Raw genomic sequence first — 144179 nt, 5'->3', positions numbered from 1 at the left:
GGTGGTCGGAGTCTACTACCAGCCACCCAATCAAGGAGAAGACGAGGATGAAACTTTTGAAAAGCAAATAGCCAATGTTTTAAGGAAGCATGATGTAGTAGTAATGGGGGACTTCAATTTCCCGGTATTTGTTGGGAGACAAATTCTGCAAAACATGGCCCCTCCAGCAAATTCCTGACTTGTGTGGCAGATAACTTCCTCCTATAGAAAGTAGAGGAAGGAACTAGAGGATCGGCTATCCTTGACTTGATCCTAACCAACAGAGATGTCTTAGTGGATAAAGTAGCAGTTACAGGAACTCTGGGGGAAAGCGACCATGTTGTACTTGAGTTCTTGGTCCTAAGGGAAGCAAAAGCTGAGTGTAGTCAAATGCGTACCCTAGGAAAGCTGATTTTAATAAACTCAGAACAATGATCAGTAAGGTCCCATGGCAAGTGACTGTAATGAGAAAAGGAGTCCAAGATGGGTGGGAGCTTTTAAAAAAGGAAATTCTCAAGGCACAATTACAAACAATTCCAACAAGAAGAAAAGGTGGAAGACAACAGAAGAAGCCAATGTGGCTTCACAAAAAGCTTAGGGATGACCTGAAAACAAAAAAGGACACATATAGGAAGTGGAAAGAAGGCCAAGTAACAAAGGAAGAGTACAGGCAGGTAGCACAGAATTGCAGGGATGGCGTCAGGAAGGCTAAAGCTGAGAACGAGCTGAGGTTAGCGAGGGAGGCTGAAAACAATAAAAAGGCTTTCTTCAGCTACATGCATAGTAAAAGGCAGAGGAAAGAAATGGTGGTTCAGCTATTAAATAAGGATGGCAAGACAATAACAGATGACAAAGAAAAGGCAGAGGTGCTCAATTCCTACTTTGGCTCTGTCTACTCCCCAAAGAGGGCAAAGGCGAAGTACAGGGTGAAGGGGCAGAATTGTAGCTTGAGATTGATAGGCATATGGTCAAGGAACACCTAATTACTTTGAATGAGTTCAAATCTCCAGGGCCAGATGAGCTGCACACTAGAGTAATAAAGGAACCGGCAGGAGAACTCTCAGAACCGCTGTCTATTCTCTTTGAGAAATCATGGAGGACGGGGGAAGTGCCAGATGACTGGAGGAGGGCTAATGTGGTCCCTATCTTCAAAAAGGGTAAAAAGGAGGAACCTGGGAACTACAGACCAGTCAGTCCCTGGGACAATTCTGGAGCAGATGATAAAGCAATCCATCTGTAAGCACCTTGAAAACAATGCAGTGATTACTCGAAGCCAACATGGATTTGTCAAGAACAAGTCCTGCCAGACGAATCTGATCTCATTTTTTGATCAAGTCACCTCCCTTGTGGACCCTGGGAATGCTGTGGACATCATATACCTTGACTTCAGCAAAGCTTTCGACAAAGTGCCCCATGATATCCTGATGAGCAAACTAGCTCAAAGTGGGCTAGATGAAACAACCATCAGGTGGATCCACAGATGGCTACAGAATCGGACTCAAAGAGTGCTTATCAATGGGACCTTCTCAAACTGGGGAGAGGTAATGAGTGGGGTACCGCAGGGCTCAGTCCTGGGCCCAGTGCTCTTCAACATTTGTATTAATGACTTGGAGGAGGAGGTGCAGGGAATGCTGATCAAATTTGCAGATGACACAAAATTGGGCAGGATAGCTAATACTTTGGAAGACAGAAACAAAATTCAAAGTGATCATGATAGACTGGAGTGCTGGGCAGAAAACAACAGAATGACATTTAATAGGGATAAATGCCAAGTTCTGCACCTAGGAAAAAGAAACCAAAGGCACAGTTACAAGATGGGGGATACGTGGCTCAACAACACTACAAGCGAGAAGGATCTTGGAACTGTTGTCAATCACAAGCTGAATATGAGCCAACAATGTGATGTGGCTGCAAAAAAGGCAAATGCTCTTTTGGGCTGCATTAATAGAAGCATAGCTTCCAAATCCCTGGAAGTCATAGTTCCCCTCTACTCAGCACTGGTTAGGCCTCATCTGGAGTACTGTGTCCAGTTCTGGGCACCACACTTCAAGAAGGATGCAGACAAACTGGAGATGGTTCAGAGGAGGGCAACAAAGATGATCAAGGGACTGGAAAAAAGCCCTATGAAGAGAGACTGAAAGAACTGGGCATGTTTAGCCTTGAGAAGAGAAGACTGAGGGGGACATATGATAGTGCTCTTCAAGTAATTGAAAGGATGTCACAGAGAGGAAGGCCAGGATCTCCTCTCGATCATCCCAGAGTGCAGGACACGGAATAATGGGCTCAAGTTACAGGAAGCCAGATTCTGGCTGACATCAGAAAAAATTTCCTGACTGTTAGACCAATACAACAATGGAACCAATTACCTAGGGAGGTGGTGGGCTCTCTCACACTGGAGGCATTCAAGACGAGGCTGGACAGCCATCTGTCAGGGATGCTCTCTGACTTGGATTCCTGCACTGAGCAGGGGCTTGGACTCGATGGCCTTGTAGGCCCCTTCCAGCCCTACTGTTCTATGATTCTATGATACCTTCAGACCATAGGATGCCACACGACATATTTCCTTGGGTACAAAAGACTAGCATTTGTCTTTCATGGGCAATACTTCAGTTTTTGTTTAATAGCCAACTCCATAATTTCAGGCCTTTGGACTGAAGTACCCTAAAAGGCCAAGTGCACAGTCTGGGACTGGGAGTCCTCCTGGACTCTGAGCTAACTGGGGAAGCTCAGGTGGCTGCAGTGTCCAGGAATGCATTTTACCAGTTTAGGCTGGTAATCCAACTGCAGCCCTATCAGGGGATGAACCTTGCCTCAGTTATCCATACACTAGTCACATCCAGGCTCGACTACTGTAATGTGCTGTACATGGGGCTGCCTTTGAAGATGGTTCTCAAACTTCACCTAGTGCAGAATGTGCCGACTATTGGTGGGGGTGAGGCAATTTGATCACAAAATGCCTATACTGCATCAGCTGCATTGGTTACCAGTGTGTTTCTGAGCCCAAGTTAAAGTGCTGGTTTTGACCTTTAAAGCCTTTAATGGTTTGGGACCAAGTTACTTGAAGGACCACCTTCACCCATATCAGCCTGTCTGCACTTTAAGATCAGAAAGGGAGGACCTTCTCATTTGCTCACCCATGAGAGCAATTAGGTGGGTGGCCACATGTAAGAGGGCCTTTTCTGCAGTGGCCCCACATCTTTGGAACAAGTTGCCATCAGAGGTCTGCCATGCTCTGTCATTGAAGGCTTTTAAGAATGCCTTGAAAATATATAATTTGACTGTGGCCTTCTCATGATATAACTGCTGTTGTTGTTGGTTTTATTGTCGGCTTATATTGTTGTTTTTATTGCTATTTTATTGTGTTTATGTTTTATCACTTTTAATATTTTAACTTCTTAATATTTTAATATTTTAACTTTTAATATTTTATGTCTTTTATTGCTGTGAGCCACCTTGGGAGGGCTTCTGCCCTGAAAGGTGACCAAGAATTTTTTTTAAATGAATGAATGAATGAATGAATAAATAAATAAATACCTGGAGAGCTACAGATCTTGCTCACACAATGCCTTGGCTAAACATCCTGTATGTGTGAAAAAAATATTTGTATTCTGCACCCTGTCATCAGTTGTTTGTGACATGTTAACCCACCTTGTCCTTCAAGCAACTCAGAACAGCATACATGGTTCTCCCGCCCCTCCGATATTCTCATATCCTCACAATGGCCCTGTAAGGTAGGTTAGGCAGAGAGATTGTTACTTCCTGGTAAACGTAGGGATGTGCGAACCCACCCCCGTCTGGGTTCTCCAGGCTCCTGTCCAGCCCCTGCCCCCACTCACTGGTCCCCAGATCACACTCGAGCCCCTCCCATACTTGGCGAGCAGCCCACACTCACCCCTGTGGCCTCATCGAGCTCCATGGTTGCCTTTTTGTTAAAAAAAAAGCAATTGCAAAAATGCGCATATTTGCACATTTTTGCACATATGGAAATATGCACATTTGCAAACGTGCATTTTCACATACGCAAATAGGCGCATCCGAAACATGAGAATTTTTGCGCATATGCAAATATTTTTGCGATTACCATTTTATTTTTCAAAAAATGGTGATCGTGGAGCTCAATGAAGCCAATGCGGTGAGTGCGGACCGCTCACCGAGGGTGGGCAGGGAGCAAGCAGGGGCAGGGGCTCTGCAAGCAAGGCTCGGGGTGGATGGAATTGGGCACCTGCACCATCCCTTAGTCAAAGGTCACTCAGTCAGCTTTGTGGTCTTTGTGGACCCAGATCTCACCAATCCTTGTTCAACATTCTTATAGCATGGGTGTATGCTGGAATTTTTCCGGGGTTCGGGGCAGCAAAGCTGCACAGCAGTTTGTGGTTGTAATTCATGTGCATACCGCATAGTGTTCACTGCTACAACACACCTGTGCACTTTCCTTGTGTTGCTCTTTGTTGCTTAGCATCTCATTCCATGACATTTTGAAGCCTACACAAAGTAGTAGAAGATTGTGGGAACTGAACAGCATGAATGCAGAAGAGATTTATATTCAAGGAGCATCATGAACTCCAACAAAACTTTGGAGTGAGGGATAAAAAAACAACAACACTTAGGAACAAGAGAAAAAATACTCCAAATGAACAAACATGGTATAGTTTTCTTAAGAATACCATATTGTATATTTTATGGCATCACTGCCCTTATCATAACATTGACAACCACACATGACTCATCCTAGAAAAATTTCCTTCATTTTGGAAATGTTGGTGAACGCTCTCTAGAACAGTGTCCCTCAACCTGGTGCCCTCTAGATGTTTTGGACTTCACCCCAGCATTCCATACCATTGCCCATGCTGGCTGGGGCTAATGGAAATTGAAGTCCAAAACATTTGAAGGGAAGGCAGTTCTGGACAGTAGCAGTGGAGTCTGTGTGGAGTGTCTTTAGCAGCGGAGGAAGAAATGAGTATGCTTGATCAGTTATCAGGGTTCTCCTGGAGGCTGGAATACTCACTTTACTTTTCATATTGATATCAGCCACTTTTTACATCAGTTAACAATCTGACTTTTAACTGGCTTGAATTTTGAACTACAGCAATGTTCTTTCTGGATTGCATATTTTTCCTTGAACTGTACATTTTGTGCATGATTGCACATTTTTAAAAAGCCCTGATAGCATCAAAGAACAGGGGAGTGTCTCCACGAGAGATTTACTCTGAGCTGGCTACATTTGGAGATCGTTAGGGATACATGATGTTGTGGCCATCCCACAGCCACCCCGGAATTTATAGCAGAAAAGCCAGATTTATTGAGACTGCTTATAGTCTGATTCTTTTCCTTAAGTCAGATTCTCTGCAGTATTAGGGATGTACGAAAGTGACTTACCTTTTTGCAGATTCTGTTCATGGTGTGGGGGGGAGGCGTTCTGTCCCTCCCCCCGGAATCCTCGATGGGGGGAGGCGATCCGGTCCTCCCCCCCTGAATCCTCGACGGCCAGCTGTGCTCTGCGGCAGCTCTGCAGAGCAGCCGGCCAAGCCAGGGCCGTCCGCAGCTGGATTTCCGGCCGTGGAGGGCCCTGGGTAACAACAACAACAACAAAACACGCACACAAATGGTGGCAGCTACGGCTGCCGCCATTTGCGTTCCTTATTTTTCGCCGACTTAGTCTACGTCAATATTTATGTAGATTAAGACAAAGAAAAGAAAGGGGAACGCAAATAGCGTACAAATGGCGGTGGCCGTAGCCACCACCATTTGCGTACGCATTTTGTTTTGTTTTTTAACCCAGACATGATAGGCTACATAAGTCTTTATGTAGCCTATCACGTCTAAGGGGGGGAGGGAAGACACAGACTGCAAATGGTGGTGGTGGCTGCCATCCGGAATGCCCCAGGTAAGTCTCGTCCCGGGGGGCGATCCACGGGGGGCGGGGGGTGGCAGGCCATTCCGCGATGGATTTCGGGGGGCCAAATGCACTGGCATTCAGCCTCACTGAGATCCGTCGTGGAATTCTCTGACATCCCTATGCAGTATAGTTGTTGTGGCCCCAACCCTCGCATTTCCCTCAGGTACACTAACCCCACCCAGGGGTGTGCCTTTCACCATGACCCAGGTCAAGGGTGTTTCCCTGTGTTTCCCAGCACAAACCAATTAGCGTCTACTCAGAAGTAACTCCCATTGTGGTCAATGAGGCCTGTCCCCTGATTACACACTTCAGGATTTACAGAGATCCTCCTCAGTTAAAGTAGCACATTTTAAAGCACTAATTCCCTAAAGGCTGTGAAGCGAGATCTCGATGCTGTTGTTCTCCATTCAATTGTTTGGTTTATTGCCATTTGGAAGTAACTCCTTTGCACCTTCAACCCTGCGCTGCATTGGGTCAGAAAGGGGTTTGGTTTCCCACCCCAAACGTGTGTGTCTACTCAGAAGTAACTCCCATTGTGGTCAATGAGGCTTGTTCCCAAAATGTGCACTCCCAAAGTTACTGAGATGCCCATGAATCAAAACAACACATTTAGGATCCTTAATGTCAAAGCTTTGATTGATCGCAACAGGGCAGGGAGAACACTGTGTTCCTGTAACAATTGTGGCTTTAAGGAAGTAAGTAATGGGCAGGGGGAGAGATTGTTTGCCACTTCAAGGCAGGGAGAGCACTATGTTGCTGTAATGATGGTTGCTTTAAGGAAGGACTTAATGTGGGGGTGGGGGGAGAGAGAAGGAGAGTGATTTTTTTCAAGACATAGGAGGAAACTTCCCAGGATTTTATTGAAGGGGAAAGTGGGGAGGAGAGCCTGGACAGGGGGAATGCTTCTCTTAGTGGTTGAGCAGCCCCTGCCAGTCAGATGGCTTTTACTCCAAGCCTACCACCTTCTGTGAAGTAACTTATACTGGTGCAGTGCACTCGCTCATGGAACCTTGAGTGGACTAAAGTGCACCAAAACCTATCCATTGAAAAAATCTTGGTAATCCTCCATTTGCTTCTCCTTCCATTGTCGTGGAGAACCCCCCCAGGTCTACTATTTATGGTAGATCTAGTGACAACGTAGCGGTAAGGCCTGGGCACCACGTCTACCAAGATAGGTAATTCTGGCCCTTAATAAATGTGTATATCAGGTCTACCTAGGGACGGACGGGCATCCCCCCATCTGGGTTCTCTGGGTGCCACCAAGCCCCTGCCCTCACTCACGCATCCCATTCCCCAGACCCGCGCTTGACCCTCCACACACACACTTGCTGAGCCACCCACACTCACCAGGGACCTGCCCGCAAGTGGGCCATTTACGCCTTGCATACATAGGCCATTCATGGCTCCACTTTGTGGAAGTCTAGACATGCGCATATTTCTCAATTGCTATTTTTTCTCAAAATGGCACTCACAGTGCTCGTGGACAGGTCCCTGGAGAGTCCGGGTGGCTTGGCGAGCATGGGGGGGTCAAGCAGGGGCTCAGTAGTTGTGGCTTGGAGGTGTAGCTAGGGGGGAGTCTGCCAGACTCCTGGACCCAATCGGCCACCTACACCATCCCTAGGTCTACCCGTCTGTCCAGACAATGCTTTTCCACCCACAGCTGAATCCCTCAGTTTTTTCTATGACTCCTTTCACCCCTGTAATAGCTGTTAGACCATTACAGGGCTGAAGGGCATGGTTAATATTGGGTGGGGGTGACCTGTCTTTGCTGCTCCCTTTGGTTTTTTGGTAGACACACTACTGCCTAAATCCAGCTACAGCAAACGCCTGGATTTAAGATTGTTTTTTTTATGAGGATGCAATTACTTCCAAACAGGAAGTTTGGACTCGATGGCCTTGTAGGCCCCTTCCAAACCTACTATTCTAGGGAAGACCCAAAAAAGGTTTAACCCACCCAGAAGGGCTAACACACCCAGATAGTGGGTGTGTTAACCATTGCTGTGACTGCATTCATTGGCTAAAACTAGGGATGTACGAAAGTTACTTACCGTTTTGCAAATCTGCTTCGCGGTGGTGGGGAGGCGCTCCGTCCCTCCCCCTGGAATCCTCGATGGGGGGGTGAGGCGCTCTGTCCCTCTCCCTGGAGTCCTGCCTGGCCGGCTCAGCTCTGAGGGGATTCCGTGGAGCTGCCAGCTGGCTCTGCCAGCAGCCGTACATCCGGCCACTGGGTAGCAGGGACGCAAATGGCGGCTGCCATAGCCGCCGCCGTTTGCGTCCCTGTATTCAACCGTGATAGGCTCCATAAATATTTACATAGCCTATCATGTCTGGGTTAAAAAAAAAAATGCGTACGCAAATGGCGGTGGCTATGGCGGCCGCCATTTGCGTTCCTTATTTTTCGCCGTCTTAGTCTACGTAAATATTTACATAGGCTATTACGGCGAAAATTAAGGGGAAAACAAATAGCGTAGTGGGTGCTATTTGAGTTCCTTTTTGATTCACCATTTTAGCCTACGTAAATATTTACGTAGGCTAAAACAGCGAATCAAAAAGGAACGCAAATAGCGCTCACTACGCTATTTGCGTTCCCCTTTATTTTCGCCATAATAGTCTACGTAAATATTTATGTAGACTAAATATCTATGTAAATATTTACGTAGCCATCGCCATTTGCGTATGTGTCTTTTTTTTTTAAACCCAGACATGATAGGCTATGTAGGTCTTTACGTAGCCTATCACCTATATGTAAAACAAAACAAAACAAAAGACCAGACTGCAAATGGCAGTAGCGGCAGCCGGTCGGAAGACCAGCCGCCGCCGCTGCCGCTGGAGCCGCCGCTGTCCGGAACATCCGCCCCAGGTAAGTCTCGTTCCGGGGGGGATCCGCGGGGGGTGGGGCGGGGGGTGGTAGGCCGTTCCACCATGGATTTCGGGGGGCTGAATGCCAGTGCATTCGGCCTCACTGACATCCGTGGCAGAATTCTCCGCCATCCCTAGCTAAAATATAAAACACTAAAAGGTGAGAGCAGGCGAGTTTCTCAACAAATGAATGGGCAGACTAGTGGCTGCACATTTTGCCTCATATCTTGGGTTCTGCAAGGGCTAGAGACTTGCTTTTTTAAAAATGAAAGCTGGGAATTTGGAGATCATGGCTCATCCCCAGGGAGTCAATTGCCCCTCCTTGCCCCTTCCTGTGGATGCCCATGAGCATGACTGAAATTTGGAATGGCTACTCTGATAATGTGACAGTTCCCTTTCCCTTATGTACTCTTTTAACACTTTTCCCAGCCTTTGTGAGTGAAAGCATAGGGTTTTAAGGTGCTTTCTCATACCAACATTAACAGCACAATCCTATGCATATTTACAGGGGGTGGGGGGGGGTACATTAAGCCACAAAAAGCCAGTGTGTGAGTGCATCATCCCTTGTGATTCTGGGGCTGCCAGGGATTATCCTTTCAAGCAACACCAACCCACCCACCCTTCCCAGATGGGTGATGTTGCTGTGTCTTCCCCCCACCTCACCTCACCTGTGTGGGGTGGAAAACAACTCATAGGTTCACTTTAAATTAAAGTGAACTCAGCCAGGGGACCATGCCAGGTAGAACAGGGCAGGAAGTCAATGATGATTTGCAGCCTGACAGTCAGTGATGGAGCCCACCATACTAGTACCCATTTGCTTCACAAAGCAGGTGCTCCCTCCCATAGGCTACCAAACCGAGGGCCTAAGAGGCCATGGTGCTGCCTGGCTGGGCCTGCCAGAAAGCTGGCTTCACTGTCCTTTTCAGGTCCACATTCTACCATTTTCACTGCGGCCACTCTCAGTGGAACTCAGTGGAATCCCACTGCCAGTTTAATTTACTGACCTCCCCTGGCTGGGCCTCACCCACCTGAATTATGGGGTATCACAGAGTACACATTGATGGGGCAGCTGTGGACAGCATGAGATGCTGTTCCCACTCTCAGAATGGAACTACTTTGGTGTGGAATAGCCTGGTCAAGCTGCTGCCTGCTCCCTTACAAGGAGGTGCTCCCACAGCACCAGTTAAACTCGAGGGCATCCCCCCATCCTGTGTTTAATTTTCTGGCCTCCTATCCTGAGCCTCGCCCATCATGCAGCTGGAAACTGGAAGCAGAGATAGACGGGGCAGGCACAGCACTGCAGCCCCTATTGCTGCTCTCAGAATGACATCATGATTGGAATCCGGAGGGGGGGGGAGTTGCACCCCCTTGCCACATTGAGTGGATGACCATGCTCTACAGTGCACTGAGTCAACTGAAAGGTACAGCTTCCCTTTTCTTGCTGGCAGAGATAACCCTTCCTCACCAGGGACTCAACTATCAGCTGCAGAGTGCACACAGCACTTATTCATCAGCTGACTCCATCTGCAAAGCCAGGGGTATGATGCAAAGCCAGGGGTATGATGTAACCTAGGCTCTATATATGTAATAATATCAGCATTTCAGTGGAGGCTGGTGGCTCCATTGTCAGTGGGGTGGTGAATCTGCTCCGGGTTTCAGTCAGAAGTGGTCAGAACACTAAAGGAGCAATCCGAGGCAGCCTCCACTGCACCATTTATATAGCTCTTTTTGCATTCCCAGGGTGCTATATACATTTGCTCAGTGTTGGACTTGGCCTGGGAAGACCTACTCAGCCACAAAGCATTCTGGGTGATCTTGGGCCATCCATAAACTCTCAGCCTCACTTACTTCATAACACAGTTGAAATGTTAAAGTGAGAAAAGATGGATGTGCTCTGAGCATTTCAGGAAAAGGTTAGGATTAATAAAAATAATTAGAGCATGCAGGTATGTGGGCATTAAAGATGAACAGCAATTTAAGCCAAGATGGTAATGGATGCAAAGGGGTTAATTTTTTCTTTAAAGAAAATATTGAGTTGTTAAAATAAACTCATTTTTTTTCCATAGTACTTTATATATGGTGTTTCACGATACCTGGAATTTCAATTTGCACTTTATAAAGTACTGAAACAATTTGGTACTTTTAGTCTACCTTAGTATAATAGTCTATAAATGGAGTGTCACAATAAATAGAGGAGTCTATAAATGGGGTGCTAATTACGTAGCCAGATTGAATCAACGGGGACAAGCTTCCTGTGGAATGTTAGCATTTTGTTTTAATTGATAACTTGAATGCCTAGCCCAAAGGGGGAGATTCATAGTTATAGAATGGATTTAATAACACTACAGTATGGTAGCTGCCACTCAAATGATTTTTAAAGCACATAATACAAGTTAACTGTTACATGGAATATGAAAAGCCAGTCACCTTTCACATTTTTTTTTTTAATGTAAGCACAGCTAATAATAACACACATACAAATTCCATTTGAGTGATGCTATTTTCATTTCAGCACCAGTCTAACATTATCTACAAATAGTGAAGAGACATCATGAAATTCGAAATCCAGATTAAAAGGCGGGGGGAATACATATAAATACATATAAATGCAATACGGCCAACACTTTCACTTAAAAAGGAAAAAAAACAAACAAACCCAACCAAGTGGCATACTACATCCGTCCATAAAATGGGTTCCATAAATCTGAATATTTTAGTGCTCAGAGAAGATAAATGTATATCAACATGAACCTGAAAATACTAAGAATTTACTGCAATCTAAACACTTTAAGGAAACAGTTAAATTTAGGTCTCTGGGAACATACTGGAAAACCTCACTTATCCATTGGAAGTTTGGGGGACATCCAACATATGATGCATTTACAAAATACTAATGGGTTAACTCCAGTTTGTAATTGGCTCGACATTTAATCTGCCCAGGAAATGTTAGTTATCGAGCAGCTTAAAAATGCAGTAAACAAACAAACAAACAAACAAGTTATGAGATTTCTCTTCTAAGGGGGAAAAAACTGCTCTCCTGTCTTCTGAGAGTTTTCCCCAGCCTCATGTACATGGACAATGCCACCTACATATATACCTTCTCATATTGCCTCCTGGGGCAGCTTTGTTTTAGTAAGACTAAGTGGTAAACATGAATTTAAGCTGGCTTTGTAGTTCATGCCATTTTACAGCAATCAGTGAGAGTTTCAGAGGGAGAAAAGTTTACCTGTAATGAACTATAATTTTCCATTCTGAGCCAGCCAGAGAAGAAATTGTGGGGGAAATGCTGCTCAATTCATAAGACAATCAAGTATCACAAGCCAGATAAATTTATATTCTGAGTTACTTAAGGACGTCAGTAACATCCCTGGTATGGATAGCACTCTCCAGGTTCTCATCTCAGGACTTGGGACCTGCTCCCTACAGGCAGTAGCTGAAGAGTACTTGCCATTTACTTAGGGCTAAACTATGAGATGCAGCTTAGCCGCTTTATTTTTAACTTACAAGTAAGCACACAGGGATCAGGTTTGGGATCTCAAAGCATGTGTAGGGAGAAGTTTAAGCCTCCACCTCCCAGCTGAACTGCTTATTTTCTTAAATTCAACCCTCTCCCCCATGTGCAGGAGCTAAAAAAACCCCTCCTGCTTTATTTACAAATATACAAGGAGAGCATAATCAAGGTCCAAGTGCACTCCTAGAAAGCAGCAGATCTTCTATCCCACGTCAGATCCCTAGAGAAAGCCAAGTGATGCCCTGCATTCATGAGATGCCTTCAACTCTTAGCTGTCTCTCTGCTTCTGTCTTTAATGGGCTATAAAGGGCCCTGTCCACATGCTGAATGAACATGCAGAGGGGGTCAAGTGTACCCCCCTTTTTGTCTCAAACTTCAAAACCTGCATCGTCTGTCTGTCTCCCTCTCAAACACACTGCATTGCTCCTGCAGTAGTCTTCGAACTCTTAATTTAGAGGTGCCAAGATAGTGATAAATCAGATCCAGGTTTACTTACAAGGGGATACTACAATCAGCACACAGGCATACCCAGTGGCTGGATCAGACAGCTTCTCTGAACAACAGAGCCATGGGGTAAAATGGGTTTTATACCATACATGTTAGCAGTGAGGCAGCACGAAACCAGCAAGCACCAGCTAGCATTCATTCCCAGCATAGACTAGCAGTGCTTGGTTCTCAGCACAGTCACCTGCAGCTTTATGATAAACAAACTTCACTTCCCAGGCCCATCTTGATGGGATGGAATGTGCCAAGGCTGCTATTGACCTTTGACTCTTCTCACATACTCAGAGGCCCACTAGCAAGGGAACTGCACTAATAATGAACCTAAGCAAAGCATTATGGATCTCTAGGCCCCTCTAACACTACAGGTAACTTGGTTACAGGCCTGGGGCCAATACACACATACATACACATGCCAGGGCTGATTTGCACAATCGCTGCACCCCACCATGGCCTATTTAAACCATGGTGGGTTGTGATGCGTGCTGTGCCCACCCATCTGAATATTCAAGGTGTGGTGGTCAGTCTGTCTGGTATGGATGTCGGAGAATTTCTCCACGAAACTCTGGGAGGCCGAATGCCAACGCATTCGGCCCCCCGAAATTGGTGGAGAAACGGTCTGCCCCCCCTGCCCCCCCGGGATGGGACTTACCTTTGTCTAATGTCCCTGGCGCTGGCGGCTCCCGGCGGCGGTGCGGCGGCAGCCGGTCTTCCAACTGGCTGCTGCCGCCGCCATTTCTAAGGTAAAAAAAAAAACAAACGTGATAGGCTACGTAAAGATTTACGTAGCCTATCACGGCTAGATTTTCAAAAAACACCGTGATAGGCTACGTAAATCCTTATGTAGCCTATCACGGCTGACTTTGGGGGAAAAAAAAGCGCGTATGCAAATGGCGGCGCCCATGGGTGCCGCCATTTGCATACGTGCTTTTTTCCCCCCCAAAGTCAGCCGTGATAGGCTACGTAAAGATTTACATAGCCTATCATGGCTGACTGCAGGGACACAAATGGTGGCGGCTATGGCCGCCGCCATTTGCATCCCGGCAGGAGACAAGGTTCGCGGCCGGAGGGACGGGGTGCCTTCCCCCCAGCCAGAATTTCGGCCAGAGGGATCGGGTGCCTCCCCCCCACCCAGAATTTCAGGGGGAGGAATGGAGTGCCTCCCCCCCACCGCGAAGCAAGCTGCGGGATCAGGTAAGGGACTTTCGTCCATCCCTACAGTCTGGCTCATCATGGCAGGCAAACCTGGCAATGGTGGCTTGTGCGAGGATTAAACAATAGGCTGTTTTAAGGTTATGTGAGGGTTGTTTAACCCTCACATAAGCCACCGTCGCTAGTTTTGCATGACATGATAATCTACGGCAACCACCCACTATAACTTCAACATTCAAAAGGACAGGCAGCACATGACCCTGGTCTCTGAGTCTTCTCCCCTTATGTTGGGGAGGGGGCAGAGTAGTCACCTTACCTCAAGATCCCATGACTCTCATTCAAAACACTCCAGAGAGATCTCGTAACTGTTTCCTAATCATTAGCTCCCATTATGAGACATGAATTGATCCTCCGCTTCCATTAACATGCGATCAACCTGACAAAGGAACCACGAGTCAGATATAAGAATACTCATATTTTATTCATCTGATGCTTGATTCTTGAGATCTTAGGTAAACAGATGTTCTTCGAGTATTTTTGCTTCACTTACATGAAGAATTACATTTAATTAGATACTTTGGACACCTGGCGATCACATTTTCTGTTCCGGAGCTGCTTCTATCAAAACATGTAAATGTAAAGGAGCTAATTAAACCAAGGAGAAATGAATAGTAATGACCTGTCAGTTTGGGGATTCCATTTGTGTCTTGCTTTACTAAGTAGGTGACTCATGATAATATACTGTTGCAATGCCAGCGGGAAAGTATAATGAGGCTAACAGTGTTGGATGATTAAGGTATCCATGCGAATTTGCTGGGTCTTCATAAAATCAGGTGTATTGCACAATGGATCCAAATCGGCAAATCCTCAAATCTTTCACAGCTGACTGAACTGATTACAAATTTCCTAAAACTGCTGAAGTAGAACAGGAGATTGAAAAGAATTAAATATGGAAATTGGTATTATATATTTTCTGATAGAACTGGTTTACACAGTAACCTCCCTCTGAAGGGTCAAAAACTAAAAGTATTACTTTGCAGAAATATGACTCCTGATTCTCCTTGATAAGACCTCAAAGGTTCCTTAAGATTTTTTTCCCCAACTGTTCTAATGAAACTCAATGCAAATACTCACAAGTATAATATAGATGAACCACATCTCTCAGTGTCCTTTTTATTTTAATTTTTCTTTCTTTTTTGCTTGCTCCTGATGCCAGCACCCTTAACGTTAAAAATAATCCATTTCTATTTGATATCACCTTTGAATTTAAGCCACTGTTTACATTAATTCAGCACAGATTAGCTATATTTCTCCCTAGAAACAAATGGCAAAATCAAAAGTGGCAACAGGGCAGTCCTATATATATCAACTCAGAAGTAAGTCCCATTGAGTTCACTTGAGCTTACTCCCAGGTAAGTGGTGTAGGGTTGCAGGCTTAGCTTTTCTTCCTGACATTGCTAACTAAAGATCCAGATAACCCAAGAACAGCCAGTCCCCTTGATCTAAAAGCATGTTCTATTTTACTTGGATTTCAGTCTTTGGAAGACACATCTCTTCTCACGTTGGAGGTAGAAGTACCCAAAACATCAAAGCCAGTTTTCTCAAACACCTTCCAAAGTATGTTAGTACAGTCATAGAACCTAATTTGTATCTCATAGTCACCGTTCCTTAATTGCAGTGGAGTACAAGCCCATGTGAAGATTGGCATCAAATATAAATTGTGAAATAGTTAAAAGAGAAAATTTGAATTCCAATTCGATACTGAAAAACATTTATTTCTTCTATGGCTGTGCACTGCTTTGGTCTGAATCCCAGTGATTGACTGCTTTGGTCCAAATCTGAAATGAGTCCTGAGTAGTCCAAAGCAGGCTGAAGCGGGTTGGAGGAATCCAAAGTGTGTTTGATCACTTCAGAAGATTCTGAAACCCAGACAGCCTGTCTGAGCAAATGTAACAACTTGCCAGAGAAGGGAGGGGAAGAGGAGGGGTTGGGAGGGGGGAACTGAACCTTGGAAAGTGACATCTCTAGGTGCTAATAGGGCTGAACTTTTAACTCAGTAGTTTGTTTCCTTGGTTTGTACTGCTTGTTCTTTAGCTCCTCCCACCCTATTCTTCATTACTATTCATTCCCTTCCCATTTTTCAACTCCTATTCTTATAAAAAACCAAAGAATACAAAAGATAAAACAAAACACCCCTTTTCTGTTGGTCTTTAGTGTTATTTCCCTTCCCTTCACCCCTTAGCTTGTAAGTAGATTTTTGTTTCTGTATCTGCTTTTCTTTTGGTCTTGTGTGTGTGAGTGCTGTGTAAATGCACCATACACATTGTGCAGAAGCAACCAGCGTGTGGCCAAAGCACTACACAATACACATAATATGAAGCATCATCATTTTTGCTGATTTTCCAAGACACTTTGCCTGTTGCTTGTTTTCCCTTGTGTACATCAAATGGCCATAAGAATATGATCAGGCTAGACTGTATGCATTTATTTTTTTTTTTTTTTAAGAAAATGTTTGCTTCATCTTACCCTTCCTGGGGAAAAGGGCTGCCAAAATGATCAGGGAACTCCTCTGTAAAAGGCTTCAGTGTTTGGGCTATTTAATTTAGAAGAAAGGCAAATAAGGGGGGAGGTTTATATAATGATATGGAGCAGAGAAAGTGCAGCAGTGCAAATAATAAATAAGCCCCACAGAATTCAGTTGGTGTGACCTTTCCAGGTAATGTGTATTGCAATTTTTCTTTCTTCCCTTAATGAGAGCCTCAGGTCAGTGGCAGATTTAGGGCAGACAAACGGAAAGTACCTCTGCACTTCAAAAACACCTACACCAGAGATTATGGATAATGACCTCCTAATTATCACCTTAAACACCTTTTGATTAGGATCTCCTGTGTGGCTGACAGTTTTTTTTACCTTTCATTTTAGTTTCTGAGAAAAGGAAACTTTATGCATGGCTAGCACAAAACTACTAGACCAAACTAAGGATGGACGAAAGTCCCTTACCTAGTCCCGCAGCTTGCTTCGTGGTGGGGGGGAGGCGCTTCGGTTCTCCCCCCGAAGTTCTTGGCAGGGGGGGAGGTGCCCCGCCCCACCCGGCCAAAATTCAGGCCGGGAAGGAGGCGCCCCATCCCTCACCGCCGAAATTCAGGCAGGGGGGGAGCGCCCCATCTCCCCGGCCTCAAAATAAAAATAGTAAATTAAAAAAAAAACCGCGATAGGCTACGTAAAGATTTACGTAGCCTATCACGGCTAAATTTTCAAAGTCAGCCGTGATAGGCTACGTAAATCTTTATGTAGCCTATCACGGGTGACTTTGAAAAAGAAAAAAAGCGCGTACACAAAATGTAGATTACGGCGAAAATAAGGGCAACGCAAATAGCGTTGCCCTTATTTTCACTGTAGTCTACGTAAATCTTTACGTAGACTACCCCTGCCCAAATAAGGAACGCAAATGGCGGCGCCCATGGGCGCTGCCATTTGCGTATGCACTTTTTGTTTTCCAAAGTCACCCGTGATAGGCTACGTAAAGATTTACGTAGCCTATCACAGCTGACTTTGAAAATCTAGCCATGATAGGCTAGATAAATCGTTACGTAGCCTATCACTTTTTTTTTTTTACTTTACTTTGTAATGGTGGTGGTGGCGGCAGCCGGTCGGAAGACCGGCCGCCACTCCTGCCCCCGCCGAAACGCTGCTGAAACGCCGCCGGGACACGTCGCTGAGAGGGACATTCGAAGGAGGTAAGTCCCATCCCAGGGGGGGTGGCGGGGGGGTGGCGGAGAATTTCACCACCAATTTTGGGGGGCCGAATGCGTTGGCATTCGGCCTCCCGGAGATTCGTGGAGAAATTATCCGCCATTCCTAGACCAAACTGCCTGAAATTTGGCAGGTTCAGTCACCTCCGTAGGGGCTGCCAGTTCTCCAGGTTTCATGCACTTATGTGGAAGCACTAAAAAGTTATAGCTCTTTGCTTTGTCAGATTTTCTTGAAAAAAGCAAATTTTACCTGTGGCCAGCACAAAAAAACTACTAGACCAAACTAGGGATGGCGGAGAATTTCTCCCTGAAACTTTGGGGGGCCGAGCGCCAACGTGTTCGGCCCCCCGAACAAGTTTCGGGGAGAAATCCTCCACCCCCCCGCCCCCCCCGGGACGGGACTTACCTTCCCTGAATGTCCCTCCCGGCGGCGGGTCCGGCTGGCGGTTCGTCCGTTGTTCGAGCGGGGCGGGAGCGGCAGCCAGTCTTTCGACCGGCTGCCGCCCCCGCCATTGCAATCAAAGAAAAAAAAAAACTGTCCCCTGATAGGCTACGTGACGGTTCACGTAGCCTATCACGGCTAGATCTGCAAAGTCAGCCGTGATAGGCTACGTGAATCGTCACGTAGCCTATCACGGGTGACTTAAAAAAAAAAAAAGCACGTACGCGAATGGCAGCCCCCATAGGGAGCCGCCATTCCCATTCCTTATTTGGTCGCAGTAGTCTACGTCAATCTTTACGTAGACTACGGCGAAAATAAGGGCAACGCTATTTGCTATTTGCCCTTATTTTCGCCGTAGTCTACGTAAACATTGACGTAGACTACAGCAACTAAATAAGGAACGCGAATGGCGGCTCCCTATGGGGGCCGCCATTCGCGTACGCGCTTTTTTTTTTAAAGTCACCCGTGATAGGCTACGTGACGATTCACGTAGCCTATCACGGCTGACCTTCCAGATCTAGCCGTGATAGGCTATGTGAATCGTCACGTAGCCTATCAGGGGACTTTTTTTTTTTTTTTTTTTACCTTCGTGTTCGCTGCCGGGCGAGTCGGGAAGCCTCCTCCCCGGCCTGAATTTCGGCCAGGCGAGGCGGGAAGCCTCCCCCCCCGGCCTGAATTTCGGCCGGGCGAGGCGGGAAGCCTCCCCCCCTGGCCTGAACTTCGCAGGGGGAGCAGCGAAGCGCTCCCCCCCACCGCGAAAAAGCTGCGAGAAAAGGTAAGTGACTTTCGTTCACCCCTAGACCAAACTGTCTGAACTTTTGCAAGTTCAGTTACCTCCATAGGGGCTGCCAGGTTCCCAAATTTCATGCACATATGTGGAAACAGTGAACAATTATCTCTCTTTGCTTTCACAGATTTCCTTGAAAAAAGCAAATTTTAGCTGCGGCTAGCACAAAAACTAGTATTCCAAACTGTCTGAAATTTGGCAAGGTCAGTCACCTCTATAGGGGTGGCCAGGTCTCCAAATGTCATGTATTTATCTTAAATATTTAAAAAGTTATGGCTGTTTCTGTTTTCCAATGCAAATCAATGGGAAAATGTAACATCTGAATAATTTGGATGTCTGAATCTTGCTTCAGATCTGGAGTCCAAAGCGGGTTAGGTTGGGTCCAAATTGGTCTGAAGCACATTGGAGCCAATTCAGAAGCTCCAAATCACCCTCTAAAGCAAGTTGGGGATGGGGGTCCATGCACAGCCCTAATTTCTTCCTGTTTACTTATTTCTTTATTCACACAGCTGGTAGAGTCAGTGAATTTTAGTAGGATACATTATCCACAGACATTTCTTTAACTGCTTGAAGAAGGCCTTAAAATAAAAATAGGCCTTAACACATTGGGCTTTTTTTACAAATAAAAATTTTGCTCCAGCTTCTTGAGATGTTTCTCTTCCATTTGTGGCTCTATTTCTGATGCTCTCCTGCTTTTGTTTTTTCGCCTGCTGATAATGTACAAATATGTAGTAAGGTTCTGTCTCCACACTCTTTGACCTTGTCTTCATAAAGGCAAATTTAAAACTGAAAAAGAACAATTGCATAATGCCTTATAATAGGCGGAACCTTAGTATCTAGTGGATTTTTGCTTTGGGCAGAAATCACATTGGTTGTGCATTTGTTCACTTATTTACTAAATTCTTATTTTCAACTTTAAGTAAGAAAAATGTGTACCACAAGGTGAATTTGGTTGCAGTTGTCTGTGTTTTTTTTCACCCATCCTGAGGTTACAACTCTTTATGAACTCTGCATCCTACTTATTTAGGTGCCTGGAACAAAGAAGTTGTTCTATGAAATATTATTATGGAGGATTTATTCTTAGTGCAATATAAGTTACAATTGATTCCTGATGCCAAGTGTTTAAGAAGACTGTAGGCTCTATGATAGCCAGGGTATCGGTTTTTGATTTCTACATTAATTTTTCATATTATTTAGACCCTGCATTTTCCAAAGATTTTATTCAGTGACATATTTTGAGCCATCTTACCCCTCATTAAAGGGTGCCAATGGTTTTGGAGGTAATCTCGTAATAATCTTGTGACATATGTATGAATTGAATAGCCAAGTGGGCAAGTAAATAGGAAAGTTGCTAAAAGTATACTTTTAACATCATTTAGCATTAAAAACAACAACCCCTAACTTTCCATGGACTACCTCCATTTGTTCCATGGAACATGGATGGCTCATATATCATTATTTGAAAACCATTAGAATACAGGGTATAGCTTTGCCGTTTGTTCCCATGTATGTTATTCAATACCTCCCAGCAGTACTTTTTACCCATAAATTCTAGCTTTTAAGGGTGTTGGCCTGCCTTCCTCAACCTGACACCCTTCAGAAATGTTTGACTACAGTTCCTATCATCCTCCAGACAGAACAGCCATTGGTCATGCTGGCAGGGGATTATAGGAGTTGTAGTCTGTCACATCAGGAGGGCACCAGTTTGGCAAATGCTGGTGTAATGAAATGAGGGTCATTGGGTAAGAAAATATGGTCTCCACTACTGTTTTCATCATGTAATGTTGGTGGCATGTTTGTGTGTGTATGTGTATGCTGGGATTAATGTGAGGTGACTGCTTAACAATAGCAGGGAGGGGCCATACCTCAGTGTGATAGAGAACATACTTTGTATATAGAAGGTCCTAGGTTCAATCCCTGGCTTCTCCAGGTTGGGCGAGGAAAGAATCCTGCCAGAAACCCTAGAGAGCTGCTGCTAGTTGTTGTTGTTCAGTCGTTCAGTCATGTCCGACTCTTCGTGACCCCAAGGAACACAGCATGCCAGGCCTTCCTGTCCTGCGCTCTCTCCTGGAATGTGCACAAGTCCATATTCATTGCATCAGTGATGCTATCTAGCCATTGCATCCTCTGCCGTCCCCTTCTCCTTTTGCCTTCAATCTTTCCCAGCATCAGGATCTTTTCCAGTGACTTTTCTCTTCACATTAGGTGGCCAAAATATTTCAGCTTCAGCTTCAGCATCTGTCCTTCCAATGAGCAGTCAGGGTTGATTTCCTTTAGAATGGACTGATTTGACCTCCTTGCAGTCCAGGGGACTCGTAAGAGTCTTCTCCAGCACCACAGTTTGAAAACATCCATTCTTCGGCGCTCAGCCTTCCTTATAGTCCAGCTCTCACAGCCATACATTGCTACTGGGAAAACCATAGCTTTGATTATATGAACCTTTATTGGCAAGGTGATGTCTCTGCTTCTTACTATGCTGTCTAGGTGTGCCATAGCTTTCCTCCCAAGGAGCAAGCGTCTTTTAATTTCATGGCTACAGTCACCGTCTGTGGTGATCTTGGAGCCCAAGAAAATAAAATCTGTCACTGCTTCCATTTCTTCCCCTTCTATATGCCAGGAAGTGATGGGGCCAGATGCCATGATCTTCGTTTTTTTAATGTTGAGTTTCAAATCAGCTTTTGCACTCTCCACTTTCACCCTCAACAAGAGGCTCTTTAGATCCTCTTCGCTTTCTGCCATTAGGGTGGTATCGTCTGCGTATCTGAGGTTGTTGATAATTCTCCCAGCAATCATAATTCTGACCTGTGATTCATCCAACCTGGCATTTCTCATGATGTACTCTGCATATAAGTTAAATAAGCAGGGCGACAATATGCAGCCTTGTCGTACTCCTTTCCCAATTTGGAACCAATTGGTTGTTCCATGTCCGGTTCTTACTGTTGCTTCTTGACCCTTGTACAGGTTTCTCAGGAGACAAGTAAGGTGGTCTGGTACTCCCATCACTTTAAGAATTTGCCACAGTTTGTTGTGATCCACACAATCAAAGGCTTTAGCATAGTCAATGAAGCAGAAATAGACGTTTTTCTGGAATTCTCTTGCTTTCTCCATGATCCAGCGAATGTTGGTGATTTGATCTCTAGTTCCTCTGCCTCTTCGAAACCCAGCTTGTACTTCCGGTAGTTCTCAGTTCACATACTGCTGAAGCCTAGCTTATAGGATTTTGAGCAGAACCTTGCTGGCATGTGAAATGAGCACAAATGTACGGTAGTTTGAACACTCTTTGGCATTACCCTTCTTTGGAATTGGAATGTAAACTGACCTTTTCCAGTCTTGTGGCCATTGTTGGGTGTTCCAAATTGGTTGGCATATTGAGTGCAGCACTTTCACAGCATCATCTTTTAGGATCTTAAATAGCTCAGCTGGAATACTGTCATCTCTGCTAGCTTTGTTGTTACTAATGCTTCCTAAGACCCACTTGACTTCACTCTCTAGGATGTCCGGCTCAAGTTCAGTGACCACACTATCATGGCTATCAGGGACATTCAGATCTTTCCTGTATAGTTCTTATGTGTATTCTTTCCACCTCTTCTTCATCTCATCTGCTTCTGTTAGGTCCCTGCCTTCTTTGTCCTTTATCATGCCCATCTTTGCACAAAACATTCCCTTGATATCTCCAATTTTCTTGAAGAGATCTCTAGTCTTTCCCATTCTGTTGTTTTCTTCAATTTCTTTGCATTGTTCATTTAAGAAGGCCTTCTTGTCTCTCCTTGCTATTCTCTGGAACTCTGCACTCAGTTGGATATATCTTCCCGTTTCTCCCTTGCTTTTCGCTTCCCTTCTTTCCTCAGCTACTTGTAAAGCCTCATCAGACTTTCTTGCATTTCCTTGTCTTTGGGATGGATTTAGTTGCTGCCTCCTGAACAATGTTATGGACCCCCGCCCATAGTTCCTCAGGCACTCTGTCTATCAGGTCTAATCCCTGAAATCTATTCCTCACCTCCACTGTATATTCATCAGGGATATGATTTAGGTCATACCTGAATGGTTTAGTGGTTTTCTCTGTGTTCTTCAATTTAAGCTGAAATTTTGCAATAAGAAGCTCATGATCTGAGCCACAGTCAGCTCCAGGTCTTGTTTTTACTGACTGTACAGAGCTTCTCCATCTTTGGCTGCAAAGTACATAATCAATCTGATTTCGATATTGACCATCTGGTGATGTCCATGTGTAGAGTTGCGTCTTGTGCTGTTGGAAAAGAGTGTTTGCTATGATCAGCGTGTTCTCTTGGCAAAACTCTATTAGCCTTTGTCCTGCTTCATTTTGTACACCAAGGCCATGCTTGCCTGTTATCCTGGTGATTTCTTGACTTCCTACTTTAGCGGAGAATTTCTCCCCGAAACTTCGGGGGGCCGAGCACCAACGTGTTTGGCCCCCCGAACAAATTTTGGGGAGAAATTCTCTGCACCCCCCTGCCCCCCGCACCCCCCCCAGGACGGGACTTACCTTTGGCGAATGTCCCTCCCAGCGGTGGGTCCGGCCGGCGGTTCGTCGGGTCTTCGTCCGGGGTGGGAGCGGCAGCCAGTCTTTCGACCGGCTGCCACCGCTGCCATTCCAATAAAAGAAAAACAAAACAATAAAACAAAAAAACCCACAAAGCTATTTGTGTTGACCTTATTTTCGCCGTAGTCTATGTAAAGATTTACGTAGACTACAGTGACCAAATAAGGAACGCGAATGGCGGCTCCCTATGGGGGCCGCCATTTGCGTACACGCTTTTTTTTTTTTAAGTCACCCGTGATAGGCTACGTGACAATTAACATAGCCTATCATGGCTGACTTTGCAGATCTAGCCGTGATAGGCTACGTTAATTGTCATGTAGCTTATCACGGGGGCGTTTTTTTTTTTTAAAAAAAACTTTTTAGTTCGCGGCCGGGCGAGGCGAGGCGCCTCCTCCCCAGCCTGAATTTCGGCCGGGCGAAGCGGGAAGCCTCCCCCCCAGCCTGAACTTCGTGGGGGGAGCAGCGAAGCGCCTCCCCCCCACCGCGAAAAGCTTCGAGGACAGGTAAGTGACTTTCATCCATCCCTAGCTGGAGGAAGTGAAGTGAGTGAAGGCTCTGGAGATAGAGCAGATGCTTCAAAGAGGTGGCAGGGTAGGACATAACAGGAGGGGAAGACAAACTTTTGCCTGACTGTGCAAGCTAGATTTCAGGAAGCTGTGACAACAAAACCCACAGAATCCAGCAGGTCACACCAAGGATATCAGTGCTCTCCCTAGATTTAACATCAGGAGAGTTGGGGAACAAAAAACATAGGGTTGGAGTACAGCTGTGTCCTCTGAGGTGATAAAAGAGAAGAAGCTATGTGCTGGGCCTCCTCACCTAGGCTCTCCTTGCATGACAAGGCTGATAGCCAAAATCCTCTCATATTTTGGCGCATGTGAATGACTTCTTTTAAAATTTGTTGCTCCTGTGTGCATCTCTTTGTTTTTTCTGACATTCCTGAAATGTATATGGGGTAGCTCTTATACAGTAACAGTATGATTTTCTTTGGTTACACAAGTTCTTTATTTGGGTTAGATATAGAGATAGCACAAGGGGCATGATTCTCTGTGTAAACAGAGGCCACCATTCAATATACACACATACCTATATATACAATGTCTGGTTTTATCAAGTGAATCTGTTCACAGATGAAACTCTTGCTTGATTCCACATCTGGCAATCACTTTAATTTTTGTGTAATGACAAATACCAGGCCTCACCCATGTTGATTATCTGGATAACCTACCAGCAGCTAAGAAAAAAAAAGGTGTTTAATTCATGAAATATGTAAACAGGACCTTGACTGTTATTTAAACCATATGGACACCCATCATATTAGGCCTTTCAGTGGTGGAGAAAACTAATTGTACCTGATTTGTGTTAACAACACGAAATATAAACTGTGTCTGTAAAGCAGGTGGAGACCCCTTTTGAACATATGTTCATCTTAAAGACCAGTAAGGCACATGGAACAGAATCAGAGGTCTCTGTTAAGAAAGGAAAGAAACAAAGGGTCACAAGCCCCAAGAGTCAGATCAGAAATGAAAGTAAAAGGTCTGATTTGATTATTGTTTTATGTGTGTATCTTTATTTCAGTCACCCCTTTGAAGTTGGCAGTAACTTTTCACAATGGACAGGTGACAAAAGTTGGTATGTTTTTCTCCTGTTTCTCCTGGAAGATTTTCTTTCCTAACAAAGCCATATGGCAAAATACACACATGACTGTTTCTAGGAACTAAATTCATGGATACATTTATAATAATCTTTCTTCATCAGGTGGTAAGATCTGCAATTGTTATTTCCAGCAGCCAAACACTGAATATCCCCAATTGTTAATACACATCATCGGTGTTAAGTTTTGTATAAGGAAAGCAATTATAATTGAGGTTTTTAGGGACGTAACATGGATCAGCCCCTTCATGGATCACTGCCTTGTTGTGGTGAAGGGGCTTGCATAACACAGTGAAGCCATAAGCTATGCCATGCAGGGCCACCCAAGATGGACAGGTCATGGCGGAGAGTTCTGACAAAATGTGGACCACTGGAGAAGGAAATGGCAACCCACTCCAGTATTCTTGCCAAGAAAACCTAGGGGTGGACGAAAGTCACTTACCTGTCCTTGAAGGACGTTCGCGGTGGGGGGGAGGCGCTTCGCTGGTCCCCCCGTGAAGTTCAGGCCGGGGGGGGAGACTTCCCGCCTCGGCCCGGCCGAAATTCAGGCTGGGGGGGAGGCTTCCCGCCTCGGCCCGGCCGAAATTCAGGCTGGGGGGGAGGCTTCCCGCCTCGCCCCGGCCGAAATTCAGGCCGGGGAGGAGGCTTCCCGCCTCGCCCGGCCGCGAACGCGAAAGTTAAAAAAAAAAAAAGCCCCCTGATAGGCTACGTGACGATTCACGTAGCCTATCACGGCTAGATCTGCAAAGTCAGCCGTGATAGGCTACGTCAATCGTCACGTAGCCTATCACGGGTGACTTAAAAAAAAAAAAGCGCGTACGCTAATGGCGGCCCCCATAGGGAGCTGCCATTCGCGTTCCTTATTTAGTCGCTGTAGTCTACGTAAATGTTTACGTAGTCTACGGCGAAAATAAGGGCAACGCAAATAGCGTTGCCCTTATTTTCGCCGTAGTCTACATAAATCTTTACGTAGACTATAGCGACCAAATGAGGAACGGGAATGGCGGCTCCCTATGGGGGCCGCCATTATCCGTACACTCTTTTTTTTTTTTTTAAGTCACCCGTGATAGGCTACGTGACGATTGACGTAGCCTATCACGGCTGACTTTGCAAATCTAGCCGTGATAGGCTACGTGAATCGTCACGTAGCCTATCAGGGGGCGTTTTTTTCTTTTCTTTCATTGGAATGGCAGCGGTGGCAGCCGGTCGAAAGACCGGCTGCCGCTCCCGCCCCGCTCGAACACCCGCCGAACCGCCGGCCGGACCCACCGCCGGGAGGGACATTCGGCGAAGGTAAGTCCCGTCCCGGGGGGGGATGTGGGGGGCGGGGGGGTGCAGAGGATTTCTCCCCGAAACTTGTTCGGGGGGCCGAACACGTTGGCGCTCGGCCCCCCGAAGTTTCGGGGAGAAATTCTCCGCCAACCCTAAGAAAACCCCATGGAATGTATCACAAGTAGGGATGGCAGGAATTCCACCATAGATCTTGGTGAGGCTGAATGCCAGTGCATTCGGCCCACCGAACTCTGTGTTGGAATGGCCTGCCCCCCCCCGCAGATCCCCCCCGGAATGAGACTTACCTGGGGCGGATCTTCTGGGTGGTGGCGGCTCCGGCAGTGGCTCCGGCAGCGGCTTCAGCGGCCGGTCTTCCGACCGGCTGCTGCCGCCGCAATTTCCAGTGCTAAAAAAAAAAAGACATGATAGGCTACATAAAGAATTATGTAGCCTATCATGGCTAGGTAAAAAAAAAACAAAAAACAATGTGATAGCCTACTTAAATCTTTACGTAGCCTATCACGTCTGACTTAAAAAAAAAAACCACGCGTGTACGCAAATGGCGGCGGCTACGGCCACCGCCATTTGCGTTCCTTATTTTGGCCCATCTTAGTCTACATAAATATTTACGTAGACTAAGACGGAGAAAATAAGGGGGAACGCAAATAGCGTCCGCTACGCTATTTGCGTTCCCCTTATTTTCGCCGTCTTAGTCTATGTGAATATTTATGTAGACTAAGATGGGCCAAAATAAGGAACGCAAATGGCAGCAGCCGTGGCCGCCACCATTTGCGTACGGGTGTTTTTGTTTTTCTTTTAAAGTAAGACGTGATAGGCTACATAAAGATTTACATAGCCTATCACGGCTGACTACAGGGACGCAAACGGCAGTGGCTACGGCTGCCACCATTTGCGGCCCTGCTAGCCAGCAGCTGGATGTCCGGCTGCTGGCAGAGCCGGCCGGCGGCTCCGCAGAATCCCCATGGAGTGGAGCCGGCCAGCCAGGATTCCAGGGGGGAGGTGCAGAGCGCCTCCCCCCCAGCAAGGATTCCGGGGGGAGGGACGGAGCGCCTCCCCCCACAGCAGAACCCGGCAGAGACAGGTAAGGGCAATTTCGTACATCCCTAATCACAAGGCTAAAAGATATGATGCCGGAAGATGAGCCCCTCAGGTCGGAAGTTGTCCAATATACTACTGGGGAAGAGCAGAGGGTATTTCCAAGTAGTGTCAGAAAGAGTGAAGCAGCTGGGCCAAAGCTGAAAGGACACTCAGCTGTGGATGTGTCTGGTGGTGAAAAGAAAATCCAATGCTGTAAAGAACAATATTGTTTAGGAACCTGGAATGTAAGGTCAATGAATCAAGGTAAGCTGGAGGTGATCAAACATGAGATGGCAAGATTGAACATTGACATCTTAGGAATGAGCAAACTAAAATGGACAGGCATGGGCGAATTTAATTCAGGGGACCATTATATCTACTACTGTGGGCAAGAATCCCTTAGAAGAAATGGAGTAGCACTCATAGTCAGTAAAAGGGTGGGAAAAGCAGTACTGGGGTACAATCTCAAAAATTATGGAATGATCTCAGTACGAATCCAAGGCAAACCATTCAACATCACAGTAATTCAAGTCTATGCCCCAACCACTGAGTCCAAAGGAGCTGAGGTTGATCGGTTCTATGAAGACCTACAACACCTTCTAGAACTAACACCAAAAAAAGATGTCCTCTTCATCATAGGGGATTGGAATGCTAAAGTAGGAAGTCAAGAAATCACTGGGATAACAGGCAGGCATGGCCTTGGTGTACAAAATGAAGCAGGACAAAGGCTAATAGAGTTTTGCCAAGAGAACACGCTGATCATAGCAAACACGCTTTCCCTACAGCACAAGAGGTGACTCTACACACGGACATCACCAGATGGTCAATATCGAAATCAGATTGATTATGTCCTTTGCAGCCAAAGATGGAGAAGCTCTATACGGTCAGTAAAAACAAGACCTGGAGCTGACTGTGGCTCAGATCATGAGCTGCTTCTTGCAAAATTTCGGTGTAAATTGAAGAACGTAGGGAAAACGACTAAACCATTCAGGTATGACCTAAATCATATCCCTTATGAATATACAATGGAGGTGACGAATAGATTTAAGGGATTAGACCTGATAAACAGAGTGCCTGAGGAACTACGGATGGAGGTCCGTAACATTGTTCAGGAGGCAGCAACGAAATCCATCCCAAAGAAAAAGAAATGCAAGAAAGCAAAGTGGCTGTCTGATGAGGCCGTACAAGTAGCTGAGGAAAGAAAGGAAGCGAAAAGCAAGGGAGAAAGGGGAAGATATACCCAACTGAATGCAGAGTTCCAGAGAATAGCAAGGAGAGACAAGAAGGCCTTCTTAAATGAACAATGCAAAGAAATCGAGGAAAACAACAGAATGGGAAAGACTAGAGATCCCTTCAAGAAAATCGGAGATATCAAGGAAACGTTTTGTGCAAAGATGGGCATGATAAAGGACAAAGAAGGCAGGGACCTAATAGAAGCAGATGAGATGAAGAAGAGGTGGAAAGAATACACATAAGAACTATACAGGAAAGATCTGAATGTCCCTGATAGCCATGATAGTGTGGTCACTGAACTTGAGCCGGACATCCTAGAGAGTGAAGTCAAGTGGGCCTTAGGAAGCATTACTAACAACAAAGCTAGCAGAGATGACAGTGTTCCAGCTGAGCTATTTAAAATCCTAAAGGATGATGCTGTGAAAGTGCTGCACTCAATATGCCAACAAATTTGGAACACTCAATGGTGGCCACAAGACTGGGAAAGTTCAGTTTACATTCCAATTCCAAAGAAGGGCAATGCCAAAGAGTGTTCAAACTACTGTACATTTGCGCTCATTTCACATGCCAGCAAGGTGATGCTCAAAATCCTACAAGCTAGTATGGATGGCGGAGAATTTCTCCCCGAAACTTCGGGGGGCCGAGCGTCAACGTGTTCGGCCACCCGAACAAGTTTCGGGGAGAAATTCTCCACACACCCCCGCCCCCCGCACCCCCCTCCAGGACGGGACTTACCTTTGCCGAATGTCCCTCCCGGCGGCGGGTCCGGCCGGCGGTTCGGCGGGTGTTCGTGCAGGGTGGGAGCGGCAGCCGGTCTTTTGACCGGCTGCCGCCGCCGCCATTCCAATCAAAGAAAAAAAAAAACTCCCCCGTGATAGGCTACGTGACAATTAACGTAGCCTATCACGGCTAGATTTGCAAAGTCAGCCATGATAGGCTACGTAAATCGTCACGTAGCCTATCACGGCTGACTTTGCAGATCTAGCCATGATAGGCTACGTTAATCATCACGTAGCCTATCACGGGGGCGTTTTTGTTTTCTTTTTAAACTTTGGAGTTCGCGGCCGGGCGAGGCGGGAAGCCTCCCCCCCGGCCTGAATTTTGGCCGGGCGAGGCGGGAAGCCTCCCCCCCCCGGCCTGAACTTCATGGGGGGAGCAGCAAAGCACCTCCCCCCCACCGCAAACAAGCTTCAACGACAGGTAAGTGACTTTCGTCCACCCCTACAAGCTAGGCTTCAGCAGTATGTGAACCGAGAACTACCAGAAGTACAAGCTGGGTTTCGAAGAGGCAGACGAACTAGAGATCAAATCGCCAACATTCGCTGGATCATGGAGAAAGTAGGGATGGGGGAGAATTTCTCCCCGAATCTTTGGGGGGCCGAGTGCCAACGTATTCGTCCCCCCGAAGTAGTTTTGGGGAGAAATTCTCCGCTCCCCCGCCCCCCACCCCCCACCGGGGATGGGACTTACTTTTCCCGAATGTCGCTCCCGGTGGCGGGTCGCAGCGGCGGTTCAGCAGGGCTTCGACAGGGGCAGGGGCGCCGCCGCCATTCCAAGAAAATTTTTTAAAAAAACACCCCCATGAGAGGCTACGTGACGATTAACGTAGCCTATGACGGCTAGATTTGCAAAGTCAGCCATGATAGGCTACGTAAATCATCACGTAGCCTATCACGGGGTCGTTTTTTTAAAAAAACTTTTTATTTCGCGGCCGGGCGAGTCGAGGCGCCTCCTCCCCGGCCTGAATTTCGGCCGGGCGAGGCGGGAAGCCTCCCCCCCTGGCCTGAATTTCGGCTGGGTGAGGAGGGAAGCCTCTCCCCCGGCCTGAACTTCGGGGGGAGCAGCGATGCGCCTCCCCCCCCCACGAAACAAGCTGCGAGACCAGGTAAGTGACTTTCGTGCACCCCTAGGAGAAAGCAAGAGAATTCCAGAAAAACGTCTATTTCTGCTTCATTGACTACGCTAAAGCCTTTGATTGTGTGGATCACAACAAACTGTGGCAAATTCTTAAAGAGATGGGAGTACCAGACCACCTTACCTGTCTCCTGAGAAGCCTGTACGAGGGCCAAGAAGCAACAGTAAGAACCACACATGAAACAACCGATTGGTTCCAAATTGGGAAAGGAGTACGACAAGGCTGCATATTGTTGCCCTGCTTATTTAACTTATATGCAGAGTACATCATGAGAAATGCCGGGTTGGATGAATCACAGGTCGGAATTAAGGTTGCCAGGAGAAATATCAACAACCTCAGATACGCAGACGATACCACCCTAATGGCAGAAAGTGAAGAGGATCTAAAGAGCCTCTTGTTGAGGGTGAAAGTGGAGAGTGCAAAAGCTGGTTTGAAACTCAACATTAAAAAAACGAAGATCATGGCATCTGGCCCCATCACTTCCTGGCATATAGAAGGGGAAGAAATGGAAGCAGTGACAGATTTTATTTTCTTGGGCTCCAAGATCACCACAGACGGTGACTGTAGCCATGAAATTAAAAGACACTTGCTCCTTGGGAGGAAAGCTATGGCAAATGGGGGATACATAGCTCAACAACACTACAAGCAAGAAGTATCTTGGAATTGTCGATTACAAGCTGAATATGAGCCAACAATGTGATGTGGCTGCAAAAAAGGCAAATGCTCTTTTGGGCTGCATTAATAGAAGCATAGCTTCTAAATCCTGGGAATTACTAGTTACCAGTACTACTAGAATTACCAGTCAGCACTGGTTAGGCCTCATCTGAAGTACTGTGTCCAGTTCTGGGCACCACAGTTGAAGAAGGATGCAGACAAACTGGAAAGGGTTCAGAGGAGGGCAACAAAGATGATCAGGGGACTGGAAACAAAGCCCTATGAGGAGAGAATGAAAGAACTGGGCATGTTTAGCCTTGAGAAGAGAAGACTGAGGGGAGATATGATAGCTCTCTTCAAGTACTTGAGAGGTTGTCACAGAGAGGAAGGCCAGGATCTCTTCTTGATACCCCAGACTGCAGGACACAGAATAATGGGTCAAGTTACAGGAAGCCAGATTCCGGCTGAACATCAGGAGAAACTTCCTGACTGTTAGAGCAATAGGACAATGGATCCAATTACCTAGGGAGGTAGTGAGCTTTCCCACACTGGAGGCTTTCAAGACGAGGCTGGACAGCCATCTGTCAGGGATGCTCTGACTTGGATTCCTGCATTGAGCAGGTGGTTGGACTCGATGGCCTTGTAGGCCCCTTCCAACCCTACTATTCTATGATTCTATGAAACCTAGACAGTGTAGTAAGAAGCAGAGACATCACCTTGCTGACAAAGGTCCGTAGAATCAAAGCTATGGTTTTCCCAGTAGTAGCATATGGCTGTGAGAGCTGGACTATAAGGAAGGCTGAGCACCGAAGAATCGATGCTTTCGAACTGTGGTGCTGGAGAAGACTCTTACGAGTCCCCTGGACTGCAAGGAGGTCATATCAGTCAATCCTAAAGGAAATCAACCCTGACTGCTTATTGGAAGGACAGATACTGAAGCGGAATCTCAAATATTTTGGCCACCTAATGCGAAGTGAAAAGTCCCTGGAAAAGACCCTGATGCTGGGAAAGATTGAAGGCAAAAGGAGTAGGGGATGGCTGAGGATGAGATGGCTAGATAGCATCACCAATGCAATGAATATGGACTTGTGCACATTCCGGAAGAGAGCACAGGACAGGAAGGCCTGGCGTGCTGTTGTCCATGGGGTCACGAAGAGTTGGACACGACTGAATGACTGAACAACAACAGCATGGATCAGTGGTCTGTGCCAGTTGTGTCCCCCTCCTGTGGCACTGGAAAAAAGTAAAATGGCATCTGGCATGGGTACAGAGCACCAAAAGGGTCAAAATTAGCTTGTTTTCAAAAACAGGTTAAAAAAAGAGGTCAAAATGACTGATCCGGACACCGTTTTGTGTTTTAAGATTTTTTTTACAATTTTGGGTGGGGGCCAGCCAGGGTGGCAGTAGGAGCTATGTGTGGCCCACCACTGCTGTTCACATTACAGCTGCAACAGGGAGCACCCAACACATAAAGGCTATGTAAAGTGGCCTACATCTGGTGATTACACTAATTTAATCACAACATCATGTTTTGTTTCTACAGCACCACCTATGTGCATGTGCTTTACAGAGTACCAGAGGACAGGTTCCTGCCCAGAGAGTTTAGAACAGCCTTTCTGAAATTTGTGCCATCCAGATGTTTTGTACTTTATCTTTTATCAGCCCCAGCCAGCATGGCCAATGGTCAGGTATGCTGGGAACTGTAGTCCAAAGTATCTTGTGGGCACCGGGCCGAGGAAGGTTGGCTTATCATTTTTAATTCACAGTGGGTAAGATACAAACACAGTGGGTAAGATACAAACTTGCCTTTCCGCAAACAGAGGGGCTCCTTCTATCCACAGGGGCACCAATATCCAACAAAAGCACCCCACTGGTGGAAGGGGAAGGGATTTTTTCCCAATTCCCCCTTTCACCTCCAGGCTTCCGTACCACTTCCCATTCTGTTCTGCTACCCCAGTTCTCCAGAGCAGGGGTCCCCAACCTTTTTGGATCCCTGAGCACATTTGGGAATTTGAGAAACTGCTGTGGGCACCACTGAAAAATCAGTGGATCGCCGCTTTGGTGTCTACCTGTCTTAGGGATGGACAAAAGTCCCTTACCTGATCCCGAAGCTTGCTTCACAGTGGGGGGGAGGCGCTCCATCCCTCCCCCCGAAATTCTGGCCATGGGGGAGGCGCCCCGTCTCTCCCTGCCAAAATTCTGGCCAGGGGGGAAGCGCCCCATCCCTCCCCGCTGAAATTCTGGTGGGGGGGAGGCATCCTGTCCCTCCCCACCGAAATTCTGGCTGGGGAGGAGGTGCCCCATCCCTCCGGCTGCGAAACCTCATCTCCTGCTGAGACACAAATGGCGGCGGCTGTAGCTGCCGCCGTTTGCATCCCTGCAGTCAGCCGTGATAGGCTACGTAAATGTTTACATAGCCTATCATGGCTGACTTAAAAAAAAAAGTGTGTAAGCAAATGGCGGCGCCCATGGACGCCGCCATTTGCGTTCCTTATTTTGGCATGTGTAGTCTACGTAAACATTTACATAGACTACGGCGAAAATAAGGGCAACGCTATTGCGTTGCCCTTATTTTCGCCGTAGTCTATGTAAATGTTTACGTAGACTATACGTGCCAAAATAAGGAATGCAAATGGTGGTGCCCATGGGCGCTGCCATTTGCGTATGCACTTTTTTTTTTTTCAAAGTCAGCCGTGATAGGCTACGTAAACATTTACGTAGCCTATCACGGTGTTTTTTTTAAATCTAGCCATGATAGGCTATGTAAATCTTTACGTAGCCTATCATGTTTATTTGTTGTTGTTGTTGTTTTACTTGGAAATGGTGGCGGCAGCCGGTCGGAAGACTGGCCGCCGCCACACCGCTGCCGCACCGCTGCCGGAGCTGCTGCCGCCAGGGACATTCGAGCAAGGTAAGTCCCGTCCCGAGGGGGGGCGGGGGGATGGCAGACCATTTCTCCACCAATTTCGGGGGGCTGAATGCGCTGGCATTCGGCTTCCCCGAGATTCGTGGAGAAATTTTCTGACATCCCTACCTGTCATGTCTATGGATCTTAGGCTGTGTCTTATTCAGCAAAAATGTTTGCTTCAAGTCTGTTGGATACCACAGTGTCTCTTTAATAAGGGATTGTCTAATTCAGCTGATTGTGATTGCTGGAAGTTCAATACAGCTAATGCTTCTTTTAAATATATGTTTTGGCAATGTCCAGTAGTTGCTTCTTTGAGGGAGGAGGTTATTATTAGGGATGGCAGAGAATTCTGCCACCGACTCCAATAAGTCCAAGTCTTTAGAATCCAGCCCCCCAGAGTCCGTGGCAGAATGGACCACTCATCTCTGCCACCCCGCGAAGTTCGTGCCGGCTGGATCCTACCTGCTGCTAGCCGGGTCCGTCCGCTAGGGATGTACGAAAGTCACTTACCTGGTCTCGCAGCTTGCTTGGCAGTGGGGGGGAGGCGCTTCACTGCTCCCCCCGAAATTCAGGCCGGGGGGGAGGCTTCCCACCTCGCCCGGCCGAAATTCAGGCCAGGGAGAAGCGCCCCGTCTCCCCGGCCACAAACTTCAAAAGAAAAAAAAAACGCCCCTGTGATACGCTACGTAACGATTAATGTAGCCTATCATGGCTAGATCTGCAAAGTCAGCCGTGATAGGCTACGTTAATCGTCACGTAGCCTATCACGGGTGACTTTGGAAAAAAAAAAAAAGCGTGTACGCAAATGGCGGCTCCCATAGGGAGCCACCATTCTTGTTCCTTATTTGGTCCCTGTAGTCTACGTAAAGATTTACGTAGACTACGGCGAAAATAAGGGCAACGCAAATAGCATTGCCCTTATTTTCGCCATAGTCTACGTAAATCTTTATGTAGACTACAGGGACCAAATAAGGAACGTGAATGGCGGCTCCCTATGGGGGCCACCATTAGCCGTACGCGCTTTTTTTTTTTTAAAGTCACCCGTGATAGGGTACATGACGATTAACGTAGCCTATCACGGCTGACTTTGCAAATCTAGCCGTGATAGGCTACGTTAATTGTTACGTTGCCTATCACTGGGGCGTTTTTGTTTTTTTTTTAACTTTTCTTGTAATGGCGGCGGCGGCAGCCGGTCGAGAGACCGGCTGCCGTCCCCGCCCCTGACGAAGACCTGCCGAACCGCCGCCGGGACCCGCTGCCGGGAGGGACATTTGTGAAAGGTAAGTCCCATCCCGGGGGGGGCGGGGGGCGGGGGGGCAGAGAATTTCTCCCCGAACAACCTTCGGAGGACCGAATGCGTTGGCATTCGGCTCCCCGAAGTTTCAGGGAGAAATTCTCCCCCATCCCTACCGTCCGCTCACTCTGCTGCCGTCCACTGCCAGTCTGCAGATGCAAATGGTGTCCAGCGTAGCAGATGCCATTTGGGTCCCGCTCTTTGCCGTGATAGGCTACATAAATCTTTATGTAGCCTATCACGGCAAAGAGCAGGGATGCAAATGGGATCCGCTACTCCGTACACCATTTGTGTCCGCAGACGGGCAGTGGACAGAAGTCTGGCAGCAGATGGACCCGGCCGGCGGCTCTGCAGACTTGCTGTGAAGCAGAGCCAGCTGGGGAGGATTCTGGGGGGAGGAACTGATCACCTCTCCCCACCACGGACACCCCAAAATGGACCCAGGTAGGGAATTCATACACCCCTAGTTATTACACAGATTTTTTTTTTACTGGAACAGTATTTAATATTCACTGGTGTACACACTCTTTTAAATTATTTCCCTGCTTCATGGATGGTCAGCATAAGTGGTTTATCCACAGCCTTTTGACAGCTAAATGACTGATATTACAACATTGGAAGGATAAACACTCACCTCCTATAATGCAATGGATTGAGGACTTTACAATGCTTTCAATATATGAACAGGTGGCATATAGACACTACCATCAAATAGATATAGATACGTATTTGGATATTTGGTATGCTTTTGCTGAAGCCTATGTATAATGCTAGACAGTTGTATGCATTTCATATGTATTCATTGCTATGGATATATACAAATCCATATACAAATATTTTTTAAAATTGGGGGGGTCCCAAAGTTTTGTGAGTGCCTGTGGGCACCACACTGGGGACCCCTGCTCCAGAAGTTCTTTTCAGGGGGCTCGGGGCTGCACAGGAGAGGAGGAATTAGCAAAACCAACCACCAGGCCATCCCCTTCCTCCAGCACAAGTGGAACTCTGCTCATTACAGTTCTGGATCCAACCAAATGTAAGAATTTAAGAAGGGGCAGTATGTGATCAGAGTGACAAGACAGGTGAATTACTTTGACAACAGAGTGAAGCGACCTAGGTGAGACAATGGCAAACTAGAGACGAGAAAGCTGCAGGAGTGAATGAAGGTGAGAAATTACTTGGGCATGAACCAGGATGTTCACCAAAGGGACAGGGAGGAAGGGCCATGTTGACCAGGTTGTCAGCTGCCATGTAGAGTTGACAGACCACACAAATGGTACCTCCAAATAAGCATGGACTCCCAGCAGCCCCATAAAGATCTAAGGCACCGACATGGGGTTCATCAGCTGGTGTGTGTCTGTCAGCCTTAAGCCTCATGTAGAATATGAAAGCATGAGGTAGAAACAGAATAAACACATAGAATATTAAAGCATAGCCCTGCTGTGAAAGCTAGCAATTTGCATTCACTCTTGTGCTTCATACTGAAAATGCAAAGCGTTTGTAAACATGTTTATTAATTTTGTTAAAGAATGTTCCATTAACCAAGAACATGACAACGTTCCCAAATGGTTTTGAGATTTACAAGTGTTTCCATTGTTTCTGTTTGATGTACACAAGCTAATCTAATGTGTTAATTATTCAGAGTCAGGTCCTCTCGCAAAACTAGTGTTGTCTCTCCTATTATTACTTTTTAAATCCTCTCTATGTGGGTGGGCAAATGATATTATGCAGTTGCCGCCATGCCAGCTGGCCACCTAAGTGTCTCACTGTGTGTGTTCAACTTTGTTCAGTTGTTGTATGACAAAAAACAGGGCTGTGACCTCTGTGATACTTCTACTTGTAAATGTAAGCTAGCCTATAAAAACGACTGTGATTCCATCAACAGTCGGTTGTTCAGTGATACATTCTGTACTGTGTTATTTACCATGCATGGTCATTGGAAATGACTTTGGGAAGAATGCAATGTTTTCTCTTGCTTGTTGAAAGATGCCATAGTCAACCACAAAATAGAACTTGATTTTATTTCAGGAAAGTGTTCAATTAAGTCTGTCTTGCCATCTTCATTCTACTCATAAAGCTATTCTTACTCTCATGGGGGTGGGGGTGGGGGAGGAATGTGTGGTGAATATTTTGCCTTTATATAGGATTATTGGATTAATTTGCACTACATATCTTTTATATGATTTGTATCTTTTAAAAACTAAAGTATATTATTAAGTCTTTTATTTCCCTGTCAGTGATCCCTGATTACCCATAAAAACATTCTGACTAAGAGACATCTATCATGTTATTTTCATGATAGTATTGGCACTATTATTATTTTATTTTATTTATTTAATTTATAACATTTATATCCCACCCTATATCATTAAGATCTCAGGGTGGCATACAGATAAAATCAATTTAAACAGTATAAAACAATAAATAATTTAAAGAACTAAAAACATATTAAATCATTAAACAAGCTAATACCATTTAAAATCTAAAACAATAAAACAGTTAAAACAGTGTGCTACTTTAGGGAATGCATTTAGCCCTCAAAGACTTTGGTAATAAGCCATGTTTTTACTTGGCACTGAAACAAGACCAAAGTCTTCACCAATGGGGCCTCCAAGGGGAGGGCATTCCACAACCGGGGTGCCACAGCAGAGGAGGCCCTCTCCCACGTCCCACCATAGTGTATGTCTTGCACTGGTGGGAAGTTGAGGAGGGCCCCTCCAACAGTTCTCAGTCCTCAGGCAGACATATATAGGGAGGGGCGCTCCCTCAAATATCGAGGTCCCAAGCCACTTAGGGCTTTAAATGTCATCACCAAAACCTTGAATTCTGACCAGAAGCGTATTGGCAGCCAGTGCAATTCCTTTAAAACTGGTGTTATATGATTTTTATGATCTAAAAATTGGGAAATTACCAGGGCATGTACTACTGTGGCTAGGTTATCCCTGTCCAGGAAAGGCCATACTTGGTGGATCAGCCGAAGCTGGCCCCAAGTACTCCAAGCCACAGAGTCCACCTGGGGCTACAGTTACAGGACTGGATCTAGGGGTATTCCCAAGCTATGCACGTGCTCTTTCAGGGGGAGTGCAGCCCCATCCAGGACAGGTCGCTTACCCAATTCCCAGACTTGGGAACCACCAGTCTACACAGCTTCCATCTTGTCAGGATTTAGCTTCAGTTTATTGGTCCTCATCCAGCCCATTATAGCATCCAAGCACTGGTCCAGCACCTTCACCACCTCAGCCGACTCCGACAACAAGGAGAAATAGAGCTGAGCATCATCAGTGTACCGGTGACACCCCACCCCAAAACTCCTAATGACCTCACCCAATGGCTTCATATAGATATTGAACAACCTGGGGGATAGAATAGAACCCTGTGGCACCTCACAGCTAGGGATGGCAGAGAATTCCACCACGGATCTCGGGGAGGCCGAATGCCAGTACATTCGGCCCCCCAAAATCTGTGGCAGAACAGCCTGCCCCCCACCCCCCCCACGGATCCCCCCGGGATGAGACTTACCTGGGGCTGATCTTCCGGGTGGTGGTGGGTCCGGCAGCGGCTCCGGCAGCGGCGGCTGCAGCGGCTGGTCTTCCGACTGGCTGCCGCCACTGCCATTTGCAGATTTTTTGTTTTTTTTTACACCCACGTGATAGACTACGTACGTTTTTACGTAGCCTAAAACATCTGGGTAAAAAAAAAAAAGGCTTACGCAAATGGCAGCGGCTACAGCCACCTCCATTTGCGTATGCCATTTTTTTTTTTTTTAACCCAGACATTTTAGGCTATGTAAAAACTTACTTAGCCTAAAACCATTGGGTAAAAAAAAAAAAGGCTTATGCAAATGGTGGCAGCTATGGCCGCCGCCATTTGTGTTCCTTATTTTGGGCCGTCTTAGTCTACGTAAATATTTGTCTGCTACGCTATTTGCATTCCCCTTATTTTTGCTGTCTTAGTCTACGTAAATATTTACATAGATTAAGTCATCAAAAATAAGGAACGCAAATGGTGGCGGCCATAGCCGCCATTTGCGTACATGTTTTGTGTTTTTTTTTTCCCCAGAGCCCTCCGTGGCCAGAAATCCGGCTGCAGACAGCTCTGGCCTGGCTGGGACTGGCCGGCTGGTCTGCGGAGCTGCCCTGGAGCACAGCCAGCCAAGGAGGATTCCAGGGGGGAGGAACGGACAGCCTCCCCCCCATCCAGGATTCCAGGGGGAGGGATGGAATGCCTCCCCCCCACCATAAACATAATCCACGAACAGGTATGTGATTTTCGTACATCCCTACTCACAGCTTAATAGCCATGGGGTAGAACAGAAATCCCCCATACCACCCTCTGCAGTTAGGAGCAGAACCAGTGTAGCCCAGTGCTCCCAACTCCCATCCTGCAGAGCAGATCCAGTAAGACACCATGATCAATGTTGTCAAAAGCTGCTGAGAGATCCAGGAAGATCAACAGGGTAGCACTCCCCCTGTCTTTCACCCAGAGTAGGTCAGCAGTCAGAGCAACCAAGGCCTTTTCAGTGCTGTACCCTGGCCTGAAACCAGACTGAAATGGGTCCAGATAATCAGTTTCCTCCAAGAAAGTCTGAAGCTGCCCAGCCACCACATGCTCAAGCACCTTGCCCCAAAAGGGGATATTAGCAATGGGGATTTCAGCAGGCCTATACAAAACAGGTTGTATTCATGGTAGGGATGTACGAAAGTCACTTACCTGGTCTCGCAGCTTGCTACGTGGTGGGGAGGAGGCGCTTCGCTTCTCCCCCCGAAGTTCAGGCCGGGGGGGGAGGCTTCCCGCCTTGCCCGGCCAAAATTCAGGCCAGGGGGGGGAGGCTTCCTGCCTAGCCCAGCCGAAATTCAGGCCGGGGAGAAGCGCCCCGTCTCCCCAGCCACGAACTTCAAAAGAAAAGTAAAAAAAAAAAAAAAGCCCCGTGTTAGGCTACGTAACGATTTACTTAGCCTATCATGGCTAGATCTGCAACGTCAGCCATGATAGGCTACGTTAATCGTCACGTAGCCTATCACGAGTGACTTTAAAAAAAAAAAGTGCGTACGCAAATGGCGGCCCCCATAGGGAGCCGCCATTCGTGTTCCTTATTTGGTCCCTGTAGTCTACGTAAAGATTTACGTAGGCTATGGCGAAAATAAGGGAATGCTATTAACGTAGCCTATCACGGCTGACTTTGCAAATCTAGCCGTGATAAGCTATGGAATTCGTTACGTAGCCTATCACAGGGGCGTTGTTTTTTTTTTACTTTTCTTGTAATGGCGGCAGTGGCAGCCGGTCGAAAGACCGGCTGCCGCCCCTGCCCCTGACGAAGACCTGCCAAACCGCCGCCGGGACCCGCCGCTGGGAGCGACATTCGTGAAAGGCAAGTCCCATCCCGGGGGGGGGGCAGAGAATTTCTCCCTGAACAACCTTCGGAGGACTGAATGCATTGGCACTCGGCCCCCCGAAGTTTCGGGGAGAAATTCTCCCCCATCCCTAATTCACAGTCTGCCTTCTGTGGACAGAAGGGCTCCCCTCATGCAAGGTGCCTCTGCCTGATTTTGGGACAAAATCTATTCCTTCCCCTGGCTCCACCCCCTTCCTCCCAGCCATGAATCATTTGGTGGTTTCCTGGCTTTTGTATAGTTTTTTTCCCCATTCTAAAAGGTTGAAATGCCTTTCCTAAGGTTTAGTTACTTGCAGGAAGAGCTTTCAGCTACAAGATGCTGTGTGTGTGTGTGTGTGTGTGTGTGTGTGTGTGTATGCATCTGTGCGTGTTTGGCTCCACCACTTTTGCCAGCCAAAAGCTTTTGTTTGGGCACAAATTACTCTCGGATGTGGCACTCTCAGGAATTCCATAGAGAACTGAGTTCTTAGCCCTATTCAGGTGTTCAGCATGAACACATGAGGGCACAATATGTGTAGGAGGCCAGGGGCCTTGCTCCCAATGTTCCCACATGTACCAACTCCACTCCCGTCATGTGTTCAGTATGAAAATCTGAAGGCAGGTTCAAAGTGTGTTGTGCTGAGAGCTTTGGCTATTGGGTGGTATAAAAATGAAATGAATAAATGAATAAATGAATAAATTCTTCTGGTGATTTGGAACTATAATAACACAAGGTCCCTGATTGCAAATGCAAAGACACTTCTACGTGTGTTTAGCTGAATGCATGTAGAATCAACCTTCAGACCCTCATGCTGAATGTATGAAGGTTGGTAGTGGAGTGGGTGGAGCTAATACATGCAGGGACATTGAGACAGGGTCAGAGCATGCCCTCAACTCCCTAAATGCTTTGTGCCCTCACACATTCAGACAGAATGCCTGAATGGGGATTTTAATTCCTCTGCATCTCAAAATAAGCATTAAGCATAGGGGTGGACAAAAGGCACTTACCTTTCGTCGAAGCTTGTTCGCGGTGGGGGGGAGGTGCTTCGCGGCTCCCCCCGCGAAGTTCAGGCCGGGGGGGGAGGCTTCCCGCCTCGCCCGGCCGAAATTCAGGCCGGGGGGGGAGGCTTCCCGCCTCGCCCAGCCGCGAACACGAAAGTAAAAAAAAAAAAAACGTCCCCTGATAGGCTACGTGACGATTCACGTAGCCTATCACGGCTAGATCTGGAAAGTCAGCCGTGATAGGCTACGTGAATCGTCACGTAGCCTATCACGGGTAACTTTAAAAAAAAGAAAAAAAAAGCGCGTACGCGAATGGCGGCCCCCATAGGGAGCCGCCATTCGCGTTCCTTATTTAGTTGCTGTAGTCTACGTAAATGTTTACGTAGACTACGGCGAAAATAAGGGCAACGCTATTTGCGTTGCCCTTATTTTCGCCGTAGTCTACGTAAACATTGACATAGACTACAGCGACCAAATAAGGAAGGGGAATGGCGGCTCCCTATGGGGGCTGCCATTCGCGTATGTGCTTTTTTTTTTTAAAGTCACCCGTGATAGGCTACGTGACGATTCACGTAGCCTCTCACGGCTGACTTTGCAAATCTTGCCGTGATAGGCTACGTGAATCGTCACGTAGCCTATCAGGGGACGTGTTTTTTTTTTTTCTTTCATTGCAATGGCGGGGGCGGCAGCCGGTCGAAAGACCGGCTGCCGCTCCCGCCCCGCTCGAACACCGGACGAACTGCCAGCCGGACCCGCCGCCGGGAGGGACATTCAGGGAAGGTAAGTCCCATCCCGGGGGGGTGCGGGGTGCGGGGGGGGTGCGGAGGATTTCTCCCCGAAACTTGTTCGGGGGGCCGAACACGTTGGCGCTCGCCCCCCCGAAGTTTCGGGGAGAAATTCTCCGCCATCCCTAATTAAGCATCATTCATCCTTTTCATGGGTTTGTATTGACTCTCATTGCTCATTTTTATGTTCGGACATTAGTAACATGTTTCGCATATTCACTTAAGTCTGATTCCTAATTACTGGTGAGGATTTTGTATGGCTCTCAAGTACCATGGCATTTTAAGCTGGATGAATCTCATTCTTGAATGCTGGAACCAGAGTGAAATGCTAATTCCAAAAGGTGGGAATGCACACCGCTGTGCCCAAACTGGGAAACAACAGTTAATGGCTTCTAAACAAACCAGAATATGAAACCATGGTTTAAAGTTGGCTTCCTTAGCCTGGCTTGTTTCCAAACTATTAACCATAGTTCCTGGTGCAAGTGTAATGGGAATCTGTGGTTAACTGTGATCAAAGCAAAGGGAGGAACGAAGCAGCTGAGCACAAGTGCAGGAGGGTTGTGCATGTCCTGGTTCATAAAGCTGAGGTTTTGACTGTCCAGACAAAACCACTGAGACCTAAATGTGCTTATCTTAGAATGTTGACCATACTGGAGAGTGCACTTACTTAACTTTAGTTGCTGGTTTCAAAGAAAAGCAAGAAATGCATGTTTTAATTAATTAATTAATTGAATTCTTCTAAGTAGTTTTTCGATATACTGTTTTCACCTCAGTATGTGATTGTATCAAGTAGGTGTACTTTCTGTGTGTAAAATTTTTACAAGGTTTTGGAGATTACTGGAAGAGAATTGCCATATAAATACAAGAGTTATAGCAGTAATACTCTTTGTATTTATTATTGAACAGTAGTTTATAATCCATACATCACTTTCTTCAGAGCAAAGGCATCAAAATTAATGATACCATTAAAGTGTAAATTCATGTGTGTGTGAACTATAGCCCAAATCCTGCATTTTTAAGATACAATCTACAGTGGTTTTGCCTCAATAAGAACAACATAAATCTATTTTGCACTCTGTGCATTCTAAAATGTGTCAAACATAATCTCACAGGCATGGTGATGATAACAAATATGTTTTTCATTCCATCCTCAGTTTTGCAGCATACACAATTTAAAGCAATGAAAGAAAACAAATACTAAAGGCAGCTTACTTTAGTTCTAACCACTGAAATGAAATATGACCAGTGGTGGCAGCCATACTTTTTCCCTGGGAGTGACACAATATCTGGACTCTTCAATGCAGTGTCTGTCGGGGCACACTGGCACTGTCCCCCCCCCCCCGCACCTGGCCCTCCTGATTTTGTTGAATGTTGTCGATTTTAAAAAACCACTGGGAGGCAAGCTCTGTCGTCCAACCACCAGCCATATTTCTTTCTTTCCCCCACAATGCCTCTTTGCGCCGCCATGTGGAACCCAGAGACATTCTTCGAAAATGAAAGGAAGAGGGCGGAGCAGCTGGAACTGCTGCATTCCAGGACTCCCAGCCAAACTACAAGGGTGGGGAGAGAAAGAAAATGGGAGGGGGGGCTGGAGATTGCATGAGGTGGTGGAGTGAGTACTTCTCTGGGTAGTTGGGAAGGTATTGATATTGTTTTAATTTTGTGGGGGTGAAGTAGACGTGTGTGTTGCCTAGATGTGTTTATGTGGACTGCTGTTTTTTGGGTGGGGAGCAGTGTTTCTCAGAGTACAATCAGTTTTCCTACTGAGAAATAGGGATGGCGGAGAATTTCTCCCCGAAACTTCGGGGGGCCGAGCGCCAACGTGTTCGGCCCCCCGAACAAGTTTCGGGGAGAAATCCTCCGAACCCCCCCACCCCCCGCACCCCCCCCGGGACGGGACTTACCTTCACCGAATGTCCCTCCCGGTGGCTGGTCCGGCCGGCGGTTCGGCGGGTGTTCGAGCGGGGCGGGAGCGGCAGCCGGTCTTTCGACTGGCTGCCGCCGCCGCCGCCATTGCAATGAAAGAAAAAAAAACCGCCCCCTGATAGGCTACGTGACGATTGACGTAGCCTATCATGGCTGACTTTGCAGATCTAGCCGTGATAGGCTACGTGAATCGTCACGTAGCCTATCAGGGGGCGTTTTTTTTTTTTTTTAACTTTCGCGTTCGCGGCCAGGCGAGGCGGGAAGCCTCCTCCCCGGCCTGAATTTCGGCCGGGGCGAGGCGGGAAGCCTCCCCCCCGGCCTGAATTTCGGCCAGGGCGAGGTGGGAAGCTGCCCCCCCCAGCCTGAACTTCGCGGGGGGACCAGCGAAGCGCCTCCCCCCCACCGCGAACATCCTTCGACGACAGGTAAGGGACTTTCGTCCACCCCTACTGAGAAATGGGTATTTTAATTATGTCATATCTAGTTTGGCATTTGGGGCTCAGACCCAATCTCTGCCTTGTACTGTTTTTGCAAGGTACTTTTCTTGGAATTTGCAGCTTGCCTTCTGGAAAATGGGTATTTTGTTGTGCTAAATGTGAGGCCAAATACATGTTTTGGCATTTGGGGCTCAGACCCAACCTCTGCCCTGGCTGTAACTCAGTTTCTTGGGCAAGTTACTTTACTTGTCTTTTGTGACTAGCTATGCCCATGGCAGCCATTTTGTGATGGTGCCCACAATAGTTCTTAAATTTCAAAATGTGCCCATGGCCTCCAAAAGGATGGCAATGCCTGACTTTACACTTGCCCTAACTGGTACATGATGACTTTATATAAACATCCCCCCACTTGGCCTTCCTGGCTTTATTCTGCAGACCACTGCACTTACCCAACTTAGTGTAGGGATGGCGGAGAATTTCTCCCCGAAACTTCGGGGGGCCGAGCGCCAAAGTGTTCGGCCCCCCGAACAAGTTTCGGGGAGAAATCCTCCGCACCCCCCCGCACCCCGCACCCCCCAGGGATGGGACTTACCTTCACCGAATGTCCCTCCCGGTGTCTGGTCCGGCCGGCAGTTCGGCGGGTGTTCGAGCGAGGCGGGAGCGGCAGCCGGTCTTTTGACCGGCTGCCGCCACCGCAATTGCAATGAAAGAAAAAAAAAAACGACCCCTGATAGGCTACGTGACGATTCACATAGCCTATCACGGCTAGATCTGCAAAGTCAGCCGTGACAGGCTACGTCAATCGTCACGTAGCCTATCACGGGTGACTTTTTTAAAAAAAAAAGCGCATACGCGAATGGCGGCCCCCATAGGGAGCCGCCATTCGCGTTCCTTATTTGGTCACTGTAGTCTACGTAAATGTTTACGTAGACTACGGCGAAAATAAGGGCAACGTAAATAGCGTTGCCCTTATTTTCGCCGTAGTCTACGTAAATCTTTACGTAGACTACAGTGACCAAATAAGGAACGGGAATGGCGGCTCCCTATGGGGGCCGCCATTATCCGTACACACTTTTTTTTTTTTTAAGTCACCCGTGATAGGCTACGTGACGATTGACGTAGCCTATCACGGCTGACTTTGCAGATCTAGCCGTGATAGGCTACGTGAATCGTCACGTAGCCTATCAGGGGGCGTTTTTTTTTTTTCTTTCATTGCAATGGCGGCGGCGGCAGCCGGTCGAAAGACGTTGGCGCTCAGCCCCCCGAAGTTTCGGGGAGAAATTCTCCACCAACCCTAAATGGGACCAATTACCTAGGGAGGTAGTGGGCTCTCCCACACTGGAGGCATTCAAGACGGGGCTGGACAGCTATCTGTCAGGGATGCTCTGACTTGGATTCCTGCACTGAGTAGGGGGTTGGACTCGATGGTCTTGTAGGCCCCTTCCAACCCTACTATTCGCAGAGGGCTTTAAAAAAGTAAGTATTGCTTATTTTTTAAATTTTTCCCAAATTTCCATTTTTTTCTGAAACCCTTCAGGAAAAAAACCATTTTTCCCGCCATGGCTTCAAAATTTCTCGAAATTTTAGAATTCCAGTCCATCTAGCCCAGCATTGCCAAAACTGACTGATGGCTGCTCTCCAGGGTTTCAGGCACAATTTATTTTCTAGCTCTACTTGGATATGCAGGGGATTGAACCTGGGACCTTTTGCATGCAACTGCTATGCTCTGCCACTGAGCAGCCCCTCCCCACATCACAACTACAAGATCTCAGTAGTCCATGGGTAGATTATTAGTATTCCTCTTGTACAGACTGAGAAGAGAGCTACTTGCTCAATGCTACTTTATAAATCCATAGCTGAGCTGAGCTTTGAATCAAGTTGACAGTTTTGCCTACTACATAGCAGAACCATGGGCAATTTTTGAAAGATAAAAAAGAAAGAATAACACATGAAGTTCACAGCCGTTTGTCAGCCCAGCTTGTCATTTTTGCATTTCACTTTTATTTCTTCCTGGGATTTTTTGCAACGGAATGGTACTCTCAGATGTTGGCAGGCCAGCTGAAACCAGTTGATGTTTCAGGTTGACTGACATCTACCTCCACCCCACCCCCCACACAACATGAGAGAAAGCTTAGGAAGTGCATTTTAAAGAAAAAACATTTTGAAAACAAAGGCAAAGAAGGAAAAGAGGGGAGACACGTGAAGAATGTTTTACATTTTGTTTTGGTACACTGAGGTAATAAACAATGCTTTGCTGGGTCACATTTATTTATTTATTTATTTATTTATTTATTGCATTTATACCCCGCCTATTTTCCTCTTGCAAGGAACCCAAGGCAGCTTACATTATCCTCCTCCTCTCCATTGTATCCTCACAACAACAACCCTGTGAGGTAGGTTGGGCTGAGAGTCTGTGACTGGCCCAAAGTCACCCAGTGAGCTTCCATGGCCAAGTGGGGACTAGAACCCGGATCTCCCAGCTCCTAGTCCAACACTCTTGCCACTACACCACACTGGCTCTCCAGAGTTCTCACATGAACTTACATGGTGTGTAAGACTTCTCACATGAACTTACATGGTGTGCACTTCAACAGATGGACCCTGTAAAACAAGAAAATTTATTTATTTATTTATTTATTTATTTATTTCATTTCTATACCGCCCAATAGCCGAAGCTCTCTGGGCGGTTCACAAAAACTAAAACCAAACAACACACAATAAAACAATTTAAAATATATAGAACATTAAAACCACAATATAACAATACAACCACAATAAAACCTAGCAGCAGTACAGGAGTTTAAAATACAGATTTAAAACAGCAAAGATAAAAATTTAGAAAGCTAAAATGCCTGGGAAAATAAAAAGGTCTTCACCTGGCGCCGAAAGGAGTACAATGTAGGCGCCAGGCGAACCTCACTAGGGAGCTCATTCCAGAGCCGGGGTGCCACAACAGAAAAAGCCCTCCTCCTAGTAGCCACCCGCCTCACTTCCTTTGGCAGGGGCTCACGGAGAAGGGCCGCTGATGATGATCTTAAGGTCCGGGCAGGCACATATGGGAGGAGGCGATCCTTCAGGTAACCTGGCCCCAAGCCGTTAAGGGCTTTGAATGTTAACACCAGCACTTTGAATCGGGCCCGGAAATGGACCGGCAGCCAGTGCAGCTGGAAAAGTACTGGCGTAATATGAGCTCGCAGGCCAGTCCCTGTTAACAATCTTGCTGCCCTATTTTGGACCAGCTGAAGTTTCCGGACCGTTTTCAAAGGCAGCCCCACGTATAACGCATTGCAGTAATCCAGACGAGAAGTTATCAGAGCATGGATAACTGTAGCTAGGCTATCTCTGTCCAGATAAGGGCGTAGTTGGTATACCAGCCTAAGCTGATCAAAAGTGCTCCATGCCACTGAGTTCACCTGTGCCTCAAGTGACAGTTCTGGATCCAAGAGCACCCCCAAACTACGAACCTGATCCTTTAGGGGGAGTGCAACCCCCTCCAGAACAGGTTGATTATCACCTAGCCGGGCAGACGAACCACCCACTAACAGTACCTCCGTCTTGTCTGGATTGAGTTTCAGTTTATTGGCCCTCATCCAGTCCATTACCGTGCCCAGGCACTGATTCAGAACAGCCACTGCCTCACCTGGTTTTGATGAGAAAGAGAGGTAGAGCTGGGTGTCATCCGCATATTGATGGCACCTCAGCCCACACCTCCGGATAACCTCCCCCAGCGGTTTCATGTAGATGTTAAACAGCATGGGGGATAGAATAGAGCCCTGTGGAACCCCATGGCACAATTGCCATGGCACAGAGCAATAATCCCCCAGCACCACCTTCTGGAATCGGCCATCCAAGTAGGAGCGGAACCACTGTAGTGCAGTGCCTCCAACTCCCAACCCAGACAACCTATCCAGAAGGATACCATGGTCGATGGTATCGAAAGCCGCTGAGAGGTCCAGGAGAATCAACAGGGTCGCACTCCCCCTGTCCCTCTCCCGGCAGAGGTCATCCCACAGGGCGACCAAGGCAGTTTCTGTTCCAAAACCAGGCCTGAAGCCCGATTGAAATGGATCTAGATAATCCGTTTCATTCAAGAGTGCCTGGAGCTGTCCTACAACCACCCGCTCAAGCACCTTTCCCAGGAAGGGGATGTTGGCCACTGGCCTATAATTGTTAACATCCTCTGGGTCCAGGTTAGGCTTTTTCAGGAGTGGTCTAATTACTGCCTCTTTTAAAGCGGCAGGCACCACTCCCTCTCTCAAGGAGGAATTTACAACCTCCTGGACCCAGCCGGACAACCCCTCCTTGTTTGATTTAATAAGCCATGAAGGGCAAGGGTCAAGCACACAAGTGGTTGATCGGACTTGGCCAAGCACCTTGTCCACATCCTCAGGCCTCAGTAACTGAAACTCATCCAGTAAAACTGGACCAGACGGTGCTCTGAACGCCTCTACCAATGGAACTGCATTAATCGTGGTGTCCAATTCATGATGAATCTGAGCGACTTTATCCTCAAAGTGCCGCGCAAACTCGTCACAGCGTGCTACCGAGGGTTCCACCGTCTCTCTCCCTGGCCCAGAATGTAACAGGCCGCGAACCACTCGGAAAAGCTCCGCCGGGCGACACTGAGAAGATGCAATGCTGGTGGAAAAGAACTGCCTCTTTGCCACCCTCACCACCACAGAGTAGGCTCGATAGTGGGCTCTTACCTGTGTTCGGTCAGACTCAGCACAAGTTTTCCTCCACCTGCGTTCTAGCCGTCTCCCCTCTTGCTTCATTGCCCTCAGCTCAGGTGTATACCAAGGAGCTGGCCGGGCTCTGCTCAGAGGGAGTTGGCGCTTGGGTGCGATCGTGTCAACCGCTCGAGTCAACTCTGCATTCCACAGAGCGACCTGGGCTTCGACAGGAGCACCAGCCATACCAGCAGGAAAATCCCCCAGTGCCCTCTGGAATCCATCGGAATCCATTAATCTCCGGGGGCGGACCATTTTAATAGGTCCCCCACCCTTGCAGAGGGGAAAGGCCGCCAGAAGTCTAAACCTCAGCAGGAAGTGATCTGACCATGACAAAGGGACAGATGTTAATTCCTCTACTTTCAGATCACCATCCTCCTGCCAAGTCGAGAAAACCAGATCAAGCGTGTGTCCTTTTATATGCGTTGGGCCGATGACATGTTGGGACAGCCCCATGGTTGTCATGGAGGCCATGAAGTCCTGAGCCGCCCCGGATACAGCAGCCTCGGCATGGAAGTTGAGATCCCCCAGGACCATCATCCTGGGGGTCCTCAACACCAAGTCCGAGACCACCTCCGTCAGCTCAGGCAGGGAGTCCGATGGGCAGCGGGGTGGGCGGTACACCAACAGAATCCCTAATCTGTCCCGGGTACCCAACACAAGGTACAGACACTCAAGATCTGCACTCAAATGAGCAGGAAGCCTGGAGAGGGAGATTGAATTCCTATAGACCACGGCAACCCCCCCTCCCCAACCCTCAAGTCGGTGTTGGTGCTGCACTGAGTACCCAGCAGGGCACAGCTGGGAGAGAGTGACCCCTCCCAGTTCCCCCACCCAGGTCTCAGTAATACATGCCAGGTCAGCCCCCTCATCCACAATCAAATCATGGATGAGGGAGGTCTTATTTTGGGCCGACCTGACATTCAGCAGCAGCACCACCAGACCCGAGGGCAGACTGGTAAGGCTGCCAGGAACCATCAGGTTGGGGGAAGAACCAGAAGAGGGGACAGCTGTAAGGTGTCTAGCCCCTCTTCTCCTCAGCTGGCCTGTTAATCCCCCAACGCCATACCTCCCCCTGCCCGTGACCACAGTTATGGTGGCACCTCCCCCACCCCCTGAGTTGTCCAATAGTCCTCCCAGGCACATATTAAAATATTAAGATATAAAATATACAACAGTTTAAAAGAATATAAAAGAGATAAAAGAGAACAGCAGCTAAGAAGGAGCAGATAGTCCACGTTTGCCCCTTCCCCTGGTCTTTAAAGCTGCTGCCCTCTGCTGCTGCTGCTATTTGCTGCTGGTGTTGTGGCTGCTGGTGTCTCTGGAGAGGCAGGTGGGTAGATCTTCAGGTCCTACGCGACTCCAAGTGTGACGCTAAGTGCCTCTGGCAGCCCCGCCTTAAGTACCCGTGGGCGGGGGCAGAAGCAGGCTCAGGCTCAGGATCACCCGGCGCAGCTGCTGGCTGGTCCTCCTCATTAGAAAATTAGAAAAGCTAATTTTCCTACAGAAACATCTCACACTAAATGTAGCATGGCAACACAGCACATGTTAGGGTTATGAATCTATTTTTCCATATATATGGCCACTGTTAATATGGGTAATAAAAACAGACAATGAAGAGTCACCAGTGAAGACATTTCTTCTGATCTTACTATTGTATAATGAGGTGGGGGTAAATGTTGAAATGGCTTTTTCTCATAGTCTAAAAACCATGTATCTGGAGATATGGTTTTAAAATTTGCCTATTCTTTCTTTCAAATGTTTAATGCTTGTGAGAACTTTGGAAAGAGAGCCTCCAACCATGGACCAATTTTCACATTATTTTGTAATGTGGTAAAGCCCTCATGTCATGTCTTTACCATGTTATTTTCACATGGTGAGATTTTTGTGTGTGTTTGGTAAAGAACCCCCACATGGAAGCAAGTTTTTTCCATGCCAAGAAATCACTAGCTTTTTGGAGTTTATGATACAGTAACTTTGATTTCCTCTGCACCCCCACCACATGGTCTGTCTTTTAGAAAAAAACCTCACTGCTTTAAAAATGATATGATAAAGTCATCGTATGAGGCCTTTCTTTCATATAAAATAGCATGAAAATTGCTCTTATGTCCTGTGACACAAAGGGTAAATTGCATATGTTTTCTTCTCAGTAACGACCACCAATTAGGGATGTAAGAACTCACCCACGTTCGGTTTCTCCGGGCACTTGCCAAAGCAACGGCCCCGCTTCCATCTCCCTGAACCTGTGCTCAAGCTACCCACGAGTTCAGTGAATTCCCCAGGCTCACCGCGAACCTGTTTGGTGAGTGCCACCATTTTTATGCCTTTGATATCTGCGTAAAACAGGAAGTTAAAATAATGTGCATATTCAAATATGCGCATTTTGGAGCTGGGAAAGCTAAATAAGAGCAATATTAGAGAGATTATACAGCAGGTCAGGAAAAACCAGTGAACAACTTAGGGGGCAATCCTATGGCCCCTAGACAGAGTCTGGGGGTAATAGGGTATTTTGGATTCCTTGATCTGAGGTTGGAGACAGTGCGTCAAACTCGGAGCCAGGAATCTAAGCTCCCCTCCCAGCTGGCATGAAGACAACATGCTGGCTGCCTCTCCAAGGCTGCGAAGGCAACCTCAGAGAGGAGGGAAAGGGGGCATGCCAGTGGGTGGGGAGGGGACCTATGCCATATCCTCAGGCCTCCCCAGCCTCCTTCCTTCCTGCTCCACAGAGCCCCAGCTAGATGGGAGAAAAAGCCCATTTAGCTAAAATGTAGGGCAGGAGGAGTATGGAGGTGAAGGAAAACCCTGCAAAGCTCGCAATCCGATATGGATATGAGTTAGAACAAGGTTCAAGGTGGAAATCAGAGAACCTCAATGAGCTCACATTTTGTTGAATCGCTCATCCCTAATAATAGGTGAGCTTTTTCTAAACACTTGTGGAGAAAACTTGTAAGCATCAAGCCAATTTTTATCAGAGCCAAGCAGAACTTACCCACCTCTAGTCCAGTGAACATGTGTATGGCCAAAATCAAAGAAACACTCTTGTTTTTATGAGACATGAATGTGGGCCTCATTATTCAGCAGTAAGTCATTTGATCCATTTCCATAACTGCTGGTGACATGCAAAGGAATATTAACATATTTACTTCAAAATATATGTTTCCCTACAGCATTTCATTCTTAAAATACAATATTTAGAATGTCAAAAGTTAGTACACACTAGCCAAAGTGTACAGAAAGCACTGGGCCAGCTACATTGATCCAGTAGGCAGATAGGCTCCAATATTAGGTACAAATTCAGCAGACATCAGCATGTGACATATTTATTTACAAAATAAATAACAAGGGCGCAATCCTACACATGCTTAGTAAGAAAAAAGCCCAACAGCTCCCAGCATACCCCAGAGTTTCTGACGAAACATGCATAATCTCTCTCTCTACCAGCCCCCCTCTGTGTGTGTTAATCTAAAGGCCTGATCTATTCAAGGCCCAAAGTAGATTCTTTGGATTACCAAGATGAAACTAGACCACTTGTGAAAGGCATGACAGTTTATTGATAGAAATGGATGCGGAATAAAAATACAAAGAAAGTTCACACACCTCTTCAGCCGATGAAGCTGGCAACTTCCTCAGAGCTGATATATGCTGGAGGCCCCAATCAACAGCATATTAGAGATCGTTCCAATCCAAGGACCCACAGTTCTTCAGGCTGGATGTGCACATTTCCTCCTTGGAGTGAGGCTGAATTGTTTAGGCTTCAGCCCAATCTTTTATACCCTTTTCTAGCATTCTAGTATGTGCCCAAAGCATCGTAGGCAGGCAGGGAATGACTTACCGCTCCCTGTGACTAAGTTCCAACATTTCAACATGGGGGTGGGGGGTGGGGGGAAGGAACCCTCTTCATCTCCCTAGCAAGATAGAACAGTGGAAATTAGGCACTGCATAATTGTTGACATGAGGATTATACCCTTATCAGCATCAGATAGGGGTGGACAAAAGTCACTTACCTGTCGTCGAAGGCTGTTCGCGGTGGGGGGGAGGCGCTTCGCTGCTCCCCCTGCGAAGTTCAGGCCGGGGGGGAGGCTTCCCGCCTTGCCCGGCCAAAATTCAGGCCGGGGGGAGGCTTCCCGCCTCGCCCGGCCGAAATTCAGGCCGGGGAGGAGGCGCCTCGCCTCGCCCGGCCGCGAACGCGAAAGTAAAAAAAAAAAAAAAAAAAGCCCCCTGATAGGCTACGTGATGATTCATGTAGCCTATCATGGCTAGATCTGCAAAGTCAGCCGTGATAGGCTACGTTAATCGTCACATAGCCTATCACGGGTGACTTTAAAAAAAAAAAAAAGCACGTATGCCAACGGCGGCCCCCATAGGGAGCCGCCATTTGCGATCCTTATTTCGTCGCTGTAGTCTACGTAAATGTTTACGTAGACTACGGCAAAAATAAGGGCAACGCAAATAGCGTTGCCCTTATTTTCGCCGTAGTCTACGTAAACATTTACGTAGACTACAGCGACCAAATAAGGAACGGGAATGGCGGCTCCCTATGGGGGCCGCCATTATCCGTACACTCTTTTTTTTTTTAAGTCACCCGTGATAGGCTACGTGACGATTCACGTAGCCTATCATGGCTGACTTTGCAAATCTAGCCGTGATAGGCTACGTGAATCGTCACGTAGCCTATCAGGGGGCGTTTTTTTTTGGTTTTCTTTCATGGCAATGGCGGCGGCGGCAGCTGTTCAAAAGACCAGCTGCTGCTCCCGCCTTGCTCGAACACCCGCTGAACCGCCGGCCGGACCAGCCACCGGGAGGGACATTCGGTGAAGGTAAGTCCCGTCCCGGGGGGGGGGTGTGGGGGGGGGTGCGGAGGATTTCTACCCGAAACTTGTTCGGGGGGCCAAACACGTTGGTGCTCGGCCCCCCGACGTTTCGGGGAGAAATTCTCCACCATCCCTAGCATCAGATAGCTAGAAATTGTTGTTAGATAAAAAGTCCTTGCTTTCGGTTTAGAAGAAAAGAATGCCAGGCAGGCAGCAGTGGATCCAACACTATTTTATTGAACGTTTTGCACAACGGGTGCAGAGCAGTCTGGACCCCGAGACACGTGTGCAAAAGCCCTTTATATCATATCGCTTCTATTGTTCTTACCAGTAACCAATGAAACAGTTAGTACATCGGCTCACTAAGTCAATATCCAATAAACAGGCACTATCAGCTTACCAAGCTGTTAGTCATGAGCGCGTCAGTATGATTCCCTTTTTGCTCCGCCTATATTTTCCCGCCACTCAGGCTCTTACGTAACTTGAGACGCCAACGGTTATGGAGTCTCCTTTTTTCTAACAATTCCCTCCTTTAAGTCTTTATTCACGTCTTAAAGCATTTAAAACGGAGTTTCTTTATCAGCACAATAAAGCAAGAGCATCTGTTTTGACAAAGCGGTTTCAGTTAACCGCTGGGATAAGCCTCTAGCGCAGGGGATAATGCAACAACCAAATAACACTAAAACTCCTATCATCACTACAAGCGAAATAAGGATTGAGGCTGCTAGGTGTTTCCATTTTCCAAACCATCTCTCTAACCAGGCAGTCACAGGGTTGTTAATCCCTGAATTCTCGGCTAATTCTTCAGACAAGGCAGTGAGGCCCTGCAAAGCCCTTGTTACCGTGCCATCTGGGGCAGTGATGTTAGGGATGAAGGTGCAACACCGTCCACCTAGCATGACACAAACCCCTCCTTTTTCTGCTAACATCATATCAAGAACACACCGATTTTCCCAAGCCATTATGGCTGGTGGCATCTAGCTTCTCAGCCAATCCTTTTACAGCATCTCGAGTATAGTTTATAAACCTCTGTTGATTATAATAAACGTAATTGATCCAATCTACATTTTTGTTAATGGTCACCCACCAAAACAGGGTAGATTCAAATCCTGCAGAAATTTGATTTCTTCCTTTGAACTCGTCTGGCACTCCCCTTGGTACTCCTATGGAGTCAATACATATTTGATCATCAAAAGGGGTTACTGATCATTTCTGCCGGGGTTGGCCAGTCTTCTCTGCTGGATGGTATGCAATTGAAAAGGGGACTGCCAACTGAACTAACCCACAAGCTCTGGACCAATTGGAGGGCAATACCTCATACAACTCTAGACCACCACAATACCACCAGAGATCAGCTCGTGGGATTGAAAGGGAATTATTCCTAAAGCGGGTGGAATTAACACATCTTACTTTACTCGTCAGGTTCCCTATACGCCCCTCTGTGTCTGCAAGGTTTCGGTGTATGCATCCGGTATGGTTTCTTCTTTACAGGAAGACTGTGGAAGGTCTGACACGATCCTTTGATTTGAGTGGAGGGTATAATTTATTGAGGGTTTGGCATTCCTCCTCTCCCCATGCATCAGGGTGTTGGAACAAACGGATCACGCAGGTGAGGAGGGAAGGAGTGTCCCATCCCAGTGGAAAGGGCAGCATCTTTGCTACAGATCTCCCTGTGGCACAAACAAAACAGTCAGACTTATTTAAAGACTTTGCTGTATACTTTATCCACTCTAACCACACATTATCAGTTTCCTCTGTTATTGGGATCCCTAACCTGGTTCTCCAGGGATGCCTCTCTTTCTCGGGGATCTGTACCAGAAGTGGTCTGAGGGGTGTTGGTGTGACATTTCGGGGTTTTATCTTAAAGCTGTCAAGCCCAAGTCCTTGAGGTATCACCATCCACGTTAATATTTCTTTAACTAACATTACCAACACCACCCACAATACTTGCTTCATATTACAAGTTTTTTTGTAATTCGAACCCGAGCTTTTCCCAGATGTTGTGAGTTGTATATTACAGGCGATTGTGGCTCCTGGATGGCTTCTTCGCCTGTGTCCTTGGCAGCTTCCAGAGGGGTGCCAGGGAGCAAAGGACCGTTGCCTGTGTCCTCCTGTTCTTTCCAGCTGACAGAAGGAAGCGAGGGTCGCTTGAATGGCTTTATCCAGCTTCAATGTGTCCATTTACTAGAACCCACAAGCTTTACACACGAGTGGCTGGTTGGTCCCACCAAATAAGGCCCCTCCCCCCCTTCCTTTAAAGCTTCTTTATTCCACTTTTTCAGCAACACCTCGTCTCCCGTCTGGGAGAGATGGATAGGTGCATCTAACGGCAGTCTCTGAAACGGAACGGAATAAGCTCGTAGCTGTGAAAGAACGGACTGTAGAGAAGTCAACTGATCCCTTAGCATCTGATCACCCACCTCCCACTTGACTTCCTCCCTCCTTCCGCAGTGTACCCGAGGCGGGAACCCAAACATCAGTTCGAAGGGGGAAAATTGTATGTCCTTTCTTGACATCCTTCGAAGCTTCGTTAAAGCTATTGGCAGAGCCTCAACCCAAGTGAGCTTCACCCCTCGTTGGAGTTTGGTTAAAGTCTCCTTGAGGCTCCGATTGATTCTTTCAACCTGTCCACTTGCCTGGGGCCTCCAGGGTAATGTAAATGCCACTCTACTCCCAGAGCTTGTGCCAGCCCCCGTGTAATAACTGAGGTGAAATGTGAGCCCTGATCAGACTCTATAACTTCGGGCAGGGAGAACCGGGGCACCACCTCCTGTAACAATTTAGCAACAACAGTTTTAGCTTGGCAGTTCCTACATGGAAATGCCTCTACCCACCCCGTCATTTGACATACTATTACAAGCAAATACCTGTAACCCCTACATGGTGGCATCTCAGCAAAATCAATCTGCGCCCTCTGGAAAGGATAGTAGGCCCATGGTCGCCCTCCTTTTGGAGGAGGGGGTGCCCTGGGAGGGTTGGTTTTCTGGCAGACTTCACAGGTTGCGGCTAGTTGGTGGGTGCATACAGTTAAGCCAGGGGAGACAAACAGCCTCTTGCAATAGTCGATCATGGCTGATGCTCCAGGGTGTCCAAGAGTGAACTTGCTCTAGAACAACCCTCTGCAGGGTCTGTGGAAGAAGCAGTCTTCCATCTGTCATCTGGATCCATCCATCATCGCAGGGACTTATTCTGTGTTCTTGTGCCACCCGTAACTCAGCAGGGGAGTATGTGGGGCGCTCTTTTCTTTTGGGTAGAATGAGGAATGTTCCTTGGATTCCCTCTCTGGCTGCTCTTTTTGCGGCCTCATCTGCCTTCTGGTTTCCCTGTCTCCATTTTTCCTCTTTTTCTTTCCCATGGGCTCGGACGTGGACAACAGCTACTTGTGAGGGTAGCTGGAGGGCATCCAGAAGATCCACTATTAGGCCGCCATTAGCCACTGGAGATCCGTTTGCTGTAAGGAATCCCCTCTCTTTCCACAGTTGCCCATGAGCATGCACAACGGCGAAGGCATTTTTGCTATCGGTATAAATATTTACTCGCTTTCCCTTGCTGGCTTGCAGGGCTCTTGTCAGGGCTACCAGTTCAGCGGATTGGGCGGAGAAATGAGGAGGCAGCCTTTCCTCGTGCACACTCTCCTCTAGAGTAACGACGGCCGTGCCTGTGTAGCGCCTTCCATCCAGCATATAGCTAGATCCATCTACAAACAGATCTCTGGCTCCCTCTATTGGTTCATCCTCAAGGTCCGGTCGGCCTTTGGTGTCTAGGTCTAATACTTCAAGGCAGTCATGATCTGGGAGTCCTGATCCGTTTGTGCCCAGTAATGTTGGCAGTAGTGTGGCGATATTAAAGCTAGAGCAAGCCTTAAAAGTGAGGTTTTCATTTGTTAGTAAACCTATTTCATATCGGGAATGCTGGGCTGGGTTGAGAAATTTGTTTCCTCCTCCTGATCCCAAAATTTGTGGCACTCCATGCGGCACCCAAACTTCAATGGGTCCTCCCATTGTCATTTTCTCGGCTTCGGTACAGATCAGAGCTGTTGCCGCTACTGCCCTCAGGCAACTTGGCCATCCTCGTGCTACGACATCTAGGACCTTGGAATAATATCCCACTGGTCTCCAAGAGGGCCTTTTTCGCTGGCAAAGCACTCCCGAAGCTATGCCCTTATTTTCATGCACATAAAGTCTAAATGGCCGGCTGGGATTTGGTATGGCTAGAGCAGGTGGTGACACAAGAGCAGCTTTAAGACTGAGAAAAGACTTATTCATTTCCTTAGTCCATTTCCATTTATCCAGTCTATCTTTCTGCAGCGCCTCATACAGCGGCTGCGCTGTCTCCCCATAGTTTGCTATCCATAGTCGGCAGAATCCGGTCAACCCCAGGTAGGCCCTCAATTCGCGGGGAGACTTAGGGACAGGAGTGTCACGGATGACTTCAACTCTTTCTTGCCCTAGGCTCCGAGTCCCTTTAGTTATGTGGTAGCCTAGGAATTTTACAGTTGGTTGGGCCAACTGTACTTTTTCTTTTGACACTTTATCCCCCCCCCCGCTAGATAGTTGAGGAGGGAAACCGTCCCACTCAGGCACGCATTCTTGGCCTTGGCTGAAATCAGGAGGTCATCACAGTACTGGAGGAGATGCACCTCTGAGTGCTGCTGGACCCAGGGTTCGAGATCCTTTTGGAGCTGCTGGCCAAAGACGACCGGTGAGAGATTGAGCCCTTGAGGGATGACTGTCCATGCTAATTGAACTTTTGACCCCCCCCCCGGGCTTTCCCATTCAAAGGTGAACAAAGGCCTTGAATCAGGGTGGAGGGGGATGCTGAAAAAGGTGTCTTTTAGGTCTATGACAGTGAACCAGGCGTGCTCTTCCGGAATTCCTACAAGGAGGGTGTGTGGGTTGGGGACCACAGGATGGGGGGCCTCGATCTGCTGATTAATGAGCCAGAGGTCTTGCACTAAGCGGTAGCCCTTGCCCCCCCTCCCCTTTTTGGCACAGCGATGATGGGCGTGTTATAGGGGGACATTATCTCAATGAGCCGGGCTTCTTCTTGGAGCTTTGTTATTACTGGTTGTAGGCCCTCCTTTCCTTGTCGGGAAAGGGGATACTGTTTCACATGAACAGGCCTTGCTCCCTCCTTGAGGGGAATTTTGTATGGTGCTGCCGACTTGGCACGAGTAGGGATGGCGGAGAATTTCTCCCCGAAACTTCGGGGGGCCAAGCGCCAACGCGTTCGGCCCCCTGAACAGGTTTCGTGGAGAAATCCTCCGCACCCCCCCGCCCCCCCCCCCAGGACGGGACTTACCTTCACCGAATGTCCCTCCCGGTGGCTGGTCCAGCCGGCGGTTCAGCGGGTGTTCGAGCGAGGCAGGAGCGGCAGCCGGTCTTTCGACCGGCTGCCGCCACCGCCATTGCTATGAAAGAAAAAAACGCCCCCTGATAGGCTACGTGACGATTCACGTAGCCTATCACGGCTAGATTTGCAAAGTCAGCCGTGATAGGCTACGTGAATCGTCACGTAGCCTATCACGGGTGACTTAAAAAAAAAAAAGAAAAGAGTGTACGGATAATGGCGGCCCCCATAGGGAGCCACCATTCCCGTTCCTTATTTGGTCGCTGTAGTCTACGTAAATGTTTACGTAGACTATGGTGAAAATAAGGGCAACGCAAATGGCCCAGGTAAATACCAACGCAAATGGTATCAGGGGGCATTTTTGTTTTTGTTTTACTTTCGCGTTTGCGGCCGGGCGAGGCAAGGCGCCTCCTCCCCGGCCTGAATTTCGGCCGGGCGAGGCGGGAAGCCTCCCCCCCGGCCTGAATTTCATCTGGGCGAGGCGGGAAGCCTCCCCCCCAGCCTGAACTTCACGGGGGGAGCAGCGAAGCACTCCCCCCCACCGCGAACGGCCTTCGACAACAGGTAAGTGACTTTCGTCCACCCCTAGGCATGAGAGGCACCTCCAATCCCGGCCCAAGCTAGAGGGTTGACTCTGTTTTCTATTAAGCTCCAGTCCTCGGTGGCCTCTGGGGTGGATTCTTCTGCAACCTTCAAAAGGGCCATTTGGTAGTTACTACTCTGCTGTTTAGGGAGCCGTATCTCCATCCTTCCGTCAGGAGTAAAAGCAATCTCAATTTGGAGTTTAGTCAATAAGTCCCTTCCTAGCAATGCCACCGGACAGGAGGGGGTACAGACAAATGCATGTTCTAGGTGTGTTTTCCCAACCTTGATGAACAGGGGACGAGAGAGAGGCACTTGGGTTGCCCTTCCCTCGACCCCCATTATGGTGGTGAACCCTCCACCTCCCACTGGGGGCTCACTGAGGGGGAGGACGGACAGGGCGGCCCCTGTGTCCACAAGGGCTTTGTAGGAGCGGCCCCCAACCTTTATTTTGACCATGGGGTCCCGTCTTGCCTCAGAGATGGCTAAGAGGGGGCCGGGCCCTGGTCTGTCCTAATCTCTTTCCTGTTCATACAGAACTCTCTGCGCTCCTCCCGTATTTTCCCCTCTCTCTTTCTGCTTCAAAGCCTCACAGTCACGCTTCCAGTGCTCCATTTTCTTACAAAAGGCACATTGATCTTTCCCCAGGGGAGATCCTTTCCTTCCCCCTTTCCTCCCCTTTCTAGCTCCCTCTTTGTCAGGTTTAAGAACCGCAGCAAGGAGCTTGGCCTGCCTCTTGTCTTTTTCTTTTCCTTCTTCTTTTTCTCACCTCTCATAAACCTTTTGAGCTACTTCAACTAAAACTCCTAGGTCAGCTGCCAACCCTCCTTCAACTTTTTGCAACTTCTTTCTGATGTCCTGGCAGCTATTTCCCACGAACTGAGTCGTGAGGATCCTTAAATTATTTGGATCATTCAAGTCAATGTCAGTATATTTAGCGAAGGCTTCCCTCAGCCTTTGGAGGAACATGGCAGGAGGTTCGTTTTTGTCTTGCTTTAGAGTCAGGACTTTTTGCAAATTGGGGGCCCTTCTCGCAGCTTGCTTCATGCCTGCTAAAATGAGTCGAAAATAGTCAGCATGTAAGCATCTATGTGCCGCTGTGGCCACCCCCCAATTGGGTCGCCCTGTGGGCAGAACCTCCGCCGTCTCCTCCTCAGTTGCCTGGGGATTTTCCTCCCTATACTTGGCTCGTGCCCCCACAAGGATGGTTGGCTTTTGGCTGAGAAAACAGGTGTTCAATAGCATTTGTGTATCGTCCCATGTGGGGTTGTGAGTAAGCCTCACATTCTCCATCAGAGACAGGAGTGGCCCGGGATCCTCTTCAAAGGAGGGGTTAAATTGTTTCCAATTATACAAATCAGAGGTTGTGAATGGGACATAAACAAACATCGTCCCTTGAGGATGTTGGGCGGAAGGGTCGGTGACTTCTCTGATGGGGAAGGTGAACTTCACCGGTGGTTGGGGGTCCTTTCGCAGGTTGTAGTTAGGTCCCCCTTTTGCCTCTCTCTGTAGGACCTCCAATCTTTCCTCTAGGGAATATAGACAATCTTGGAGAGTGTCCTGGCGTTCAACTAGAGGGGTGGGGTCCTCTGGTACTATTTCATGAGAGGAGTCCTTCTTGGGGGCATCTAACCGCTGGGCGGGCCCCTCAGGAGAGGGTGGTGGTTGCAATGAGCGCCCTGCGACGGCTGTCCCATAGGGAGGAGGAAGCAGTAGGTCCTCTGGTGCCGTGGCCACGACCCTGGGTGGTCCTTCTTTTGGTGGTTTCCTTTTGACCACCATGGGAAGGGCAAGGGACATGCATTTAACAACCCACGGAGCAGGCCTGCTGCCAAGGGGCACACAAGTTGCCCACGAACCAATATAAGGGAAATGGTCCCAACTTCCCCTCTGTGCTACTATTGTTCGCACATCAGATACCAAGGTTGGGTCAAAAGACCCCTCAGGTGGCTATTTGGATTCTAATATTGGCCATTCCCGGGTGCAAAAAAAGACAAGACGATCCTTTGTCATCTTAGTTCCATAATCCTGCTTAAAATGTGACCAATTGCGCAAACAACACTCCAAGGGCGTATGGGACTTCTTCGCAGACTTAGATTGGGACCCGCCCATGACGGTGGGAATTTCAATCAGCAATTCTTGCGCTTCGCCCTCCTCTGACCTAGCCCGTCTCCGGGGTAAGGAAATGCAGATCGGGGCTCCCCACTCGCTTCGCCCGTAGGCGTCTCACACAATCACAAACACACCACCGTCCCGCGTTTATCCCCTAATGTAAGCTGTTTCACTTACCCCAAAAGCCTCTTCTGTCCCACCTGCAGCTGCGTCCAGCTGCTTATTGATCCACTGCCGGTGCCTAAAAAGAGTGATCACGTCTCCCTCTTCCTCTGGCGTTGGTCCCCAGGTGCCTCTGCCGCCACCGTCGTGAGGAGAAGGCAGTGTAAAACAACCGCCTGTGGCCACTTCTCCTCCGCGGCCCCTCGGCTCAGTGCGAAGGGGACATGCCCCGAAGCAGGATCCGAGTCACGGCAACAAATTGTTAGATAAAAAGTCCTTGCTTTCGGTTTAGAAGAAAAGAATGTCAGGCAGGCAGCAGTGGATCCAATGCTATTTTATTGAACATTTTGCAAAACGGGTGCAGAGCAGTCTGGACCCCGAGACACGTGTGCAAAAGCCCTTTATATCATATCGCTTCTATTGTTCTTACCAGTAACCAATGAAACAGTTAGTACATCGGCTCACTAAGTCAATATCCAATAAACAGGCACTATCAGCTTACCAAGCTGTTAGTCATGAGCGCGTCAGTATGATTCCCTTTTTGCTCCGCCTATATTTTCCCGCCACTCGGGCTCTTACGTAACTTGAGACGCCAACGGTTATGGAGTCTCCTTTTTTCTAACATTGTTAACATGTGGATTGGTGCTTGCTTGATACCAATCTCTCTCTATGAGAAGCCTGCAGAAGCTGGTCTGCTCTAAGAAACGGGAAAACTGCCCTAAACAGGCCTGTATATATTTAATAAACAGCATATAGGACACTGGTGTAAGTTCAACACCTGAGATGACTCCTCACCATTCCTTTTGGTGTCAAACTCACGACAATATTATATATACACACACACACTATTATTATACCAGTGAAGTAGGATGGCATTTTCTAAGAATGGGGGTAAACTTGCTCGCATTCTTGGAACTATTTGGTAATGAGAATAGGCTGAAGAAAACACTTATCAACTGCTCAAGTCTTGTCAATGTGATTGCTTTCCAGCTGTGGTGCTCGGCTACATTAGAGGTAGAGAAATGCAGTCATTGTGGGAGCATTGCAAAGGGTATCATTATGATAGTTCACAGTCAACATTTGTCTACATGAAAAATGGAGGACCTGTTCTACGGACCAGGCAGCTTCTCAAGGATGTGGAATCACTTCCTGGAGTCTGCTCTTTGTATCTATGGACTATAAAAGATAAAAAAGAAGACAACCCTTGCTCTGTAAGATAACATTTGCCATTTTTTTGGCCCGTTTATCCCACTTAATGCAGACTTCCCCCCCACAAGTTCCCATGTAGTTTTAATTTTAATTTTTCAAGCTGTGACGTCATTGTATTCTTCTCTGGCATTTAGAAAAATACACACATTTATTGGCATTTGAATTATCTTATAATTTTGTTTCACATAACAGAAAATGTAATATTTCCTGGTTTCAGCAATTTCTAGGTACCTGTGGCAATATGCTTTGAAAGACCTACTTTGTTGTTCTTGTTCAGTCATTCAGTCGTGTCCGACTCTTCGTGACCCCATGGACGATAGCACGCCAGGCCTTCCTGTCCTGCGCTCTCTCCCGGAGCGTGCTCAAGTTCATATTCATTGCATCCGTGATGCTATCTAGCCATCTCATCCTCTGCCGTCCCCTTCTCCTTTTGCCTTCAGTCTTTCCCAGCATCAGGGTCTTTTCCAGGGAGTTTTCTCTTCGCATTAGGTGGCCAAAATATTGGAGCTTCAGCTTCATTATCTGTCCTTCCAATGAGCAGTCAGGGTTGATTTCCTTTAGGATGGACTGATTTGACCTCCTTGCAGTCCAGGGCACTCGTAAGAGTCTTCTCCAGCACCACAGTTCGAAAGCATCAATTCTTCGGTGCTCAGCCTTCCTTATAGTCCAGCTCTCACAGCCATACATTACTACTGGGAAAACCATAGCTTTGATTAGACGGACCTTTGTCGGCAAGGTGATGTCTCTGCTTCTTACTATGCTGTCTAGGTTTGCCACAGCTTTCCTCCCAAGGAGCAAGCATCTTTTAATTTCATGGCTACAGTCACCGTCTGCGGTGATCTTGGAGCCCAAGAAAGTAAAATCTGTCACTGCTTCCATTTCTTCCCCTTCTGTATGCCAGGAAGTGATAGGGCCAGATGACATGATCTTAGTTTTTTTAATGTTGAGTTTCAAACCAGCTTTTGCACTCTCCTCTTTCACCCTCAACAAGAGGCTCTTGAGATCCTCTTCGCTTTCTGTCATTAGGGTGGTATCATCTGCATATCGGAGGTTATTGATAATTCTCCCAGCAATCTTAATTCCGACTTCTGATTCATCCAACCCGGCATTTCTCATGATGTACTCTGCATATAAGTTAAATAAGCAGGGTGACAATATGCAGCCTTGTCATACTCCTTTCCCAATTTTAAACCAATCGGTTGTTCCATCTCTGGTTCTTACTGTTGCTTCTTGACCCTCGTACAGGTTTCTCAGGAGACAGGTAAGGTGGTCTGGTACTCCCATCACTTTAAGAATTTGCCACAGTTTGTTGTGATCCACACAATCAAAGGCTTTAGCGTAGTCAATGAAGCAGAAATAGACGTTTTTCTGGAATTCTCTTGCTTTCTCCATGATGCAGCGAATGTTGGCGATTTGATCTCTAGTTCCTCTGCCTCTTCGAAACCCAGCTTGTACTTCTGGTAGTTCTCAGTTCGCATACTGCTGAAGCCTAGCTTGTAGGATTTTGAGCATCACCTTGCTGGCATGTGAAATGAGCGCAATTGTGCGGTAGTTTGAACACTCTTTGGCGTTGCCCTTCTTTGGAACTGGAATGTAAACTGACCTTTTCCAGTCTTGTGGCCACTGTTGAGTGTTCCAGATTTGTTGGCATATTGAATGCAGCACTTTAACAGCATCATCTTTTAGGATTTTAAATAGCTCGGCTGGAATACTGTCATCTCCTCTAGCTTTGTTGTTACTAATGCTTCCTAAGGCCCACTTGACTTCACTCTCTAGGATGTCCGGCTCAAGTTCAGTGACCGCACTATCATGGCTATCAGGGACATTCAGATCTTTCCTGTATAGTTCTTCTGTGTATTCTTGCCACCTCTTCTTAATCTCATCTGCTTCTGTGAGGTCCTTGCCTTCTTTGTCCTTTATCATGCCCGTCTTTGCACAAAACGTTCCCTTGAGATCTCCAATTTTCTTGAAGAGATCTCTAGTCTTTCCCATTCTGTTGTTTTCCTCGATTTCTTTGCATTGTTCATTTAAGAAGGCCTTCTTGTCTCTCCTTGCTATTCTCTGGAACTCTGCATTCAGTTGGGTATATCTTCCCCTTTCTCCCTTGCTTTTCGCTTCCCTTCTTTCCTCAGCTACTTGTAAAGCCTCATCAGACAGCCACTTGGCTTTCTTGCATTTCTTTTTCTTTGGGACGGATTTCGTTGCTGCCTCCTGAACAATGTTACGGACCTCCGTCCATAGTTCCTCAGACACTCTGTCTATCAGGTCTAATCCCTGAAATCTATTCCTCACCTCCACTGTATATTCATCAGGGATATGATTTAGGTCATACCTGAACGGTTTAGTGGTTTTCCCGACGTTCTTCAATTTAAGACGAAATTTTGCAAGAAGCAGCTCATGATCTGAGCCACAGTCAGCTCCAGGTCTTGTTTTGACTGACTGTATGGAGCTTCTCCATCTTTGGCTGCAAAGGACATAATCAATCTGATTTCGATATTGACCATCTGGTGACGTCCATGTGTAGAGTCGCCTCTTGTGCTGTTGGAAAAGAGTGTTTGCTATGATCAGCATGTTCTCTTGGCAAAACTCTATTAGCTTTTGTCCTGCTTCATTTTGTACACCAAGGCCATGCCTGCCTGTTATCCCGGTGATTTCTTGACTTCCTACTTTAGCATTCCAATCCCCTATGATGAAGAGGACATCTTTTTTTGGTGTTAGTTCTAGAAGGTGTTGTAGGTCTTCATAGAACCGATCAACCTCAGCTTCTTCGGCCTCAGTGGTTGGGGCATAGACTTGAATTACTGTGATGTTGAATGGTTTGCCTTGGATTCGTACTGAGATCATTCTATCATTTTTGAGATTGTACCCCAGTACTGCTTTTCCCACCCTTTTGTTGACTATGAGTGCTACTCCATTTCTTCTAAGGGATTCTTGCCCACAATAGTAGATATGATGGTCACCTGAATTAAATTTGCCCATGCCTGTCCATTTTAGTTCGCTGATTCCCAAGATGTCGATGTTCAATCTTGCCATCTCATGTTTGACCACCTCCAGCTTACCTTGATTCATTGATCTGACATTCCAGGTTCCTAAACAATATTGTTCTTTACAGCATCGGATTTTCTTTTCACCACCAGACACATCCACAGCTGAGTGTCCTTTCAGCTTTGGCCCAGCCACTTCACTCTTTCTGGCGCTACTTGGAAATACCCTCTGCTCTTCCAATAGTAGCATATTGGACACCTTCCGACCTGAGGGGCTCATCTTCCGGCGTCATCTCTTTTAGCCTTGTGATACGTTGCATGGGGTTTTCTTGGCAAGAATACTGGAGTGGGTTGCCATTTCCTTCTCCAGTGGACCACATTTTGTCAGAACTCTCTGCCATGACCTGTCCATCTTGGGTGGCCCTGCATGGCATAGCTTATGGCTTCACTGAGTTACGCAAGCCCCTTCGCCACAACAAGGCAGTGATCCATGAAGGGGAAGACCTACTTTAGACAGAGCAAAAATCTTGTTATCATGAGTTTTCTTACATAATGCTGCTTTTTTTCCCTTTTAGCGTAAAAGGTCTTTGCACATTCCAATGTGTTAATTATTAAGTGCTGGTATGATCTTCCTGTTTTACCATTAAAGCATTTATCACACACACACACACACACACACACACACACATATCTATATATCAGTGTATATTAATGAATGCCTTGGCATTAGATGAACTGCAGGTGACATTTACAGTAAATATAAAGTAGTGTCAAGAACAACTTGAGACAACAGAAAAGCACACTTTAGGAGAAGGATTGGGGACACACGTAGGAGGAAGGTAAGGTATTGTTAAAAAAAAAAAGGTAAAGGTGTCCCCAACCAGTCGTGTCCGACTCTAGGGTGCGGTGCTCATCCCCGTTTCTAAGCCGAAGAGCCAGCGCTGTCCGAAGATGCTTCCGTGGTCATGTGGCTGGCATGACTGAACACTGAGGTGCACGGAACACTGTTACCTTTCCCGCCGAGGTGGTACCTATTTATCTACTTGCAATTTCTTGCTTTCGAACTGCTAGGTTGGCAGAAGCTGGGACTGAAGACGGGAGCTCACTCCGTCACGCAGCACTCGGGTCTCGAACTGCTGACCTGCCGACCTTCCAGTCTGCAGTTCAGCGTCTTAACCACTAAGCCACTGAGGCCCTAGTATTGTTACATTTTGTCTATTCTTAGTTGCTTGAATTGATTCTGGGGAAACATAACCAGACATAATTTTCCAGACTACATCCTAATGTAGTCTTTTGTCTGTGCTTTGAATCAGAGCACCAGTAAGACAGATGTCATATGTTCAGATTGCTGATCTTCACATTGATGGCTGTTAGTCCACACACACTACCAGCATTAGTATGGACAGCATTGCTACCACACTGCCAAAACCTCTTCAATAAGAACTTCTTTTTGTGGTTTAAAGTTATGTGTTTAAACCACAAATGGAGCAGTTTGCCATAGTAAATGGTACTATGGAGCAGTTCGGCTTGAAATTATGGTAGGAAAGATGCGTAAGGTGGTGCAACATTTTTCCTAGGGGTATTTCCATCTTGCCTCCCACTATGTACCCTGGGTAAGCCACTTCATGATCATGATTCCCTTGGGATTTAAACAAACGACGTAAACATGAATTTAAATCCTATGTAAGCCCTTTCCAGCCAATGTCGCTGGTAACAGCCTCACCTCTGATTCCCCCCACAGTCATATCAGGTGGAAGAGTGTTTACACAAGGTTTATTTTATTTTTATTTGTAACATTTTAAACCCACCCTTCAGCTAAAAAAGGCTCTCAGAGTGGCTTACAAAGATCAGTAAAGGCAGCTCCTGCCCTCAGGCTAACAATCCAAAAGGCACAGCACAGAAAGAAAAGGGGCTGAGAGGGAGAAGGAAAAGTTTTTATGGTGACCTGCTGGAATAGAAACAGTTTAAGGAAATGTGAGACTGCCAACCATCTAGTGCAATTTTGCTATAATTTTTAAACTAAATCCCTAGTCTTTAGTCTTCCTCTTTTGAGCTGCACAAAGTTCAGATCTGTGACATGTACAGTGATGTACAAACGTCAAGACATCCCAGATCTGTTATAAACTGAAAACTGAATGATAAGATTTAGCAGGAGTGGAGGACCTTTTTCCTAGGAAGAGTTGTTGACTTGCAGAAACTGCCGCCACTCGTGGGTGGAGCCAGAGGTGATGCTGGGCAGAGTTTGCAGCACCTGAGTGCATGCCTGTATCTCTCTGTCTCCCCCTTCCATCCATTTCAGCTTCCCCCCCATTAACACAGGTCCGAATGTACTTCCCCCTACCCTGCGGTTCACTGCCAGCCTTTTTTCTCCTGAGCTCACCCTGTAGCAACCTCTCTCTCTCTCTCTCTCTCACACACACACACACATAGTAGAAGAGGAAGTGATTCCAAGGGGGTTGGCCTGTATTGTCCAGAGGCCCAGATGATACCGTGGGCCAAATGGAATTCTTCAGCCAAGGAGCACCTGTGGCCCAATGCACCCCAGTTTCTCCACTCCAGAGCAAGGGGATGGCCAAAGAAATGTGTGTTTTCTTTCTATTTGTCTTTCCTCCTTTCAACAGAATGAACATCAAATCGGGAACAGCCAAGACTTAAAGCTGTATTTTGCTCCCTAGTGTGATAGTTCATGAGTAATCTATTGTTCTTGAGATTAATTCTTAATTATGTTGAGCAAAGGAATGGCTTGAATTACTTCCACATACTTTAGTTAAAATGTGCTTGTTAAGAAATTTGGCTGGAAAGCAGACACACATTTGCTTGGATATCACACGTGGAGGTCATTGCTGAATGCCTTGTCACTGAGTCTAAACCCTCTCACCAAAATCTTCAAGTGTGTGTGTGTGTTTAAACTGCTATCTTCATCTTGCAGTGTGGATCTAAAATAAATGTCATTTATGTCTCATCACATCTCAGCACTACCATTTTGGAAACTTCTTTGGACATCATGAGATCCAGATGTTTTGAGATGTCATTATTCATAAAGTGAAATGAGTACAAATGGAGAGAAATTTTGTGGGCTGTTCAATAATGATTGCGAGTTTCCACTGGCGTTCAGTAGACTGCTATTGGTATTAGGGTGAGAAAGATCCTGGCTTCAGAGTGTTAGAACTTCACAATTACATTCCTTGTTATATGGGAGAAAATTGATTTCAGAGTTTGGTGGGAGACAAAAGGAAGTACTTTTTCACACTTAGCAGAGTTAAATTATGTAATTAATTATGTTACCACAAGATGTAGCCATGGCCACCAACTTGGATGGCTTTAAAAGGGGATTTAAATCCTCATGGAAGATAGGGCTATCAGTGGCTACTAGTCATAATGTCTGTATGTTGCCTCCAATATCAAAGGCAGTAAGCCTCTGAACTCCAGTTGCTGGACAACGCAAGCAGGAGGATGCTATTGCACTCCTGTCCTATTTGTGGGCTTCCCATAGTTTTCTGGTTGGCCACTGTAGGAACAGAATGCTGGACTAGATGGGCCTTGGACTGATCCAGCATGGCTCTTCTTATGTTCTTAAGTGATGTTCTAAAGTTGAGAAGATTTCACATGAGATAATTTTAAAAAGATGATGGCTTCAGTGTATTGCTTCCTTATGTTTACATCATTGGAGCTAAACATGAAGTTAAATCCTCCCTTGATTGATTGCTTTCTTTGTGCATCATTTCTTGGCAAGATTCACATTATTTTACAAACACAAGTATACTTCAACGGATGCTACTATGTTTGTGTCTTAGGGCTCTAAACATCTATGCAAAGGGTGTATGAACTGAGAGTCCTGAACTGCACTTCCTTAAGATGTGCATAAATTGTAGTTGGATGCCTCAAAGGTTTTGCTGTTCCAATCCAATCAACGATTTACAGCACTTTTACACATTTAAAAAATGTGTTTTTAACTACTTTTAAAGAAATCCTGAAATGTAAAATGATCTGCATTCAAATAGTTGTGGAATACAAATCTAAGGGAGCAATCCTATGGCTGCTAGTGAGCAGCTAAATGGCCATAGGATATCTGGTTTTCCACAAAGTGACCTCAGATCCCATGCTCCAAGGTCAGTTCCCACTGAACCGACCTCCCCGCACTTCTGTGCTGCCTCACAGGCAGCGTGGAACAGCCTCGTGGTCAGCGCTCGCAAGAGGAGAGCAGAGCGGCAAAAATGGGGCATTCCTGGAGGGTGTTCTGGGGAAGGGAGGGTGGAAACGCCTGTACAACACATCCAATGCTCTGCCCTCTCACAGCTAGACAGCCACAATCAGCTGTCTAGCTGCAAATGCAGGGCAGGAGAAGTGCAGAGCGAATGATCCCCTCCATGCTTCTCATGCCCTGCATTGGTAGGTGGTTGCCCCCAAGTTCGGAGGCAGCCACCTATCTGCATAGGATTGTGCCCTAAGTGTCTTAAATGCTGTATAGTACATAGCATTAGATCAAGAAATTACAAATAAATTACCCTGCAGGGTTTCTGTTTTTGTTTTTTTCTCTGTCTCTCTAGACTTAAGGAGCTTTATAAGAAGAAACCACGAGACATAAATAAGAACGATTGCACAATAATTATTATTAAGATTAAAACTTGCCCAAACTACCATGCAAACCTCACCACTTAGAACAACTTCATTTTACAGTGACGCTTGACATTTGTATGCCTTGGGTTAAATACAAATGCAGAGTTATAGTGGTGATTGTGGCTATCAGTGTTAAAATTTGCTGAACTTTGCATTTGCAAGAGTTCAAGAGTCATTTATGAGGAGAGGTTATTGAATATGCTTTACATAAAACTGGCTCAAAAATCACATATAATACAATACAGATCCTACAGTGGGGAAGGAATCCTTTATTTGGCACTGAGAGCCTTGAACCAAGATTTAAGGACTTCAGAGCTATATGTTCCTTGAAGGATCTGACACGTGCCCAATAGGAAGAATTGCAAGAGTCTTAAAATTGTACAGCAGTCATATGATCCAAATTGCACAAATATATGCCCAAATGCTGTCTTGAGCAAGGTTTCAATATCTCCTCATTAAGTCATTTTTGGCATGACTTATCGCTCAGAATTCTTGTAAGGGTTTTACTGGAGCTCAAAACCATACTGTAATGCTCTCTTGGCTTTTTTCAAAGAAATAAATGGATATAATAAATATGCTTCCAGTGCATACACGAGTTTTTTATGAGTGAGCATTGCTAATTTTTCCAAAGCTCTTCAAAAAGGCATTAAAAAAAAAGAAAGAAAGAAGTGAGAAGGAAAATTAGCCAAAAATATCCCGGCAGAGGAGCGTTTGAGTGAGATGCATGCTTAAAGGTCTGCCAATGCCTCATGGAACATTTTGAAAATAATTCTACTGTTCTGACTGAGATTTTTGCTCCCAGGTTATATTTCATGACTCCAAGCCTCTTTTGTTTACTATTTGAACGCTGAAAGGCTAAAAATGAGTAGGTCACACATACACAAGTATAAAAGTGAGTTTTAAGATATTGCGTTGTTTTGAATCAAGTATTCATGATGAAGTCAAGTATTTGTACAGGAAGCTAGCCATTCACCTTTCCTGCATTACTGCCTGGTTATATGCAGCAGACATCGATTTGGCAAGCTCCTATTTTTCAGAAGTTTTAAGTGGACTTACTTTGGCACAAAAACACCATATTGCTTCATTTTGCATGGTTGAGTAATACAATTCCTGGCAGTAAAAATTGTGCATTCAGAGCTTTGCATTCACTCCACTTAAGACCCAGAAACCATACACCGGTATGTCTCTCTTGGCAAATTATAAACCAGTATAAGAGCTTGATTCTCCTTGCACCCACACTCTGGAATGATGTGAAGTAGCTCTTTGAAATAAATAGGGTTGCCATGATATAAAACAGGCAAGCAAAGAAAATGATAAAATAACATATTTATACATTAAACTTAATTTCATCAGATGTGGCTAATAAACCCAGGTAATTTCATACACATTTAGCACAATTTAATGTAGAAGTTAATGGGCTCATGGTCAGTTGCAGTGCTACATTATTCACAGCTGTTTTATACACCTAGCTTAAACTACGTTCTTGGTGCTTATATAATATTTGGAAAATTATCAGTACAAAGAATTAGTAAAGTTTTCATAGGATACCAGGCTTCATTTGGTCATTTGGGCAAAAATCCTGTTCCACTATGGATTTTCTTTCTCTACTGATGTTTTTAATTAAGATGGCATTCTTCACTGTAATGTGATTATATATTTTCTTACTGGATGCACAACATAGAAATTATAGCTGAGTTTCTTGCTTACATTATGGTTTGCAAAATCATTCTTAGTACCGCAGGGTAAATACTTTAGTACTGAATTTATTAAGGGAAAAAAATCTGTAAATCTTATCCAAATATTTTGATTTATGCAGCATAGTAGCCGACATACTTTTACTTGTCTGCAGAATGTTAACAACTCTTAGAAGAATAACCTGAAAGTAGACATAGCAATAGGATGGGTTAAGCAACACCCCCAGTCCAGAACTTTTGCTGAACAGCAATTAAACTAGATGTTCATTGTCCCATTCTCCAGGTATGACTCCACGGTCAATGGGAAAAGGGGTGGCAGAAAGTGGAAAAGGCAGTTTCCTATAAAAGTTTCCCTTTTCCCTATAACAACAAGCAAGAGGGATATTTGGAAGATGCGCTGGCCACAGTTTGGCTGGCCAGTCCAGTGACAGGTGCTGAGTGAGATGGTGGTTGAGGAAGTTTGGGCAGGCCTCACTGCCAAGGTATCATGACTGAGGCTGATGCCTCTCAGAACCCCAGATGTCTCTCAAGGGGCTGAGAGGCTTCTGGGACCAGGCATGGCTTACAGCATTTAGAAGGCAGAGTGGTAGGGCCAATGGGGAGGCTAACCTTGTGACTCTGCCTTTACTGGCAATTGAGTGTGGGCTGGCTAGGGATGGGGGGAAATTCACTGGGTTCTTCTCATTTGATTTGTTGTAATGCGAACTTCCCTCATTTAGCAGTTTTGAACCAATACGTGAACCAAAACTCTGTTCTTCCTTGAAATTCACACGTCTTCAAATTTTGTGATGCAGTTCTCCAATTAAAAATGCATACAAAAATGTGTACATTAGGGAAAAGTAAACACAAATGATGTGTACATTAGTGAAAATAATGTTAAAAATGTTTCATATTAGGAAAATAGCTTGGAAAAAATGTGTATATTAGGCAAAACTGCTTGCAAAAAAGCATGCATCAGGATAAATGCACACATAAATAATACGCATTTCTAAGCAAACTTTAAGTAAAAATCCCAGTGTTAGGGACAAACCAGACTTAAGGCTGGGGAAATTCTCAAAGTTTGGGATGAAACGAATTTAAGATTAGAAAAATGAGCAACTGTGAGAAACCAGACTTGAGAGATTCCTCCATCCCTAGGATTGGCAAGGAGGTTTAGGGTGGCATTAACCTACTTCCTACTGCTCCTAAGGCCCTAGGGAAGACAGGCCAGAGTGGTGAGATTCCCAAGACCCCAACACTAGCATTAGAAACTTTTCAGATGCAATCCTTTGAGGATAGTCGGCGGCTGCCTCTGAATTCGGAGGCGATTGACTATCCAGTGCATGCAGGTGGAGCGTGGAGGGGATCTTCTCCTCCATGCTCCAACTGCCCTGCATTTGCAGCTAGATGGCCAATTTTGGCTGTCTAGCCAGGGTGCCTCAGAGCAGTGGGGGGGAGGCCAGGTGGCACATGGGAAGCATCGTAACAGTGCTTCTGCCATCCCCTCCCCACCCCTAAGAATGCTCCCTTTTCAGTCACTCCATGTAGTTCTTATGAGGACAGAACTGGGGAAGAACAATGCCACCTACAAGGCAGCTCGGGAGGGGGAGGGGAGTCGTTTTTTTAGGAACTGACCTCGGAGAGCTGGCTCTGAGCTCAGTTCCCAGAAAATGAAAAATCCTATGGCCATCTAGATGCTGTCTAGAGGCCATAGGATTGTGCCCTTAATCAGATTTGCCATTTCAACTTAACCAAATGTGCAATTTCATCATGTTATTTTATATAACATGAGAAGCACAGAGGCTGGTGTCTGGATGGTCATGCCAGCAGGAGCCTGGTAGCCATTTGGATCCTCTTCCAACTCTAGGTTCTGTTCATATCAGGTGAAGGGCAAAGACGAATTGTAAAACACAGAAACATGCAGATTTGGTAGTCATCTGAAATTTAATTCTTTCTTTTTCTCATGTTTCTAAATCCATCATACTTTTATTTTCAGTCTGGATTCAGGTTCTGTTGTCTTATTAGATGAAGACACATGCTGTTGTTCTAGAACTCACAGCCTTCTGCTTTTAATTCTACCACCAATATATTAAGTATGAAAGGGAAGGGGAAGAGGAGTGTACAAGAAGAGGCATATCAACACCTTTTTGCATGGGGATGGCATCAGAATAAGATGGCATCCTTACTGATCCAGACCAGTTGTCTATGTCATCAAGTACCAATGGCCACACTTGGATGACTGAGTACTAGTGAAGTAATTGTTTGGAGCAGGGGTGGGAAACATGTGGCCCTCCGGATTTGTTGGGCTGCAGCACCCATCAGCCTAGCCAGCATAGCCAACAATGGTGAGGGAATTATGTGGAACTCCCTTCCCCTCATTTACAGGTCTCACCAAGTCTTACAAGCTTCAGGCATCTGCTAAAGACCTACTTGTTTACCCAAGCTTTTGACTGATTTTTTCTCTTTTCTTTGCTGCATCATGTAAATTGTTATCTGTTACTGATCTCCCCTGTTTGTTTATATGTGGGTTGTTATTGTTGTTTTGTTAATGCTGTATTGTTTTATTGTGTCTTATTGTTTTTACTGTGCTTTGGGATTATTTTATAATAAAAAGCAGGTAAGAAAGTTCTTAAATAAATTAATTAATACTATCTTAATTATTATATTTGGTCCAACTCTGTCATAGGCACTGGTATTCCTTTTTTTTATCAGACTGTCAGCTTTATTAACAGACTTGGGTTGGACTTGACGGTTGGTCTTATAGGCCCCTTCCAACCCTACTATTCTATGATTCTTTTAGACATCAGCTTTTTTAATTTAAAGATGATTTTCATACCTCCTGTGCTTGGTTTTTTGTTTTTTTTTCCAGCCCAGACTGCTTTTTGCTGGTTGAACAGGGAATGTGGCAGCAGGAGTTGAAACATCTAATAGCTAACTGCTAGGAATGCAGCCTAAATGACATCTGGGATTAGAATCTCATTTGTTTAACAGAATGCCCGATGTGCTCTTCATGTTGCATCAGGTAGAACCATGAGTCTCTATACAGATTATTTAAAATGAACATTTAAGGCTTGACTTCATTTTTACTATACATTCACATGGAAAAAGAGCTTGTTCCTAACACTTTCTGAACAACATACAGTTTTCTAACAAACTTGGTATCTTTTGTAGGTTCTAACATGCCTCACAGCTGCCAGACATGTCTTTTTGTTTTTACTAGATCGTCCCATTTGGAGATAGATTACAATTTGAAAGCTTTCGTTGGCCTGCAATCTCACAGTTCACCCAAAAGTCCAGGAGTACAAAATATCTATGTTGACAGAAGCAAAGAAAAAGCACCTAACATAATTTTAGAAACAATATTTTCCAACGCTCTTAAATATGCATTCTTTACTTTAAAAGTATTTTGAGAAACGCCCACGTAAGATCACCCACTCTCTTGAGGGCAGTTATTACCTTCAAGTATAGATCCGGGACTTCAAATAACACTGGCTGTAGCTGTAGTTTGTTGACATTGGGGAAAGTGATAGGAAAAAATACAGCATGTGTGTAGTAAGAGTAAGTGGTCGGGAGGAAGGTTTAATCCTCTCCTTCTGGTGTATGGAATTGGGGCCACATGTGGCTAACCTTCAGCTACACGCTATGCTATGGGTGGGCAGCTTATAGCCCTCTATAAGTTTTGGCTTACAACTCCCTCAGCCCTCACCATCAGCTATGTTGTTTAGGCCTGATGGGAGTTGTAGACCCAAAATCTGCAGGGCCACCCTGCTCTGAGAGATTAGCGCAACATGTTGCTTGACTCTTGGATTTATATCAGGGGTGTAGAACCTCTGGCCCACAGGGCCTCCCCATCCAGCCCGCTGGCCCCTCACCCCAGGCCTCATTGCCTGTTCTTGCCCCTCCACAACCCGCTTTCCCCTGCTGCTCAGCTGTTTCATATGGATCACCTGTGCAGTGCAGGAGAAAGATTGTGGGGGGTGGGGGAATGAGGTTTAAACATCTCCTCCCCATGATCTCTCCTCCCATACTACTCAGAGGAGTGGTGGGAAACAGCTGAGCTGTGGGGAAGACAGAACTTAACTATAGCGCCCCCCTGGCAATGGAGGAAGAGATCATGTTCCTCCTCTTTCAGCAGCTTACTGCATTTCTGTGCTGGGCACTAAGAAAGGAAATCAGTGTTCTCAGCATCCAGTACAGAAACCGATGGAGGAAGAGAGGCTGGAGAGACAAGGGGAGAATGCTGTGATGAGCAAGAGAGAGTGAGGGCAACAGGGAAGCTCTCCACGTCCTCCCATGCCAGCTGGCTCTTCAGATGCAAACGTGCAGACAGACTGAGGATAGAAGCAACTGCCCAAATCCTTGAAGCTGCCTCAGCCCAACAATAGACAGCAATAAACAATTAAGAGCAAACTGCAGCACCAAGCTTTCTAAAAGGGGAACAGCTTGAGTGTTTCTTAAATTTGTAATGACAGTGCTGGAATGGGGGCGAGAAGATTCTGTGATAATGAGAACAGATGTGTGTGTGTGTGTGTGTGTGTGTGTCCGAGAAAGAGTGAGACAAAAAGAAGGGGAATGAATGGCTGAATGCATGATGAAAGAGAGAAAGGAGTGGCAGAAAGAGAGAAAGGGGGTGGCCTACCCAACTTTGGGCTTTGGGCTTGCCTTGCCCACCACTGGTTTCCGTCCCATTCACCACTGGCCACAACCCCACCCACAGTTGGTATGTGGTCTCCAAGCACTTTCCCTCAAGGGAATGTAGCTCTTGACTTTAAAATGTCTCCCAAACTTGATTTCAGTGAAAAGTAGAGAAATGCATTTTTGTACAATTTGCTTAGGGCACAATCCTTTGCATATCCAGACAGAAAAAGTCCTAAAAGTTCCAGCATTCCCCATCCAGCATGGCTAGCTGGGGAGTGTTGGGACTTTTAGAACTTTTTTCTGTCTAAATATGCAAAGGATTGCACCTTTAGTTGTTAAGAGGTTCTCCTTCCAGAAGACACACATTTCGCCATGAATGTTGCAACTCATGGAAAGAAAACCCAGTTCTTTGATAAAACATAATGCTTTAGATACGGCTTCCAGTCAAACTAATTAATTTTCTAATATTCTTTCCCCTAATACAGCTACTATTTCCTTGTTTCCTCTCCAGGCTTAACATAAGAACACAAACAGTTGCCAGCTGGATGTCATGAAGGTGAAACCCTGTTTGTTTTGTCCCCAGCATCTGCTTTTCAGAGATATCCTTTTCAGAGATATCCTTTTTCAGGTGATATCCTATCACCTGAATATGACCTGTCATGATAGGGACAAAACAAATGGTTTTTCAGTTTGTTCAAATGGTTCCCCAATTCGTTTTCCACAGAAAATGAATCCCACTCCCCTTGTTTGAGGTATACATTCAAGACATTGAAATTCTGGCCCCAAATATTTATGATAATACAGATGAGATGAAGCTTTAGGGCACAATCCTATCGAGATAGGCGGCCGCCTCTGAACTCGGAGGCAACCGCCTATCCAAAGCAGGGCAGGGGAAGCACGGAGGGGATCGTTCCCTCCACTCTCCTACTGCCCTGCTTTTTCGGCTAGACAGCCAATTGCGGCTATTTGGCCACGGGAGGGCTGAGCGTGGGAAGAAGCTGCTGTACAACACATTGGATGTGTCATACAGGCAGATACGATATCCCTGCTCCGGGACACCCCCCGGCCTCCTCTTGCAAGCGCTGAGGATGGGGCTGTTCTGCACTGCTTCCAAGGCAGCGTGGAAGTGGGGGGAGGTTGGTTTTCTGGGAACCAACCTTGGAGCGCAGGCTCCAAAGTTGGTTCCCAGAAAACAGCATATACTATAGCCATCTAGCCGCTGTCTAGCAGCCATAGGATTGCTCCCTCCATTACTTGCACTCATGCTGTCTCTCAGAGAACAATGAACTAGCAGAAGTAATTTGGCTGAATCACACGCGCGCGCGCGCGCACACACACACACACACACACACACTGCCACAGGAAGATTTTGCTCTGGTCTGAGAACTGAAACAAAATATCCATAAATGAACTGAAGTCACTGTACATAACCTATTTTTTTAAAAAGGAAACAAAATTGTTTAGCGTTCTTTTTTGATTATCCAATTTTACAACTGAGAGGAGCACAAACAAAATGAAGACACTGGTTATTCTTTTTTTCAAGAAACCCGCAGGCATGACAGCAAATGTGCATGTTTTCCAGTTCAAATATTTTTAATATTTTAAATGTTTACACAGGCTCAAAAATCTTTGGGCACATGGATTAATGTACCAGAAAAGGAAAACTAAAAAAAACACACACACCTCCAACCATTTCTTATTTTGCAGTGGCTTGCCACATGGAATGCAGTTGAAAACACTTTGCTTTAACAAGAGCCATGGGGTGTTTAATAGCTTGCAGAGTAACAGAGGCTTTACCTCCAGCAAAATGTGCTTTTAACACTGACAAGGATATAAGCAGATAAAGTATGTCCAGATTTCCCCAAGCAATTGTATGAATCAGGGGCCATCTGTTTGAAAGGTAAGAGCCCTTCCAGTTTAGCCACACCAACCTAATCTAAGTTACTTCTTAAATTTATTAGCAGCTATATTACAGAGCTTGGACTAAAAAAGGGAGTTAGATTATTTCAAAGAAAGAAAGAAAGAAAAAAGTCAGAAAAGTTTTTTTTTAAAAAAGAAGCATATCTGCTCTTTTCAGAGTTTTCTCTACCTGATTCTTTGGTGTTTGTGACCACCAACGGAGTTCTTCCTCCGCAACCCATACAATGTTTTTTAAATGCATCTGTTGTACGTTTAACTATCCAGAGGATTTCTGGTAAAGAGATTTATCTGTCGAATGGAATGCAGAGTGCCAGATTCAACATATGACAACTTAAGCCAGTCACTAGTGACCACAATTTGTGTGGTTTGCATATTCTTGGCATGTTCTTTGTTCTGAGCATTTACTTTGGCTGTTTTGTTCTTTTCTATGGCTGATTCTCAATCAGAATTTGCATGCTTTTTTACTTTAGGACTGATATTGGGTTGGATCCAGAAATGCCCATCTGTGTGTATAGAAAGTCTCCTTCCATTCATGGAAGGTACTGCAATCCATCACAGGCTTCCACAAATTTTAGCCAATTCGCCCTTCCACTTGCAGCCCCTTGCACCACCTCCCACCTGTTCTGGAAGGTCCTCCAACCCTCCAGAACAGATTTTCAGTGGGCTGCAGGGGAAAGGAGAAATCAGCCAAAATTGCCTTTCCACCCCCATCTCCTTTTGGAGCATATCATGTGCAGAGTTCCACTTGTGGGAACTCCGGTTCCATGCCAAACATTTTTAGAGTTAGAGACAGATGTAAATCTTAATGCCTGTTGGTCTCATTCTGGTGCTTTATGCTCCCCCCCACACACACACACGTACATACACACCCTGAGAGAATAGGTCAAGCCTGCTAAGACAAGCCAATAGTTCTTAGAATGTCCAATACATTTTTCATATAAAATAACTGAACTATTGATACTGACTCTTATACTAATATTAATAATTAATTTAAAACAGGCATACATTGCTCTAAAATCTAAAAAAAAATCCTTATTTCTACATGCCAAAGACACACCCATATTTTCAATATGGGTACGGGCCGGGGCAGGGGAGAGAGAGAGATCACAACTCAGAAGTCAAAAGGGAATGTGAACCCTGAATATATATTCTAATCTAAAGAATATATATGGTAAGCTGGCAAATTAGGTCATGAATTTTCCCCAGGGTGAGAAGTAAAATGGAAGCAAAAGGGTCCCACAGAAGGGTCATGTTATGTTCATGACCCTTGGCAAGACAGGAACTGGGGCCTTTTGCCTAAAGGAGGGGTCCCCAACCTTTTGGTCTGGTGGGCAGATTTGGAATTTTGTTAGCATGTTGTGGGCACTTTCACAAAATGGCTGCCATGGTGGATGTGGCCAGTCACAAAATACCAATTTCCCAGAAAGCAAATAGATAAGGATCAGAGACAAGTACTCAGTTTTTTGGCCAAGTTACAAGGTGGAGGTGGGGTCTGAGCCCCAATTAACAAATCACATATTTGGCCTCACAAAGCACAACAAAATACCAATTTTACAGAAGATGATGCTTAGAGAAACACACACGCACACGCACACACACACACACACACACACACAGACAGAACACCTCCTCACTCGCTACCCCAGACCCAAGCAAAACATGAACAAACCACATACATTTTAAAAATGAAATATCATGAGGGGCAGAGAGCTGGTGCCAAGGGAGGTGTCCACAGGCATGTTGGTAGATATGAGCACCATGTTGGGGACTCTATCCCCACGCCTAAGGGGAGAGAGTCTTGGACAGATCTATGAGGTCAATTTTCATCATCCTTACACAAGAATTTGCCACGACACCAGAATTCAGGTATATAATGAACTTGATAAAAGAAATGGGTGCTCATAAGAGAGAAAGTAATCACAAATAAAGAAGGAAGTTAAGATTTTGATTGTATCAATTTTAATTAATATTTTAACATTATAAAGCAAATCACCTTAATGATGTCATTCTGTCCATCAAACTAAGATCCATAGACCACACAAAGCAGACACACGGAAATGAATAGGCTCTCTTTAGGGATACATGTTCTGCCATAATAATAACTAGAATCACAGTGCTCACATATCCTTAACAGATACCATATAGGCCCTGTTCAGACTCACATTGGGGAAAGGTAGTTAGGCTAACCATGGTACATGGTAGTTACTGCTAACCACTGTGAGTGCAACTGTCACATGTGTAGGTAATCATGTTCCTCAACATGGACAGATGAACCATTCTCTAACCACCCTCCCTCCCACAGGATCTGCAGTCCTCCGGATGGGCGGCCATGCATCCCCACAGCCTTTGTGCTGTTGGCCATTTTGGTGCTTGGTGCTGCTGGCCATTTGGGCACTTGGGGCTGTCAGTATCATTTTGGTGCTTAGTGCTGCCAGCCATTTTGGTGCTTGGCGATTCAGCAGTCTGCTTCCCCCTGTGCCTCAGCACACGGCCCCCGGGCATGTCCCGCAACATAGACTCACATTTTCTGAGATCCATCTTTCCCATTCCAGAGGCCTATAACTGCTACTCACTGCTGTAATCTGCTGCCTCGATGCATAGTGCATTCAAGCATCCCCTGTGCTCCAAATGGACCTAGGCAGCCATCAGGAACAGCTTCCATCACTTCCGCTGACTGTTTATGCTGCTGCAGGCACAGTGCCAGAGTCCATGCTGCCTCTGCAGTCACAGTGTCACAGGCGCCATCGCACATGGTGCCATCTGGTCATCATCACACATGGCGGCACATGGCCATGCCTACAGCGTGCCTATAAGCAGAGGTGGGCCAGGGTGCACAGGTGGCCATGGGCCACAGCCCTATGCTTGCTTCTCTGCTGGCATGCAGCAGGTTGTTGCCAGGGGTGGCATATTGGTGAGCTTGTGGCAGTCATGTCATTTTCCACCAGGCAGATCTCAACCATAGAGATCTGCCACTCAGTGTCATGCCTCCCTCAGACTCCTCCGAGGATGAAGGGGAATGGCAGGTTCCAGACCCAGGGGAAGAGACCAGTGCAGAAGGAGCCTGAGCTCGCTCACCTCCTGTGGATTTCTAGGCCCGGCTGCAGCCCCCTCAGAGGATACGGAGGGAAGAATGCCACCAATCCGTGCAGAGCAAAGGTGGCTGCATGTCAGAGAACAATGTAGATGAGCCGCTGTCCATTTAAGACAGAGAGGCTCTTGGAAGCAAGAGGACTGTTTTATGTAGCTGCTTCAGGATGCAGCAGTTAAAAGACGGAAGCAGGCAGGAGCAAGGCTGCTGGAGAACAACGTCAGTATCACATGCCAGATCTCACCCTTGACCCTAGGCCTGAACCACAGCCCTGCTCGTGTTCCCTTGTGTTTTGGACTTCCACCCAATCATTTTGGACTTCCACCCAGTCATTTTGGACTTCTACTGCCACTAGCAGAATTTGCATATAACAACTCCCCACATGTGTCCACCCAGCAGACCCCCTTCTTTGCCACCAATGGCTATCACTCCAGATTCTTCTCATCAGTAGCACCTCCCTCCCCACTCCCTACTGCAGACCTCATGGTGCAGGAATTGAAGGCCATACAGGCAGGCCTGAAAGATCAACTAGATCAGGAGAAAGAAGCATACAAGCAATTTGCTGACCAACACCGCCATCCTGGCCCTCCGCTGAAGGTAGGGGAGAAAGTGTGGCTTTCAACCAAATTCTTGCGTACCTTGAGGCCATCTCAGAAGCTGGACACCTGACACATTGGTCCTTTCCTGATCACCCAGCAGATCAACCCAGTAGCCTTCCAGCTGCAGCTCCCCGCATCCCATTACCTTCACCCCATGTTCCATTGATCACTGCTCATTCTGGGCCTCCCACCTCATCCCTTGAGTGTTCAATGGCTGTCTCCACTCCCAGTGCAGGTGGATGGGGAGGAGGAGTTTGAGGTTGCACAGATTTTAGATTCTCACCAGTGTTGTGGCTGACTCCAGTACCTGATTGACTGGCAGGGGTATGGTCCAGAAGAACACTCCTGGGAAAACATAGCCCAAGTACACATCCCTTGGCTGGTTCACCAGTTCCACTAGCAAACCCAGCCAAGCCAGGGCCAGGGGGAGTGGAGGAAGAATGAGCCTGGGGAAGGGGGTAGTGTCATGCCTCCCTTGGACTCCTCTGAGGATGAAGGGGAATGGCAGGCTCCAGACACACAGGGGAAGAGACCAGCACAGAAGGAGCCTGAGCCCCCTTCACCTCCTGTGGATGTTCCAGGCCTGGTTGCAGCCCCCTCAGAGGATATGGAGGGCGGAATGCCACCAAACCCTGCAGACTGAAGGCAGCTGCATGAAAGAGAACAATGTAGGTGATCCTCTGTCCATTTAAGGCAGAAAGGCTCTTGGAAGCAAGAGGACTGATTTATGCAGCTGCTTCAGCATGCAGCAGTTAAAAGCAGGAAGCATGCAGGAGCAAGGCTGCTGGAGAACAACTTCGGTATCACACACCATATCCCAGCCTTGACTCTTGACCTGAACCACAGCCCTGCTCATGTTCCCTTGTGTCTGGGACTTTGAACTGGAAAATGGACTTCTCTTTGCCACATCGCCTTGGATTTGACTGCCCTGGTAAAGTTTCCTGCTTCAGCCTCCCTTTTCCCTCTTGCAGCCTTGGACAGTTTTACAACCCTGTTATCAGCCAGTGATTTATCACTACCAGCTGTGGTCAGCTGGCAGGAGCTGACACTCAGGCATGAGCAGCTACTCCATTCTTGCTGCGGAGCTCTATGGCAGCTGCCAATTAACCACAGAGGCTGTTCAGACATCATGCTAAGCCATGGTAGAGCCCACTAACCATCTTGCAGGAAGTGGATGGTGAGTGTGGTTAGTCTATGGTTAATAAACCACCGTGGTTGGGACAGATGCCTGTTCAGATGTCACACTAAGCCAACATGGTTAGCTCAGAACTCCTAACCATCATGGCTTAGCATGATGTCTGAACAGGGCCAGAGCCTCCTTATTGATTTGGCAGATGTCCCCATATCAGACAGACATAATGTCATTTACAGGCTGTGTGGAAGGAGGAAATGGCATTTATAACTTTTTCCAAAAGGCCAGTCACAGCCACCACATGCAATACAAAGCTCCAAAACAATCAATATTTTCCTGAGACCTGAAGCCACAAAGCTCGCCATTCAGCAAAAAGTTTCAATGGATTCTTAACATTGTCCATCTAAAAAATCCTATGGAAACCATTGGGCTTGCTTCAGATTTTGAGGGAGGTCTAGAATTTATCATCCCCTCTCCCCCTGCCCTTATCAACTGTGTACATTGACTGAAGATCTGCTTTGAAAGGGGGTGACATATTACTAGGATCAAAATGTAATGACAACAATACCAGTATAACCTCTTAGAGTAAGAAACTGTTCCAAGACAGTAGAGTTGCTCCACTGGCTGACGACCAATGTTTTACTCTCATTCCTCAAGGCGATGCTAATATCAGATACAGTTCAGACTCTCCTCATAAATCAAAGCTGTCAGAAGACTGAGAAAAGTAACACCAGGCAGTAACTTTCAGTAGGGAAAATCTCTTGCAAGTAGTGTTTGAAACTGAACAGGGCTTCATTTTTTCTAAACAGGCAGTCTTAGAAAGTGGCAAACATGGACTTGGCCTACAATTGGATTTTTCTGAGTCTCTCTGTCTTTCTTTCTGCCCCCCCCCCGTTACCTCCCCACCCCATTTTCAGACATGTTTTGAATTGCACTCAGTGATGTCATCCCATCTATTAATGGAGCTATTCAGACATTTAGATCTATGTATAGTCATTGTGTGGGTAAGGACAGTGGGTATGATCCTGTTCCTTCTCTGTATGTTGAATGATTCTACACTTAATCTGAAGATCTGAAAAGGGCTGATAGAGTATCTATCTGATTGTCTGTATTGTCCGCATCCATGATTTTATTTATCAAACAAACTTAAATAATGTTGCCGCATCATGCTTCATTCACAGAGTAATTCCATCCCATTTGCTATGGTGTGGAGGCAAAAGCGGCAGTGAACAAAGTGACAGAAAGTAATTGGACAGTGGGGAAATGGTCATGATTTCATAACTGATTTTACAAAAACTTTACTGTGCTGAAACTACAAATACTGAGATGAAAATGGAAAATTATGAGAATTCAATGCAGCCTGACAAATGTAATAATTTGTCTAATCTAATGATAGTAAATGCTATGATAGTATTAGATAGTATCTAATGATAGTAAATGCTATGCCTGTTTATTTTTGATATACAGTATGGGTGTGTGTGTGTATATATATATATTGTGTGTGTGTGTGTGTGCGCGAGTGTGTGTCTGTGTGTAGAGCCTTTCATCAATGAGAGTCAAGTAACTCATCTGGAAAGCATGTGTTTTACACAACAAACAGCCTGAAAATGAGCTCCAATCATTTGAATCTTGATTACTGCAATGCATTTGTGGGGCTGTCATCTTCTGGTGGTAACTGTTGAGTGGGTTTTCTTGACTATGGCATCTCATTTTGGAATGGTCTCCTGGGAGAGATTCAACTGATGCCTACTCTTACATCATTTTCATGTCAGGCAAAATCCTCTTATTTCCCAAGAGCTTTTAAATACTTGTTGTAGCTGCATTATTTTAATATGCTCTTGGTGATGTGATGAGCAAAAGGCTGGATGTGCCGATCTCGTCTGATCTCAGAAGCTAAGCAGGGTCAGCCCTGGTTAGTACTTGGATGGGAGACCACCTGGGAATCAGACTTCCTGCCCTGAACAAGCGGTTGGACCCGATGGTCTTGTAGGCCCCTTCCAACCCTTTGATTCTATGAATCTCCCAGTGTCATTCCCCCAAATGTACTAGGGACCTACTGATTCGATGATGCTATATTTTTCTTTTGCTTCTGCTGAGTTTACTTTGTTTTATTCATAATATGATGTGATTTATTATTTTAGTATTGTTACATTGTTTAGTGATTATAAAGTTGCCCTGGGAATTTTTAATTTTTTAAAACTGAAGGTACAAGATATGCATTTAATAAACAGTTAAATGCATGAACAAACGCCATTAAATACAAAGTGGTATAGTATGGGCGAAAATTTCGGTTCAGTTCATTTTTTATAAGAATTTGGCAAAAATTGCACATTTCTTCATATTAAGGCTGGAAAGAACTTGGGATTAAAATAATGTGAATGTGAGAGAAACCAAAACTGATAGATGCGTCTATTCAGGCCCAGGACTTTGAGTGTTTAGCTCAACGCAGCACCCATGGGCACATACAAAACATTTTAAATGTTGTTTCCATTTTTAAAAAATATACTTACATGGAATTGTCAGTGGAGAAACTCTCTCTCTCTCTCTTTCTCTCTCTCTCTCTATTGTTGTTGTTCAGTCGTTCAGTCGTGTCCGACTCTTCGTGACCCCATGGACCATAGCACGCCAGGCCTTCCTGTCCTGCGCTCTCTCCCGGAGCGTGCTCAAATTCATATTCACTCTCTCTCTCTCTATATATATATATATATACACACACACACACATACATACATACACATACACACACACACACACACACAGAATAGGTGCTGGAACTCAGTTCCAGTGAGGTCCACCAGAAAAAAAAGCACTCTCCATAGCAATGAATACACATGAAATGCATACAACTGTCTAGCAATTATACATAGGCTTTAACAAAAGCAGACCAAATATCCAAATATTTTGATATTTGAAGGTGGTGTCTATATGCCACACATTCAAATACTGAAAGCAATGTAAGGTCCTCATTCCATCACATTATAGGAGGAGAGTGTTTATCCTTTCAATGTTGTACAGTCTTTTAGCTGTCAAAAGGGTGCAGAGAATCCATTTATGCTGACCATTTGTTAATTTCCATGAAGCAGGTAAATAACTTAAAAGAGTGTGTACATCAGTGAATATTAAAGACTGTTCCAGTACAAAATTTATCTCTGTAATAACCTCCTCCCCCAAAGAAGCAACTACTGGACATTGCCAAAACATATGTTTAAAAGAAGCATTAGCTGTATCGCACCACCAGAAATTAGAATTAGACAATCCTTTATTAAAGACACTTTGCAGTGTCCAATAGACATGAAACAAAACTTTTTTCTGAATAAGATGCAGCCTAAGATCCATATATGTGACAGGTAGATACCAAAACAGTGATCCACAGGCATTTGGTGGTCTTGTCCACAGCAGTGCCTCAAATTCCCAAATGTGCCCATGGATCCAAAAAGGTTGGGGACCCCGACTTAGCTCTTAAAAGTCTGGGTTTGAATCCCTGGGTATTCAATCACGTTAGTGGTGAATTAGGGTTGTCACCTCTTTTTTCTGACAGGCTCCTCTTCTTTACAAGCTATAGGGAAGGCAGGTACAACGTGGTCTCTCCCTGCTTGGAAGAGCTGCACTGTTGAATTTGGCCAATGTAGATGGGTGAGAATTTCATTTCAGTTTAGTTTTGATAAGAATTTACCAAAATGCACAAATTTATTCATATACAGGATGGAAAAAACTTGAGATTTTTTTTAACAAAACCTGAATGTGGGAGAAAGCAAAACTGACAGATCGACCTGTCCATCCTTAATGTCTAGTGGTTGAGCAAACATTATTTTACTGTTGTATCCCTAGGGATGGTGGAGAATTCTGTCACGGACTCCAATGAGGCCAGATTCTAAAGAATTCCCCCCCCCCCGGAGTCCATGGTGGAATGGAACACTTACCTCCGCCTCCCCACAGAATCCTCTTCAGCCGGATCCTCTGGCTCTGGATTGCCAGCGATACAGCCAGCATGCTGTATCACTGGCTGAAGGTGACTGACTGTGGACGGAAATGGATGCCATTTGCGGCCCTGTTTTTTCATGTGATGGGCTATGCAAATATTTGTGTAGCCTATCATGTGAATGAAAAGCACGGACACAAATGGCATCCAGGACACCATTTGCATCCATAAGGGTCTTAGTTTAAGCTAAATGACAATGGTGATGAGAAGGTAGACTCACTGAGGGAGGGGACCCATTGGGGGTGTCTTGCCCAAGGGCCCTCAGTAACCTGAATTCAACCTTGTTACTGTACTCCCCCCCCCAATCACTAATAACCCTGTTAGTGTCCCCCTCCCAACTTTGCACCCTGTGAGCAGGGTGAGATTAGGTGGCTAATTCAGCTCGGCACATTTAAAAGTGGCCAGCATGTTGTGACCATCCTCCCTTTACAAAACTAAGATGCAATGATCATCGAAGGCACCTTATTGTCAGAAATGGATCATCATTCCCCTTTACAATTGGCACCACAAGGAGACAAAGCTTCAGGCTAATCCGACTTTATTTTGCTAGAGACTAGCCTTTCTACAAATGCAGTTTGGAGGAAGCTCTCAGACTGCCTCAGGCCTGAAGCAACTAATTTGCCCTCTCTAATCAAAGGAGATGAACCAGAGGGCAGTGATGCTGCTGACAGTTTGGGCATGATTCTCACAGCCAAACATGCTTCACAGTGATACCTCTCCCTTAGGGTGGCTCTCTCCTACGTTGGCTTCCAAAAGTGGCTATCCTGGCAGAGGGTCTGAGTCCTGCCCCTAACTTTTCCCGCTTTGTTTTGCGATGCACCCTAGCATCTCTCAAGTCATGCCCCTCCTCCTCCTCCTCCTCCTCCTCCTCTGAAACTTGAGTTCTAACAGTGGAGGCAGAGGGCAGGGACTCAGCCTGGGCCATCTGTTTGTCAAGGGCTTCAGAGCAATCTCTCCCAGCATTTTGGCTCACTAGGGAGGATCCCTCCCCCGGGCTCTGATCTAGCTGTTCCAACTCTGATTCAGAATCAGAGCTGTCAGACATCTCAGGGGGCTTGGACTCATCCCTGACACCTATTACTGTAGCAGTCTAATTCATTGGAGTGCAAAAGGGGCAGTGGTTCTCTCATCCTTCTTACTCCTTAGCTGTAAGATCTCCATTATTCATGCAAGTGTGAACACTTTCCTCATATTCCAAATAAATAAAATGTGAATGCGCAGTTCCACAAATGGTCCATAAATAACTGTTGAGACCTACACTTCCTCTTTTAACAGAGAAAAAAATGCACTCTATGTAATCCAACCCTTATAGAATCTTAACAGCAAAATATGGTTTTAATAAATAGCATATATAACCACCACCAGCCTTTTACAATAGAGCTTTATAAAAAAAGCTGCTGTGACAAATGAATCAGCTATTGCAACTTTTATTTGCAGAGGGTGTTCTCATATGTTAATATACTTTGGAGAACAACGTCAAAGGTGAGGGTTCCCAGGTAGCCAAATCAGGCATTCCAAGATTGTGCAAAATTAACTGGACTGTGTGTAAGATGGTGGTCTTTCAAGCAATAGCATTATCATCTTGAGACTAAGATGTTTGTTTAAAATGACAATTTATGTTTGCTCATATGATCTTTGACTTGTTCATCTGAAAAAAAGAAAGGTATCATATATAGTAGCATCTAAAGATGGTAGAGACAGTGTGGTCTTAATATGTTGGACTTAGTTCAGATTCAAATCCCCACAAAGCATATTGGGTCACCATCTCTCAGCCTAACCCACCTCACAGCATTGCTGTGAGGACCCAAAAAAGGATGGCCATGCATACTACCCTGAGCTCTTTGGGGAAAAGGGTGGGATAACAACAACAGCAACAACAAAAACAATAATAATGGTGTTTATGTCATCTTAATCCTAAAACTGTCAGGAGTGTTTCTGAGTACAGGGAGTTGGATAGCAGTTCAGATTCTGAAGGAGAACCATCAGACATGGGAGAGGTGTTTTCCCAGGGTAGTCCAGATATGAGTAGGCACGCTTCTCAGGTTAGAAATGTCCAGATGGCTGAGCATGAGGGTCCGTCCTTACCGCCCCTCCCCCCCCCATGAGAAGCAGTGAACAGGAGGAGGGCAGGAGGCAGAGTTTGGGGAAGAGGACCTAATAGACGCTAGACACAGAGGAAAGCTAGAGAAGGCAGGGGCAGAACTTAGACGGTCTACCTGATTGGCACAATGGAAAGAACAGCTCTAATAGCACCCAATATAGTCTTCAGAAACATGTAGGAAGAAAGCCAGACTATAAAGCACATGGTCTTCAATGTCTATACACTAATGCCCAGAGTATGGGAAACAAACAGAACAAACTTGAACTCTTAATACAGGAGGGAAATTATGACTTCATATGTGTAACTGAAACTTGGTGGGATGAGTCCCATGACTGGAATACAGCAATTGAAGGATATAACTTGTTCAAAAAGAACAGAAGGAACAGAAAGGGAGGTGGAGTTGCACTATATGTTAAAAATACATATCTCTGTACAGAAATACAGGAGGATGAGCTTGGTAACCCCATCGAGAGCATCTGGATTAAAATAAATGGAGCAAAGAATAAAAGGAACATGGTGGTCAGAGTCTACTACTGGCCACCCAATCAAGGAAAAGACAAGGATGAAACTTTTGAAAAGCAAATTGCCAAGGCTTCAAGGAAGCATGATGTAGTAGTAATGGGGGACTTCAATTTCCCCGATATTTGTTGGGAGACAAACTCTGCAAAACATGGTCCCCCCAAGAAATTTCTGACTTGTGTTGCTGATAACTTCCTCCTACAGAAAGTAGAGGAAGGAACTAGAGGATCGGCTATCCTTGACTTGATCCTAACCCACAGAGATGACTCAGTAGATAAAGTACTAAGCCGGAGGCTCCACAGAATCCCTGCGGAGCAGAGCCGGCCAGGCAGGACTCCAGGGGGAGGGACGGAGCACCTCCCCCCCCATCAAGGATTCCGAGGGGAGGGATGGATCTGCGAAACGGTAAGTAACTTTCGTATATCCCTAACGTAAATACTTACATAGCCTATCAGGGCTTGGCAGCCCAGCAGTGGCCGGATGTACGGCTGCAGCAGGCCCTGGCTGGTGGCTTCACAGAGTTGCTGCGGAGTGGAGCCGGCCGTATAGGATTCCGGGGGGAGGGACAGAGTGCCTCCCCCCCACCACGGAAGCCCCACAACGGAACAAGGTAGGGGATTTGTACATCCCTAAGTCCAAGATGGGTGGGAGTTTAAAAAAAATGAAATTCTAAAGGCACAATTACACCAATTCCAACAGGAACAAAAGGTGAAAGACAATGGAAGAAGCCAATGTGGCTTCACAAAAAGCTTAGAGATGACCTGAAAACAAAAAAGCACACATATAGGAAGTGGAAGGAAGGCCAAGCTAGGGGTGCACGAAAGTCACTTACCTGGTCTCGCAGCTTTTCGCGGTGGGGGGGAAGCACTTCGCTGCTCTCCCACTGAAGTTCAGGCTGGGGGGGGAGGCTTCCCGCCTCGCCCGGCCGAAATTCAGGCTGGGGGGGAGGCTTCCCGCCTCGTCCGGCTGCGAAATAAAAAGTAAAAAAAAAAACGCCCCCGTGATAGGCTACGTGACGATTAACGTAGCCTATCACAGCTAGATCTGCAAAGTCAGCCATGATAGGCTACGTAAATCGTCACGTAGCCTATTACGGGCGACTTAAAAAAAAAAAAACGCGTACGCAAATGGCGGCCCCCATAGGGAGCCACCATTCGCGTTCCTTATTTGGTCGCTGTAGTCTACGTAAATCTTTACGTAGACTACAGCGACCAAATAAGGAACGTGAATGGTGGCTCCCTATGGGGGTCGCCATTGGCCGTACGCGCTTTTTTTTTTTAAGTCACCCGTGATAGGCTACGTGATGATTTACGTAGCCTATCACGGCTGACTTTGCAAATCTAGCCGTGATAGGCTACGTTAATCGTCACGTAGCCTATCACGGGGGCGTTTTTTTTTTTTTTTAGTTTTATTGGAATGGCGGTGGCGGCAGCCGGTCGAAAGATCGGCTGCCGCCCCCGCCCCTGACGAAGACCCGACGAACCGCCGCCGGGACCCGCCGGCGGGAGGGACATTTGGGAAAGGTAAGTCCCATCCCGGGGGGGGGGTGCAGGGGGCGGGGGGTGCGGAGAATTTCTCCCCGAAACTTCTTCAGGGGGCCGAACACGTTGGCGCTCGGCCCCCCGAAGTTTCGGAGAGAAATTCTCCGCCAACCCTAGGCCAAGCTACAAAGGAAGAGTACAGGCAGGTAGCCCAGAAATGCAGGGATGGCGTCCGGAAGGCTAAAGCTGAGAACGAGTTGAGGTTAGCAAGGGATGCTAAAAGCAACAAAAAGGCTTTCTTCAGATATGTGCATAGTAAAACAGAGAGGAAAGAAATGGTGGTTCAGCTAGTAAATAAGGGTGGCAAAATTATTACAAAGAAATGATGACAAAGAAAAGGCAGAAGTGCCCAATTCCTACTTTGTCTCAGTCTTCTCCTGAAAGAGGGTCTATGACCCCCCTGGCAAAGACAAAGTACAGGCTGAAGGAGCAGAATTGCAGCTTGAGATCGATAGGCATATGGTCAAGGAACACCTAATTACTTTCAATGAGTTCAGATCTCCAGGGCCAGATGAAGTAATAAAGGAACTGGCAGAAGAACTCTCAGAACCGCTGTCTATTCTCTTTGAGAAATCATGGAGGATGGGTGAAGTGCCAGATGACTGGAGGGAGGCTAATGTTGTCCCTATCTTCAAAAAGGGTAAAAAGGGGGAACCTGGGAACTATAGACAGTCAGTCTGACATCAATCCCTGGGAAAATTCTGGAGCAAATGATAAAGCAATCCATCTGTAAGCACCTTGAAAACAATGCAGTGATTACTCGAAGCCAACATGGATTTGTCAAGAACAAATCCTGCCAGACTAATCTGATCTCATGTTTTGATCAGGTAACCTCCCTTGTGGAGTGTGGGAATGCTGTGGACATAATATACCTCGACTTCAGCAAAATTTTCAACAAAGTGCCCCATTGATATCCTGATTAGCAAACTAGCTCAAAGAGGGCTAGATTAGGGATGTCGGAGAATTTCTCCACAAATCTCCGGGAGGCCGAATGCCAATGCATTCAGCCCCCCGAAATTGGTGGGGAAATTCTCCGACACCCCCCGCCCCCCCCGGGATGGGACTTACCTCGTGCGAATGTCCCTCTCGGCGGCGGGTCCCGGCGGCGTTTCGGCGGCATTTCGGCAGCAGCGGGGGCAGCAGCCAGTCTTCCGACCGGCTGCCACCGCCATTTCCCAGTAAAGTTAAAAAACAAAACAAAAACATGATAGGCTACGTAACAATTTACGTAGCCTATCACGGCTAGATTTTCAAAGTCAGCCATGATAGGCTACGTAAATCTTTACATAGCCTATCATGGCTGACTTTGAAGAAAAAAAAAGCGCGTACGCAAATGGCGGCGCCCATGGCGCCGCCATTTGTGTTCCTTATTTGGGTACGGGTAGTCTACGTAAATATTTACGTAGACTACGGCGAAAATAAGGGCAACGCTTATAAAATAAGGGCAACTGCCAGCCATGATAGGCTACATAACTAATTACGTAGCCTATCACGAAAAAGGCAGCTACGCAAATGGCAGCTGCTACACCATTTGCCTGGCTGCCTTTTTCATGATAGGCTACGTAAATACTTATTTGCACCCCTGCTCTTTGCCATGATAGGCTACGTAAGTATTTACATAGCCTATCACGTTAAGGCAGCCATGCAAATGGCGGCCACTATGATGGCCTCCATTTGCGGCCGCAGCAGCCCAGCAGCAGCCAGGAGACCAGCTGTAGGAACCTCCGCCACTGCCAGAGATGCATACGCCGCCAGGTAAGCTGCATCCTGAGGGGATTCCATGTGGTGTGGTGTTGGAGGCTGTTCCGCCATGGATTCCGGGGGGCCAGATTCTAAAGAATCTGGCCTCACTGGAGTCCGTAGTGGAATTCTCTGACATCCCTAGTATTAATGACTTGGAGGAGGAGGTGTAGGGAATGCTGATCAAATTTGCAGATGACATAAAATTGGGTAGGATAGCTGATACTTTGGAAGACAGAAACAAAAATCAAAGTGATCTTGATAGGCTGGAGTGCTGGGCAGAAAACAACAGAATGACATTAAATAGGGATAAATGCCAAGTGCTGCACCTAGGAAAAAGAAACCAAAGGCACAGTTACAAATACTTGGCTCAAAAATACTACAAGTGAGAAGGATCTTGGAATTGTTGTCGATCACAAGCTGAATATGAGCCAACAATGTGATGTGGCTGCAAAAAAGGAAAATGCTATTTGTGGCTGCATTAATAGAAGCATAGCTTCCAAATCCTGTGAAGTACAAGTTCCCCTCTACTCAGCACTGGTTAGGCCTCATCTGGAGTAGTGTGTCCAGTTCTGGGCATCACACTTTAAGAAGGATGCAGACAAGCTGGAGAGGGTTCAGAGGAGGGCAACAAAGATGATCAGGGGACTGGAAACAAAGCCCTGTGAAGACAGACTGAAAGAACTGAGCATGTTTAGCCTTGAAAGGAGAAGACTGAGGAGAGATCTGATAGGGCTCTTCAAGTACTTGAAAGGATGTCACAGAGAGCAAGGCCAGGATCTCTTCTTGATCATCCCAGAATGCAGGACACGGAATAATGGGCTCAAGTTACAGGAAGCCAGATTCCAGCTGAACATCAGGAAAAACATCCTGACTGTTAGACCAATAGGCCAATGGAACCAATTACCTGGGGAGGTGGTGGGCAATCCCACACTGCAGGCGTTCAAGACAAGGCTGGACAGCCATCTGTAGGGATGTCAGAGAATTCTGCCACAGATCTTGGTGAGGCCGAATGCCAGTGCATTCGGCCCCCCGAAATCCGTGGCGGAACCAAGTCCCTGGCCCCCCAACCCATGAAAGGCGTGTGAAACAGAGCACTTACGTGCTGCCATCCGTGCTGACTTGCGAATGGCAGCCTCCCTGCGGCCACCATTCGCTTCTTCATCATAGCCGTGATAGGCTACGTAAATACTTACGTAGCCTATCACGGCTAACGCAGGGATGCCTTTTGCATCCCTGCGGAGGCCGTGATAGCCTACGTAAGTATTTACATAGCCTATCATGGCAAGCCAAAAAAAAAAACAGCGTACGCAAATGGTGGCTACGGCGGCCGCCATTTGCATTCCCTATTTTTAGCCGTTTTAGCCTACATAAATATTTACGTAGGCTATTACGGTGAAAAAAAGGGGAACACAAATAGCATAGTGGGTGCTATTTGCGTTCCTTTTTTTCCCGCCATAATAGCCTACATAAATATTTACGTAGGCTAAAACGGATAAAATAGGGAACGCAAATGGTGGCCACCATAGCCGCCGCCATTTGCTTACGCTGTTTTTTTTTCGGCTTTCCGTGATAGGCTACATAAATACTTACTTAGCCTATTACAGCAGCTTTACAGGACATCCACAGCAGCCCGTCCATGGCTGGAACTCCAGCTGTGGACAGCCCTGGCCAGCGGCTCCGCAGAGCCGCCGCGGAGCGGAGCCGGCCCAGGGAGGATTCCGGGGGGAGGGACGGAGCACCTCCCCCCCACCGCAAATCCAAGCTGCAAAAAGATAAGTGACTTTCATACATCCCTAGCCATCTGTCAGGGATGCTCTGACTTGGATTCCTGCACTGAGCAGGGGGTTGAACCCGATGGCCTTGTAGGCCCCTTCCAACCATACTATTCTATGATTCTATGAAAAGCTGTGCTTAGAGGCCTCATGAGAAGCAAGTAGGGATGGGGGAGAATTTCTCCCCAAAACTTCGGGGGGCAGAGCGCCAACGTATTTGGTCCTCCGAAGGTTGTTCGGGGAGAAATTCTTTGCCCCCCTGCCCCCCTCCCTCCCTGGGATGGGACTTACCTTTCACGAATGTCCCTCCCAGCGGCGGGTCCCGGCGGCGGTTCGGCAGGTCTTCGTCAGGGGCGGGGGCGGCAGCTGGTCTTTCGACCGGCTGCCACCACCGCCATTACAAGCAAAGTAAAACAAAAACAAAAACGCCCCTGTGATAGGCTACGTAACGATTAACGTAGCCTATCACGGCTAGATTTGCAAAGTCAGCCGTGATAGGCTATGTTAATCGTCACGTAGCCTATCACGGGTGACTTTAAAAAAAAAAAAAAAAAGCACGTACAGCTAATGGCGGCCCCCATAGGGAGCCGCCATTCGCATTCCTTATTTGGTCCCTGTAGTCTATGTAAAGATTTACTTAGACTACGGCGAAAATAAGGACAACGCAAATAGCGTTGCCCTTATTTTCGCCGTAGTCTATGTAAATCTTTACGTAGACTACAGGGACCAAATAAGGAACATGAATGGCAGCTCCCTATGGGGGCCACCATTTGCGTACGCGCTTTTTTTTTTTCAAAGTCACCCGTGATAGGCTACATGACGATTAACATAGCCTATCATGGCTGACTTTGCAGATCTAGCCGTGATAGGCTACATTAATCATTACGTAGCCTATCACAGGGGTGTTTTTTTCTTTTTCTTTTGAAGTTTGCGGCCGGGGAGATGGGGCGCTTCTCCCCGGCCTGAATTTCGGCCGGGCGAGGAGGGAAGCCTCCCCCCTGGCCTGAATTTCGGCCGGGCGAGGAGGGAAGTCTCCCCCCCCAGCCTGAACTTCGGGGGGAGCAGCGAAGTGCCTCCCTCCCACCGCGAAGCTGCGAGACCAGGTAAGTGACTTTCGTGCACCCCTAGAAGCAAGGGACCTCCCCACCATAAGTTAGGCTAGCCAGACTGCCTCCCTCTTCAAACAGCGGGCAACTCTTGTAAATCCCATTTGAATCCCCCGAAGGCATTCCTTTGTAGACTGAGAGTTTCTGAGAATTTGCATCTGTATGACCCTGTGAAGTAATGGATTAAAAGCTGTAGACAGAAGCCTCTCGTCTGTGTATGTTTGGGCGTTGAAGTAAAGTGGGGGCTAAGGGAATCTTGACAAAAACTGTGTAAACTGCAAAATGAAGAACACCATCTTTAGAAGACAGAAGGTATGAAACTAATGTAAAGAACTATGTGTAGTTCTGGATTTTGCTACACTTTAAGAATGCGTTTGCAGGGTAGAGCTTGGTGAGTTTTCACCCGCTTGGCCCCCCAGACTCTGGCTTGTGCATCCCTGACCTGATCTGACTTGTCACATGATAAGTTGGGCCAGGTTGCAGTTTTCCATTTTTTTAAATTCACACAAATCATGATTTGCGCAAAATTGCAGGTATAAAACTTTACGGAAATTGTGATTTGCACAAAATAGTGGCCAGAAATATCATAATTTGTGCAAATTTACACCTGCAATTTTGCACAAATTGTGTTATTCACACCCATGGTTTTGCACATATCACGATTTCCATGAATATTTTTACCCACAATTTTGTACAAATCGTGGCTTGTGTATTAAACAAAAGGCAGCAAAGTTCCTGAGTTTCAGGAACAGTCCCACCACTTGACTCGCAAATGTGTGCCGTGTTGGGGGCACTGTGGGGCTCGATTGAGCAAGCCAAAAGTGTACAGGATTTCCCTGTGATGGCTATCCCTATCACCGGTATGGAAAACAAGACCTATGAGGAGAGGTTGAAGGAACTGGAGAAGGGAAGAGGTCACAGGGGCATCAGTCCTATATTGCCCTGAGCCACGATACAAAGAGGTTACAGGTGGAAAAGACTGAAGTTTGAAGAGTATAGCACTAGGTTCTCCAGCATGGTGCTCATAAGCACCACATATACCTCTCTTGGCGCCATCCAGTTTCCCTGCCTCTCCTGATATTGAGATTAGGGATGGCCCTAATCCAGGTAAGGGAGTTTTGTACACCCCTAATTGAGATTAGATGGATGGATGTGATTTGCATGCTGCAAAGTGAAGGACTATCCTGCAGCATCACTTTCATTTGGGTTCAACAGAATGGTTTTCTGTCTTGGAGCTCAAAGCACACCTCTGCCTTGTATTTAGGTTCTTGGGCAAGTTACTTTTCTTTTAATCTCACCAATTTGCCTCCTGGGAAATAAGCGTTTTGTGACTGGCCATGCTTACCGTGGCAGCATTTTATGAATGGGTAATCTACCCCATGGCAGTGATTTTGGGAGAGCATCCACAACATTATCTCAGAATTCCAAATGTACTTACTGAACCAAAAGGGCTGGGGACCCTGCTATAGCACTAGAACTTGATGCTTTCCCATCTACCACTGACGCCTTCAAAATCATTAGTTGGATTACTTTTGAATGGGTGTAAAGGGGCATCTTTTCTATTTAGTCTTTTAAAATGTGTAGTTTTTACTGTTTTACTGTTTTTACTGTTTTTAACATTTTTGTTTTTATTGTTGCACACCACTTCAATGGCTTTTTAGCAGATAAAGTGGTAGTAAAATAATAATAATAATAATAATACATGGTGTAGTTTGAATGTTATATATAATATATCGAAATCATGAATTTTATCCATGGGAAAACTGTATCATCTTTGTGTTAATAGAGACTGTAGTCCAGTTTTACAGGAATAACTTCTAGACACTTGAGACAGGGAGAAAAATGCTGTTGCCATCAATATCTTCCAAACTCATGTAAGGAGTCTGTTATTTTTGGAAACTGACATCCCATTTGCCCCAGCCATGATGGCAACAATAATTTATTTTTAAAACGTAATAATCTGTGTTAAGAAAGTCAATCGTTAAAACACAACAAAGATAAAGGGAAGGTAAATACTACCAAGGCTGTCCAAGGCATAGTAAAAGGCCTCAACAAACCTATGTGTCCATGGCAACAGCAGGTTTCATCAGAAGTTATTAGTTTACATTGGGACAGGGGAAGAGTTAGGGAGAGACCACAGGTGGTTGTCATGGAGCAAAAGAGTATAAATTACAGTAAATTAGACTGTTTGTCTATGATAAAATAGGAATAGGCTCACACAATATCATGTGAACATGCTAGCTGACTGGAATCTTTCCCTGAGAACATACATTTTTTAGATATAACGTCCATGTGTATACATTGCCATAAATGTGTGTGGTAATTTTTCTAGCATGGAGACTTTTCCACAGGCAAGGCAGAATATGATGTACCAGTTTAATGACAGACATGTACAGCGACAATACCCATATATATCATACAAACTGAAAAATGTATGTATGTATTTACCTAATACATGTATGAATTGCCCCTTGGCTAATAGGTGTTAGCGATAACATAAAATGAAATAAAACAACAATAAAACTAATATCATGATAATATCATGACAACAAAACAAAAAAGCACCCCACAAACCATTCAGTACCATACAATTAATATAAAAAATACGGAGCAACATTAAACACCACTGAAAGCTCGACAGAGCAAAATGATCTGAAGCACAGTAAAGAGGGTGCCGATCTAACCTCTCTGGGGAGAGAGCTCTGTAGTCAGGTTGCTGCTAGGGAAAATGCCCATGAATGTCTTTCATGTCCAAAATGGTCTCTAAGATAAGCCCCCTTCGGATATCCTTGCATTCCAACAGCAATCAAGAGATGCCTGATAACGTGAAGGAGCCAACATGCATTCAGCTGAACATGTTCAGGTTCTCCCTTCAGACTTTCTGCCCCGTGTGCAAAAGTCTGGGGGTGGCACTACTGGGATTGAAGATACTGTAGTGATGGGCAAACAAGTGATTTTCATGATTGCTGAGATACTCCGTACGCCCCACCTTAAAGCTCAGCTCTCCTCGTTTCTTGTGTTCAGTTGCACTTTTTTTGTTGTTCAAATGGAAAAAGTGTGCATTTCAAACTGGATTTTTTTTAAAAAAAGTGCATTCAAATGTACATTTCCCCCCATAAAGTATGAAAATGCACATTTTTGCAAAACATCATTGCTTTTTAAAATGCACATTTTTTTAAGGTGCACATTTTTTTACTGTTTGGGAATTTGCAAACATTTTCTGAGAAGATGTGCTCCTGCTTGCCTTCACGTTCAGGGTTAAGAATGGGACATGGTTGCATGCTTTGCAACCATAAACAAAATTCTTATACATCCCTAGGATGCTGGAGACAGGGCCAGCACAGGTAGCTTCTGAAGGGAGAATTAACTGCCAACAAACATTATTGCATACAGAATCAATCACACAAATTACGTACTCATGCAAGCAGTAGTATGAGAGGTGTTACATGTGAGAAGGGGACATGGATGATGTTGCCTTCCTTTTCACAATTTGAAAAGTCAGTCTGAGGCCTCATCTACACTGGACCCCCTTTTGTATCCAAAGTACCATTGTGTTGTTATTTCTTTAAGCTGAATTACCTCTCCGTGATCACATGGCAATGAATATTGTGCTCTATGTCCTGTATTTATTGGAGGATTCTGTGCCACATGTCAAAGTTCAGAGTGGGGGGTGCATGAGAAGTGGGTGCTGGGTTTTAGGTCATGTGGCCTGTTCCAGGACCACACCTTTTTCTTTCCCATGTAAAAGGCATCTGCAGCTGCACACCTGAGTATTTTGTGTGTGGTTTCCGTACAGCCTGTTCCAGTGGTCTCTGTCCCTTTACCATTCAAAGCACCCCAATTGCGCTGTTTGCTGTGGCTACTCTGGCTTCTCTCTCTGGAGATACTTTACCTCTTCAGGTGCATTGCTCTTTTTTGCAGTGGCTTTAAAGCATCCATAGCTATTCCTAGCTTTGAATGGTGACTAAGTCCACCTTACTTTCCACACTGTCCACTTCAGCAAAAGGCATTCCCTAACCAGCACCAAAGCCAGTTCCCCCTTCTCCTATAACACCCCCACTGTTATGTCTCAAGCACACCTCTTTCATCTTCCCTTGCTTGGTGCCTTCCTCCTGCTGCATCATCTTCTCCTACCATCTTCCCCTGCAAATTATTATTTATTTATTTTTAAGACCATGTCCTCCATGTCACACTTAGGCTGCCTTCCTATTTCCTCTTATCTGGGAGTAAGCTCAGTTGAGCTTACTGGGACTTTACTTCTGACTATACATGTACAGAATTGCACTGTCAGCTTCCTGGTAGGTTTTTTTTTTTTTTTTTTGATGGAGGGGTGATGAAAGAGAAAAGGGGCTGTTCCAGCCTCCCCAAACTTTGTTTCCTTCAAAGGACAAATGGGCAGCAGGGAAGTGGGGAGAAACATAGACATACCTAGGGATGTGAGAGAATTCCGCCACAGACTGAAATGGGATTGAATTCCCTTCAGTCCATGCCACGGAATCCTCTGTGGAACGGCACCACGAGGTCCTGCGGAGCCAGCAGTCATGCAGCTTTTTTTTCATCATCCGCAAAGAGTCACGGAATTTTCGTAAATAAAAATGCAGTGTAGTATAATCCGATAATAAATACCTAAGGTTTTTTTTTTTAAATGAATTGTGCTCACTGCCTTGTTTGTGGGTGTTCTTTTTAAATTTAAATCCTCCATCTCCATTTACTTTCAGCCAAAACACCTCCTCTTCCTAGGGGCTTCCCAAAAGAAGGCTGTCTTAGGTGTGCCTGAGCAGTGAACTCTTCATTTAAAGCAACGCTGTTTTAAAGAAAGAAAAAACCTTTTAAAATGACCATGCCGCTCCAGGACCAGCATGGTCATTTTAAAAGGTTTTTTCTTTCTTTAAAACAGCATTGCTTTAAACAAAGAGTTTACCACTCAGGCACACCTAAGACAGCCTTCTTTTGGGAAGCCCCAAGGAAGAGGAGATATTTTGGCTGAAAGTAAATGGAGAAGGAGGGTTTCAATTTTTTAAAAAATATGTAAATATTTATGAAAAATAGCGATTCTTACAGAAGTTATGGAGATGGCTGGGCACCGGAATTACGGTTTTCAGTATGGATTTATCTTCGTAATTTTCAGAGTGGAAAAAAAAGAGGAGAATTCTGGGGGCTTATGAATGGCGGAACAGAGCACTGGCCGCAAATTGCGGAAGTCAAGAGGTACCGAAGGTACACAATTGGTACATCCCTAGACGTACCTTTCCCTTTGTTGTGGTTCACATATTCTGTGATTATGGCACACTGTGGTATAGATTGTGTGAGCTTTATATGGAAGAGGAGGCTGGAATTTGCTGTCTGTATGGGCCTAAGTTGCACTGGTGGGCTGGAATTATGGCTATGTCCAACTCTATGAACCTTCTACAAAATAAATAATAACTAGTATTGAAAAATGTTTTCATTCTCAGTTGCTAAAGCACACTCTTGAGCCAGGGCCTGTTAATATATGTATGTATACATGTATAGCATCAGATAATTAAATCCAGATATTACACTGTTAATTGACAACAAACACATGGCCAAAATCAATTTCGAGAGATTAGTTTACATGAGGTAATTCATTTGTACTTGGACAAAGATTCTATGCCCCGCCTTTCCTCGCTTGGGAAGAAGAAGTAGGCATTCAATTAGACATGTCTCATAGTGTTAACTTGCTCAATCCTTTTAGCACCTTGTTAAAAATAATAAGGGGATAGGGAGGGAAAGGCCTAGTTGCACATTGATATAGGAAAAATTCCTGCATGGCCAGTCTCAAAATCATTCATTCATACATGAGTGTATTTGTGTTTGCATATGTGTGGAAACACTCGCATGTGTACAGACCTATGTACATATGCACATTTTTTTAAAAATCCATAAAATAGTTATTTGATTTTACTTTATAGTTTCCATGAATACCACGTCAAAGTTATCTTATATCAAAAAAACACTTATGTATGTATTATTAAAGTTATTTGGATGTTCCACAGACAACATATTATTTTAATAATGTTCATTTAGATTATATTGCAGATGTCTTTCCATGGTGGGCTTTACCTTATGCAATTCTGGCCTAGCTTTCACTGTGATGGTAAATTTGTTTCTGCTTGTCACACTTCAGAATGCAGGCAGGGGGCTCATATCATGGGATGCTCTTAAGTACAAAAGGAATTGCACATAGAAAACTAAACATCAAGGATAAAGCTAAGCTAAAACCCTTCTTCCAAATATCCAGTTTTCTATAGGCCTCTTCAGAAGCTGCTGCCCACATGTAGGGCTAAACGTGCAGACAGGCAGTGAGACAGCATGTCTTGGACCCGCTCCTAATGTCATGGGCCCCACCCCCTGGTTTTCCACACATTGACTGTGACATCTGCAAAGGGGGAGCCTACATGCATCCAGCTGAATGTACATAGCCTTCCACATGATAGGGACTTCTTATTACACAGTGTTTTCTATTGCATGGAAGCCTACATCATGAGTTAGCTGTACAAATATAGGTTTTTCCCTTTGAAGATGTTGCACTCAGATGTTGCAGAAATCCAGGGGAAAGGGGGATGTGACATTAGAACCAGAGCCAGCAGGCATGGCTTAACCCTCACCCTCCACATATTTAGCCAAATGTATGGCAGCTATTGTCAGAAGAGGGCTTTTGTGGAACAATATGTTTTGTGTGTAAGAATTTTTATTACATATAAGCACCAGTATCCAAGTTGACACTACTGCTAATATAAATTATATTTCACTACAAGTAGCTCACGAAAGAAGGGAAGCGAAAAGCAAGGGAGAAAGGGGAAGATATACCCAACTGAATGCAGAGTTCCAGAGAATAGCAAGGAGAGACAAGAAGGCCTTCTTAAATGAACAATGCAAAGAAATTGAGGAAAATAACAGAATGGGAAAGACTAGAGATCTCTTCAAGAAAATTGGAGATCTCAAGGGAACGTTTTGTGCAAAGACGGGCATGATAAAGGACAAAGAAGGCAGGGACCTCACAGAAGCAGTTGAGATTAAGAAGAGGTGGCAAGAATACACAGAAGAACTATACAGGAAAGATCTGAATGTCCCTGATAGCCATGATAGTGCGGTCACTGAACTTGAGCCGGACATCCTAGAGAGTGAAGTCAAGTGGGCCTTAGGAAGCATTAGTAACAACAAAGCTAGCGGAGATGACAGTATTCCAGCCGAGCTATTTAAAATCCTAAAAGATGATGCTGTTAAAGTGCTGCATTCAATATGCCAACAAATCTGGAACACTCAACAGTGGCCACAAGACTGGAAAAGGTCAGTTTACATTCCAATTCCAAAGAAGGGCAACGCCAAAGAGTGTTCAAACTACAGCACCATTGCGCTCATTTCACATGCCAGCAAGGTGATGCTCAAAATCCTACAAGCTAGGCTTCAGCAGTATGCGAACCGAGAACTACCGGAAGTACAAGCTGGGTTTCGAAGAGGCAGAGGAACTAGAGATCAAATCGCCAACATTCGCTGCATCATAGAGAAAGCAAGAGAATTCCAGAAAAACAACTATTTCTGCTTCATTGACTACGCTAAAGCCTTTGATTGTGTGGATCACAACAAACTGTGGCAAATTCTTAAAGTGATGGGAGTACCAGACCACCTTACCTGTCTCCTGAGAAACCTGTACGAGGGTCAAGAAGCAACAGTAAGAACCAGACATGGAACAACCAAGTGGTTCAAAATTGGGAAAGGAGTATGACAAGGCTGCATATTGTCACCCTGCTTATTTAACTTATATGCAGAGTACATCATGAGAAATGCTGGGTTGGATGAATCAGAGGTCGGAATTAAGATTGCTGGGAGAATTATCAACAACCTCTGATATGCAGACGATACTACCCTAATGGCAGAAAGCGAAGAGGATCTCAAGAGCCTCTTGTTGAGGGTGAAAGAGGAGAGTGCAAAAGCTGGTTTGAAACTCAACATTAAAAAAACGAAGATCATGGCATCTGGCCCCATCACTTCCTGGCATATAGAAGGGGAAGAAATGGAAGCAGTGACAGATTTTACTTTCTTGGGCTCCAAGATCACCGCAGACGGTGACTGTAGCCATGAAATTAAAAGACGCTTGCTCCTTGGGAGGAAAGCTATGGCAAACCTAGACAGCATAGTAAGAAGCAGAGACATCACCTTGCCGACAAAGGTCCGTCTAATCAAAGCTATGGTTTTCCCAGTAGTAATGTATGGCTGTGAGAGCTGGATTATAAGGAAGGCTGAGCGCCGAAGAATTGATGCTTTCGAACTGTGGTGCTGGAGAAGACTCTTACGAGTCCTCTGGACTGCAAGGAGGTCAAATCAGTCCATCCTAAAGGAAATCAACCCTGAGTGCTCATTGGAAGGACAGATAATGAAGCTGAAGCTCCAATATTTTGGCCACCTAATGCGAAGAGAAAACTCCCTGGAAAAGACCCTGATGCTGGGAAAGACTGAAGGCAAAAGGAGAAGGGGACGGCAGAGGATGAGATGGCTAGATAGCATCACAGATGCAATGAATATGAACTTGAGCACGCTCCGGGAGAGAGCGCAGGACAGGAAGGCCTGGCGTGCTATGGTCCATGGGGTCACGAAGAGTCGGACACGACTGAACGACTGAACAACAACAACAAATCCAAGTTGACACTACTGCTAATATAAATTATATTGCACTACCATAAGCCACTTTTTAGCACAACACCAGTAGTGTTTGCTGGCACAACAAGTTTCCCTGGAAAAGATGGCATACCTGCAAATGCTATTGATGTTGTGCCTGAGGTCACTTAATGAGGACAATGCAATTTACATTAGCAGTAGCGTCAACTTGGATACTGCCCAAGAGCTCCCACCTGCAGTCTGAAGTGGTTCCGCTCAGGAAAACTAGGAATTGGTCATCCTAATCTAGAGCTCCATATGTTCTTTGATGTACTCTGCACATTGTCAGAGGCTGAAAGGATTGCAACTGTTCAGATACTTGGTGCATTTTGTTCTTGGTTGTAACATGGTTACTTTAATCAGAAGCTGATCTTCAAAGATGGGTCAAAACGTTCAGCCCAGAGAACTGAAACTTAAGGGAAGAACAAAACCAAAAAACTTAAAGGAGGGGGAAAGAAACCTACAAAACTATGGGAAACATAAACTTTAAAATGAGTCCATCTTTCTGATTGGCCAAGAGATTGGAAGGAGAAATTGGAATAATGTATATAATTAAAGCTAGCAAATAAGAGATTTGCTTGACTTAGCTGGTTAGAGTTGGAGTAAGAAGAAAGAGTTGAAATCACAAGAAAGAAGCCAGGAAAGAGAGTGAAGCAGCTTAACTGAAAAGGCTGGAAGCTGCGCTGCCTGGTTTAGGATGAGTTAAAACTGTTTGAGCGCAGTATGGAAACAGTTTAGACTAGGTTTAGATGGATGCATTTCCGTATGTGAATTTCATGTCTTATTGCTCTTATAGTTAACTATTCAAACTGTTTTAAAATTTGTTTCCGCCCCACCCTGAGAAAAATCTTCACATTAGCAGTTTAAACTGCTGCCTTTCAAACACCGTTAGTAAAAGCTCAATTCGTTTTTGGTTTAACTGGTTTTTTTACCCCACACCTAATTGCCTTACTACACTACCCAGCACTGATAGTTGACTGGATAAAGTGAGTCCCAGAAATTAAAGGGCTGTTTAGTGCAGGAGCCAGGGAATGAATATATCCACTTGGTGGCAGTGGTGAGGTCCAAAGGAGGAGGGGCTGGGTGGGTTAGCTAGTTTTCTTGGGTCCCCTTCCTCTCATGGTGCTGGCCTGGCTACAGGCAGTGCTGTCACAGAAGCACACTCCAGAATTCAGAGCTAAAGCCTAGTGTTGAAGACAGATTCCACTGCCTAATCCTGGTGAGTCCAGGCCAAAATTCTGTTTCTCAATGTGCTGCTACATTAACGATAGTCAAGATCCTGTTGTTTACCTATTGCATAACTTTCTTTCCCCTCTTCCCTTTGGTAGGCTTTTGTTTTTCTCCTCATTAGTTTGGTGTTTTTTGTGTGGTTTCTTTTTTCTTTTGTTGTTGTCAACAAATTGTACTCTTTTACAATATATACAACTGCAGCTAAGCGGAACACAGCAGGGTAGTACCAGGTAGAATTATTCCAATTAATTTAGGATTTGATCCTAAGTATAGCAAAGGGTGACATCATTTCACCTATGAATAATCCATGAACCATTTAACTGCAACATCTTAATGAACAGTCCTGGCTTAAAAAAAATACAATAAAATGTTTTAAACACATTGCCAACACTTACAGGTCTGTCAGCAGAGTAGCCAGAGGAATGATGGATGACTGCACCAGAAATGTCTAACAATAAGAGAGCCAGGATAGTAAAATTTATTATGTTGCTGTTTAAATTTTGTAAAAAAAGAAGTAAGAATTAATCGTGCATAGGTGTTTAGAGCAAAATAAAAGTAAGTGTGTTCTTATGTCCAGGATTTCATTTAGTTGGCTTCAGTTGATGAAGCCAAGCATATTGATTGGATTACTCTTTGTTCCATTTTCTCAAAAGGACAGATTCCTGCATGCTTTGCTTAGAAAAATAAAAAAAGCCTGATATGAAAAGTAGATGGTGACAAATATTTGGCCCAATTCACACGTCGCAACATTCCAGTCAGGTTTGTTTGTTTGTTTATTTATTTATTTATTTCATTTCTATACCGCCCAATAGCCGAAGCTCTCTGGGTGGTTCACAAAAATTAAATCCAAGCAACACACAATAAAACAATTTAAAATATACAGAACATTAAAACCTAGAGGTTTGTTCTAGGGTTGTTTGTCTGCCTTGTCAGGAGAGAGACAAGCCAGAAGTCTGGGTTCTGATACAATATTAAACAAGCCAGGGATGTCCCTGGGTTGCTTAGCCACTCCCGCTTGCAGCAGGAGCAGTTAGGCAGCATATACCAGCACACTGCCTCGTTCACAACAACCCACTTTTTTTAAAAAATGTGGGATGTTGCCATGTGCAAACTGAGCCTTTCTGTTAGGCCTCTTCATATTGACAAAACCGTCCAAGGGACGGCTGGCAGAGATGTTGGGAGCAGGACAAATGGTCCTGTGCCCCTTACAGGCATTTAACGCTTGAACAGGCCTTAAGTCAACTTCATCTATTTATTTCATTTGCCTGACTCTTGTATCTCAAACACTGTATTGTGGATTGAGATAGAGAGACTTGGGTATAAAGTCTTGGATCCAAGGGGGCAGTATCCAATGCTGCTGTTGCACCTCCACTAGTCCCGTTGCACCTGTGGGCCCCACCACTAGTGCAACATGAACTAGCACTTCCTACAGCAACCTCAGAAATGAGCAGGAAAAATGCTTGCTTCCAGAATGGGACAGCTCAGCAGAGCTCCCTTCTGTGAGCTCTGCTGACCTGGTCTGTTTCGCAAACAAGTGTTCCCACTTTTTCCGGCCGCTTCTGGAACTGCTAACTTCTTGTTGCGCTAGCAATGGGTCCTGCTAGCATATGGAAAGGATTGGATACTGCCCTATGATGTTAACTGAAATAAGCTCTTGGGAAGAAATTTTCCTATCCCCTTCTTCCCATTGCACAACCATCTGCAGCCCCCCCCCAAAAAAAATCTCTCCAAAAGGTTGCGGGGACTTTATGAACCATGAGGGATGGGGTTCAGGGGGCTGGTGGAGGAAGGAGGTGATGTGAAGCTTACCTTTGGTGAACTTCTTCAAATTAACATAGCTTCTAAACCCAAACTGGGACTAATCCTTTCTCTTTCAGCAAGTGCAGTCCCCTCTCCCCATCCGAACGCACGTTGTTCAGGAGAGGCCACCAACCCTTCAAAATGTCTTTTTTCCAGGCATAAGAGGGAGATGGAGACAGGAAGCTTTCCTTCCATGAATTTCCTTCAGCCAACTTCTCTTATGATCCAAGCCATTGACTACAAACAGGAATCATTAACACCGTATGTAAGAATTCTGTTCTGTATTGCCTCTCGTGTAGTATTATAGTTATTTATATGCTGTGATTTTATTTAAGTATGAATGTTAACCATGATGATAATTAGTACAATCTCCCATGGTGACATCTGGTCTAATTAGATTACAGCGGGGCCATATGTGTCTAGCTGCACTTTGTAAGCCAGTCTTCCTGGTTCGAATTCCAGTAAGCCAGTAAGAATTCCTTCTGCAGAATCAAGGCTGAAATCAGTAAGACCATTAGTGGTGAACTAATTCTGCCAATCTTTCAGAGAAATTGATAGATGGAATTGCTGAAAAAGCTCACAAATTCAGTGCATTTAATGATGCAGATGGGGGGTAGGGATGCAGAATTTGGTACAGTGATGATAAAGTCACACTACCCTGGAAGGACCCAATCCCGTCTGATCTTGGAAGATATGCGAGATTAGGTCTGGTGTTACTACTTGCTGGTGGTCTTGGCCTCCTCTTTATAGGGAGGGGCCATAGCTCAGTGGTAGAGCACCTGCTTTGCATACAGAAGGTCCCAGGTTCAATCCCCAGCATCACCAGTTCAAAGGATCAGGTATTAAGGGTGCAATTCTATGCATGTTTAGGCAGGAAAAAAAGTCTTACAGCTCCCAACATTAAGAACATAAGAAGAGCCAAGACCAAGGATCCATCTAGTCCAGAATTCTGTTCACAGATTAGCCAACCAGCTGTTGACCAGGACCCCCACAAGCAGGCCGTAAGCACAACAGCACCCTCCCACCCATGTTCTCCAGAAACTGGTGTACATATGCTCATTGCCTCTGGACTGGAGGTAGCACATAACTATCAAGACTAGTGGCCAATGCTAGGCTTTTCCTAGCAGGAATTTTTACACCCCCTTTCTAAGCCATACAAAGTGGTGGCCATCACTACATCCTGGGGTAGTGAATTCCATAGTTTAACTAAGAGCTGTGTGAAGAAGTACTTCCTTTTATCTGTCCTGAATCTCCTGCCAATCAGATTCATAGGACAACCGCAGGTTATAGTATTCTGAGAGAGGGAGGAAAATGTCTCTTTATCAACATTCTCCACACCATGAATAATTTTGCAGACCTCTATCATGTCTCCCCTTAACCTCCTTTTTTCCAAGCTAAACAATCCCAGCTGTTGTAACCTTCTCATAGGGGAGATGCTCCAACCCCTTGATCATTTTAATTGCCCTTTTCTGCACCTTTTCCAGCTCTACAATATCTTCTTTAGGTAGGGTGACCAAAACTGTACACAATATTCCAAGTGTGGTTGCAACATAGATTCGTATAAGGGCAGTATGATATTGGCAGTGTTATTCTCAATTCCTTTTCTAATTATGCATAACATGGAATTTTAGGCATAATTAGTGGAATTAATTAGTGGTCCACCACAACCCCAAGATCTCTTTCCTGGTCAGTCACTGCTAGCTTAGATCCTAGAGGTTATACTTGAAGTTGCAATATTTTGCCCCAACATACATTACTTTACACTTGCTTACATTGAACCACATTTGCCATTTAGATGCCTATTCTCCCAGTTTGGAGAGATCTTTTTGGAGCTCTTCACAATCCCTTCTTGTTTTAACCACCCTTGATAATTTGGTGTAATCAGCAAATATAGCCACTTCACTGCTCGCTCCTCATTCCAGATCATTTATGAACAAGTTGAAAAGCACTGGTTCTAATACAGATCCCTGTGGGACCCCACTATGGACTTCCCTCCATTGGAGAATTTACCATTTATTCCTACTCTCTGCTTTCTGTTCTTTAACCAGTTATTGATCCATAAGAGGACCTGACCTCTTATTCCATGACTGCTATGTTTCTCAGGAGTCTTTGGTGAGGGACTTTGTCAAAAGCCTTTTGGAAGCCCAAGTAAACAATGTCTGCCAGATCACCCCTGTCTACATGTTTATTGACACTCTTAAAGAACTCTAAAAGGTTAGTGAGACAGGACTGACCTTTGAGGAAGCCATGTTGATTCTTTTTCAGCAAGGCTTGTCCTTCTATGTGCTTACTAATTTTATCTTTAATAATGCCTTCTACCAATTTACCCAGAACAGACATTAAGCTAACTGGCCTGTAATTACCTGGATCCTCCCTGGATCCCTTTTTAAAATTGGTGTTACACTGGCCATCTTCCAGTCTTGTGCTATAGAGGCTGATCTTAGGGACATGTTGCATATTTTTGTTAGAAGATCAGCATTTTCATATTAGAGTTCTTTGAGAACCCTACGATGGATATCATCTGGGCCTCAATAAAGTTGAGAACTTCATATTTTGTCACCACTATATGCCTCAGTTCCTCAGACCCCCTTCCTGAAAACATCCATTCAGGAACAGGTGTCTGTCCTATATCTTCTGCAGTGAAGACGGATAAAAAGAATTCATTCAGTTTCTCTGCAATCGCCTTGTCCTTCTTTAGTACTCCTTTAACTCCATTGTCATCCAGTGGTCCAACTGCCTCCCTAGCTGGTTTTGTGCTTCTGATATATTTAAAGAATGATTTACTGTTGGCCTTGATATTGTTAACAATATGCTCCTCAAAATGCCTTTTTTGCATCTCTTATTGCCTGCTTGCATTGCCTTTGGGCAAGCTTGTGCTCCCTTTTGTTTTCCTCACTTGGGCAAGACTTCCATTTTCTGAAGGAAGCTCTCTTTTCTCTAATAGTTCCCTTAACGCTGCTTCTTAACCCTGCCGGCAACCTCTTTGACTTGGTATTACCTTTCCTAACCTGTGGTATACATTTTAGCTGGGCTTCTATTATTGTGGTTTTAAGTAATCTCCAAGCATTTTGAAGGGATTTCAAAAAAGAACGCAAATAGCGCCCACTACGTACAAGTTTATTTCTACGTACAAACAAGTTGCCAGTTATTTATTTAAATTGCATCCAGCCAGACAGCCGTGATAGGCTACATAAGAATTCTTCTCTGCCATCCCTACTGGCAACATGTATTCCACAAACGGTAACATTCCAATTTCTACATAAGAATTTACGTTCGCCGTAGCCGCCCATTTCCATTCCCTTTTTTGCTGTGATAGGCTACGTAAATATATACGTAACCTATCACGGCCTCCGCAGGGATGCAAATGGCGTCACTGCGTTAGCCGCGATAGGCTACATAAGTATTTAAGTATTTTAAGATATCAAGTATTTAAAATCCCTTCAAAATGCTTGGAGATTACTTAAAACCACAATAATAGAAGCCCAGCTAAAATGTATACCACAGGTTAGGAAATGGAAAGGTAACACCAAGTCAAAGAGGTTGCCAGCACGGTTAATGAGCAGCGTTAAGGGAACTATTAGAGAAAAGAGAGCTTCCTCTCTTTTAGAGAAAAAGATAGAGAAAAAAGATAGAGAAAAAAATAGATTCCTCTATTAGAGAAAAGAGAGCTTCCTACGTAAATATTTACGTAGGCTAGAACGGCGAAAAATAGGGAACGCAAATGGCGGCCGCTGTAGCCACTGCCATTTGCGTACGCCTTTTTTGGGGGGGGAGCATGCCGTGATAGGCTACGTAAATTCTTATGTAGCCTATCACAGCTCGAAGGATGGCAATGGCGGCCGCAGCTGAATCCGCCGCATCCTCCCCAGGTAAGTTCCATCCCGGGGGATTCCGCGGGGGGGCAGGAGGCCGTTCTGCCACAGATTCCGGGGGGGCGGATTCTAAAGAATCTGGCCTCACTGGAATCCGTGGCGGAATTCTCTGCCATCCCTACTGGCAACATGTGTTCCACTAACGGTAACATTCCAATTTCTTCAGTACCCCTCCAAGAGACAAACAAACAGAAAGGGATCCCTCAGAAGGAACAAAACACTTTAGAAGTCCTCAGCTCAATAGCAATCCTCTTCTCCCACTGAGATTATTAGTTATTAGTTTGGGCAGAATGCATATATGTGAATTTGGATGTGCAGCTGAATGCACATTCAACTGAAAGGAATGCAGTGCAGATTAATGCATCCGCATTCATATGCTCAACTGGGTGCAGATGAGATCCATCCATACTGCACAACTTTCAGAAGGATGTACATTCAGATGCATATATGAAAATGAACCCCCATGCACTTTCTGCTTCAGTGATTCATCAATACCCAGCTCAGTTAAAGTGAGGGAAGGTCAGCTTGTTTTCCTTGGTAACAGGGACATGTTCTCTGTCTGTTCTGACACTTTCTTACTCAAGAATAGCTTTGCAGCCATTTGCAAAGGATGCAAAACAGTGCCAAAAGAGTGGTTGATTTTTGAGGGGTGCGAATATTCACTCCTATAGATGTCTACTGTTAAGTAAGTCCTACTGAATTTAATGGGACCTACTCCCTGGTAAGAGTATAGGATTGCAGCCTAAAAGTTTCCTCCCCCTTTCTGTTCAGCATCCCTTGACCAATTTCTTTATAAAGTCTTTTTAGAATTCAGTTCTGCAAAAACTAATTGTCACATCTTTCCTTGGATAACCTCAATATCAGATGTTGGCTTCTATTTTCTTGTTCTTGAAAAATTTAAATTTACTCATGGTTTCTTAACCAATGTATTTGGTACATTGCTGTTCAAGATGCTATGCCTATTTCCATGTTTCTAATTTTTATTTTTAAATGATTTTTTTGTATTAGTTTTTGAAAGGGAATCTTATATTAGATGAACTTTTTCAAATTTTTGTATCACAGTGATCAAATTAAAGGCCACTTTGGACAAACAAGTGAACCCAATTTTCATTGTATACTCTCTGATATATGTGGAGAAACCTTGTTGTGAGATAGCTACTCAGCCCAGCCATGTAGTAGCACAAACTGTGGTTGTCCACATGTGAGAGGCAAGCTCAGACTACAGTTCTCCCAGTGAGCCATATATCCAAGGGCTTCTTCACATAGAGCTTTTATCCTGCTATTGAGGTTGCTCACTCATGGAAGTTTGTGGGTCCTTTAGATGATGTCGTGAACATCCAGGGTGTCTCCCGCACTAAATGACCTTTATTCTGTTTTTTAAAAGATCAGAGATAATGACCTATCAAATTACCCTGCTGGAGTTCCATTTGAGTTCCCTCCGTGAAAAGAGGAAAAGTGGCAAGAGGAGTGAGTTCAATGAAACATATGGAAGACTCAGATAAGGGGGAGAAAGAGGGGGAAAGGGGAGGGGGGAAAGGAATCATGTGTAAAGATAGTCGTGATCCTGCATTTAAAACAGAAGTAGAAAGCCCCATTTCAAATATGGGATTTTAGGCTGTTGTAGAGATGCTCCAAGTAAACAAACACAGGGAGAAAATGAGCTGCCAACTGCTCATCCAACCAGTTGTTTTAATCTTCAGAAACCAAATTCCAAGAATTTTGGTCCATTTCACTTATGGATCATGCTTCTCTGTTTCATGAACAAATCCTGCTGAACAGTATAGAACATTATGATACTCATTCAATTAACTGTGATTTCAAAGTTGGTAATAAAGTCATTAGTCAAGTAGCTCAAAGCTTTCCTTCTTATTAGTGTCTTCCCGAAGCAGGACCATGGCTCCTTGATACTTTGACAAAATATACAATGTGATGACAGCTCTTTCAGCTATGACATTATAACATGAACTAAATGCTATTTAACAGCAATTTTCCATTCAAAATTTATTTATCTTGAAGCAATGTGCTATTTTGAACATTGTGCGTGCATGCATGCACACACGTGCACGCGCAAACACGTGCACACACATATATATAGAAAGAGAATATAAAATGTAAAAGGTCATTAATAAGGAGTTTTATAACAAACCTTTTATTCAGTTCTATACTACATTCTGACTGAATTTTAAGACATTAGGACACCATCATTTCTCCCTAATTATACTTTTAATAGTACTCTTAAAACCTCTAATTGAATTCTTTATAAGTGAATTTTAGCACCACACATTTTTATTGTTTCCATGTGACAGAGGTATCTAGGATTAATCATTAAGGCACAACCATGGCATTCTTCAAATCCATTTTAGTTTTATGAAGTGTGAGGTTGAACTTGTTTTCTGTGGTATGAAGCAGATCATGTGAGAGGGATGGGTGTAATTTCTATGCCAACACTGTACCTGTGCCAGAATGTTCTTGTATTATGTAGTTGCCCATATAATTGGGAACATTTCTGAACAGTAGTCCTGATTGTCTTGCTTGAAGAGATTTGAGGCCACTTTCCACGTCACTCTCCTTTTTTTTAATCTTCTACAATGCTCTAGGGTGATGCAAATATGGAAGCACGGTACTGTCACTTGTTGGATTGGGGAACCCATTTGAAGATTCATGCTAAGTTCACAGTTTTTAGCTACATCTACCTTCTTGTCATGTTTGGTTTTGTGATACTTAGAAAATTCTCTTCATCTGAATATCCTCTCAGATTTGGGGCTTATAAATTGTTTCTGACGGATAGCCACTGCATTAGAAAATCCTTATGGTCTTATTTTTCCCCTCTAAATTCTATACAGAGCATTGTCCAACCATACATAGCTTGCATCAGCTCAGTCCTTTCATTCTTGTCTTTCTCCCCACATTACCAAAGTGCATGGTAAATGCACATTGATAAATGTGGATTGAAAAACCCATCTCACTACGCATTGTGTGTTTTGCAAAATCCCATCTTACTGTGCATTATTTGTTTTAGGAAGGTTCCTGACTTTTTAAGCTGTGCCCATGGCTGGTTCCTTGCAATTATTTGGGTGCTTGAGTTTGAAATCAGAAGCTTGGAAAGTTGGTAAGCACTCAAAAGGCTCACGGATTCCCTTATTAAACAAGAGGGTTCCACCCTTAAAGGTGGCCTAGAAATAATTTTAGATAGATTTTAGATTTTTAGATACAAGATACCTTTTCCTTCGCATAGATATTGCAAACTTTATACTAGTATTTAATGGCTTCTTCTGTAACCATCTGATTCTTTTCTGTAATGTGGACTACCTAGAAATGTTAGGAACTGGCAGTTTGATGCATGCATATTGTAGGACTCAAATGGACTTCCCACCTTTTTCAAAGGGCTGATGTGGATATACTGAATGATTTTGTTTGCATCTGTTTACTTGTGACATTTTATGCAGCTTATGATAACCTACATGCTTGCTGATGAATCCAAGCAATCATGGAACTGCTAATGATGGCAGCCTTTATCTGTAGTACTGACAGATCAGGTACAGGCAGAACAGGATTTTAAAATTTATTTTTTGCAACCCCCCCCCAAAAAAAAACACCACTGTTAAAGATGCTTGTAAAGAAAAGCAAGAGGGCCATAACTTTTGGCCGCTACCCACAAGCCACTTTCTTTGGACTAATTAATAAGACCATCCAGTATGAAATGGTTTATGTGCTGATGTCAGTAAAGCTGCGGGCTTCCTTCAATGGGACTGTGGTCTTTGGGTCATTCTGAAAGAAGTGGTTTGTGGTTTTCTCCAGAGACTGTGGTTTGTTTTTTCATGGGACTACTGTAAAGTCTATGGGTAGAGTCTTTGAGTTTTAGGTTGTATCAAAACACTACTTTAAAATAACCACTTAAGTGTGTGGATAAGGGAATGAGTTCAAAAGAGAAAAAGTACTAAAAGTTCAATTATAACAACAAAAAAGGTAAAATCTTTTCAAGGGAAAGATTTCAATCTTTTTATATATATTAAAAAAAGAAGAACACCCCTCCCTGAAAATCTATAATCCTGACTATGGGCTATTGGCACAAATTGGCATTAATGCAGAACTATCTCTGGCATTTACAGCTGACAGACAATAGCATTTGCTGATAAAACAGATTATCTCTGTATAGCCTGTTTACCTCTTGTAGTATAGAAAACACAATCACTTCTGAAAGATAAAGTAATTTTCCAGAGCACTGCTCACACTGGCAGATGCAAATGAAAGAGCAAAAGATTCAATGCTCACAAAACCTTTAACAGAACATCATGTTCTGGGTAGTATTCTTTTAAAAATATTTTCTGATTTTTTTTTTTCTGCAAGGCCCTTTCATCTTGACTTATCTGCTCCTGCTGGGACAGACAGGCCAGGGATTTTTCTTCTTCTCTCCCCTGCTGGTGTCAAGATACATTTCAAAATTCAGTGTCATTTGGCATTAAAGAAGCTGGCTTCTCAAAGATTAATTCTTCTCTTTTCCAGTCAACTGTGCCATACACTGAATAACATGTGTCAGCTACCAATTCTTATTCTAAGACACAGCTGCAAACTCTCATCAGAGAAACAAGGGAACATTTCTCCAAGCCTTGCAATATACACACAACAGTAACTAGCAAGTCCACTCTGTCATATTTAAGAGTGGGAATGATTCCTTCTCTTGGCCCGGCGTACAATGGGTACAAGTGAGTCAGGGTGTCACCTCCATGACAGCTATGTGGGTGAGTAATACCTGAACTGGCCAATGGGAAATACTATGGCATATGATTTGCCATTCACAAAAAAAATGTCACTGCACTTGCCTCCCTTACCCTTCTCAGCTAAATTGCCCAGCCACAACAATGCTGCAGAAGAAGATACATTCCAATGGACCAAAAAGAAGTAGGGGCGTAGACAAATTCAATGGGAATAAGGCTGTCCATGGAACCTAGTCATTGCCTATATTCCATCTTCAGAACTGGAGGCACAATGAAGGAGGGGGCTATTGCCTTCCTGTCCCACTTGTAGGCTTGGCTGGCCACTGTGAAAAACAGGATGCTGAATTATATAAATCAATCCCCCCCACCCACCCACCCTGGTGTTTTCATTATGTGGAGAACTCAGGAAGAAATGTATCAGTTTTTGCGCACACGTGCACACACACACACACACACTGTGTTGCTCAGAATGCTAATGAATGTTCAGGGTGGTTCAGAATCAAATTGGGTCTGGGTTGGAGAAGTTCTGCTTCTATTCAGACATCTCCCAAACATTTCCAAATCAGCCTGCTTTGGTTCAGCCAAATACAATGTACATCCCTAATCATTTGTGCCGTTAGCTGATGTCACAGATTTGAGACATCCTAGCAAGTCACAGAAGTGGAGAAATAATTCCTGGTTCTTCAGAGATGGTAGGCCTCCAAATAGCAGATGCTAGGAAGCAACAATGAGATAGAGCTATTATCTTCACGCTCTGCTTATGGACTTTCTAGAGGCATCTGGTTGTAGGGATATATGAGAATTTTATTTTTGATCACAAAACATGCAAGCATGCCCCGCTTGAAGCTCTGAACGCAAGCACAAGTGCGAGCATGCATCCACCGAAAATATTTGCAAATTGTCGAACACGTGCTCACATTTATCTTGTTTCTGATTCCCAGTCCACTTTGCACAAATTTCCAAATGTATGAAAATTTCCTCAGTAGACTGAATGAGCCCCGTTTTAGTCCATGGAGGAAATTTGGGGAGATTTGCACAAATTTGGGGAGATTTGCACAAATTTGGGGAGATTTGCACAAATAGCCCATTCAATCGCCACTCAAGTTTTGCAGTTTTCCCACTGGCACTGAGCAAGCAGCTATTGCAAGCATGAATGGGAATCAGGCACAAGATGAGTGGTGAGACGATTTTGGAGAATCCTAGCGATCCCGAAAATCACTAATTTAATTTGCCCATTCCTATCTGTTTGGTCACTGTTGGAAACAGAATGCTGGAGTAGCTCAATTTTATGCTGTTATTCATTTGGAATGTAGGGAAAGAGGCCTCTCAATCATTGAAGACAACCAGCTTCTGTTAGTGATTGACGTGATCTATAGAAACATAAGAGATTGCCTTCTACCAATACATCTAACTCATTGTCTGTATTGACCGGCAATAGGTCTCCAGGGTTTCAAATGTAATATAAATGTAAATATATTCAAATAATATTAATTCAATGATAAATAAATGGGGGGGGGTTCCCCAGCCCTACCTGAAGATGCCATGGACTGAACCTGGGACCCTCTGCATGCAAGCCATGTGCTCTACCACTGCGATAATACTTACAGATGAATAATAAAAGATAGTACTTGAGCTTGAACGTTGGTTTAAATGCAAATCCCTATTAGAAAAATATAGAATATCATATGCTTTCCCCACATTTTATCTGGAAGTCACAGGAACCTTTGTTTAAGAAATTATTTTCTCACTAGACTTTGGTGTGTCTACAAAGATACTATATTTAACAGCAGGGCTGTTATTAAATGTATGAAGTAGCTTTAGGTACAATTCATAACTCATTTTTTTATTATTTGGGGCATAGGCATTATTCCCCTTGTAAATATCTCCTGGGAAATCCATTGCAGGCGAGAACGTAATTTTATGTTCTATTCTTCTCTGTCTTCATTATAAAATCTAGTATGGTGGTCCAGCCTTTAACTTATATGACATGGATATGTTAAACCATTTCCATTTATTTGCTTTATTAAGTTCAAGCTTCAGATAACATCACATTGCTAGTCTTCACTATTTCTGGTTAGGCTGCAAACCACACAGACCTGCCAATCCCTCCCTTCCCTGCCAACAGACACAAAAACCTCTGGTGTTTTCATTTTCTCCTTTCTAAAGTAACAGGCATTCAAATTATCTAGTTGTAATATGCAGTATATGCCCAAGTACAAATGTAAATTCCTTCGACTGTAACTGAATAAAAATATAGGTAGGTAAGTAAAGGACTGCACTCCATAGGCATTTATAGTTGGTGCCTCCAAGTGGTTGTGCTGATGCCCTAACTTTAGTCTGCTCCTCTTCAGAAGCCTAGCTCTGGCACAGTATTCTTCACTATCACACATTATGGAATAATCATGTTCTGATTTTTAAAAATAGGATAGTTTGTGATGCATCATTAATACTGAACCAGAGGCTGTGGCCAAGCTCTCAGAAAACTGCAGTTACCACCTCTGTTTCCCATCAAGGGTGGCATGAAAGTCCCCCTGATGGAAAATACACAAATAGCAAAAACAGAAACAATGCAATCATATGCATGTACACTGAGAGGTCCCATGGAGTTCAGTGGGACTTACTCCTGGGGAAGTGTGTACAAGACTGCAGCCTAAGTGATTGTCTTAAAGCCTGAGTTTCTATCCACTATCTATCAAGGCAGGCCAGATCTCTGCCAGGGACTTGGCTGTTTCCTAACCACCAGTTCTCTCTCTGGAGCACTTCTAACTTGTTTACTACTCCAGCATAGCACTCTGTCCTCAGGCATATTAGTAGTAGTAGTAGTACTTTCTATGCTGCCTTTCTAAGTTAAAAGATGGTATTCAAGGCAGCTTGCAAAGATCATTAAAACAATTAATCCACTGAAATACAACTTCCAGAAAATTAAAATTAGCAACAGAACAACAGGGGGAAAAGAGCATAGAGCACAATATAAAATAGATACGTATAGTAGTAACAGCCACCCAACAACAGCAACAAAATAAAAACTGTTATACACCCACAACATCAATAGCACAAGACCAGAGAATAATGAACCACCCAAAGCTGAAGAGAACAGGGCAGACTTTGCCCAGCGTGTTAGACTAGCTCTCAGCTCCACCCCTGGGCCTGGCACAGGGTCTCTTCAGTCTTGACTGCTGGTTTGCTCTGAGTTAGACTCCTTGGACTCAGTCCTGACTGCACTATAAAACACATACTCACACCTTTCTCATGAGAGCTCCAACACCAGTCCTTCTCGCAGTCACTATTGTGACCCCTTTGTGCACCCCTGTTTGCCATGACTGCTGATGTACCTCCAGGCTTCATTCAGTGGCCATGGTCCTGTTTATCCCTTTTTGTTGCATGTCTAAGTTTAGCTCCCCTCCCACTTACACTTTAGCCCCTCTCTCTGGTTCACTTTTCTTCAGTTCATCCACAGGTAGGGTGCTTAACTGAAGGGCAATCAGAGGACAGTCCTCTAACTGAATGTGTCCTCTGTCTGAAAGAGTGTCCAACCCAAATTGCATTGAAAGAAGGGAGAGCAGAGCCTTGGTTGTTTGTCAACAGTTAGCACTTAGACTGAGCAGGCACACAGATCATCTGGTCACAGTCTTTCTCACTGTTTATTTCATTTGTGTATTGATTTGATTTATACCTGACTTTTCTACCCAAAAATGGCACTTGAGGAGGCTTACAAAAACAATTTAAAATAGATTAAAACAATAAAACACATTAAAATAGAATTAAAACATAACAATTACAGAATAAAAATAGCACCCATTCCACAGACACACTTACAGGCCAAAGGCCTTCTTGAATAATCCAGTCTTTGCCTGTGGTCAGAAGGACAGAAGAGAGGAAGCAGACCTAGCCTCCCTTGGGAGAGAGTTGCACACAGCACCCACCAGAAAGGCCCTCTCTCACATCACCACCAAACATGACTCTGATGGCTGTTGTTGTTTATTTGTTCAGTCGCTCACTTCTGACTCTTGGTGACTTCATGGACCAGCCCATGCCAGAAGAAGTCCCTCTCCAGAAAATCGTAAGGACCAGGCAGGCTCAGTTAGGAGAAGGCTGCATTTCAGGTAGCTTGGTCCTATGCTGTATAGGGCTTTATAGATCATAATGAGCACTTTGAATTCAGCCCGGAAATGGACTGGTGGCCAGTGAAGCTGTTGTGACGAAGGAATCACGTGCTTCCCATAACCAGCCCCAGTCAACATTCTAGCACAGCATTCTGGATAGGGATGTACGAAAGTCACTTACCTTTCGTGGATTAGTTGATGGAGGGGGAGGTGTTCCGTCCCTCCCCCCGGAATTCTGGATGGGGGGGAGGCGCTCCGTTCCTCCCCCCCAGAATCCTCCATGGCCGGCTGTGCTCCGCAGCAGCTCCACGGAGCAGCCGGCCAGGCCCAGCCAGGCCAGAGACATCTGCAGCTGGATTTCCGGCCGCGGAGGGCTCTGAGGAAAAAAACAAACAAACCGCGTACGCAAGTGGCGGCTATGGCCGCCGCCATTTGCGTTCCTTATTTTTGACATCTTAATCTATGTAAATATTTATGTAGACTAAGACAGTGAAAATAAGGGGAATGCAAATAGCGTAGCGGATGCTATTTGCGTTCCCCTTATTTTCGCTGTCTTAGTCTACGTAATTATTTACATAGACTAAGACGGCCCAAAATAAGGAATGCAAATGGCGGCGGCCGTAGCCGCCACCATTTGCGTACACCTTTTTTTTTTTTACCCAGGTCAGACGTTTTAGGCTACGTAAAAACTTACATAGCCTATCACGTCTCTGTAAAAAAAAAACAAAAAACCTGCAAATAGCGGCGGCGGCGGCCGGTCAGAAGACCAGCCACCGCCGTCACCGAAGCCACCGCCGGAGCCGCCGCTGCCTGGAAGATCCACCCCAGGTAAGTCTTGTCCCGGGGGGGATCCGCGGGAGGGATCCGTGGGGGGGGGGCAGGCCGTTCTGCCACAGATTTCGGGGGGCTGAATGCACTGGCATTCGGCCTCACTGAGATCTGTGGCGGAATTCTCTGCCATCCCTAATTCTGGACCAGAAGTCGTTCCTGAACAGTTTTCAAAAGCAGTCCCATGCCATGCAGGGTGTTACAGTAGTCCAAATGGGACGTAACTGATATTTCTGTTCAAATTATAGTAGTTATTTCCCGGTTTACATCACTGCATATAAACTAGCATATGCAAATTTTGTGCAAACCGGTATACTTTTTTTCGTCATGCATTTCGTCTGATTTATTTATTTATTACATTTATATCCCACCTTTTTTTCCTCTTGCAAGGAACCCAAGGCAGCTTACATTATCCTCCTCTCCATTTTATCCTCACAACAACAACCCTGTGAGGTGGGTTGGGCTGAGAGGCAGTGACTGGCCCAAAGTCACCCAGTGAGCTTCCATGGCCGAGTGGGGACTAGAACCCGGCTCTCCTGGCTCCCAGTCCGTCACTCTCGCCACTGCACCACACTGGCAATGCATAAGTGGCTACCCTACCCAGGAGGATATAGGTAGGATACCCTACCTACCCTACCCTGCTCTTCTTGGCTCCTCCCCACAATGGAGATGGTGAATGTGCTAGAGCAGAGAGTCAGCAGGAGCTTCAAACTGCTTCTTTGCTCCCTCTCCTCTCCCCTGCTGTTGCCTATGGTTGTAGAACTGGGGCTTCAGCACTTTTTTGTGGCTCGCTCGCTACACACCTGATCAGAAGTGCACATTTGTGGATAAGTGCATAAGGGAAATGGCACACAGAAGCCCCTTTTGGACATGACTTCCACCTTTAGAATGAATGCATGGGAGGCAGGCTCCACCCCCTGACCTATGCACACTCTTTCTACACATGTTATGAATATCTGAAAAGGGGTAGTCTGTATTTAAAAAAGAAAAAAGGCAAACCCACCAGACATACTTATGAGGTGTCATGGGAGCAGCTCCTCCCTTTCTTGTGAGCAGTGGGCATTGTCCAGGAGAGTACAGCAGTTAAAATTATATTTGCAGTGGCACAGTGGCAATTTTTGAAGGGCAGGCAATTGTCATGACAGTCCCCATAGCTAACCCCCCAAGGAGAGTCCATAAATTCAGGCAGCTGTGTTGACCCATATCAAGAAACCCGTTCTGGCAGTTTCCATCTCCAGCAGGAGCAGGTAATCTAATGGGTTTGAACTGTCCGTTCAAGACCAAGCGGCCCGAAAATACTTTGCATTACAACAACAGGGACAGTGAAGAGGGTGGCAGCGGCTGATGAAGTCAGTGTCCTTGCTAATCAAAAGTATTGGTGCTGTGTCCCTGCGCCCTGGCTCCACTACACCACTGGGTATTTGTTCACTTGCTATCCCCGCTCCCGCCCGCCCCGCCCCGCCCCGCCCCAGTATTGTAACGAGAGAACCGCCCCCGATATATACAAAAAGGTCAAAACTACTCCAGAACCAATAACAGCTCAACAAAATAAATGAGCTACCCAGAAAACAGTATTAAAGCGAGTTTCTAATTAAAATGTAAGCAAATGCCACTATACAGAAATCAGCAAACTATCCATAATGCTTTAAATGCTTTTAAGCCTTACTAACCCCATAGTAACTCTATCAATCACACTTCCATTGGTGTATGTCAACAAAAACTGGAAGTATCACTTATTATTCTAAGTATAAAATGCCTTCTAATTCCTCTGCTATTATGAGATTAAAAGCCTTTTACATTTTGTTGTGCGAAGTTATGAATAACATGTCATCTGTTAGAACATAATAAAACTCAGATTTCAAAACCTGTCAAATAACAATCTCTTATTAGATTCCACTGTAATAAACTGCTTCTCTTGCTACAATGATCTGAAGTTCATATTATTGTTTGAATTGCAGAACTACTTGCAGTGAGCAATCTTATTATATGCGAAACCTTTGGATTCAAATGACAAAACGAGGGTCTAAAGTAGGGATGTCGGAGAATTTCTCCACGAATCTCCGGGAGGCTGAATGCCAAAGCATTCGGCCCCCCGAAATTGGTGGGGAAATTCTCCGACACCCCCCGCCCCCCCGGTATGGGACTTAGCTTGTGCAAATGTCCCTCTCGGCGGCTGGTTCCGGCAGCATTTTGGCAGAGTTTCAGCGGCGGCGGCGGGGGCAGCGGCCGGTCTTCCGACTGGCTGCCGCCGCCGCCATTTCCCAGTAAAGTAAAAAAAAAAAAAAAACCGTGATAGGCTACGTAACAATTTACGTAGCCTATCACGGCTAGATTTTCAAAGTCAGCCGTGATAGGCTACGTAAATCTTTACGTAGCCTATCATGGCTGACTTTGAAAAAAAAAAAGCGCGTAGGCAAATGGCGGCGTCCATGGGCGCCACCATTTGTGTTCCTTATTTGGGCACGGGTAGTCTACGTAAAGATTTATGTAGACTACGGCGAAAATAAGGGCAACGCTATTTGCGTTGCCCTTATTTTTGCCGAAGTCTACGTAAATCTTTACATAGACTACCCGTGCCCAAATAAGGAACACAAATGGCGGCACCCATGGGCGCCGCCATTTGCGTACGTGCTTTTTTTTTTTTCCAAAGTCAGCCGTGATAGGCTACATAAAGATTTATGTAGCCTATCACGGCTGACTTTGAAAATCTAGCCGTGATAGGCTACGTAAATTGTTACGTAGCCTATCACTTTTTTTTTTTTACAATTTACTTTTTTATTTCGTGGCCGGGGAGATGGGGCGCTCCCCCCCGGCTAGAATTTCGGCAGGGAGGGATGGGGCGCCTCCCCCCCCCGCCAAGAATTTCAGGGGGAGAAATGGAGCACTTCCCCCCCGCCAAAAACAGCTGTGGGACCAGGTAAGGGACTTTCATCCATCCTTAGTCTAAAGATGTGTGGCTATTTATTTACTGGGCTTCCTTTGATTGTCTAAACTCACTCTCTGTGCTTAATTAGCAGTGGTATCTCTATCAAGCAGAACAATATATTGCTAAAATATCCATTATCTGCACAATCAAGAACATAGGGAAGGCTTGTCATGCTGGTGCGAACTGGCGGTTCCGACTAGCAGATTATGCTCTCTATCACCCATAGCCACATAGTTGCCTCACAGGTCTGCAGGAATGCAGTGAGAATGATATTCACCCCTTATTTTACACATAAGGTTATTGACTGTGAAAATCGAAGTTGTTCTTTGGCTATCTAGCTTCCACACAGTCTGGAACTGATGTGTATGGGTTATTTGTCCTCCCTGCTTGTAGCACATATAAGGACTTAATCTGTTTCATAGCCATTTTCCTGAGAAAACTCTGTAGGGTTTTTAAGGAAGCATGATGTAGTAGTAATGAGGGACTTCAATTTCCCCGATATTTGTTGGGAGACAAATTCTGCAAAACATAGCCCCTCCAGCAAATTCCTGATTTGTGTGGCGGATAACTTCCTCCTATAGAAAGTAGAGGAAGGAACTAGAGGATCGGCTATCCTTGACTTGATCCTAACCTTGAGGGCTGATGGCATCACTCCCTCCTCAAGGGCCTGGTCGGTCCTGTGGCTCCGGAACCACTGGAGCATTCTAAGGCCTCCTGTGAGGCTTTGGCAAGGCACTTTGCAGATAAAATTGATCAGATTAGGTGTGTTACTCTGCACACTGTGGATACAGTTAGTGAGCAAGAGGCGGCCTGTGGCAAACCGGTTTTGTGGGATCGGTTCCAGCTTCTTCCTCCTGATGAAGTGGACAAGGTGCTTTCATATGTAAGGCCGACCACCTGCTTACTTGATCCTTGCCCATCTTGGCTCATTATGAGCTGCAGAGAGAGACTGGGTGAGGGGATCAAGGCGGTGGTGAACGCCTCCCTTGAGGAGGGAGTGATGCCATCAGCCCTCAAGGAGGCAGTGATAAGACCGCTCTTAAAGAAGCCCTCCTTGGATCCTCAAGTTCTGAACAACTTTCGCCCAGTCTCAAATCTGCCATTTTTGGGCAAGGTGATTGAGCGGGTGGTGGCGGTGCAGTTGAAGGCACACTTGGAAGAAATTGATTATCTAGACCCATTTCAGTCGGGCTTCAGGCCTGGGCACGGGACAGAAACGGCCTTGGTCGCCTTGGTGGATGATATGAGGAGGGCTCTGGATAGGGGTGAATGCTCCTTCCTTGTTCTCCTCGACCTCTCAGCGGCTTTTGATACCGTTGACCACGGTATCCTCCTGGATCGCCTGGAGGGGTTGGGCAATGGAGACACTGTATTGCGGTGGTTCCGGTCCTTCCTCTCCGGCAGGTACCAGAGGGTAGCACTGGGAGAGGAGGTTTCGGACCCGTGGCCACTTACTTGTGGGGTGCCACAGGGTTCCATCCTCTCCCTGATGCTATTTAACATCTATGTGAAGCCACTGGGGGCTATCATCAGGAGGTTTGGGGTGCAGTGTCATCAATATGCAGATGACACGCAGCTCTACCTCTCATTCAAATCTTCACCAAGGTTGGCCGTAGAATCCCTGTCCAAATGTCTGGAGACGGTGAGTGGCTGGATGGGGAGGAATAAGCTGAAGCTGAACCCTGACAAGACCGAGGTACTTTTGGTGGGAGACAAGAGGAGGCTGGGGGATGTTGACCTGGTGTTGAATGGGGTACGGCTACCCTTGAAAGACCAGGTCCGCAGCCTGGGGGTCATTTTGGACTCCCAGCTGTCCATGGAGGCTCAGGTGTCAGCTGTGAGCCGGACAGCGCTGTATCAACTCCATCTTATACAGATGGAGTATACATCCATCTGATACAGATGGAGTATACAGATGGCTGCGCCCCTTCCTTCCCGACCATCTGCTCCCATCGGTAGTACATGCCCTGGTCTCCTCTCGTTTAGACTACTGTAATGCGCTCTACGTGGGGTTACCCTTGAAGACGGTTCGGAAGCTGCAGCTGGTACAGAACGCGGCGGCTCGCCTGATTAAAGGCAGCCGCCGGTGAGATCACATCACTCCAGTGCTGAAGGAGTTGCACTGGTTACCAGTTGTTTTCCGGGCCAAATTCAAGGTGTTGGTTTTGACCTTTAAAACCCTATATGGTTCCGGCCCAGCCTATCTTAAGGAGCGCCTCCAGCAACACCAGACAGGCCGCTTAACAAGATCAGCCTCGGATGGCCTTCTCTCTGTCCCATCAGCCAGGACAGCTAGACTGGTGGGGACGAGGGAGAGGGCCTTCTCTGTGGTGGCCCCCACTCTGTGGAACTCCCTCCCTAGGGAACTCCGTCATGCCCCCTCTTTAATGAGCTTCCGTCGTGCATTAAAAACGTGGTTGTTCAGGCAGGCATTTGGGGTGGGTTAGGGTATTTAAAAAAAAAAAATTATGGTAAAATTTTATTGTTTTAAATTGTTTTATGGTGGGTTGTACATCGCCCAGAGTGGCTGGGTGACCAGTCAGATGGGCGATTAATAAATTTAATAAATAATAATAATAATAATAACCAACAGAGATGACTTAGTGGATAAAGTAGCAGTTACAGGAACTCTGGGGGAAAGCGACCATGTTGTACTTGAGTTCTTGGTTCTAAGGGAAGCAAAAGCCGAGTGTAGTCAAACGTGTACCCTGGATTTGGAAAGCTGATTTTTTCAGTAAGGTCCCATGGCAAGCGACACTAACGAGAAAAGGAGTCCAAGATGGGTGGGAGCTTTTAAAAAAGGAAATTCTCAAGGCACAATTACAAACCATTCCAACAAGAAGAAAAGGTGAAAGACAACAGAAGAAGCCAATGTGGCTTCACAAAAAGCTTAGGGATGACCTGAAAACAAAAAAGGACACATATAGGAAGTGGAAAGAATGCCAAGTAACAAAGGAAGAGTACAGGCAGGTAGCACAGCATTGCAGGGATGGTGTCAGAAACGCTAAAGCTGAGAACGAGCTGAGGTTAACGAGGGATGCTAAAAACAACAAAAAGGCTTTCTTCAGCTACGTGCATAGTAAAAGGCAGAGGAAAGAAATGGTTGTTCAGCTATTAAACAAGGATGTAGGGATGTACGACAGTCACTTACCTTCTCGACAGGGTGATTCGCGGTGGGGGCGAGGTGCTCCGCACCTCCCCCCGAAATCCTAATCCGGCCGGCTCCACTCCATGGAGCCACCGGCCGGGGCTGCCTGCAGCCAGACACCCGGCCACTGGGTAGCCTTCCAGAAAAAATAACCAGTGTACGCAAATGGTGGTGGCTACGGCAGCCGCCATTTGTGTTCCCTTTTTTTTGCTGTTTTAGCCTACGTAAATATTTACGTAAGCTATTACGGCGAAAAAAAGGGGAACGCAAATAGCGTAGTGGGCGCTATTTGCGTTCCTTTCCCTCCCCACCATTTTAGCCTACGTAAATATTTACGTAAGCTATTACGGCGAAAAAAAGGGGAACGCAAATAGCGTAGTGGGCGCTATTTGTGTTCCTTCCCCCCCGCCTTTTTAGCCTACGTAAATATTTACATAGGCTAAAACAGCAAAAAAAAGGGAGTGCCCACTATACTATTTGCGTTCTCCTTTTTTTCATTGTAATAGCTTACATAAATATTTACTAAGGCTAAAGAAGCGAAAAAAAGGAACGCAAATGGTGGCCTCCGTAGCTGCCGCCATTTTGTTGGTTTTTTTAGCTTGCCGTGATAGGCTACGTAAATACTTACGTAGCCTATCATAGCCTCCGCAGGGATGCAAATGGCATCACAGCCTATCACAGCTATGATGAGGAAGCGAATAGCAGCTGCAGCGCGGCCACCATTCGCAAGTCAGTGAGGACGGCAGCAGGTAAGTGCTCTGTTTTGCGTGCCTTTCATGGGGGGGGGCCTTCGTTCTGCCACAGATTTCAGGGGGCCGAATGCACTGCCATTCGGCCTCACCAAGATGATAAAGCAATCCATCTGGAAGCACCTTGAAAACAATGCAGTGCTTACTCCAAGCCAACATGGATTTGTCAAAAACAAGTCAAATCCAGACGAATCTCATCTCATTTTTTGATCAAGTAACCTCCCTTGTGGACCATGGGAATGCTGTAGACATCATATACCTCGACTTCAGCAAAGCTTTCGACAATGTGCCCCATGATATCCTGATGAGCAAACTAGCTCAAAGTGGGCTAGATGAAACAACGATCCGGTGGATCCACAGTTAGCTACAGAATCGGACTCAAAGAGTGCTTATCAATGGGACCTTCTCAAAGTGGGGAGAGGTAACGAGTGGGGTACCACAGGGCTCAGTCCTGGGCCCAGTGCTCTTCAACATTTGTATTAATGACTTGGAGGAGGAGGTGCAGAGAATGCTGATCAGATTTGCAGCTGACACAAAATTGGGTAGGATAGCTAATACTTTGGAAGACAGAAACAAAATTCAAAGTGATCTGGATAGACTGGAGCGCTGGGAAGAAAACAACAGAATGACATTTAATAGGGATAAATGCCAAGTTCTGCACCTAGGAAAAAGAAACCAAAGGCACAGTTACAAGATGGGGGATACGTGGCTCAACAACACTACAAGCGAGAAGGATCTTGGAATTGTTTTTGATCACAAGCTGAATATGAGCCAACAATGTGATGTGGCTGCAAAAAAGGCAAATGCTCTTTTGGGCTGCATTAATAGAAGCATAGCTTCCAAGTCCCGGGAAGTACTAGTTCCCCTCTACTCAGCACTGGTTAGGCCTCATCTGGAGTACTGTGTCCAGTTCTGGGCACCACACTTTAAGAAGAATGCAGACAAACTGGAGAGGGTTCAGAGGAAGGCAACAAAGATGATCAGGGGACTGGAAACAAAGCCCTATGAAGAGAGACTGAAAGAACTGGGCATGTTTAGCCTTGAGAAGAGAAGACTGAGGGGAGATATGTGTTATCACAGGGAGGAAGGCCAGGATCTCTTCTTGATCATCCCAGAGTGCTTGAATCATCCCAGAGTGCTTATTTACATAAGCTATTACGGTGAAAAAAAGGGGAACGCAAATAGCATAGTGGGCGCTCCCTTTTTTTCTCTGTTTTAGCCTATGTAAATATTTACGTAGGCTAAAACGGCGGGGAGGGGGGAAAGGAACACAAATAGCGCCCACTACGCTATTTGTGTTCCCCTTTTTTCGCCGTAATAGCTTACGTAAATATTTACGTAGGCTAAAACAGCGAAAAAAAGGGAACACAAATGGCGGCCTCCCTAGCTGCCGCCATTTGCGTACACTGTTTTTTTTTTTTAGCTTGCCGTGATAGGCTATGTAAATACTTACGTAGCCTATCATGGCCTCCACACGGATGCAAATGGCATCCCTGCATTAGCCGTGATAGGCTATGTAATTATTTACGTAGCCTATCACAGCTATGATGAGGAAGCGAATGGTGGCTGCAGCGTGGCCACCATTCGCAAGTCAGCGCGGACGGCAGCAGGTAAGGGCTCCGTTTTGCGTGCCTTTCATGGGGGGGGGCTTTGTTCCGCCACAGATTTCGAGAGGCCGAATGCCAGTGCATTCTCACTCACCAAGATCCGTGGCGGAATTCTCTGACATCCCTATAAGGATGGCAAAATGATAACAGATGACAAAGAAAAGGCAGAGGTGCTCAATTCCTACTTTGGCTCAGTCTTCTCCCAAAAGAGGGTCTATGACCACCCTGGCAAAGGCAAAGTACAGGCTGAAGGGGCAGGATTGCACCGTGAGATCGATAGGCATATGGTCAAGGAACACCTAATTACTTTGAATCAGTTCAAATCTCCAGGGCCAGATGAACTGCACCCTAGAGTAATAAAGGAACTGGCAGAAGAACTCTCAGAACCACTGTCTATTCTCTTTGAGAAATCATGGAGGACAGGGGAAGTGCCAGATGACTGGAGGAGGGCTAACGTTGTCCTTATCTTCAAAAAGGGTAAAAAGGAGGAACCTGGGAACTACAGACCCGTCAGTCTGACATCAATCCCTGGGAAAATTCTGGAGCAGATGATAAAGCAATTCATCTGGAAGCACCTTGAAAACAATGCAGTGATTACTCGAAGCCAACATGGATTTGTCAAAAACAAGTCCTGCCAGACGAATCTGATCTCATTTTTTGATCAAGTCACCTCCCTTGTAGACCGTGGGGATGCTGTAGACATCATATACCTCGACAAAGTGCCCCATGATATCCTGATGAGCAAACTAGCTCAAGGTGGGCTAGATGAAAGAACGATCCAGTGGATCCACAGTTGGCTACAGAATCGGACTCAAAGAGTGCTTATCAATGGGACCTTAAAAAAAAAAAAGGGATGTGATAGGCTACGTAAGTCTTTATGTAGCCTATCACGTCTCTGTAAAAAAAAAAAAAAAACCAAACCTCCAGACTGCAAATGGCGGCGGCAGCCGGTCAGAGACCAGCCGCCGCCACTGCCGCTGCCAAAGCCGCCGCTAGAGCCGCCGCCGCCCGGAACATCCACCCTAGGTAAGTCTCATCCTGTGGGGGATCCGTGGGGGGGTGGCAGGACGTTCTGCCACAGATTTTGGGGGGCCGAATGCACTGGCATTCAGCCTCATCGAGATCTGTGGCAGAATTCTCTGACATCCCTAATGAAGAGAGACTGAAAGAACTGGGCATGTTTAGCCTTGAGAAGAGAAGACTGAGGGGAGATATGATAGCGCTGTTCAAGTACTTGAAAGGTTGTCATAGGGAGGAAGGCCAGGATCTCTTCTTGATCATCCCAGAGTGCAGGACACGGAATAATGGGCTCAAGTTACAGGAAGCCAGATTCTGGCTGAACATCAGGAAAAACATCCTGACTGTTAGAGCAATACGACAATGAAACCATTTACCCAGGGAGGTGGTGGGCTCTCCCACACTGGAGGCGTTCAAGACGAGGCTGGGCAGCCATCTGTCAGGGATGCTCTGACTTGGATTCCTGCATTGAGCAGGGGGTTGGACTTGATGGCCTTGTAGGCCCCTTCCAACCCTACTATTCTATGATTCTATGATATTAATATTTGAGCTTCACTTTTTTGTGGATAATGTACTTTCTTTCTACAGAAATCACCAGATTGTTCTATAGATTCTGATTCCTAAAGAACTCCAAATATGTAAATGGTTTAACTCCCACTTTAATGAAAACTTAAGGCTTTGTGTTTCATCTTTTTAGTTGACTTCCACCAAGAAGAAATCTTGTGAAATGCCTTTATTCTCGATTAACTAGATTTTGTTTCTCCTAGCTACAACATGGGGATTTTGCATGCTATAGAAATAAAAGTGCACAGACTACGATCTTATATCCCACTTATTTCAGTGGAAGAGCTTAGCTGTGAAATTCTATGCACATTTACTCAAAGTAAACTTAAATGCCACTGTGTTCAGCTGGGCTTAATCCCTAGTGTGTTTAAGATTGCATTGACTTGCAAATAAGCCACATTGACCTCAGTGGGACTTACTTCTGAGCACACACGTATAAGATTGTGTTGTCATGCATGGCATGTCCTCAATTTATTCTGATAAACTTCTTTTCACCACAGGATGAACTGATTACATAAAGATTACATGTCACTGTTTCCGGTTCTGTTTGTTTAGTGCCCCATTCCTAAAGACACACACAGCAGGTAGGAATTATCAATGGCTAATACCAAAGGCAAGGTCTGAAGGCAATCCAAGACCAGAGAAGAGCCAGATAGTCAAGAGAAACACACAGCAGAACTCTGGAAGCTGCCGGTACACAGACATTGTTCCAGCACTCTGTACTTAGAAGTGATGGCTTTTAAGCCTGAGCCTTCAGAGTCCCACCCAGAGCACACTTGCAAGCCAAATTATGGTCTACTCATAAGGAGGGTCTTGCTCAAGAGTATTTGTTTAGTCACGAGGAGTCCTTATTCCTCAAGCAGACACTTCTTCATCTGGCAGCTAGCTGACCAAGCCTGTATCTTTAAGTGCCTGTGCTCCCTAGGGCTAAATGGCCACTTGGCATCCATTTCCAATTCAGAAACAATATAACCACATCTTGAGGGGAAGAACTGAGCACAGGACCCCACCCCACCCTGCTCTGCTTTACGGTCGCTTGATACAGGCTGCTCTTCTCTGATGTTTGGCTCAGAGGACTCCAGCTCATCCATCAAAGAGGATTCCTCCAGAAGGGGCTGGACATCTAGGCAGAATCTGAGAACATTGTTTTTTCATGGCATGCTTGCATCTACCAGGGTTAAGACTCCATGGAAAATCCTTGGAAGTATTCTGCTATTCCTTATAGGTTATGTCAGGCAGCAAACATAGATGGGGATTTGTTAACATATGAAGTTCTTCGTTTAGATAAAACCAGAGGGAAATAAAGAATAACCCAGGTATATTTGCTGGTATGATTTCATAATGTATGGCCTTCTTTTGACCCTGTGACAGTGTCGGGTGTACCTCTCTACTCCTGGTCTATAACCATATACTGGATGCTAATCCTGTTGATAGGGTACAGAAATACTGGGACAATACACATTGCTTATCCCTTTCAGCATTTCTGCACCAAAGAATTTTTCCTTTATTCGGTTCACTAGAAATCTGGAGTTCTGCCATGCTTAACAGTTGAAATGCATTGCATTTGTTGATTCATTTGTCAACAGAACCAGTACGAGTTGCAGATGCCCAATCATTTTAACTCTCTTTGTCAGACTGGGAGAAAAGTAGGAGTACATACAAAGGACACATTTTCTATTACTATAAATAGTCAGCATATGGGTCAAATGAAAGAGGAGAAAGTAATCACTCTGGTAAATGTATTAATCTAGTGGCTTTCAGAAGCTAAAATATCTATTAATCAGGCATAAGAATGTGAATGGATCAGGCTGTGCAAAAATATTATGGAAGATAATTTTATTTATTTATTACTCCTGTATCTGCACTGTCTCCAAATAGACTTATATAGGTTCCAGGTGGTCTTCTATCAAGGTGGGTAAATAATGTTAATTGGACAATGTACATTTATGCTATTGAAAATATGACTGCTATCATTTCTACTATGGAAGAAGCAATGCATCAAGATGATAATCTAAATACTATAGTCTCTTTATCCCATTTTTTTTAAAATAAAAGAAACTAGTAATTCATATTGTGAATTTTTGAAACATGGGTGTTGAACTTCTTTCCATTTTGGAGATGCTCTCGGGGGGCTGCATTCTAGTGGTGGGTGGGGCTGAAGGCAAAATGGGGCAGGAACAAAGGAAAAGGGGGTGGGATGAAAATACCAAAAATACCAGCATATTTTAGCTTAACGCAATTACCACCAGTAACTAGGCCTTAGGAGAGGGATTTCAACCTTGTAGAATGAGGGAGGGGGGACATGCAAACTCTGGGAAATCACAAAATGATTGGTGGTTGGAGGATAGGGGTGGGGTTAGGGGATGGAGTGTAGCCATCAGGGGAACCCCAAAGGACTGGATTGGGACACTCGCAGGCCATATTTGGCCTATGGGCTTGAGGTTCTGCATCCCTGCTTTCAAACCACAGACATCAGAGTCCAGTGAATGTTCTGAGAAGTTTTACAAAGTCTTCTGCTGATGGCTTACAAAAGCTAAACATGCTTATACATCATCAGTAATCAGGATAGAAGACCTACCCTGGGACCCCCATTAGGGATGGTGTGGGTGCCCGGTGGAACCCCCCTGCACACACCCCTGAGCCCCTTTCTCTGAGCCCCTGCCCACACTCATCCCCTGCTCACACTCAGCGAGCAGCCCACACTCACCCCGGCAGCCTCATTGAGCTCCACAGTCGGCATTTTTTGAAAAATAAAATGACAATTGCAAAAATGTGCATATTTACATATGCGCAAAAATGCACATTGTGCATTTTGCGATCACCATTTTATTTTTCAAAAAATGGCAACCGCAGAGCTCGCTGAAGCCGCCGGAGTGAGTGCAGGCTGCTCACTGAGCACGGGAGGGCTCAAGTGGGGGCAGGGGTTGGGCGGACACCTGGAGAACCCGGACAGGGGTGGATTCACACATCCTTAACCCCCATATTGCAGCAAAGTATACATGTAAGAAAAATTAATAAATAAATGACAAGACACTATCAATTCAAAGTAGTTGTGATTAAGTTCCAATGAAGGCAATATAATTAGGCGTTCATGAACATCCTTCTGGTTGACCCAAAAGAGATCAAGCCTTGTGAATGTTCCAACTGAACACTTGCAAAAGCTCAAGGGACCTTATTCACTGAAAACACTTGTAAAAGCTTGAAGGCATGCTCCAAGCACTGGCTTCCACCACCTCTGCCATCACCTCCTGGGATGGTGTCAGGAAGGCTAAAGCGGAGAACGAGCTGAGGTTAGCGAGGGATGCTAAAAACAACAAAAAGGCTTTCTTCAGCTACGTGTATTGTAAAAGGCAGAGGAAAGAAATGGTTGTTCAGCTATTAAATAAGGATGGCAAAATGATAACAGATGACAAAGAAAAGGCAGAGGTGCTCAATTCCTACTTTGGCTCAGTCTTCTCCCAAAAGAGGGTCTATGACCCCCCTGGCAAAGGTGAAGTACAGGCTGAAGGGGCAGGATTGCAGCTTGAGATCGACAGGCATATGGTCAAGGAACACCTCATTACTTTGAATGAGTTCAAATCTCCAGGGCCAGATGAACTGCATCCTAGAGTCATAAAGGAACTGGCAGAAGAACTCTGAGAACCGCTGTCTATTCTCTTTGAGAAATCATGGAGGACGGGGGAAGTGCCAGATGACTGGAGGAGGGCTAACGTTGTCCCTATCTTCAAAAAGGGTAAAAAGGAAGAACCTGGGAACTACAGACCAGTCAGTCTGACATCAATCCCTGGGAAAATTCTGGAGCAGATGATAAAGCAATCCATCTGGAAGCACCTTGACAACAATGCCGTGATTACTCGAAGCCAACATGGATTTGTCAAAAACAAGTCCTGCCAGACAAATCTGATCTCATTTTTTGATCAAGTCACCTCCCTTGTAGACCGTGGGAATGCTGTAGACATCATATACCTCGACTTCAGCAAAGCTTTCGACAAAGTGCCCCATGATATCCTGATGAGCAAACTAGCTCGAAGTGGGCTAGATGAAACAACGATCCGGTGGATCCACAGTTGGCTACAGAATCGGACTCAAAGAGTGCTTATCAATGGGACCTTCTCAAGCTGGGGAGAGGTAACGAGTGGGGTACCGCAGGGCTCAGTCCTGGGCCCAGTGCTCTTCAACATTTTTATTAATGACTTGGAGGAGGAGGTGCAGGGAATGCTGATCAAATTTGCAGATGACACAAAATTGGGAGGGATAGCTAATACTTTGGAAGACAGAAACAAAATTCAAAGTGATCTGGATAGACTGGAGTGCTGGGCAGAAAACAACAGAATGGCATTTAATAGGGACAAATGCCAAGTTCTGCACCTAGGAAAAAGAAACCAAATGCACAGTTACAAGATGGGGGATACGTGGCTCAACCACACTACGAGCAAGAAGGATCTTGGAATTGTTGTCGATCACAAGCTGAATATGAGCCAACAATGTGATGTGGCTGCAAAAAAGGCAAATGCTATTTTGGGCTGCATTCATAGAAGCATCGCTTCCAAATCCCGGGAAGTACTAGTTCCCCTCTACTCAGCACTGGTTAGGCCTCATCTGGAGTACTGTGTCCAGTTCTGGGCACCACACTTTAAGAAGGATGCAGACAAACTGGAGAGGGTTCAAAGGAGGGCAACAAAGATGATCAGGGGACTGGAAACAAAGCCCTATGAAGAGAGACTGAAAGAACTGGGCATGTTTAGCCTTGAGAAGAGAAGGCTGAGGGGAGATATGATAGCACTCTTCAAGTACTTGAAAGGTTGTCACAGAGAAGAAGGCCAGGATCTCTTCTTGATCATCCCAGAGTGCAGGACACGGAATAATGGGCTTAAGTTACAGGAAGCCGGATTCCGGCTGAACATCAGGAAAAACTTCCTGAGTGTCAGAGCAATACGACAATGGAACCAATTACCTGGGGAGGTGGTGGGCTCCCCCACACTGGAGGCCTTCAAGACGAGGTTGGACAGCCATCTGTCAGGGATGCTCTGACTTGGATTCCTGCATTGAGCAGGGGGTTGGACTCGATGGCCTTGTAGGCCCCTTCCAACCCTACTACTATTCTATGATTCCTTTCCCTCCTTCAAGGACCAGAAACCTTTCTTTGGGACAGAGTAAAGCAGATGCTCCCAGGGCCCCAGCAGAGCTTCTCTTAATGCTGGGTACTGAGAGTACAAGTCCCGTTAGCGGAAAACAGACACATACAGTTCTCATAGTAAAGGCTGCCTTTCTCATTGGTGGAGCTTTTGCTGTTGCACATCCAAGGGGTCCACATAATCCAGAACACATAGGTTTAGGATTCTCTCTTTTCCATATTACTTAATGGGTGGCTATTAACAGTTAAAATTACTGAGACAAAATGGAAGCGTGGAGTCATAATAGATGGAGCTGAGCATGTAACAACTCAGGCTATTGGTGAAGACTGACTTATATCCCACTGATTTATATGGGGTTAGTCACTGCTAATGTATGCTGCATTGTGCTCCAGGAACCATGTAAATCTGTGTCCAGCATTTAAAGTAATTCCTTTAAGAGAGCCCCAGTGTGGTGCAGTGGTGAGAGAGTGTTGGACTGGGAGTTGGGAGATCCAAGTACTAGTCCCCACTCGGCCATGGAAGCTCACTGGGTGACTTTGGGCCCGTCACAGACTCTCAGCCCAACCTACCTCACAGGGTTGTTGTTGTGATGACAAAATGGAGAGGAGGAGGATAATGTAAGTCACCTTGGGTTCCTTGAAAGAGGAAAAAGGTGGGATATAAATGCAATAGATGATGATGATAGAGAGAGAGAGAGAGAGAGAGAGAGAGAGAGAGAGAGATAGATCCTCTAGATTTGGGGGGATCTGCCTTCAAATTTAGGGGGGAAATGTTTTCTTCCATGTTACTCCTTTAACTAAGCATATTCAAAAGTTTGACCATTTATTTATTTATTTAGCAGCATCTATGTATATGTGACTACGAAGAAGAGCTTTGACATGTCCCTGTCCTAAGGGTCTTACAATCTAAAATAGTATGGAGAGTGGAGGGGGTGGTACTGTGGTAATTTCTGGGAGACTATTCCAGGCATTCTTAATGTTAGTCAGAAGCAGCTTTTCACTTAAAATGTTAGGACGCTGAGGGTGCAATCCTTTATTCTCTTACCTGGGAATAAATCCCACTGAACTCAATGACGCTTTCTTCTGAGTAGACATGTACAGAATCGTACTGTGGAAGGTTTAAGGGGTATGGAATGGTTTCAAATGCTCACTTTGTTCATTAAGCATAAGCAGGAATTAATTCCTGGGGGGAGGGAATGCAGTTGTTCGAGTAGCATCATAGAGAATTCTTTATCCCCAAATGTAACTATTGATCAAGCAAAGTTTGTCTAGTGTTCTGAATAATTACTTAGAATTAAAGGAAGGGGGGGGGCTGTTGTGTTTGTTTTTGCTGAGAAAGTGAGCTGCCCAGGAAACCAACGTACACATTTACAGTGGGTAGCAAAAATCGTGTGTTTTAATATGGCCATTGTTCCTCTGGCTAATTACTGCAGACTACACCAGTAGGGAGCCTGCTATAAATCAGCAGGAGCTGACACCTCCCATATGCATGCTCTCTTTCAGAATAGCTGAAGTCAGAAAGAGGGGGGAAAACATCAAAACGAAAACAAAGGTCTAATAGTTTATTTTTCTGGGAATTGACTCAATAAAGTCCATAATATGCTCACTATATTTGTTGGAGTACATGCACCAACATGAGTTAGTAATCACGGCTCAAGGGTGTCAATGTGATAACCACTCTTGTGTTCCTGGTGCCATTCAAAATAGCCCTGTTAGACCTTGAACCAGTTCCAACCCGTTCAAGCAAATATGTTTTAACTTATGACTGTTTTATTTCATATTTTTAAGGCATTGTTCCATTCTATAGTGGACGAAGCGACTGAGCCAAAAGCTTATAGATAGCTGGTGTGTATTTTGGAAAGTGGAGCAGAAAGTGAGCAATACTTGATTGTACGGCGATGAAAACGTAACTGTTTAGAATAACTGTGATCACACTGTGGAGACTTTGAATGTTTCTTTTCAAGAGTTTAAGCAGTGTAACTGCAACCTGTAGCTGTAATTGCACTAGGATTTTTACCTGCACTGCTGCCATAATACCTGTGTAATCTCAGCCTGAAATCCTAGTTTGTCATGTGGTGCAGTGATGGCATGCCTGTTCCAGTTGTGCTCATGCTGAAGGCTTCCAAAATATTTAATTCGAAGGCTGAAAATCTGTACCCATTCACCTGGGATAAGCCCAATTGAATTCATTGGGACAATTCTGAGTAGACATGTATAGAGTTGCACTGTAAATCTTATTTTTAAGATCCCTTGGGGGAAATCAATAATTTAAAACACTCAAATATATTTCCAATCTACCATTTAATCAAATATTTTCACAGATGAAACTAGAAATGGGACTGTGAAACATCTCTCATATGGGTAAAGACAGAGCCACACTGATTTAGGGCCACAAAGCATATTTATTTTAGCCCAGGTTGCTCCATTGATGAAGCTATGAGGAATATAATGAAGTTATCCCAAATGTTTTTTTTTTTCATGATTACCCTTCATTCACATTAGGAAAGGGGCATACAAAACCACAATGCATGCTTATAATGGACAGTTCATTTGGCTCAGTTTCCACATGTAGATGGCTCCACAGAAGCTGAGCCCTTCCAGTTGGAGTAGTCATCTACCTTCCTGCCTTCATTGCCTTAGCTGTTATGTCATCTCCCCTCATCGCAAATGCTTATGACTCAGAAACACTGTCGAAGTATGTGGATGCCACTGTGTCAGTGGCCACAGTAACCCTGTTATGGCATTTCAAGTCACCATGACAAAGCAAACAACAATGTCAGTAGATATACTGATGTAGGAGTTCTTATATTCACTTTGCCCTATGACTCTTTGCAGGAAAATAACAGTAGCTTCTCTCCACTTCAGTGAGGGCATATGAGGTCTGGACTGTGAGGGCTGGATGCGCCTGATCTCGTCTGATCTCGGAAGCTAAGCAGGGTCAGCCCTGGTTAGTACTTGGATGGGACACCACCTATGAATCAGGCTTCCTTCCTGCATGGAGCAGGGGGTTGGACTCGATGGTCTTGTAGGCCCCTTCCAACCTATGATTCTATGTTTGAGACCATTTTGTATTCTCAGCATAACCAGTGATTGCAGGGCCAGTTGAAATAATCATATCCAAAATGTGCTATCTCATAGGCCATATGAATTATGATCTAAATTACACTGGTATACCTATTATTTTATTTTAGCAATGAAGGGCCGGAACCATCAGTGGGATGGGGTTAATTAGGAACTGGAGCATTAAATTGCATCAGATTTATCTCTGTAGTCCTCTGGATTAACACTGATGTCAATGCTAGTCAAGGTATGTTTTGAACTCATATTTTACATGAACTGGAATTGAATTAACTGTGTAACCTGCCCCGCTTCTTTCTTCCTTTTTCTTTTTCTTTTTTTCCCTGCTGCCTTGGCATTACAGATACAGTATGTTTCTCTTATCCTACAGTCTTTGATGTTCCAGTTCAGTTATAATGAAGTCAGTTCCCACTGTGTCTAATTTTTTTAAACAAGAACAAAAGAAAGACTGCTGATTTTCTTCATGTTAACTATGCCTTTGGGGAAATGCTATAACAGTTTCTGAGAGTTGGAGGGAAATAATCAGTCCCCCGCCAAGGGGATAAGTGTTGCTAAGAACAATGTCCAACTTAGAAAAGCCAATTGAAACAGCTGCTGCCAAGCTCAAGCCTTTGCCTCACCTGGTGAAGTGGTCACTTTACCAGGTGAGAAAAACCCATAAACACATACATACATAATCACTAGTTGTGTATGTTGCATACAACTGGTAGTCCTCCCAAATGGGGATGGAGATCCACGTTAACAAATTCATCTGTCAATTTCAGTTGGCCCCAGATCACTGCAACATAGACACATATATCTGGGTTAACATCTGCTATTCATGTGCATGTCCTTTTTTGGACTGGACCAACAGAGAAGTGTATATGTGCTACTTCATAAGTCTCAATGAAATGGCTCAACCACACCAAAAGCCTGCAGGAGAGGGAGAGTATTTGCAATGTGATTGGGAGAAAGGGACAGAAACCTTGGAGTTTCATGTGGACTTTGGGACTCTAGGAGTCCATTTTGAATGAAACCGTGCAAAAGGTTGAACAAGATGCAGCAACAAGACCTTAGGCCTTTTCACACCTCTGTTAGAGACATTTTTGTGAGGCAGGCAGCACAACACTTCTGTGGATAGAGCTATTTGGTTGGAAGATGAAGATTTGGAACCTTCCCCCACACACACACTCACATGCACACAAACACACATGCACACACAGATCATCCATTAGTCTTGTTCATGTTCCTTAAATAAAGTAGCCTTTTATATCCCGACAGCTGGTATCAGTCTGTTTTTCTCCTGCTGTATACAGCTGTAACACCCCTTCTCCACAAGATTGTAATCTCCTAAAGTCCCTGGGTTCATTGAATGTGTGGTGCAGCCTCTGAAATTCTAGGTATACTCTAGATATATTGATGACAGGAAGCCTTTGCATCATTTAGTACTTGGATCTCTAGAACATTAAAACACTTCATTATCAGTGGATATGGAGAATGAGGCAATTAGAAACAGTAATAATCAGTAAATAAAATGCACATTTTGAATTGTGTCAACAAAATTGTACTATTGATAAAGTTGTGGGATGAATGCAAATGACCATTTGCTAAATGTACACATAACTACTTGGTAAGCAAACCAGTCATGGTGCATGGTCCTACCAAGTGGGGAGGAGAATTTTACCACTCCCTGATCTCCCTGATTTCTGATCAGATGTCGAAGCATTGTAAACGTATCCTTACCACTTTGCTAGGTGATACAGATGACTGACCTCCCATATGGTTACACACATGTTGTTGTAAGTTGCCACTTCATAAATGGCCAGAGAGTTCTTCCTTGGTTGCAATTTGGACTGTGACTGGTTAGAAGTAGGGATGGTTGAATCTGTCAGTTAGGGATTTCTCCGTTCCTCATTTTAACAGTCTTAAGTTTGGTTCATCTTGAGTTTTGAGAATTTCTGTAGTCTTAAGTCTGGTTAATCTAGAACTTTGAGATTTTTAAAAAGTTTTCATGAAAATTAATATGCATTTTTGTGCTTGTTGTTGTTCAGTCGATAAGTTGTGTCCAACTGTTCGTGCCCCCATGGACCATAGCACGCCAGGCCTTCCTGTCCTGCGCTCTCTCAAGTTCATATTCATTGCATCGGTGATGCTATCTAGCCATCTCATCCTCTGCCGTCCCCTTCTCCTTTTGCCTTCAATCTTTCCCAGCATCAGGGTCTTTTCCAGGGAGTTTTCTCTTCGCATTAGGTGGCCAAAATATTTGAGCTTCAGTTTCAGTATCTGTCCTTCCAATGAGCACTCGGGGTTGATTTCCTTTAGGATGGACTGATTTGACCTCCTTGCAGTCCAGGGGACTCGTAAGATTCTTCTCCAGCACCACAGTTCAAAAGCATAAATTCTTCGGCGCTCAGCCTTCCTTATAGTCCAGCTCTCACATCCATACGTTACTACTGGAAAAACCATAGCTTTGATTAGACGGACCTTTGTCGGCAAGGTGATGTCTCTGATTCTTACTATGCTGTCTAGGTTTGCCATAGTTTTCTTCCCAAGCAGCAAGTATCTTTTAATTTCATGGCTACAGTAACTGTCTGCGGTGATCTTGGCACCCAAGAAAGTAAAATCTGTCACTGCTTCCGTTTCTTCCCCTTCTATATGCCAGGAAGTGATGGGGCCAGATGCCATGATCTTAGTTTTTTTAATGTTGAGTTTCAAACCAGCTTTTGCACTCTCCTCTTTCACCGTCAACAAGAGGCTCTTTAGATCCTCTTCGCTTTCTGCCATTAGGGTAGTATCGTCTGCATATCTGAGGTTGTTGATAATTCCCCCAGCAATATTAATTCTGACTTGTGATTAGGGATGTATGAAAGGCACTTACCTTTCATGGTTTATGTTTATGGTTGGGGACGAGGCATTCGTCCCTCCCCCCGGAATCCTTGCTGGGGGGGAGGCGCTCTGTTCCTTCCCACCACCCCGGAATCCTGGCTGGCTGGCTGTGCTCTGCAGGGATTCTGTGGAGCCGCCGGCCGGCTCCGCCAGCAGCCAGACATCCGGCCGCTGGCTAGCAGGGACGCAAATGTAGGGATGTACGAAAATCACTTACCTTTCGCGGATTATGTTTATGGTTGGGGGGGAGGCGTTCTGTCCCTCCTGATGGAATCCTCACTGGGGGGGGGGAGGCGCTCCGTTCCTCCCTCCCCGGAATCCTGGCTGGCCGGCTGTGCTCTGCAGGGATTCTGCGCAGCGGCCGGCCGGCTCCGCCAGCAGCCAGATATCCGGCCACTGGCTAGCAGGGACGCAAATGGCGATGGCTGTAGCTGCCGCCATTTGTGTCCCTGCAGTCAGCTGTGATAGGCTACGTAAATGTTTACATAGCCTATCATGGCTGACTTAAAAAAACACAAAAA

Source organism: Heloderma suspectum, chromosome 5 (genome assembly GCF_057233095.1).
Source record: "Heloderma suspectum isolate Gila_16-S chromosome 5, 16-S_ref, whole genome shotgun sequence".
In the NCBI taxonomy this organism is placed as follows: Eukaryota; Metazoa; Chordata; class Lepidosauria; order Squamata; family Helodermatidae; genus Heloderma; species Heloderma suspectum.
Note: the sequence above shows the minus strand (reverse complement) of the source record.